This window comes from Perca flavescens, chromosome 6 (assembly GCF_004354835.1).
Source record: "Perca flavescens isolate YP-PL-M2 chromosome 6, PFLA_1.0, whole genome shotgun sequence".
Lineage (NCBI taxonomy): Eukaryota > Metazoa > Chordata > Actinopteri > Perciformes > Percidae > Perca > Perca flavescens.
In genome coordinates, this window is record NC_041336.1 from 30,220,861 (window position 1) to 30,365,039 (window position 144,179).

Consider the following 144,179-nt stretch of genomic DNA (forward strand, 5'->3'; position numbering starts at 1 on the left):
TCCCTTTTTGAATAATAAGAAGAATTAGAGGTTGCCCAAATAAGCAATTTTCTACATTTTGTGCGTAATGATGTGGGCCCCCACAAGTCAACCATCTCGTCACGCCTCTTTTATTGCGCACCCAGGACTACACTCCTCCTCTGAAATGAATGATAATCGTTTTATTTTTTGGCGGGGGGGGGGGCGGTAATTGTAGGACATGAATAAATCATTCAATACATTCAAGAGTTTTCCAGGGCAGGGGCCCTTCTCACACGCTGACCCACGCGACCTCATCCACGGAGACATGTGAGGTGGCCAGTGGAGCCAGAGACTCTCCTTCAGTCAGAACCAACTTACCTTGGGCCGGGGGGGGGCCGGGGGGGGATTGAGAGACATGAGGGGGTTGGCAGCTATCCACCCACTCAGTGACATTCAAACGCTGGCTGCTCGTCAACTACAAATTAGAGAAAAGATGTGGAGACGGTGGAGTTGTGGAAGTTAGTGCCACAGGCTCCTGGGATAGGAATCAGACTCTAGTAAACATGTGAGCAACTATAAAAATACTGACCGTTTCCGGAATACTTCTTTTTTTTTTTTTTTTTTTCCCTTTTGATTGCTCTACCCACTTCAGCCACTAGGTGTGGCACTTAATCTTTTATTTATTTCAGGAAATGATTTTCACGTGGGAGTTCTATTAGTAATTTTACATCAGGCCAAACTAGTGTGACGCCCGGAAGAAACAAAACACAGACTTTCATAAGACAAGGGAATATAAAAAAAATATATATATGATGGTAATGTGTAAAAAGATATAACATATATACTATTTTCGGTGTAAACATTATGATGAAAGAAAAAAAATCTGTTATTGTTTTTTTTTTTTTTTTTTTTTACCTTGGGTGTCCTCACAGAGATCACACATACCTCCCATCTTAATAGAGCCAAATGTCATTTAACGCTGGTTTTACACATTAAACAGCAGAGAAACCAGTGAAAAATATGTTTTTCTCTGCCCTCGGGCAGTAAAAAAACACACACACGTGCAAGTACAAGTTTCCATTTCGACAGTGGAACTGATTGAGAAAAAAAAGATACGTGTGTGTGTGTGTGTGTGTGTGTGTGTGTGTGTGGGGGGGAGGGAGGGGGTTTAACAATATGTAAAGAAAAAAAAAAAAAAAGAAGGAATAGTGGTTGTTTCCTTGCCAAAACCTATAGTGACCTTTGTCCTGACTGTTTATTTCTTTCTCCAGAGAGAGAGCAGGGACAGACGCTGTGGTCAGGAGGGCTGTTAGCCGCAGTTTGGACTCCTCTCTAAAACAACATGGGAGAGTGCACGGGTAAGGTGAATGTGATAATTTAGGCCTCCGGCACTTTTATTTTCATGATGTGTCATGGAGAAAGGGGCCGGTAAACCAATCACTTTATTCTCTCCATCCTCTCCTCTCCTCTCCCTCCCTCCCACTCGTTGCAGTGCACATAAGTGGGGGTGACGTCAGCATTTGGATGGTCTGACTCGGAGCTGCTGTACACCCTGTCCTATCACAGATCCAGACTGGACGCTCTTCGGCGTGGCTTGTTGTGTCACACTTTTACTAGGTAAAAGAAAAGAAGAGAAAAAAAGAAAAGAAACAAATGTTCCAGGCCACAGTGGTCATCTCCAATCTCGAAAATGTCAAGGAGAGGACGAGAATAAGGCAAACTGGGAAAGTTTAAGTTATACTTAGCAGCTTTTTCATTGTGGCTCCCCAAATGAAAAAGAGGCAAACTTGTCGATGTCCAGAAATATTCTAACATGACATTCACAAACAAAGCTGACACATTACAGCCCTACATGTATGAATACCATTTTATTGTCACCATGAATCTAGTTCTATCTTACCTCAAGGTTTAGAAGATGTTCTGACCCTGAATAGAAAAAAAAACTGGACTGGAAGGGGGGGATATTAAAAGATACAAGATACAAGATTTAAACCTTAGAACATGTGTTATGGTCAGAAGCGCTAGAAAAAGGTATTACTGTAAATGCACCTTCAGGTGAGATTGTTTAGTCGACTGCTGTATGCAAGATCACGAATGAACTATGAACCCACGACCAAATATTTAATAATGAATCATGACATATTAAATACCTTCCAAAAACCTTTTGAATATGCAGCTTTGAACCCCTGTAGGCTGTACAAAGTTCAGTTTTTCACTCCTTCACAGAGAACAGAGACTGTAAAGTCAGCTTGGACACACAGCTGATACGAAGTCAAAATGATCTTAAAATTCTCCAAAGGATACAAGTTTGCGAAACAAAGACATATGCGCTATTAAAGTGCTCATATTATGCTTTTTGGCTTTGTCACCTTTCCTTTATTGTGTTTTTATATACTATATATATTACACACATCTTTTTTTGTTCATGTTATAGGTTTACAAAGTGAAAAATCTCAAAGTCCACCCAAAAGGGACTTACCATCTCCAACAGAAAACACTGTTCGCAAACTGCTCCAAACAGCTCTATTGTAGTCCAGCCTTTACTTCAGAGACAAACGTGGGTCACTTTGGAACTGACTAGCTAGCAGTACTTACTGCGCATGTGCGCCTCCCAACAAAGATGGTACAGAAGTGAGATGCCTCACTCTGTAGCTAAAACAAGAGAGCTCAACACACAGGGAGAAAAGAGGAGCTGTAGCAATGTGCAGTACGACAAAAATGGTTTTTTTTGAAAATTAAACCACATAAACCTATTCTGGTACAATCTCTAAATACAATTACGAACCTTAAAATGAGCATAATGTGAACACTTTAAAGGCTTCAATCAGTGTCTCCTTTAAGCCACAGGGTCCTTTTTTTTTTTATGAGTCGTTTCATCAGAGATTTCGGTTTTGAATCGGTGTTCTTCTCAATGGTTCTAAGTAGGCGGGACTTTGTCGGAAACAGGCAATTTCGCAAAAACCTTGGCAAAGTAGGGATCAGGATTTAGCAATATTTCAATAATTGCAGGGTTCTGATCCAACCAAGCAAGAGAAGAAGAGTTTTTGACTGTTAAACTATTAATAAGATAATAAATCATCATGCATCGGGACACAGACAGCAGCCCACCTGCTTATTCACGCATTTCACTGCCTACTCCAGTTTATTTACTATAGCCACGAGTAATGTTAGAGACAAATCTAAGATCTGAAACCAGATTTCCGGGGGCTTCAGGTCATAATGCTTTCCAGATTATTATTATTATTTTTTTTAATAGTTTTATTCATGAAAACCCATTTAGTAAGCTCCACCACTCAGATTGGTTCGGTTGGTTCAGTTAAAGGACTGAACACTCTTCAGGACTATTTTAAAAGTATACAGAGAAAATACATTTCACTCCGATGATTGTTCGCTTGACGTCACCTCATGTAGCGATAAGACCGATAGCCTAATAAAGCAAGTGTATTTGGTTTCGGAATCGGCCGAATATTCAACATGGCATCATGACTTCGCTTAAACATACACGCCACTTTCCTAAAGCCAAAATGGCGTGGTATCTGTACGCATTTTGAGCTATCCACGTGTATACCTACCCTGTATACAGAGGATGTAAACATACACACCACATGGCGTCTTATCGCAAGAACGTGCCGTACTGTCGTGAGAACGTCGCACGCGTTTAAAATAAAAAAAATAAAAAAGTTGGGTTTAGGAAAAAAGAACATTGGGAAATGCTTTAGTTAAAAAAATAAAAAAAAATAAATACCGACAAAAACACGACGGTGGCCAACGTCACACGCTTACGAAAACAATAAACGGTTGGGTTTAGGAAAGAAACATTGGGGAAGGCTTAAAAAAGATTGACAAACGCCACACACAACCCTGGGTGAAAGTCCTGTGTTTTACCCATACTACTCGCCACAGCGAAAATTCACACGTAATGTAGGCCAATGGCGGCTGAACAGCGTTGATAAACACGCTAAAAAGTGATTATGCATCTTGATAACACGCAAAAACGGCATACAAATTGGCGTGTCATACATACGCCACTTTATGAGATCAGTCTGGTATATTGGGCTTTTTGACCGGGATCGGTTTCGCCTGCTGGTCGAGGTAATGGCGCCGCCGTTGATTACGGGAAGGCGTTTACGTAGGTGGAGCGTTCAATGCAGTAGGCTGTAAGAAAGTGGATATGGAACTCGTGAGCAGAAAAACTGTTGTTTGGCAGTACTTTCAGTCAAAAGAAGGCCATTCAAGTCCAGCTACATGTTCAATTTGCAATGCCGATTTGTCTCGTGGTGGCAAACAACACACAACATGGCCGCTGTTACAACATTTGCTGATGAAACATCCGAAAGAATACGAGGTGGGCATGAAGGAATCTCCAGACAGCAGCCAAAATGCAGCAACTTCAGGTACGGCAAAGGAAGGACAGAAAAGGACAAACATACACTGCTGTGGATTAATGTGTTTACTGTGTTAATGGACTGAAGATGGGAGTGGGATTCGGTATTTGGCATTCAGCAGAATCTTAACCAGTGGATTCGGTATTCGGCCGAACCCCAAAAATCGTGATTCGGTGCATCTCTAGTCTACGTAAAATCCTTGTTTAGTAGTTAAATTACATGTATGACGAGGAAAATGAAAAGCGTGTGAAGAAATGCAAGCCTGTTTGTGAGCAATTATGATAAAGGAGGGACAGAGAGGCAGAAGACTGAGTTATGAGAAGGTCGAAAGCAGAGAAGAGCGGGGGTGGGGTGGGACATTTAAAAGATTGTGTCTGTCTGGCTAACAGTTCTTTATGGCTCTCTTACGTCCTCAGATGGGCAGAATGACTGGCAGAGAGCGTGACCACTGGTAACTGTACATCACCTCTGTCTGCCCCCTCCAGCTGACGTCCCACTCAGCGAGACTGCCTGCCACGGTGAAGCGAACCACTAAAACACCATAAAACCAACAGACTAAACAGCCATTCATCATTACTGTGCACACATGAGCCGCATCACACACAGCAGCCTGAACTGTCCCACTCGGTGACTCAATGCGCACATTAAAACTTCATCAAGTATTACCGATACAAAAAGGTCTGACCACTCAAACCTCAACCGCCGTTTGTAATGTCCAGAAATAAGGCAATCATGGGTGAAAATGCTTCTTGTTGGTCACTTTTATTGAATTTGTGATGACTTGAGCAGAGTGCAAAACAGCACTGTGCTCCTTGAGATACAAGTGTGGAAAATAAAAAAGGTAACACAATGGAGTAGGATGGATTCCTCTTCAGCGTGTGGCTAAAATTCAGTTTCCTGACCTGCCCAGTTGGGTGTCTGCAAGAAAAGCGTGAAGAAAACATGAAATTAGACCATTTGTGGATCACTGAGACTGATCAAAACAAAAATTTTGCTTGTTTGATTGTGGGAAATGTGAAAAAAAAAGTAACATACATGTGCAAGCAGTTAAGTGCTGACGTTTTGCTGTGGGTTGACAGGGACCCTAAGCAGCCGTCCCAGATGGTTGGCAGTTAATTGTTCTCTATATGTAAGTGATTTGTAGCCTTGAGGACAGCAGGATGTAATGGTGCTCTGTGAGTTGTTTGCAGCCTCTTTTGTCTAATTACAAAAACTCCTTAATGAGGGGGAGGGGGGGATTTGCTGTTTAACAGGGCAGGGTTATGGCTGCACTCCCGCTGCAGATATTCAAACAATAGGGAGGAGGGTACTTGAGCAGATCAAAAGATAGCCTCTTAAGTGCTGCACAGTTAACAAGTTAAACGATGTAACGTGCGTGTTGTAACTCCGTGGCCTTGGTGCGGATAGGTGTCCGGACAATCTATCTGGTTGGAGAGACGTGCGTGTCTTTAAGGAGTGGGGAGTAGGCCTGCACCATAAATCGTTCTAAAATCGCGACCTCGATTCACCCGTTATTGATTTAATTTTTAAATTTTTTTTACCTCCTTCAATTAATTTATTGAAAGCATTTGACATGGACATGTTTTAATTATGTAAAGACATGTTCAAGGAGTTCAGATGCAGCTTGTATCAGGGCCACATTTAGTTCAATGTGTTATATGTCACTATTTTTGGTAGCCTACTGTACTTAAATGGCCAGTATGGACTTTATTTTCTTTATTCATTGAAGCCTCTATGTCTACAGGCTTGTGGTGATGCACAATGTGCTATAGGTGCCAAAAAGAAATCCATGTATGGTACTGCCAATTTTTTTTTGTTTTGTCATGGTTCAGGTGTGCAATAAACATTACACTACAAAAATGTGTGGCAGAGAATCGTGATATAAATTCTAAACTTAAAAAAAAAAAAAATGTGATTCATATTTTTCCCCCGAATCGTGCAGGCCTAGCGGGGAGTTGCGTGAAGCAACAGCTCAGAGCTCCAGGTCAGAGTATGTGTGTGATTATTACAGTCTGTGTAGTTGGAGTACTTTTAACAGTCTACATACCACTAAAACACACAAGGTCAACATCAAAAACACACTTAAATGGGATGAGTGGACTCTGAGCCAGACATCTGCAACAGGTCCTAAGTGCAGGGAACTCCAGGTTTTAAGTAATGTTCACCAAAAGCCAGTGTGAGGGTCCACCTTATTTACGTTGCTGAGCTGAGTCACAGAGCGCAGGCATCGTTTTATGGCTGTTTGGAATCTACCTTGTCATTAGGCCTTTGAAGAGCAAAGCGCTCGCTCTGTTAAACTTGCTCTTACTGGCTTTTTTTCGTGTAAAGAGAGCTTTTGTTGATGGTTGTTCATCAACATTCTTTGGCCTTGTTCTTTTGAGCTGATCATTTGAGACCCTTTGAACTGCCCTGAGTTCACGTTGACCTCCTCGCAGCCTGATCAGTTAAGGGAGGGGTGGTTGCCTTCAGCGACAAGCTGGGAGGGGAGGTTTGTGTGCATTTTGTCATTCTGCATGTACAGTATGTGCTCTACTCGCCTCATTCTTGGTGCTCTGGGCCTGCTTTTTCTCAATGTTCATGGCCAACATTTGGCTGCGGAACGAGAGGCTCTTGGTCTTCTCAATCACCTGCTGGTAAGGTGATATGGCGTTGTTCCCCATGACCACATGGCCCTAGAAATATGGACAAAAGTGGACAACAGATTCACAATCACAGCCGATGAGCCAATCACATTTGGTCTTGCAGACACACCATCCTACAAACACCAACCAGAGGCTGTATAGGTCCTATTCCCAACCACTGTAGGCCCATCTAGATAATTCTATGTCATTCTGGAGGACTGGGCTATGATTTGCTGATTACAGAGAACTGTTGTGATGTGTATGCCAAAGCATGCAGGTTCAACATGGAGCCTCACGAAGAGGACCTTACAAGGGTGAAATATTATGCTAACAATGTCCTTACAGTCTACCCTCCAATCCCAAAATCAGGATATAAATAATGCCTCAAGTCAAACAGGAGGAGCATCTAAAAGGGCTGTAGGACCGTCACTACCACCTAGAGCTGGGCGATATGGAGAAAATCAGATATCACGATATTCCTGACCAAATACCTCAATGTCGATATTGCGACGATATTGTAGGGTTAACAATTGGTGCTTTCACTAAATATTTTAACAATGAGAATGTAAATGTAAAAACATGAATAATCATCAGTAATGTGGAAATAAAGAGTAAGTGGGCAAAAGCTAATAAAAGAACTGCGAGAACAGTCTGGTAAGCTCAGATAATTACTCTACTTTACTGGAATGCAGCCTTTAAACCAGGAAAAGACAACACTCATGTCATCTTACAATATCCAAAATCTAAGACGATATCTAGTCCCATATATCAATATCGATAGAATATCAATATATTGCCCAGCCCTACTACCATTGCCAGTTTGCAAAGGGCTGTTTAAAAACCTTTGGTTTGGTTAAGTAGTTCAGCACTGAGCCCACTGATTGAGGAAGAAGACAGAAGGTCTCACCAGTTTGGAGTCTATCTTTGCATCCAGCCGGGCGTTGCGGATGAGATTGACGATCCATCTCTCAGCATCCTCGGGCGTCATGTTCAGTTTGTCTGCCAGCATGCTGTTGAGGAAACACAGTGACATCAGGCTCTAACCCGGGTATGAGGCAACAGAAAGGGTAGAGAGGTCGGTCTCCGTGCTGGACAGTCTGTCCCAAAAAATGAAGAGAATACCCAATAGCACTCCTGACATGGGACTAATGTTACCATATGCGAAGACCTCATATAGTTAATGAATGACTCACCAAAATCACTGGTGTTTTAGATTTGGGATGTACCAAATTAGCAAATCCAACCTGAAGTCTGCGCCGACCATGCATTAAAACCTTGGTTTACAGATTCCACTATATTGTTTTACTTTTTTTTAGTCATGCTAGCATCATGGCCCTATGGATGGCAATGTTGCTCGTTCTACAGAAAATATCTCAACATCTGCCAGATGGATTTGTGCAGTTACTTTGTACAGTCATACATGGTTCGCAGACAATGTGTCCTAATTACTTACTCAGCCTTTCCTCTAGTGCAATCATCCAATTTAAAACCTTAATTAGTCTTATGGTTTATGACCTGCAAAACTAAATCAGCCTCAGCTGTACTTTGTGTTTAGAGCTAATAGCCAATGTTATCATGCTAACACACTTAATTTAGTGAACATCATAAACTTTATACCTGCTAAATACCAGCATGTTAGCATTGTGATTCTGAGCGTTTTAGCATGCTGACATTAGCATTTAGATTAAAGCCAATTGCTGTGCCCAAGTTGAGGTTCACACAGCTGCTACTATATTCCACTTCAAATGACAAATGTCTAAAAAATGCAGAAACAAAGTACTGCAGTTGTTACAGATCCCCTGGTAAGATAAGTCCTTTTCAAACAGTGACTTCAATTAAACTGGGCTGCCGTCTGAAAGTGTTGATGCATGTATGAAATATGTAATGAATGGAATCAAATAACTCCGTCAACACTACACTACCTTATGATGGATGTTGAACATTAGGTGCCAAGTGACTAGTCATTATTTTCATTCAACAGTATTAATAGATGGCCAACATATTGTGTTCAGGCAAAAAGGTGTACAAGATGAAACGCATCCCAAAAAAAAACACTTCTAATGGGCCTCTACTGATGGCAGCTTGATTTACAGACTTGTGTGAATAACTCAATTATAAGTGCTGGGACTACCCCATGTTGTGAGCCTCTGCGGTTACTTATCCTTTTATTTTAGAATTTTTTGTACCTCTGTCCGGGACACACTTTCTCCCCACCTGGCTTGCTAAAGCTCGTCATGACACACTGGTCAAACGGGGACTGTCCCTCAAAATGAAAGCCAGGTTGGAGGCCGGCCTGCTCTTTGATACAGCTAGACGTGGATGTGTCACAGCAGAGGGAGGGGCGGTATGAGGGTGGCTGGGATTCTTTGATCCAAAGCTTCCCCAGTGCAGCTGGCTTCCCTTGTGGCTTTCAAAATAACTAGACCCCTCGATACCCCCATCCCCATCCCCCCCCTACGTTTCCTGCCCCCTTCCTCTTTTCTAACCCCCACCACCCTCCACGCCTACCGCATTTCATATAAGGGCCCCAATAAATATACTCACCGCTCTGTGCACTGCCCACAATTACTACAGCAACCCTAACTCTCATCTCAAAAGCAAGACACAGTGCCCTCTCACTAACCGTACTAACACACATACTTAATGAAATACTGTAGGTTCAAATTTGCCATTGTGTATAGCCTGTGTGTGTTTGTACAAAATAATAAGGGTGAAAAGGTCAATATAAAAACAATTTACCCTACTAATTATCACTTCCTGATCCATTCATCACATTTTGTGAGACTCCTTCAGTGAGTAAGCTAGAATTTGCCCAGACAACACGTGTCACGCCACGGTTCTGCAAACACACCCGCATTACTTATTTTAACTGTCGCTCTTACAGTCTGACTTATTTAAGACATTCTTTTGGTGGAAAGTAATCTTTGGGATTTGTGATAATGTCTGCCTCACCTCAAGGCTAAAAAAAAAATAAGCCTACCCTTTCGAACCCCTGAATGGTGGCAAAAACCCACATAAAAGAAGGGAAATGAAATGATGTCAGTGTCTGGATGGGGCATCAGAAGCATAAACAACAAATAAAAGCATTGCCTCAGCATAATGAGCAAAATAGGGTTTCCAAGTGACAGTGCAATACCTCTCACCACTTTCACCGCAGTGAAGTGATGGAGGAGGTGGAGGATAACGAGATAGAAAAGCACCAGTTCTGAGATGACTCATGTGTACCTCAGCAGGCCAGAGGAGGGGGAAAAGGGATCCAGAGAGAGACTGACCAACCTGTCACTCACACCAACAAATGGCTAACATAGCATAGCTCTGCTGGACAGCTGATTACACTTCAGGTCATCAAAACCTGGAGAAAATGATGCTTGACAACAAAATTGCTACTATTACTGGGAACCTAACTAGTTTGAAAAAAAGTGTCAGCTGTCTAATGACGCAAGTCAAGGTGATGGAGAACACATGTCGGTGGTCACAGGATTTTAGTCCACAGAACTAAATCTTGCTAACGTAGAGTAAATGATGGATGAATAGTTGTAGCTCATATTGATAGCTTAATCAATACAAGATTTTGACACGAGTTGGTAGATACACATATACACACGTGTAAGTGAAGGTATATAAGTGAAGGTATTGACTATTGTTTTTGTAGTTTCACGCTGTTATATACACACACATTGTCATATACACACATATACACACAAACAACAGCGTGAAAATACAAAAAACAATAGTCAATACTGTACCTTCAGTTATTAACCTAACAATCAAGTAATCTCTGGCAAATCTGAATGAAATTTGTTATTGGTTCCCATTTTACCCGTGTGATTAAGTGATTGCTGCGCAGGGGTACTGGGTGTTTTGTTTGGCAATTCAGTAAAGTGGGGGCACATGTCAGTCAAGTCCAGGTCAGATAAAATGATCGAAAAAAAACATGGTCTGGTTTCCTAACCGGGGAGTTAAGCTAACCCCTAACCCCTCCAAACGTGATCTGAGCAGAATAACACAGGAACACCGAGTGCCCCAAAAGGCCCAGGGCCTTGGCCTGTACCAGCCAAAGTCCTCTAATCTAATTTATAAAACAAAGTCTGGCAATGTTTTCCTCCCAGGAAGGACATTTGTATATCAGAGAAGGGTTACTTTATCTCATTGTCTCTCCGAGAGGTGTACAGCAGCTACCCCTACTTAAGCCTTAGGGTGAAAGTAAGAAATGAGGGGAAGAAAAGAGAGGAAAGGAGGGAGATGTGAGAGGCGGCAGGGACAGACTTAAACAACCTACACTATTGACAACCTTTGGCCCTTAAGCCAAGCAGACTGCCTCCATCACTGGTTTTATTTTACACAACCATGATCCTATTCCTTGGGGGAGAGGGGATCACTTTCATTTCGACCCCTTATTCACTCTGGCTCCTGAGCTTTCGACTTCAGGCTAGGGGACTCCTTTGGGTCTCAATACCAACCTCACACTTGAACAGAGGGGTCAGGCACTAAGGTCTAACTCCGTTAGAGAAGAGAGTAAGGTCCTTCTCAAAAGTAGCCCCCTTCTTAACGCGGCTGGCCTAAAATGAATGCATTGTTAAACACTAACATATGACAGTGTTTGGGAGACTCCAAGCCATTTGGAGCAACCTCGCTTTCGGCTTGGAGTAAAATTGATTTTTCAGGGAAACCGAAATGATCGTGTGGTCTTTTTAATGACTCAATTGTGAGGTGGAAAGATCTTCAGTGTTTCATCCAAATACACAAGACACTGCTTCCAACTACCAGTGAGCTGTTGTGTACAAATACAATCTAGTGATTGGGGATGGGGGGGTGAAACTGCCCAAATGATCATGTGTCTGAAGCATTTACTCAAAATGTCAAAGGACAAGTGTGCATTTGAGGTCAAAGCCGGGTCTCGCCACTGAAACTATCATGGAAGGACCAAGGAAATAAACGCTGTACATCAAACAAGGAAAACAAAGTTAAATTGGAAACACACACACACACACACACACACACACACACACACACACACACACACACACACACACACACACACACACACACACACACACACACACACACACACACACACACACACACCACTGAAAAGTCTAGACAAAAAGGATGTGTGTGTATGCAATTACGAGTGCAGGCTGAATCACATTTTCACTGTCTATAGTACATTTTACATAAGCCTTTATTGCATTAAATAACTCAATTACGCCAACTTCTGGTCTACTTTTGTCTCCCAAGCTGTGGGCAAAAGGCGAGCTAAATATCTGTGAAACCATCATGGCCAAAAGCTGTAAAAATGTCCTCATTAAAAAACAGCCATCAAATTCATTTGAGTACACGCTTGGGTGCAGAGGGCTTCTGGGTAGAGGACTAATGACTTGGAATTTGGGTGTCTTTCAAAAATAGACATGTCCTATCCAACGTCATAACGCCACCAAAAATAAACAGAGAAATTCCTACATTTGCCCAATATGTGTTCCTGCTTTAGAAAACTCAATAAAACAAGAGCACAAGACAAAAAAAAAAAAAAAAAAAAAAGTAGAAAAATCACCGTTCAACTTCCTCTTTCAGTGTTACCACTAACCTTTGTGGTCCTTAACAAGTAAATGGATCCAATTGCAGTAAGTCTGCCAAAAAGAACCAGGACTCCTAATCAATTCCAGACAATCTGCAACTGGAGATTTCGACAGGGCCTGATCATGTTCCACGGTTCAACCTTGACTACAGACCTCCACGGCTCTATATAACAGTCAATGTAATCATTTTCGTGTCAACAGAAGTAATTCATTCCCTCTTTCCACTGAGCATCATATGTTTGTGGACCATATTGGAAATGCAGACCTTCCTTCGAATCTCCAGCATTCACAATATGCCTGAGGGTCAGAATACTATGAATATAGCCTGCTGAAACCAGTGCCAAATTTGCACTGGAAATAAGTGAGGATACACAAAAGAACAACATACCCATTACCTAATATCAGAGATTAGATGCAGCAACAAGCACAGATCCACTGCTACAAGAATGGGGATTAATGGCTGAGAAGGGTGGATGCTCTGTATTTATCTTTGTCACTCTCTAAAACTAATGTAAAGAGGCAGCCAAATCCTATAATGTCTCTTAATTGCAGGCAATTACTATAATCTTTTTTTCTCTCTCCGCAAAATGCACACTATAATAAGCATCGAGTAAATTTCCTGGTTTTGGGGAGGAATCCAAGGTCAATTTTATTTTAACGTATCTAAACTGGATTTTGAACTACAAAACCCTTTGGCCTCCATTCCCCCATAGAAAAGGAGCTGAAAGATTTCTGCCTGTTACAGCGTCTAAACCTTGACCTCTCCCTGGGAGAAAACGGTCTACGAACTGGCCTCGGACAGGTGGTCTTAAAAGTTCAGCAAGCAGAGCAACTTGCGGAGACCTGGAAGCAGTTAAACCTCACGATACTTAATCCTCAAGATGTGTGGGGGTCAGCATTTCTGTGTTTGGACGGGGCAATAAACACTTATCTGTGAGGAAAATTCCACTAATCACAAAGCCCGTGTTCTTACTTCCTGTTTACCGAGTGCCTACGACGTCTAGTGATAGCAAACAGGACTTCCTGTTAGTCTTATGGGAGGTTTGTCTGAACCCCGCTGTGCAACGTGGTCAAAATCTGTGGAGACAACTGTAGAGTCTCCTATGACCGTCACCAAAAATCACAAGTTCGACTTGCAAAACTTAGTATCGCTTAGTTTGGATTGTACTGCATGACTGACCTGATGCTAATGCACTGGTGAATTCTGCAGAAGGTCTCAAAGATGAAGAGGCGGGCATTCTCGATGAAGTCCTCCAGGCAAGCAACCAGGAAGAAGTCATTCACAAGAACCTAAGGGACAGAACAAAATGTAACATAAGAGCAGTGGAAACAAGAGTTATTGATGTCTGTTCAGAGGTCTACATCAAAGTTGCTCTTCCGACAGTTTAAGGTATGAGCGGGGCGAAACAGTTCAATACATAAGTCAGAGCTTTTCTTAGACTCATTAGGACAATCTAGCTGGGACCTTCAGATTGGACAGCAATGGAGAGTCAGGAGTTTCAATTGGTCTGCTGCTAGGAATCCATGTCCTATTCAATTAAGGACGAAATCTATTCATTAAACCCATAATCCAATTGATTTTTGATAAATGGTCAAAGTAAACAGGGGAAGGACCATACTGGCTACATTCAAGTTCTGAAAAGGTTTGTTTTAAATAGGAAAGTTCCCTGTATTAGGTAGTAATCTAAGGCCCTGCAAGACGCTTGAAATCAACCACAGACAATCAAACGCTACCATCACCACGAGACAATATAGTAGGAGCCAAGCCAACCCCAAAGATATCCACATGGTCTGTGACTTATCACCAGTCATGTGGTCTGGTGGTTCAGTGTCAACTCCACTGTTCAGGATCGCCAAATTTCACGGCTACGCTTAACCAACAACTGTAGCACCACCAGTCCAAATAAACGTACAGATGAGAGCAAGTCTTTTCAGCCGTCCATACACTGCATCACCTGTGGCTTGTTATAGTAAGAAATACAGCCTTGCTTGGACTCTTTGACAAGTCTGCATATGGCCAATTCATCTACTGTAAATGTTCATGACCCAGCTATGGCCCCCAGAGGTACCACTGTGTGAAATGCTCCCATTTCTCAGTGCTTGCTGCATTCCAACTCTCCACTGAGCGCTATTTCACATCACAGACCTCCATCTTCAAAAGTTCTCAAAGAATTACCAGCTCTGTGTCTGCTTTGGCTTAGAACGCTGCTATCTGCCCAGAGTTTTGCTTGAATAATTCCCAACTACATGGCGCTATCAGGCAACGCACATTTCAGCTATGACAACGCTTATCTAAGGCTGATAAACTTTGAACAGTTAAGTGTCCTAATTACTGTCATCTGGGATTCAGACAACAAAGCTTCAACAAATTGTGAAAGGGGCTTGAAGAGCCCTATTATGCACAATCTGAAGGCTTGAATATAGGTAGGCATATACTTTTCATTCTTTGACATGCAAGCATCTAACATCTGACAGCGATTCCAGATTTTGGTGGAGTGGGAAAGAAAAAAAAACCTGTACAGCCTGAACAGGACAATTTAAACCAAGCTAACCCATTTGAAAGTGCTTGGCTCAAACTATTATACAGGGCACAGTGAACCGAAGACAGGAGAGCTGCAAACAATACCCATATCTTGCTATTACAGCAATCAGTTAATATATGGTGCCACTCTTCTCAATGGCTCAAAATTGATGCATTACAAATGCTCATCAAGACGAGAGCCCATCCCAATGGGGTATCCGTTTACCTCAATCACTCCACAGTCTGTGAAACATCCCTTTACATCAGAAATAAGGCACTTTTTAAAGGCTTGTGTGAGAATTTCTCCAGGGGAAAAAACTGCATTACCGACTTCAAACAAGACCATTTGGGGGAAAAATGTTTGCAGACCATAACAGGCAATGCATTAAAGGTGCTGTTAAACATTTTTGGAACCACCCACCTTGCTAGACCTGCTTGGGAACTGAATAAGGTCAATTGAGGGCTTTTGTGCCTACTGGACATGCGCCAATAAGACTGACAGGTAGGCCAGTGTTAAACGCACCTGGAATAACTTGAGAGGCAGTTGGATTTTTGAGCATGCGTTTCAACCACAGTAGAGTCTCTGTGAACAGCACCCCATGAGGCGAGGTCAAGACCAACCCAGAGAGTTCCTAAAAAGTGTAAGCACGTGTTTAACAAGGTCGGGGATTGAGCGTGTGTCATGTCTGAGCTGAAATAGGATACATCTCCAATATTGTTGATAGTAAAAGTCATCATTTGGAGATGCCCCTGGAGGCCTTTGCATGGGAAATATCATATTTGCTCTTGAAACATACATGCTTTGGATTTTTTCAGACCATGAACAGGGTATAAGTAAAACAAATCTGCCCAAATGAGTTTGGTTATAACTTCCTTATTTGCACAATAGTGATTTGGGAAGCTTAAGATTCTTTGTATTAGCTAAAAAATTTAAACGAAACAGAACCAGCAGTAAATTGCTGACATGATTTATAAACATTTACTCCTGGGAAGGAGCCATTTGATCAGGCCAGATGTTTTTCATTTTGAAAGTTTATCGTCAAAAGCAAAAGATGGAAAAAGGGGCCAAATAACCCAGAGTTTTGCTTTTTATTCCTCTGCAGGTCCAAATGATCATGCCCGTTGGGAAAACCAAATTACAGAGTGTACCTAAAAGAATAAACTAAGCGATCAAGTTACGCAAAACATGCATATAGAACACCACCAGTTAGGTCACCTGAATGGGTCCCCAGAATCTGACCAGGCCCTCATAACACGGTCTGTTGGACTTATGCCACCAATGGAACACATCATTTATCATTATGTTGTATAGGCATTCCTGTTAGTGTCCACCCGCTGTATCTAACTGAATGGAAATGTAACACTTGCATTGCAAGATCTCAAAATGCTGCACAGCAAACCGTGGTGGCAGCATTTCATAAGCCTAAGACATACACAAAAAAGGAATAAGGAATTCCTTAAAGATGAAACAAGACTTAAAATTGTTGTACTGGCATCCTGGCCCACATATTTTGAAATTCAAATTATAAAAAAAATAAAAACAAGATTCTTGATCATTATTGGTGCTTATTTCTTAGAACTTAAATCAGAACAGGTGAAAGTGCTTGAAATGTAAAAATGTTGTAACTTTGTGTGGGAATAGCTGGTGCAGAAAGACAACATAATTCATAGCATCTACAATTAAATACGCTACTGTCCAGTAGACCCAAACACCTCATATGTAATAGTTATGTGTAGAGGGGGTGTACCGTGTGCAATCATTGATAATGAGTTATGTTTTATGTTCTTCACAGAAAATGAGCCAAGGCCAATGAGTTTGAGTTAGAAGAAATAACAAAATAGCATAATTTTTCTTTTAGCAAACATTGAAAACGGGTCCCACAGACCGGGACAACACACAAGGGTTAAATGAAGTTGACCTTCTAAACAAAAGATGTATCTTCACATTGTCTAATGGTTTCATGTACAACACATTTTTTTGATTGAAAAAACAAAACATTAATACTTTTAAATAATTTTTAATACTGTATCCGAGAGATGTTCATTTCAAAGGCTGGTAATTTTTTGAAGTTGCAGTTTGTGAGCTGCGTTATATTTTAAGGTGTTGTAATATTTTTGCTCCTTCATTTACAGTAATGTACACAAGGTTATTAGGTTGACCTAGCTAGAACTAATGCGGTCTAATACACGAGTCCTGGCATAAATCCTACCTTGTGAAGGATATGACGCTCAGCTTCTGCTGAAGGTGTTCATTCAACGTAAAGGTTGTAGTTTGTGGTGATGTTGAATTGTATTTGTACATTATACTGGGACATCCAATGAAATAAACTCTTTACAATTATCAAATAATAGGTTAAATAAAACAGGTTTGTCATACTTTTTGTTCCCACTGAGCTGTAAATATCACCTCATTTGAGGTCACTTTAAATCATCAAATCACATGATGTGTTCAGCTTAGTAGTCAACATGCAACGGGGACTTTTATAGTATACGACTCATATGTCACATCAAGGGCTACAGTTACATTTAGCCATTACAAACCAAAATTGAAATAAATGCTCCAAATGGCGGTGCTATGACAGAGCTCCCACTTTAAACGAGTGTCTGCACGCCTCTGCGGAGACTTTTGCTTATAAAGCTTTTACTGTCAACTACTAGCCTGATAGGTCAATTACAGGCCATAGTAAAATCTGACTGAAGCCTGAGTCACACAGTGTCCAAGAGGACCTCTATATCTGACAGCACAAGGCACAGACTATCACTATTCTGTCTGATCTGGACCCACGCAGAAGTGCAGCAAATAGAACACTGTGTGATTGGACAGAAGGTCAGACAGAGATCATGTGATTACTAACCATGTTTACTATGATACTCTGTGTGAAAGTTCAGGAGTCTGACTTGCAAATCTGAGGTCCTCAGAAGACCTCGGGTTTTCTCATCGAGAGGCACAATAAACCAAGACCAAATGGGTCTCATGGTTTGGGAACAAAAGGTTGGAATGAACGTTGGTCACGTTAATGAAGTGGTTACTCACCGACTCACACTCCCGGAGTTTCTTCTGAGCACTGTCAAAGTCAAAGTTCACGTACAGGCACTCCACAAACTCTGTGATTGGATCTTTGTAGGTGTAAGATTCCTGAAAAAATGTGAACATAATAGGATTAATTATGTCCAAATACATCTATAGGATTTTAAATCAAAGCTGATATAGCTTACATTTTTTAATGAAGTCAATGTTTGCGGTCAAGCAAACATAATTGGACATAAACATCATGAAATGTACACGCGAGTCATGTTTTTATTTTTCAATCAAATAGAAATCCCCTAATATCATATATACATGAAGAAAGAAAAAAAAATAATCATAAATCCTAGTTTGGTTTAAGACAGTGACAATAATGACTATGTAGTCAAAATAACCACCTGCTGGGCACAATAGTTAAATTACATGTATATGTATGTGGAACGGTACATGTATTCGTATTGAACTGAAACGGTGCGGGAGTCATGGTTCGGCGCATGAATTTACACGGAGAATACACAGTATAAAAATAAATAAAACTAACTACTGTTAGATACGCGGGTTGTCCATCAGGACAAGATGGCGTCGCGAGTACAGCGCGAGGCTGTACTCGCAGTGAGGGTTGTAGGGGGGGTGTAGTGAGGGTTTGTTTATTATTGGCAGCGCTTTTCCCTCGATACAACCGTGGGAATATATTGTACAGTAGACAAGAACTTTTGGACATCCATGCACTCTGCGCGAGCAATGTTTTTTCCTAATCTTCAACTTCCACCGGAGACAGCCAGGACACCGGAGTCTAGGATATCACCTCTCGCGGGAAGGAAATAAGCTACCACTACCAAGCTTATTCCTAGCCAATGTGCGGTCACTGGCGAATAGACTGGATGAAATGATTACCTCATAGACGGATTATGGACTATAATATCATGATTTTCACTGAAACATTACATTACATTACATGTCATTTAGCTGACGCTTTTATCCAAAGCGACTTACAATTGCTATATATGTCAGAGGTCGCACGCCTCTGGAGCAACTAGGGGTTAAGTGTCTTGCTCAGGGACACATTGGTTGATGTATCGCAGTGGGAATCGAACCCGGATCTCCCACACCAAAGACACGTGTCATATCCACTGCGCCATCACCACACCTGGTTGAACAGCCGTGTTCCGGACGTTGCAATCGAACTGGAGGGGCGGACTATGTTCAGAGCTGACAGAACAACTGAAGACCCCGGTAAGACCAGAAGCGGTAGTTTGTGCATTTATGTCCCCAATGCATGGTGTACGAACGCTGTCATGACCGGGAGTCACTGTTCTGAGTTTATGTACCCCCTGATGCCAATGATAAGCTAGCAAACAGCAAACTGCACACCCAGAAGGGGTTTTTATTGCTGCAGGGGATTTCAATCATTCAAACCTCAAGTCTGTACTCCCCAAGTTCTACCAACATGTCTCCTGCCCGACCAGAGGGGACGGAATCTTGGACAAGGTGTACACAAACATCCCCGAGGGGAGAGGCTGGACGACACTAAGTGGTACAGCCTTAAACATATACAATAAAAAAGAAATTCCTATCTGCATTTTTGTTTTGCTTTTCCCTCTATTTTACCGAACCGTGATGTCTGAACCGAATGGTGACTTCTGTGTACCGTTCCACCCCTAGTTTACATGGTCAGTTACTCATCATCCAAAGCCTGTGTGGCCTGTAGTCAATGACCTGATAAGTGTGTGCGCTTGGTAAACACCAAAGGGAGAAAATAAAGAGTGTGGTACCTGCTGAATGACTTTCACCAAATCCTTCAGGACTTGCCGACGCTTGCGGACATCCTTGTTTGTAATGATGGCTGTGGTTAGGTAACGCAAGATGTGTGGGCACATAGTCTGGATAGCGTTGAGGTATCTGGAATGAGGGAGGACAAAGGTAATCACTTATCAGACTTGATGTAAGCAAAGACATGATCTTTAAATGGAAACATATTATAACATTTTGGCTGCCTAGTGGGCTCCTGGCATTTAGAACAGAAACAAAAACCTTGGCTGCTAAAACAGATAAATGTCCTAACAGGACCCTCACTTGTGGACATGGGTCCCAGCTTTAAGCCGTCTCTTTCATTAGTGTGCTATGAGCGGGAGGAGGAAAAGGAAACCCTCTCACTGATATAGATCAGTGAGCAGGGACCTGCCCAGTAGCTGAAACACAATCCATCAGGGACTGATGTTTCAACCACAGGTCAACTGGCTAAGGGCTGAACACAAGAGAAAGAACGCTGTTACAGGCTGATTCTAATCCCACACCAACTCTGGAGACAGTGTTCTGTAAAAACCACACGTAAACACACACACACGTAAACACACACACACACGTAAACACACACACACACACGTAAACACACACACACACGTACACACACACACACACACACACACACACACACACACACACACACACACACACACACACACACACACACACACACACACACACACACACACACACACACACACACACACACACACACACACACACACACACACACACACACACACACACACACACACACACACTTCCTTGTCAACATGGCAATCAATCGACATTAACTGTATCACCAAAACTTCTTATTGGTTTCTAAATATCCATCTTTGAACTTCGCCCTCCACTCACCCCCAAATTGACTAAATTAAATCTGAAAACAGGAAGGGGAGTTGGCCCCTTCAGGTGTCCTATAGCTAAGCCAGAGGAACACATGGTGTTCAGAGAAAGAGTGCCGACAACGGTTTAATTTGCTGAAACAATTAAAAAGGGACAGGGGACCTGTGGCAGGAGTGATGGTGAATCTAAAAGCAGCAGTGGGCTGCTTGGCAAAGCCATCGTCATTCTGGTTTTAAGAGGGCTCTCTCTCTCCCTCCCTCCCTCCCTTTGTAGTTGCTTGACTCCCGTGGAAGACCGCAACCCTCCACACTGTGTTCCTGATTAACTTACACCTACTCACTCTCCAGGGGGGGGCTCCAATAGCAAGCAATCTCGCATGAGTCACTGTAACATATCGGGCGAGCGTTCACCCTACTCACTCAGGAGACTTCATCTTGTTTTTCTTTTTCGTGAGTTTTGAGGTAACAAGAGTCACTGCACTGGTTTGCTGAAGATGCTACAGAGGCATGCAGGCAAGAAATCAAGTACGAGTTCAAATTTCTTCTGTTCAAGGGGGGCCGTGGGAGAACACAGAAGATGGACAGGGTAACAAGGTGACTCGGGACTGCAGTATTACTGCAGTAGTCTTTGCCCAGTTTGCACCTGTATAATAATACTTGGTTACTGGGCATCGTTTCTCCTGAAGCCAGTGCAGTCTGTCAGTAGTACACAAACAAGGCTTTGGAACAACATCTGCTGACTGCAGGGGTAAGGGAGGTCATATGTGGAGCTGAAGGCCAGCCACTGGTCACCAACTTCCACCCAAGGAAGTACTGGTTAAAAGATGGGGAAACCAGAGCCAAGCCTCAGTGGGGAAAACATGAGGTTTCTCCACTGTGAAAATGCAAAGCACACAAAACTACCTCAGTTTGTCCACACAGATGGTTGGGTGAGCTTTTCATTATAATTATTGGGCAGGCCTCCTTAATCATCCACAATAAAATTAAAAACTGAGTAAAATTCAGGGAACCAGACATTTCAGTGTGCTGTGTTGTGGTCGCCTGTCATACTGTCTGTGGAGCCCAATCATCTGTACAATTATACCAGCCTGCAATCAGAACAGGGGGAGGGAGCAAAGACATCAAAATAGGTGGTGTGCAAATTTTAACAGTGTATAAAGTTTCCTATCTGCGATACACATGGCTTCGTTCTCGACTTGGAGAGTAAACAGACCACACGAAAAACACACTTCTGAAACCACTTTAAAAATACCAGCGGGGTTCATGAAGAAGCCCACCACCCAAAAATGTGTTATTAAAGCAAATGGTTTTCTCTAAATCAAGTTTGTTGTAAAATGACTGAGCTTTTCTCCAAATCCTCTTAGAATCAAGAATTACATTTGAGCTACAACACAGTATACTTTAATATGAACCCACGGAATAAAAAAATAAATAAAATTTGAAATATCAAAACCACACACATACGGTGCATAGCGTAACTGAATAACCATCATCAAAATACACAGAGGCTCTAAGTTGCTGTACAGTCTCTCGGAAGTATAACTTGGCAGCTTTTTATTGAATTTACCAAAACAACTATGCCGAATCACTATAAGGTCATTTCCATGTCTGCAAACTCCTGTGGGATGAAAAAGCATGAGAGTAAAACCAAACTTTGCGGCGCACAGCTTTCAGTGTGTCACGCTGCTGCTGGGCCGAAGAAAGCTAAAGTAGTTAAAAAGGGGTGATAGAAGGCAAAACAGAGTTTACCTTGTCATAGTGGAATTATGACAGTTTGGTGGGTAAGAAGGACATACAGAGAACCTCAGAGTCCCATTGACACCTCTTTCTTCTGCAAATCTCACTATTTGAAACGGCCTCTGAAAACGGGCAAATCTCAACAAAGCTAAAAGTTGACGTCAGCTCTTCAACTCCTACCTTATTTGGCTCTACCTTCTATCTTTGTAAGGCCCCATAACTTACATAGGCCACTGACTGATCTGGGACCAGTTTGTCTTGTGAATCTAGGTTGCGCAGATCTCAGAAATTTTATATATTGTTTGTCTGCTATTTCATCACTAAATTCACTTCTGAGACTTTTTTATGCGAGAAATCAACTATGTAGAGGTCAAATAAGTGCCGTTTTCCGAAAATTGATGGTTAATCGCAAATGTTGTCTAACTGTGTGTCGGAGTTCAGGAGCTCCGCAGGCTAACGTGCCAGTGGCCAGTGATGCCGGGGTTGCTGCCTCGCCGCCCGGCCTGTCCTCCTTCACAGACCCCGGCCCGCTCCGAGATAGATGGAGCTCCGTTACGACCGGCAGCCCGCAGCACTCCACACCCGCGCAAAGTCACCATTTCTGGGTTACTGGACTACCAAATGCTGGTGCCCTGACAGAGCTCCAGGGCATCCAGCCCGCTGCTCTCCCTCCCCTGTCTGAAAATACTGGTTAGCTGATTGGATAAACCATCGGTCTATCACCACCTAACCCACCTCAAAACCAACGCTGATTGGCCCGGTCGTTTGGCTAACGGCTCCAAATTTTCTCTGCCTGAAGATGCCAGACTGATCTGCGAGTGGAAAACTGGAGCTCGCGAGATCAGGACGGTCTCACGAGGCTAGTTATGCGGGCCCCCGGTAGTCCAGTAACCCAGAAAGTGACTTTGCTCTGGGTATGGAGCGCAGCGGGCTGCTGCTGTCTCTTCAGACTGTGTAGAGCTCATGAAGTCTGACACATCTTACCAAATTTGCAATTAGCCATCAATTTTCGTAAAACGGATTTGAGCTTTATATAGTTGATTTCTCACATAAAAAAGTCTCAGAAGTGAATTTAGTAACAAAATAGCAGATGAACAATGTATAACATTGCAGTGTCTGAAATATGAGACCTGCTGTCTCTTCTCCACTGTATGTGCTTCGCTTAACCAATCAGCACACAGCTCATCTAAATATTCATGAGCATACCATATTTGGAAGAAAAGCTCTCGTTCCAAATAGAGCCATTCCACAGGGATGCATTAGGCCCCATAGAATAGCACCCGGCCATTTTCAGCCCAACCAGTATTACATACCCTATTAGGAGACCTTAAGGAACAGTGTAAAATACCCTATATAATCATTCTATCACCCCTTTAAAGATTAACTACACACTGTACTCACATACACTGACTGGCCACTTTATTAGGCAACCTTGCTAGTACCGGGTAGGACCCCCTTTTGCCTTCAGAACTAGGCACAGAGACCACAAACTGCAGGAAACATTCCTCAGCGATTTTGGTCCATATTGACATGATATCATCAGGCAGTTGCTGCAGATTTGTCGGCTGCACAATCCATGATGCAAATCTCCCATTCCACCACATCTGAAAGGTGCTCCATTGGATTGAGATCTGGTGACTGTGGAGGCCATTTGAGTACAGTGAAGTCATTGTCATGTTCAAGAAACCAGATTGAGAAGATTTGAGCTCTGTGACACTGCACGTTATCCTGCTGGAAGTAGCCATTAGAAATGGGTATGGCTGTGGTCAGAAAGGAATGTACTGCATATAGTAAGTAACAATACTCAGGTAGAGTGTGGCATTTAGACAATGCTCAATTGGTACCAAGGGCCACAAGTGTGCCAAGAAAATATCCCCCACACCAAAACACAACCACCGACAACTTGAACCATTGATACAAGGCAGGATGGAGTCATGCTTTCATGTTGTTTACGCCAAATTCTGACCCTACCATCTGTGTGCCGAAGCAGAAATCAAGACTCAGCAGACCAGGCAACATTTTTCAAATTTTCTGTCCAATTCTAGGGAGCTCGTGCCAGTTGTAGCCTCAGTTTCCTGGTCTTAGCTGACAGGAGTGGCACCCGATGTGGTCTTCTGCTGCTGTAGCCCATCTGCTTCAAGGTTCCACGAGTTGTGCATTCAGAGATGATCTTCTGCATATCTTGGTTGTAACGAGTGATTATTTGAGTTACTGTTGCCTTTCTATAAGCTTGAACCAGTCTGGCCTTTCTCCTCTGACAATCAACCAGGCATTTTCGCGCAGAGAACTCACTGGATATTTTCTCTTTGCCTGCTGTCGTCTTTGTTTTGTGGAATCGGATCTTATCTTCACAACTTCCTGGTATTCTTGCCAACATTTCGCAAATTTCCTGGATGTAAAAGCGGTGGTTAAAAAGACACTAAATGAAATAATAAATAACAAATGTTACTTACTGTGGCTGATACAGAAAGAGCTCAATGATATTGTCTCTGCCCTTGGGGTGGTTGAAGAAGACAAAGAGAGACCAGTGAATGAGCCATGTCCTCTGCTGGAGAGACTGCAGAGGGGAGGTGACAGACTGGACAGACAAAGAGACAGACCAAAAACCCCATTTTAATAATAAATATGTTTCAGCAGTCATATAAAAGCTTGCTTATTTAAAAAAAAAAAAAAAGTTATTCAAGTGTTCTGGCATCCTCAATGACCATCAATAAAACATGCAACCACTTCATACTCAAATCTAGGATCTTAAGTAGTCAGATGAGCGTGTGTGTGGGTAAGGAGTAAGATGCCACAGCAGAGTTCTAGTGAAAGTGAAATGTCAATATGAGAGTCCAAGTGAATCTAAATGTGGTATCAAATTCTGAGAAGTGGGGCATTTACGTTGTTATCGATCGTCTCTCTCAGGCGGGTGAGGTCCTCCATGGCAGCCTCCCAGTTCTGCATCAGGATCTCAGAGGCCAGCTTGCCCCACAGAGAGTTCAGGGCATTCCTGTCTGTAGATGGGACCTTGGGAACAGACACGGTGCACTGTTAAAACCTGAAGCACACAATACTATAACATACAAACAACAGTATTTACACATTTTACTTACGGGTTGGCGAACATACACAGTGAGACTGGGCTTGAGCTTGCCACTACTTGCTTGGCTTCAGTGTCACTGCTGCACGGTGCAGTCACTTTTCTTATTTATACTGGATAAATGGATTAAATTATGTCATCCTCAAGAAATGGAACTTGACAGTAAATGAGAAATGGCTCGTGAAAGGCTGATTAGCTTTTAATAAAAACTAAATTTGCTGCATTTTAGATACTAGAACCACTGCATTGTAGTTGACCATGCAGTTTGATGCGAGATTACTACATACGGTAAAGGCATATTTAAAGCATGCGTGTCACTATGCTGTCTGGTTGCATTGGAGCTTACTTAATAGGGTAATGCTGAAGGTCCTAAAAAAACTAAACGGCGTATCAGCATGACAGACAGACTCAAAGCCTGCATGATAGGTTAGTATCTAGTACAAACCTAGAGCATGGCTGGACCGTGTAAAGTCATTGCGCTAAATTGTGACCAAACAATTAAGGGAAACTCAGTGGTAGTGTCTATAATGTGAATTCCTGAAAATTAAATGTTCATCTGTAGTGGTCCCAGGATTATTGGTTTGTTGAGTACTGAAGTATCATATGACATGGTTAAGATACAACTGAGACAAACAATTGAGGACTGCTGTAATGTGATCAACAATGTAATCATGCTATTTTCAACAATTTATTGTTCTGGATTACTTATTTAAAGTGTTATTGTGTAATTAATGTTTCACTGCTTTTCGACCACAGAAACTTTCCCTACAGACCTTTTGAGGAATTCATTGCTGTTGGACCGCAGGGACCAGGATCTAAATTAAGTTCTGGGCACATTTTCGAGGGCCTTTTTACCCCCCAAAAAGTCCCTGATCAGAGGATAGTACTTTCAGAAAGTACAGGAACATTTCAGGTGGGGTTTGCAGGGATATCTATTTTATTTTAATGGGACCATCATTTACAAAATGAACAAGATGCTGTATTGAAGACCTGAAACTAGTGAATGAGCCCATAAACTTGTTAGGAAAATGTTAAGGTAATAAAAATCAAGTGAGAAGTAGGGCAATTTTCTAATAGACGTCTATACAATCAGACTTCTTTTTGCAACCAGTTGACTCGTCCCCTGCTGGCCATTTCAAATGACGTTTGTCACGTTTTCAGTATTGGAGCAATTTAGCATTATAGTTACGTAAAGTTGGGGTACACGCTGAAGACAAAAGCATGGTCAAGATTGATGCAGCATATGTCCAGATATCCTGGCTTTTATTCACCAGTATGAAAAAAGGAGAAATAATCACAAACCTAAAGACTAGTTTTGACATTAGCATACCATGACACAGCAGTGGTCAAATTCATCATTATTAGCATTTTAAAAAAACGACTGTATTTATATCACCAACAAAAATCGTAAAACAAATATTTGGGTCCTCCAACATTCCACACCTATATGCCCAAATTGTGCCATTAACTTCAATTAATTGAAAGATAAGCTGACCACCAACCTGAAAGAATAACAACCAATCTGATGGGTGGGGCAGACACACCTAGCACTTCATAGAGGGTTAGAACCGACCACGGAACACATTCCTTGTGAGAATGTTTCAGTATCTATTGCAACGTGACATGGTTGCTGCACAATGCTGGTTAGTGAAGCAATTATACGGTACAAGCTTTGATTTAAAAAAAAAAAAAACGACATCATCCTTGCCCAAGGGCACGTTCTGTTGCTTCACGTAGTTGATACGACACCATCACCCACTCTACGAGGACAGACAGTGAGAGGGTGGACTGAAAGAACAAGCTGCAGTATGATAAAAGGAATCTCAGTTTGTGTAGAATTCCTTAGAAAGCATGAAGAAACCACTTGGGACTGGGTACCTTGTGATGGGCATTAGTCATTGAATATTTAGTTGATCTTATTGGCAAAATAATATGAAAAAAAAAAAATTAATTAATACAACTATCCATTGATAATTAATATGACAGACTGCAGCTTTAGTGATGAGACTGAAAACCCCAAGAATTAAGAATCTCCAAGAAATGTCCTGGGCTGGTCGTCAAGCATGTAAAACATGACACTAACTAACCTGCCAAATAGTAGTGCCTAATATAAATTAAATGTGAGTACGTGTTTCCAGTGAGATTTGCTTTGTAAACATTTTTTTTTTTGCAAACTTTACGCCACTTCAGTCTCGACAAATGATAATTGCAATAATCTCCATCCATTACCTTCAGCGACTCGGGACAACTGTCGTTATCACAAGGTAATGAGGCTGAAATATGAACTGACGCTAACAAGACACATCTTTGTGAGGATAATCACTCTCCAAAACGCAGGCTACTGTTTCTGGTTTACAGAACAGACTTAGACAAAAAAAAAAAAAAAGAATCCGGTAATGAAACACAGGTTGAGAATGCCTCTGAAGCTCAGCAAGGCAATCACTCTGTAGTGGACATTGGACTACACCCTAGGGCTCATGGGAAACTCTGTGACACAGTAGTTCATGATAACACCAAACGCCAGACGCAATGACATGAGTCAAGCAGGAAGTTCAGGGTGGGTGTCTGCTGAGCGGCAAGAGAAACCTAGATCCTAACCATACGCCCCCGTACACCGTTGGACAGCCGCTGAAGTGGACTGTGAGACACGACAGATGTACAAGTAGAGGAAACACTAAAAAAAAAAAAAAAAAAAGAGCAGGTTTCCGTTAGGACCCCTCAAATTGGTAAGATTATTTGGATATAGGAGGTTGTTGTTTTTTTTTACTTGGAAAAGAACAGTTACACTCTGATAACATTTCAACAAACTGCTAGAATGAGACGGTGGAAGTAAGGGGAAAATAGTTTGGGAAATCTCCTGTAGTATTCCCCCAAAAGGAGAACACAGTAAGACGGTGTGTCCATCCATTCAGTAGAGCAGCAGAGTTTCTTTGATCACAGAGCACAACTCAAGTCCATTATGAATGATGTTTTTTTGTGTGTGTGTGTGTGTGTGTGTGTGTGTGTGTGTGTGTGTGTGTGTGTGTGTGTGTGGAGAAGTCACAAGAAAGATCAGTATTGTAACAGTGAGAGAAAAAAAATCGGCTCCACTGCCAGTAGAAAGGTCAGCGTTTCATCAGTTGAAAGTGTCTTGTTTTGTTTGTATTTTTCTTTCTTTTTTTTCCCCCTCTCTTGGAAGTCCCTGCCTGCTACGTTTGGCTGACCTCCAGGTCATTATGGCAGCTTTCCACACACACACACACACACACACACTCTGGCTTTCACTAGTGGCCACGCTAGAAAAGTTTCAATACCTGGGTATTTCCAGCAGTTACCTTAAGTTTCCATTGGTTTGTGAAATGGGCACATTTTCGCTGACTGACCAGCAACAATAAATTTACTGTGCTGGGGATCCGTCGGGATACTCAATCTTTATTCTTAACATTCAATCCCTGCATTAAGTGATGATATGAATAAGTTGCTCTTTTCGGGCTAGGCCACACTGTAACAAGACCTAAGGCATGGATTTTGCAAGGCTGGCTTCCTTCGTTTAATTGACTGGGTTTCCCACGTTAAATGACTTTATGGAGCCTCACCTCTCCCCGTACGGGGGAGGGAGAGACAGACAAGGGGCCTGTGAGGATGGGGGGTCCACAAAACACCAAAAAAAAAAACAAAGCAGCATACAGGCTCCCACTAATGAAATCCATTTCTACCTTTTCCTCGTCTAAAAAGCCTCTTGCATTGTCAAGGAGTAAGCAACAGCTATCTAGTTACAGAGACTGATCTGCCTGGAACTGAAAATGAGGGGTATAACAATTTGAGGAGTCAAAAGAAAAGAAAAGCTGTGCTGGACTTCGAACAACATACCTCAATTATAGCAATTTTGGTTTATTTAGACTGAGTTGCAAAGCCATAAACAACTGTTGTTGGAACAGTGGGACATATCCGATGCAAGCTTTTGAAGACTTAATGCCTTTTCTTGGTCGGGAGCGTAAGTGGAAAGCTTGGGTGAATTACCCGTCAGCTTGTCTCGGAAGCAACTCTTCCTTCTACAGATTGGAGCAGATCAGTGAAAACCCCATCAAATGAACTACCAAACTGCTTTGGGTTAAGAGAGTTGCTTGTAGGGCAGAGGGTTCATCATCGCTCGGAGTCCCTGCCAAGTTCTTCAGGAGGGGACACTCAAACATAGTGAATGGGGATGACTAGCCAGAGTCCCTGACATCCCAAAGACAAGAAGCTAGGCAGCGCAGTATCAAATGCCAATTAGAATAGGAACGAAAAGCTGGTTCTAATGTTTTTTGCCCTAATGAATAGACAAAATGTTGATCTTATTCTTGCCCATTCTTTCAGGGCTGGTTTTGGCACGAGTCCTTCGCTTTGCCGCAAAGCTAAATGCAGAACCAAAGACAAACAAAGGCAGGAGGACAAGTGAGTGACACTTGGAAACCACGGACTATGCAGGCTGGTTTCACTGGTCATTACGAGACGTACAGTCGAGTTGAACTTACTAACACTTGATGCAAGATAACATCAAAGGAGTCACAATAGAGCACAATTTCTACAGGAAATAAGTTTTATTTTTTTATTTTTTAATGGAGCATTAATCTAAGTTAACTGCATTGTGGTCCTTTAACCCTTCAAATCTGACATTACCAAAAAAAAAAAAACAACAGCTCAATGCATTGTGGTATTGCTCTCCTGGATGGCGCAAACCCCAATGTGAAATGCGACTCGTTTTAATTTAAAAAGGAACACGGCGACTTATTGGGACTTTAGCTTATTCACCGTAACCCCCAGAGTAAGACAAGTCCATACATACCCTTCTCATCTACGTGCGTGTTGTAACTCTGTCTGACGGCCCCAGCGCTAGCTAAGCCTAGCACAGATCCCGGAGGTAACCGGTTCCAACTACTGCTCAGAATAAGTGACAAAATAACTTGTATAGGTCACAGGGTGTACACATAACAATCGACTTGTCTAACTCTGGGGGTTCTGTGAATAAGCTAAAGTCACAATAAGTCGGCGTGTTCCTTTAAACGCGGTCAACTCCCAGATCTGTCATCAGAGGTAAATGGAACGCACTTTTAGCAACAATTGACGGCCCCCAGGCGCTGCTGCTTGCATAGCTAATGATGGAATCGCCCTGGATACAGACCTCTTAGTTGCTGTATAGATAAGCGTAGCGGTTCATTTAAGGATCACTTGTTTAACAATCTAACAAAGAAAAAAAAAATAAAAAAAAAAAAGACTAAATGATAAGGTGCCAACTTTCACACAATTAAGAATATAGTTCCCGGTTTGTTTACGGTTAGAAGATGGCTGTATCTCATGTTACATTGTTTTTTTGTACACGCTGTGACTCTACAAATCACATGTAAATAGGACCATGTTGGCGTTATTTTGTCACTTTTGTCACAATTTGGAGCAGTAGGATTACTGCAACCATACTTACATACTTACAGCACGCACTGAGATGACAAGGGTACATATCGACTTAATAAGCTAAATTCCCAATAAGTCGGCGTGTTCCTTTAATGAAGACATCATCTGTGCGCAGCCTCCCTGAAACACCTTGCCAAATGCGTGTAGCCCTCCCGATGCCAACTAAGAGATGCCTTGCATAACTTAAGCACACCATAAGCTCAGAAGTCGTGAGGAGGGACTCTTGCCACAGCACTCAAATCAATAAGCTGTCTACTGAGGCCGCCTCGTGAGAAGACTACAGACAGATTATGCAGTCCACCACTGATCACTTGGCCCAGTAAAAGATCCTACTCAAGTCTTAGAGCAGCAGTCTCCCCCCTAATACAAAAGACGTGCAGGGAATTGAATAGGCAATGACGTAAGCTTTTCACATTCAATTACTTTTAAGTGTTCTCTTCCTCTGCTATGCAAGCATTGGCCTTTTGAGGAATTAAAGCAACCTAGCAAACATAATGTGAGGTTTAATTTTAATGTGTTAGAGAAATGCCTAAAGCCAGTACATAAATGGGGATAGTGAAATACTGCAGACAGTGTGTTATGTGAGGTAAGGCGTACGGTTATCAAACAAACGTCACTATTAATGTTAACTGCTGTTGACTGTCGATGGAAAACGTTGAAAACTTACCAGGACACGGAAGAAGTAGAGGTATTCTGCAGCACCAGAGTAGTTTCCACACTCATACTGGAACTTGGCATATCTGTACAGCGTGTCCAAGTACTCCTGACGAAACTTTGAGGAGGAATACGAGAGCATCAATGTCAGAAACAGAGAAAATGTGAATCGTCAGACCAAGTCAAACAAGACATTTTTAAATCAACGGCGTGCTTGCTCTGTAATTTCATACAGCTGTGGTGCCTAAGGAAATCCCAGTTTCGGGTCACCTACTGGTGTTGCAGCGTTTAGGGTGGTATAATCGACACAAAAATATTACTTCTGAAACAGCTGGGCGACATCATATACATCTCCCCATCGCAGCTAAATTGCACATCTCATTTTGATTTCCGATCTATTTGTAGCAGTAACATATTTGCTCCTGCTGTGGTGGCACACCACTGCTAAATGAATATAGCGTAAACACTGCTGGGGCATATCAGTGGTATTTTTTTTATTGGCAAGATAATATTTAACTTTTGTGACAAATCTGCCAAGAAGTGGTGGTCATGTGAACTAAATTAGTAATGCATATAAATATAACATTTCATATAACATTTCAAGCTACTTGTCTTCCTATATTTAACTGTCCTTCCTGCTGTCCTGTATCTCGCAGCAGTGTGCCCTGACGTCAGGAAATTCGCTAAGATTCAGTAGGAGTGTAACAGACAGTGGGGGCTCCGGGGCAGGCCGAGCCTTTCCCAGAGCATGCTGAGGGGCCCTGAGCCTGGGCTGTGTGGAGGTGCACTGAGGACAGCATGCAGGTCAGCGGGATACCGGAGTAGGAGGGGACCGACGGAGGGGAGGGTAAGAAGCCAAACATCACGGTAAATATAGAACCTCCGGCATTCTTGCGGCTCCATCCACGAGTCCCGAGCTACTCCGTTTATTCTTAACAATTCACCACAGAATGTAAATGTCCACAGAATTTGTGCAAGCCATACAAACCCTGAAAATGAGTTAAGGGTTTTGGGAAGTAATTCTGGATTTCCCTGCTCGGCCTGCCCCTCCCACTTTGCCTCTAGAACAACCATGGGTTCACACAAGAGCCATGGGAAACACAGTAAAGAAGTGAGATGTCAGCAAATCAGGGCAACTTACGTTATGTTTTTCTGCCAAATAGTCAAAGAGCATTCGTCCATCCCTGCAAAAAAAAGAAAGAAAAGAAAGCAAGACAGTTCCTGCAGTGAGAGGCCATTCAACTTGAGCCGCCGTTTGGCTGACATCCTGGTGCTCCCAGTCCTATTCAGGTATATTTTTCCACTTCTGGTCTAAATCAAGAGCTGTACGTAAACAAAGACCATTTCACTTTTAAAACAGTGTGATGGACTGTTTATTGCATTTGGTTTGGCTATAACAAATCTATGCTAGCCATGTTGGAGAAATGATGTCTGGTGAGGAAAGTGAATACTGATTTCTCAGCACGCAGTCTTTGGGCTTCGTCAAAAATAAAGATACGCACTGGCTCTTCTAAATGGTTGTATCCCAACTACATCGCCTGTAACCTAAAATCTTGCCATTAGCGTGGACACCACATCGAAACTACGTGTGATTCTTGGGTATGTTCACTTCAGTAATGTGAGTGTGTATTTACTGCCCCGTGTGTGATGTGTGTTAACGGAATCTTATTTAGGCTGAGGCAGGATTCTTCACTGCTTCAGGACAGGCTTGCTGTGCTTGTAGGTAGGGGCTGAACGATTAATTGCATTTGCCATAATATCGCGATATTTTACAGCGCGATTTCCTAATCGCAAAGGCTGCGATTTGGTCATGTGACTCGCGAGAGCAAATCAGTCTGCACTCCGCAGAGAAAGCATCTACTTGGCCCGCCAACGCTACGCCGTACCTTCAGCAGATTTCTGTTATTCAAACAACTCTGAGTTGTAGTTTAAAACTTTTAGATTTTAGAAAAATCGATACAGCATAGTATCGCAATATTTTCTGCGGCAATACTGTATCGATACACAGACGCCAAGTATCGACCTTTTATTCTATATGTGTTGGTCAGTCTGTCTGCTTGACAATCTGACTTTGCAGCAATATAATTGAAGTGAGATGAACAAACAGAAAAATGTATCTCTTTAGATAAAACAGACGTTGACAAAGTTTCCTTTTGGGGACATAATTTAAAATTTGGAAAAATTTGAAGTTGGAAAAAAGGTTATGAATTGCAATATATCGCAGAATATTGCAATGTTTGAAATCACAATAATATCGTATCGTAAGGCCATAAGTATCGTGATGATATCGTATCGTAAGGCCTCTGGTGATTCCCACCCCTTATTCACATATGTTTATTACAGTAAATAATAATTAAATAATCTAAATACTACCAAGTGTGGTAAAGCCACATATTTGTTTTTATATTTCTGCAATCAAAAAAGTTTGTGTGATTTGTTTCTGACTTCCATATGAATGTTCACACCAGGCTTGGTCAGCGCTCATATATACTACTGTGATTGAAGTAGTTCAATAAAAGATGTAATTCATATAAATTCATGCATCACCGAATTTCATCATCACATACAGGCCTGGCCTCCTCTATCTAATCTTGTGTTGTTTATACTATACAATGATTTTTTGTCTTTGTTGAACAATACAGAAGACAAAAAGCTTAAATAATAAAAAAAAAGCAATATTTTTGAATAAAAACTGCAATTACATTATTTTCAAAAATCGTTCAGCCCTACTTGTAGGCCAACAAAAGACGGTCTATAAAAGCTCCTGGATGACGTCCCAGTAGCGTTGAACGTCAGCCTGCTGTGCATTATGGGAACACATATCCTGACCACTTATCTGAGGCCACTGGCCACAGCACCCATGTCAGTACAAAAATGCTCTTTTTTTAACTTTACTTTTTAAAATCTATGATGTATCCCTCTTCACAGACACAAATGGGCACAAAGCGTCTTAACACTGATACAAAGTATCGTATATTTTTGCTATGCACTTGTTATGAGATTAAAATGAGAGTCAGTCTGCTGGGCTGTCCAACAAGTGGCATCTGTTCATGAAAAATGTCTGCACGGCATTACTGCCACCTTCTGCGCTGAAAAAGTCAAGGAGGCATCGGCAGCATGGGGAGTCAAAAAACCCCAAAAAGTGGTATTCATTGCTTTAACAAGTCCAAACAAATGAGAACACAAATCATAGATCACCCTAATGGTGATCTTAATCCATGGTGTGTGTCTTACAATGACAGGATTGTTTATACATATGGTTAGGGCTGGGCGATATATCGATATTATATCGATATCGTGATATGAGACTAGATATCGTCTTAGATTTTGGATATCATAATATCGTGATATGACCATAAGTGTCTTTTCCTGGTTTTAAAGGCTGCATTACAGTAAAGTGATGTAATTTTCTGAACTTATCAAACTGTTGTAACTGTTCTATTATTTGCCTTTACCCACTTAGTCATTATATCCAAATTACTGATAATTATTTATCAAAAATCTAAGTGTGAAGATATTTTGTATAGATATATATATTATTTATTCATTTGATTTTGCAACTGTTCACTGAAATAGTCGGTTTCTATGAAACTACTTGTGACATGTCATATTTGGCTTTGACTGAACTGCTCTCACTTTGTGGAAAAGAAATATCGGGATATATATCGTCTATCGATATTCAGCCAAAATATATCGGGATATGACTTTTGGTCCATATCGCCCAGCCCTACATATGGTACTAACATGATTTATTATAATAGCTGGGCTTTGTTTCTGGTTTCAGTAGTTTTCCAAATAAAGCCTGGTAAGGCATATAGGCCTATTAGCTAACTGTTCAATAAAAGTACTTAGACCATTAGGTTCTATTGCCCTGTAAAAAATACTTTGTGGATCCCTGTGTATTAATGCCAACGGACAGGGCATTGGGGTTAAAATATCAACCCATTTCTCAATTCCAGCACTGGATGATAATTTAATGCACAAATAATGTTAAAGACACGCAACTGCATCAAGCATATTTTAGGTCACAATGGTGGAATAAAGCGGTTGCGTGTCATTTGGCTTCAGAGAGAACTCTTCATTGACCCCAGATGAGTTTCCTATTGTTTTACAAATCCAATGGTATGAAGAAAAATAATGTAGAACTTAAGACAGACACATGACTCCTCATCCAAAAAGGAAGATTTTCAACAATCTTCATCCTGACAGCCAACTAACTATAACATAGACGTGTGCTAAGTCAGTGTTGCTATCATCAAGCTTCAAATCTCAGATAACAGTGCTTACAAATCAGTGTCTTAAATAAACAAATGTCTACAGCACAACTAAAACAAAGAGATGAAAATGGAGAAGAAAAAAAATGCTTTTGATTAACTGTACACACGCTCGCCAAGAAGCTAAGGAAGAATAAAGACAGAATGTGACCAAACTATTTGAATCACTGTAGACGACAAAAGCGTCTTAATAAAGTTAACCACAACATCTAGTGTCGGCCTCTTTTTACGTCTGTCTTTGCTCCCAAAAGCCCTGAAAAGGCTTCATTCAAAAATACAGTTCCACAGACTCTACAATATCCCTCTGCAATGCTGCTGTACCGTCCAGGTTTTACCAATACCTAGAATCGGGGCAAGTAAGACTAGAAATACATTTCACAAACTCATGAAGGCTAATCACGCCTTTTATAAAAACCTATTTCAGGATAATGATTAAATAAAAAGAGTAACTATACTACTCTTGATTAGAAGAGAAACCGGCTTTACCTGGTGGACTGCATCTGCCTTGTTGTCTCTGGGTCCTCAAACATTTTCACAATGGGTTCTGTCTCTGACTGCAGCTGCTTCAGCTGGGCCACAACCTCTGTCCTCTTTTCCCGCAGAGCTGACACAGGGAGGATAAACAAAGTCATTACAGCAACTTCATAACCAGCACTGAACGCACTGTGAAACAAAGTTTACTGCTAAATACATTCTGAATGGACCGAGCGGTAATAGTGCAGCAACCCTTTATGATTTCTAATCAGCAACAGTAATATCTTCCTTGGTTATGTGTGTGTTATTGTTAAGAGAAATGGGCATTAGGAAGTGTACCCACCAAGATACGCACTCAACACTTACTATGGGGAATTTCCTTCTCAGAAAAAAGGCTTCTGTACACATCCATGGCGAAGTCCACCATGTTTGTGTCACTGAGGAGGTCCAGCTTTCCATGAAGCAGCTCCTGCTCATTGTAGATCTAAGAAACGGGGCCAATAATTCAAAACAAAAAAGGTGAGGGAGTGATTTTGTACAATATTATTATCTAACCAGGTTTTGAACCAACACAGAATTGCATGCTGACTATTGTCCGTGTGTTACTAGCTAGTTATTATAACATATTTAACTTCACTTGTGTCAGAAGCGACATTCACTGCGAGCAAACTACACATACCAGTTTCAGTCAACTGATGAAGTAGCTAGCTAGCTAACCGATGTGTTAGCTAGCTAGCTTTCTAATTCAACCAAGAGGTTAGCTAGCTGTTAGCTAGCTAATAGTTGTGAACAGTGTTAATACATATTTGCCAACCGTCAAGTGATACGTCCCAACAGTTGCCTGAATATGCACTACAATATTGTATGTTAGTATTGCAAATGAGCCACTTGTTATAGCTTCCAGTGGTTAGCATCGACCGAGAGAGGCCAGGTGTTACGGTTTCATTTTTCAATAACGTTAGGGTTATAGATATAGAACAAGGGGTTATACAAGTTACAGGGCGACAACACCGCTGACCCGCAGAGTGCCGACATGTGTGGGAGAACAAACGAACAACTTGGCTACTACCAAAGAGCTTTGCTACTACTGAGTTTAGGAAAGGCGCTGAAGCTGAAACAGCGCGTGGCTGCCTCAACCACTGTAAGTTAATGACAATCACAGCAATACTTCCGATACTGTACTTTCAAAGTAAAAATCAATTGAAATCTTAAGCCGTCTTGATATAGTGCAAATGATTTCATTTCGTGATGTTTTCGAAATATGGTTAGTGTATTTTCACAGCATACATCGATCTTATTGCTTGAGAGTTGTTCTGCTATTTCTTTTGTTCCGTTTTCCCCGATAGCTTTCCCATTTTCGGCAAAGGTGGGTTTTTTTCTCGCCTTTATTTTGAAGGCACGTATACTGTATTTCCGGCTCCACACCGGTTACATGTGGATACTTTACACTGCTACAGAAAATGTGACCAACTCCCTAGCGCACACGGCTTTTAAAACTGTTCAAAAGCCCTATATGGTTTCTTGAAATCACAAAAAAATGTAACGAAATGTTTACGTGTTAATATATTCAGTACCTCTTTGACAGACAGGAACTCCAACAGAGGAAAAACGAGATGACGGTCTAAAAAGTGGGCAATTTTGGTGGTGAGGTCGTATTCCGCCATCTTTGCTCCGGGGAAAGGGAAACGGATGTGTGTTGCAGCTGTGTAAAGAGAGACTGACCAATCAGCGACATTCTCAACATCCAAAACGACTGATGCTGATTTCACAGGGCTATTATGACGTGTAGCCTATCCCAAGTCTTGTCACGCTATACTTACGAATTTGGGTGGATGGATGGATGGATGGATGGATGGATGGATGGATAGATAGATGGATAGATAGATAGATAGATAGATAGTTTCTAAATGACTAGCACATTTTTTTATTTGAATACGGTTATCACTTCAGAAATTAAAAATTTGGTGAGACGGTCTTGTGAGGTCTATATACGATATGATGGATTATTATTATCATTCATATTATATATATGTATATATTATGTGTTTATATTAGCCTATATAGTTTTTTTTATATATAGTATTTGATTGAATGATAGTTATTATCCAGCTCCCTGTTTCACTAACATATTTTGCTTCATTGGTTTCTCAGAAGGACACATGACCTTGACCTGTAAACCTTTCAAAATGCCCGTAATTTCCTTGCGGTGTTGATACAGTGAAACATTTTATTCATAAAGAGGAATCCAAGTGAATGTTTTGTTGAATTTGAAAACATAGGCTTTCCTCCAGACACCACCAATATATGTTTTATTAAAAGCCTGTGTGTGTGACTGTGAACGGCTTCTTCATGGGACTAAAACCACCGAGGGTAAATGCAGTCATGATGAACACAACCAGATCGTTTCCAATCATTTGACTTTTCCATAAGGTTAGAATGTCTTCACTGTGCATCTAAACCATCCCCCTTTCTCCTCCTTTACTTCAGTAGCTGCCTCATGAAGGTGGCCAATATCAGCTACTAAATGGCCCATTTCTAATTTCACTAGTACCTTGTTTTCTTGACAACCGCACACCACTTGTCTTGTGTCCTCACACAATTCTTCCCTTGTTACCGCTGGGCTCTCTCTCTCTCCTTCACTCCCACTTCTCCCTGCCGCCTGATGGCAGGTAGAAATGAGTCATAAACAGACACCACTCACCATGGCCAGTTGCTGTTTTACTGGGTGCTTCTGACACAGTCAGCTCTGGCTCAGTGGCAGCTCGCTTAAAATGAAGAAGAAAAAAAAAAGAGGAGAAAACACAGCGCTTACTCTGCTGAAGTCTCGTTTGTGTCGTCTGCTTCATTTCAGGAAAGGTTTTGCAGTAAAAAAAAAAAAAAAAAAAAAAAAAAGGAGTCACCGATACAATCATTCGGTCTGTTTGGCAAGTATCATTTGGGAATTTGTCTCGATTAGATCATTTATAGATTTAATTAAAATAATGAAATGCCCCAGCCAGTTTGGCTGCCGCTACGTTGGCTTTTAAGGTCACAATGAAATACTTTCTCAGTTCCTGTTTTTTACTACAATTTTCACTTATGTGAGCAGCTAGTATGCATACAATATATGCATTTATTCATGTCCATGTCCTCTTGCTGTGTGCATTGTAATATTCTTTCACGTGTGCCTTTCTGTTCAGTATTTTCTTGAAGTATTGGAATGATTCATTATGCTAAAAATCATATTTCTATTTATAACTTTTGTGTGTTGAATAATCGTGATATTTTATGTTTAATCCTCCTGTTTTCTACCAGGAACCACACTTACATTACATATCTTCATTTTTTTTAAGTTTTATAGTTAGGGACTGTACACAAATCATTAGGGTGGGAGAGGGGTTAAAAAGGGGAGATGGGGTTGTTTCTTTCGGCTGAAAGTAGGGTAATCTAACTTTTTTGGGAGGGCAGGGGAGGGTCTTGTATTTTTTTTTTTAGTCCTAAATCAGTATTTTATTTCAGCTGCTCTTTGCAATATAGTTAATAGTTACATAAATAGTTACATCAAAGAAACACCATGCACCATGGTTCATAAAGGTGTACTTTGCCATATACAGAGCACAAAAGTTCAAGCTCGATATAAGGGTTTCATGAAAGTCCCACACACAGAAACGGTGAAACAGAAGTTGGAGCGTCTTCTGTACTGTGACATGTTTCCTAGTGAAATGGAATATTTGACCGGTAACTAAAATGCGTTGCATTTGATTGGACCACAAAAAAAGTGGGCAGGCTTGGAGATCAGCGCAGTAACTGAGGACTGTTGGCAAAAGCATCCACACAAACTTCCCTCACCTTCCCTTCTGTTGCTGTTAGATCAGGAGGAGGACGGAAGATGAATTTGGAAACTTTGCTGACTTTCAAACGGCTCTGTCTCTGCAGCGCAGGCAGTACATGCAGATGAACCGGGCCTCCCTCCGTGCCGCTAGCTCTTCTGCTCACCTGGCTGCCGTCATCTGGCAGCGACCCCGTTTATCTACATATAGCGTGTAGCGTGTCCGTGCTGCATTGGCACAGAGCCAGTCAAATCGGCAAAGTTTCCCTTGATTGATAAGATCTGAGCCACATTGTTAGCAGCTGTGACTGCGTGTGGCTGGTATTGTTTTCACCCTTCGAGTCTGTGTGTGTGTGTGTGTGTGTGTGTGTGTGTGTGTGTGTGTGTGTGTGCGCGTGCCAAAGCCTTCACAACCACTGCTGTGACAAAACAAGTTGTACCAACGCTGTAAATTAAATATATGATATATAAATGCACAAATCGTATGTTGAGTCTCGAGGAGGGGTTGAAAGAAAACATCGGTAACCCCTGTGGAGGGCCATAGTTTTTTTTTTGTTTTTTTGTTTTTTTTACAAAGGTTCAACCCTCCTCATTACACTAATATTTTTTGTACAGTCCCTTCATGTCCCATGCATGTTACTAACTTGGCTTCTTCCCAGGAGTCCTTGTGCTTTCTCGCCTCGCAGATTTCCTTGGATTGTGGTGGCACCTGGATCGTGTTTGCAGCTTCTGCCGTGGTCCTGCTCTACGCCCTGCTACGCCCTGCACTGCTACCACTATTATTACTAGTCATAGTTCTATTATTTTGAATGTTACAATGATTGCCATTGTTCATCATGTCATTATACCAACTGCTATAATTATTATTAGTTATATTTCTGTAATCTGCCTCACCCCAACCAGTTTCGGGCAGACAGCTGCCCACCAAGAGCCAGAGTCTGCCTGAGGTTCCTGCCTGTTAAAAGGAAGTTTTATCATCGCCACTGTCGCATCAAATGTTTGCTCTTGGGGGGAATTGTTGGGTCTCTGTAACTTAACGAGTGTGGTCTAGACCTACTCTATCTGTAAAGTGTCCTGAGATAACTTCTGTTGTGATTTGACACTATAAATACAATTGCATTAAATTGAATTACCAAACAGGAAAACCTATGTGTCCTTCCAGACTTACTTTAGTGCAAAATGATCATAACCTAATAATTGTTCCTCCGTGTAACATAAAGACATTCACTATGTTGTCTATTTTCAATGTAATTTGAGTTGGATTTTATGTGCAGGCAATAATACTTATTATTACACAATATTAAATTAGGAAGCAGTGGGAAGACTCTTCACCGGTCCAGGGAAAGCCAATAAGCATTTTTAGATAGGTTAAGTACCACAAGCTAAATCCAAAATGACAAGAAACGATATATTTTAAACATTGAAATGAAGGCCAAATTGCTTTGGTTTCTCTTGTTTCAACCAGCCAATCTTCGTTTAAAAAAAAAAAGGTGCTTGTGAAGTAGTATTTTGGAAAACATGTGCCGGATAATTCCCTTTTTCATATTTTATTCAATTTTCTATCCTGACACCACATTGTTATTTTGCTAATAACATGCTGAACCCACAAAAATCCAGACTTCACTCTTCACTGAACACCATTAAGGCCTGAACTATGCGCAACCCATGTTTTTTAAAAGGTCCAGTGCCAGCTTGCTCATCCATCCCCTTAGAGAAAAGCAAAGCCAAGCCCATGAATTGCAGGGATTTGGGAAAATGGTCCCGTGGTGACTGAAACAAACAATAAAGCACTTCATGGGGATGGATCCAGACAATTTCCTGCTGGACACTCAGTAATATCTTGAGTATCAGCTATATTAATCATATGATGCTTTCAGACACTGTCTCACGCTGACCAAACAAATGTAGGCTCCTTTTCTTTGACTTTATTAAACTGGTGCAGTACCCCGTTGAAAACGTGCCTGCCTGCCGTGCTTGCATCTTTCTCGTGAACCTCTCTGCAAACAACTTCACACTGTGCTTCCTTGGGTCCTGAGCAATACACCTGCCATGACATAGATGCGTCCGCTAGCAATGTTAGAGTACACACCCCATTTGCTTACAGCTAGCTATTTGGCTAAGCTATTATCAGGAACAAAAGCATTCATTCTGAAAGTTACATCGCTGATGCTTGAAATGTTTGAGTTTGCTACAGTGTAACATCTCTGGTCTCTCATTTTTTAATCTGTCCTTGAATGTACTGTAGTGAGCGATGGAGAGCGAGCTATACCCAGCATGCCGTTCGTGTAACAGTTAATGGGAGTCCCCTGTCAATACATTACACAGTGGAGCCCTGCGCGGGACAGTTTTCTTCATCCTATCCTGCCTGCTCCTGTTGGGTTTCTGACCATTACTGCCAACAGGAACATTCCGATGGCCTCCTCCATGCTGGTTTGTTGTATGTGGCGCTAAAGTCAAGTGACGACGCTATAAAGACCGTTGCTGTGCTTGCGTCACTCCCTTACCCCTCCTACCAGTCCCTATGGCCACTTGGCCTGTGCGAATGCAAATGGCAAAACCGGTTTTGGGGGAGAGTAGTTAGTAGAACTGTTTAGAAGTGGACTGTTCCAAGAACTACGTTCCTGTAACTACTTGGTCGGAAAGAGGCTTATACCATTTTGAGGTAGTTTACTTGAGTGTTTCTATTGATGGCACTTTATACTTTTACTCCACTAATTATCATATAATATATTACCTCACTTTAACAGCTCTAGACACTTTGCAGATTTAAATTATTTATACAATATATAAATGACTAATACATTATTATATTACCCAGCAGTATATAAAATAAAAAAATTAGCCCCACCTTTACCAGCTACAACATTAACTTGATAAACACATAAATGCAACACTAATTATATTAGTTAGTTATTTTTATTACATTATTACATGTCATTTAGCTGACGCTTTTTATCCAAAGCGACTTACAATTGCTATCTATGTCAGAGGCTGCATGCCTCTAGAGCAACTAGGGGTTAAATGTCTTGCTTAGGGACACATTAGTTGACGTATCGGAGTGGGAATCGAACCCAAAGCTCCCACACCAAAGGAATGTGTCATATCCTCTGCACCATCACCACTTATTTATTGTGTTTATTTATTCACTTTATTTTTAAGTAAGTAAGTAAGTAAGTAAGTAAGTAAGTAAGTTATTTAGTTAGTTAGTTAGTTAGTTAGTTAGTTAGTGAATCATGTTAGTGCATGTGGCTGTGAAAAAAACGTAGCTATTTCCCATATTGGGGAATGGTCTGTGAGCCGTGTGGAGGCAATCCCAGCCTGCTGTGTTTTTTCAGTATTTTGAGTACAGGCCCTTTAAGGCTATTGTGATGCTTTTGCTTGAGTACGATTGTGAATGCAGGACTTTTACTTGTAACAGAGTATTTTTACAATGTATTATTGCTACTTTAAATTAAGTAAAAGATCCGAATACTTCTTCCACCACTGATTCTGACCATGGATACACGCTCCGCACAACGGAGTTCATCAGTACTCGCGTTTCTGCCTGGAGATCTCTTACGGCGCTTTTCCATTACATGGTACCTGCTCCACTCGCCTCGACTCTACTGTTTTGGTTTTCCATCACGAAAAAAAGTACCTGGTACCTGCTAACAGGTACTTTTTTTTAGTACCACCTCAGTCGAGGTTCCAAGCGAGCTGAGGCGATACCAAAAAGTGACGTGAAAGCGACAGAGTTGGGGTGTCCTGAACAAACCCGTCATTTTTAAATAGTTTAGCCAGCAGTGTGTTTTTTTTAAAAGATCTTTTCATTTAACGACAAGTTAGCAAATGAGCGTTCTTCCCAAAACATCAAACTATTTCATTAAGGCCAAGACTGTGCAATTGTGCAGTTACTGCAAACTGATTGTTGTTTGTCAGATTCAACCTCTGTGTGGATACAGTTCACGGTGGTCTGCTCTCTAACATAAATATGACTTGGCGATGTTTCTGCAACTTTGTAATCTCCTCCTGCCAAGGTGCTTCTCAGTCAACCCAACCAACAGGGTGAACGTAAGTAATGATTTGTTCCCAGCAATTCCCATAGAACCCAGTCGGGCTAGCAAAGGAAGAGTTTTGGGCCGAATGCTTATAAAAACTTTTAAACAAAGCACATTCAAGTGGAGTAAATATGAACAGTCATCCACCATTTCGGTCTCTGTAAATCAAAGCATGTGTGTGCTTTAGAAGGATGAACAGCTGCAGACAGTGATGGCTTTGACCACATGATACCCAGGTTCAATACAAGAATGCTGTCAGGAACACCAACACATTGCAGCATGCAAAACAGTTATCCATCACCCTACGTGTTTGTCTTAATATACTTATGTACCAATACTACTCGGCCTTAATGGGATAAACGTTAAGGGCGCTGGAGTGAGGGGCCAAATATTCCATGAAAAACCTCAGCTCTCCAGTTCCCTGAAAGCTTTCTTGGTCAACAAATGAATCCAAGAGCGGGAGAGGAGATGACACTGCCAAAGACACCCACCACTGGCCTCGTTCTAATATCTGTCAAAACATAAATCAATGAGACCTGAAGACAAATGACTCGCCGCTGGATGTTGCAAAGCCAAGCATCCCTGCTCTGATTTGGAATTCCAGCATCTCATATGAATTTCAATGATTCTTTTGTAAACTTTTTAGATATGCATCACCTCGCTCCGAGTGCGTGTCAGGTTATAAATCAACGGCCCACACTCCGGATTCGGAGCCCAGTGCTGACTTCAGCACTGTCACACTCGATGGCGATGGGATGAAAATTATTGACCAGGCCTGTGGGCCAGAAAACAACACAAACTTCCAGCGAGCACCCAAAGGCACCAAGCATGGTAGAACATCTGCGCAACACATGTCTTCTCTGCTGCACAAGCAAGGAGTGACCTGTACTCACACACATCAGCAATGTCACAGAAGTCACAAAGGGGGAAGTCAATATCAATATCAATAATTGACCCCTTTAATCCTTCCTCGACAAGCTCCTCTCGTTATGCATTTTCTTTGAAAACATGACATTACAGAGAACATGGCGCTATCTCCAAATTTGCGGTCATGATCATTCTAACTAGAAAAGAAAAGTGAAATCTGATAACTCCAGATTATGCAGTAAAGTTACAGGCTTCCACTGCACAGGGGATGGGAATTGAATATTCCTCTTCCTGCAGATTTCAATTTCTGTAATAATTGCTATTGTGTGTATTTATGGAGTTAAGTGGAGGCCTCTGAATAAAACCACTCTTGACATAATGGAAAGAGAGTAAGACCAATGAACAATAGCCAGGACTTCTATGAACGTGAAACCTCAATTTAGACCCCTTGGGAGGTTGTAGAAGTGCTATATATTTTAAGTTGGAATTATACAAAAAATAGGGCTGGAATGAATGAACTTCACCAGTTGCCGCAATTTAGGATGGAGATGATGTGATTCTTGGATACGAGAGAGTGAAGAATTTCAATATTTGGCTCAGAGGTGTCAAAATGGTCACGTCACTGCCAAATACTCTCTTAGAGATCAAACTTTCTCTTTAATAAGACTGCATGCGGGTTATGTAAGATTAGGCTCAAATGTTTTCTTTTTTACTGTAATAAATTCCAGGAGGAGCACAGGAATGTGTTCATGTGGAAAGTTTTGGTCTCCAAAGCTTGCAGGGATGGGTTCTTCTGGTTCTAAATTACCATGACCTCTAGTGATGAATGTGGCCATCTCCTACGGCCTGTGCTGAAGTCTTTTGGAGGTAATCTCATGCATGGGGATGTTAAATCCTCGTTCAAATGTAATAAGAAAGGACGATTGGCTATTAAAACCAATCTAGCAACACATACCGTAACATACTATATGTGGTAATACTGCGATCCACAATAAGCAATCACGCTACTACACATGGTGTCGAGGGAGCAATGCATCCTAAGCTTCGTACTGTTTGAGGAACGTCAATTAGCAGCGTGGTGCTGCTCTGACATGATGGGGCTGGATATTGTTCTTGGCACCGAAGGCAAGACAGAGAAGAGCAGGAGGGTGAAGAAGCCTAATTGTGATGTGCCATAATTTCCCGCTCAGGGCCTCTCACTCAGGATATGGGTGAGGTCAAAGGTACAATAGAGGGAGTCCATCAGAGGCAAAGCGTGCTGAAGTCATCTGTACAGAGTTATTCGCGGTAAGGTGAAAGCAACTTGGTCAGACAGGGGACCTAATCAGATTTCAAAGTAAACACAGAAGGCCGAGTCCAAACATCGTTGCTAATTGCATCTGTCTTCATTTTCCGCAACTCACTGTACAACACCAACGAAAAAGAAACCTAGATGGAACAAGAACTGCTTCACAACCACAGAGAGCACCTCAAACTTACCTCAAGTTTTAGTCCGTAACTGTTCATTTTAGAGATTGCCAACTCTGATTGCTTCTGTCAGAAATCAAAATAAAATGCCTGTGAAAGTGTTTCTACTGGAATATTTCTTTTCCTTTTTTTTTTTTCATACATAGAGACTGAAAAGTAAAATATCTATATATGCTTGTCCCGTGTGCCATATGTGGGGGCTTCCAGAGCATGGAAACCTACGTAAGCACCAGTCAAGTAGTACAATTTGGGTTTTCAGATGGCTGCAATTAATCTCCCATATTGTGACATTTCTGTACAAGAGAGCTGCTCCAAGTTTAACAGGCGCCTTATGTCAAGAGGCTTTTTTCATCGCCACCACATCCAGCTGCATCTCAAAGTTATAGACAGCTTGTTCACAGAGTGCTTTTACCATCATGTCCTGAAATCCCAAGAGTCACACCCGCTGCATGGTGTTTATGGCAGGTTACTGTTAGGGCCCTGGTCTTCAGTGGCACCTTGGCAGACAGGGGAAAGCCCTCTACCCCAAAGGACAGTGTATGATTGTTTTAATGTGGTTTCTTTGGTATTTCATGTTCCAGCAAAAACCCAACCGCATATCAACTGACTGCCATGTGCAGACTTGAAAATTACAAGTGCACAGATCGCCAATGCTGAGCATAACTTAAACTCTACACACTGTGTTATTATTTGTATCCCTGACAGAGATGATGACATTTCATGGTTCCCTTGTGCACTTGCCCATTACTGATGATGCTTAGCTGTTTTTACAATGTCAGTGTTCTTGAGAAGAAGAAAAAAAACTCCCCTTGTTGCCCTTTCACACTATCAGCAAAGATAGCATAACAGTAGGCTACAGTATGTGCAGTGAGCAGCACTGGATATGACATCAGATCTGTGAAATGTTTCTGTAAGCAAGTTTGTGCTGAGGCCACATCAACAAGTGCGGTAAGGGAGAAGTGTGTAAGCAAGCATTCTCAGCGAGGGGATGAGATTCACAGAGGCTCCCGAGGGAAATCAGGATAAAATGGTAGGTGTGCTTGGAAAGCACATTTCATTTTTTTTTTTTTAGGATGAAACTGATAGATTCTAGGCTCAGCTGACTGTCCTATCCAATACTTAGTATAGGGGAATCATGTAAGAATGGAAATGGAGCATAAGAACGACATCATCTGGATTGCAAATGTCTGCTGTGTCCTGCTATCCATCATGCAGCATGTTGCTGACGGCTGAACAGTGGAATGGGTATGCAAGGTTTACAGTAAACTAGAATCACATTTGTCCTGTGCATGAGCCAGAACATGTATAATTTGGGCTTAAAAGTCTAAATCTTAAAACATCATGTGATTACGTTGATAGAAATATGTGAGCATTTTAAATTAATAATATAATGTGCGGTTTCTTTTCTTTTCTTTCTTATTTAAGTTTATGTACCTCTTTTTAACAACAAATGTTCCCTGCTGGGGATCAGTAAAGGTGTATCTTATCTTATCCTATCACAATAAAAAATAATAATTATATTACAGTGTTAGAATAATTACAACTGTATTATAACTGTTTATGAATAAAATTAAAAAGTATGTATTTTATTGTATTATTAACGTCAGGCACGCCCATAGTTGGCAAGCCCATGACGTAGCCACGGCGTTTGTTGTCAAAGGAGAAAAAGATGGCGTCGGTATCAGAAATGTACGATGTTGGTTGGGAAGGTAAGACAAAAGATAAAATAGATTCTCCCCAAGTGTCAGTGAGACATGTTTTTATATTTTTGAAGGCAGTGGGTGTTTTCTTGGTATTTGTCTTGTGCAAGAGCGTGGGGAAGAGTTGTCACTGTCCCAGACAGAAAATTCGAGCATACAAGTCAGCATGAAAAAGAGGTAGCTAATGCTAGTTAGCATGGTTAGCTAATCCAGTAACGTTAGCTAGACCTATAATCCGCACTAGCTCAATCACCGTCATTTCTAATTTATTTGTTGGCGGTGCTAAGGTAGCGTTCGATGGAAAGCAGTATCGTTAAGCGGTGCCTGTCTGCTTTCAGATAACCACCCAACGTCTGTAGCATGCTAGCTAGTCCTTGCTAGACAGTCATGGCTTCGGCTACCGTTATAGCTAACGTTACGTCGCAATAGGTTTCTGATTCTGCAGCTGCAAAACACATAACGTTATAGCGTTGTAATAATAATGCAGTTGTAATGTTAGTGCCATCTTGTCCACTTGCAAGCGCACTCCCGTTAGTAGCACGAACATAAATCCAAAGTGGTTAACGTTAGAAGTTGTACTTCTTTTTCTGTTAATTCGATAATTTTAACTAAATGCATTGCTTGTCGCTGCTGGGATGTCTGACTAGTCCAAGTAACTTCAGTCCCATCAATGACTTCATTTCAGTTGAAGTATAACTAATAAAAAATCTTACTGCACATTCCAGTGAAGCTTGATATGTCTTGCCTTTCGTGCTCTCATCCCAAATCGTGTATTGCACAGTCCCATAGCACCAGGCTTGTTAGCTAGTCTACATGTTCAAAAACCGTTGTTGTTTCAGATAAGAACTCTCCTATGGTTTAACAATTTGTCCACAGAGATGAGAGACAAGCTGCGTAAATGGAGAGAAGATAACTGCAGAAATGGTGAACAAATTGTGGATGTTGGTGAAGAGCTGATCAATGAACATGCATCAAAACTGGGAGATGACAGTAAGTGTATCCACGACTAAATAAATCTGTATATAATGTTACATCATTCCAGATTTTTAGCAAGCAAACACACAGAGCATTTGTGCATAGATGGACGAATGTTATTTTCAGATGGAGCATTAGAAATGAAATTAGGCAGCCCGCTGAGAATGCCAGTTTTCTACACTAGTCTTCAGTTCATTTTATAACATTATACAGGTGACCGTTAACTACGGAAGTAGAGAATTAGTGGCCTTTATGACAAACTCTCTTTACCAGGGGAAACACACCACTGTTTTGGTAATAACACAACAGACAGCTTGTTATCCTCTCCTTTCCCAAGAGATGTTTACAGCCTGCATGTCTTTTCAAACTTTAAAAGCATTTTTTTTTTTAAATGAGGATCTTATGCTTTGTGGTGTTGAAAACCACTGAATGTCCTCTGTTAAAACAGTCAGACTAATGTTATTGACTGTGGGTTCATCTGTACAACTGTGTGCAATATGATTGATCTATGTGGGTTCTTTTTTGCTAGCTACATTGTTTTTCTCTCCTCTTTTGTCTTATGTATTTTTTCTTTTGGACACATTTCTAAACCGGATCTTAGCTTTCCTGTGATGTGGAAAACACAGATAGACACCGTCATGGCTGAACAGCCAAGTCCAGGGGGGGGGTGTAAAATACTTAACATGGAAACAGGTTAACATTTTCTTTAACTTGCTTTGGTGACTTTGTTGATGATGAGCGGGCAACTTCACAAAAAAATAACTAAGGGGCTTATCAGTAAAAAGTGAAAATAACTTTGAAAACGGACTATATTCCAGATATATGGGGCCCTATTTTAATGTTCTAAGCGCACGGCATGAAGTGCCTGGCGCAGGTGCATTTATGGGAGTGTCATCTCCCATTCCCTTTAAAAGCCAAGCACATTTGTACCTTGGCGCATTGCTATTATGATGGTGGATCTGCTCAGCAGGAAGGAGAGATTTTCAGGAAAAGAAACTGATCTGCTCGTGCGTGAAAGGAAAGCACGCGAGCAGATCATATATGGCACGAGCATTATTCCACCGAAGCTCCACGAGGTGAAGCGGGCATTAAAATAACGGTGAAATGCTGCGTTATTGACTTTAAACCAGGTTTTTGTTGGTCATCAATGGATCACTTCCCGCTGCCTCAAGATAGCAATATGCCAAGAACGCACCTGAACACACCTCCCTGTAAGACCAGCACGCTCATGGGCGCACAGGTGGGCGCAGGTGCATTTGCTATTTAAACGACGTGGGCGCTGGATGGGAAATTGACAACTGCGTCAGTCTTAAACTAGCAAAGAGATTCGCGTCGGGCTTTGCGCTGCGCCGGGTGCAACATAGGACCCTAAAGATTTAACGATATCTCTGTAAGCAGGGATACAGTTAACCGTTAAGAAGACAATCATTTGTAATAGTCTGCAGTGTTTCCCACAGATCAGAAAGCAATTTGTGGCAGGGAGGGGGGTCCTCATCCTCAACACGTGCCTTTTTCTGTCGCGGAAAATACTTTTCAATACTCCTCTGGATTTAAGCAGCAAACATTCATTTCATTGAGTAAAAAAATGACATAACATTATTTATAATACGTTTATGTGATTCACAGCTGCTACATTTAGTGTTTTGACCTCGACAACCCAACTGCATTTTACAGCAAACTTGCGACTAGTTAACTTTATAAAGTGCAATCGCTTGTTTGCTAAGAGTCGGGTCGGGACTCCAACATTAACACGCTGACAACATTGTATTCAGAATATAAAATATTTTTATAAGACTTTTCAATGTGTGATTGTGTAAAGGTGTTCACGAGATACCAACCTTTCGTGAACTTGTGAATTTCACCAGCCGTCTTCTCTCCTTTATGGAGACAGACACTGTGTGCACGGTGGGCTTGATGGTGTTTTAAGCCTCCAACGTTGCCTTACAGGCAGCTAATGGTGCGTTCTTTTTGTCCACCGAAGTCGATTTACGAGTTGTTTTCCGGATTTACAAACCGGAAGTTGCAAAAAGAACGCCACCGAGGTCGTATATACGACTCGTCAAGTCGTCTGAACTCAGAGGACCCCGAGTTCACTTTCAAAGATGGCTACGTCGTGCATCACACGTAGTAAACATTGTGGTTTTCTACAATTTTAAGCACTTTTGTCTTTGTTGTAACCAAATGAAGAAGTCGTACACATAGCACTGTATACTGCTACCTATAGGCATGTCGCTTCAGTCTTATTAGGAGTTAAATAACGCTTAATTGGTTATTTTGTATCAAACTGAAATATATTTGTGTAATATGTCAATAACTGGGTGAATAGAATCCTAAATGTTACTAAAAATGTTACAAAAATCCATCTTTTCTCCGACTTGTAGTATTGTGTGACAAAAAGAACGCAACAACCCACGGTTATTCGTTTTCCGACATGGATGTGACGTCACACTCCAGCTACTAGTTGCGATTACAAGACAAAAAGAACGCACCATAACCCTCAACTTAACCCTAAACATAACAATTCCGCGCATTCAGGCAACTGTGTGTGTGTGTGTGTGTGTGTGTGTGTGTGTGTGTGTGTGTGTGTGTGTGTGTGTGTGTGTGTGTGTGTGTGTGTGTGTGTGTGTGTGTGTGTGTGTGTGTGATAACGAAACGCAATGTGCGGCGGCCGGTGTTGATAGCGCGGCACGCCGCCACACATTAGTCTATGTGTGGGGAAACACTGGTCTGAAAGGTGCAATAGAAAGCAAAGTATGTTGGCTAGTAATGCACTGGGTACAGTATGCTGTTGATTTCTTAAGATTTAATTTTTTAAGCAGGAGTGACTTACTTACCATAAACATATCAAAGGTCATGGTCTCCCTTCCAACAGTTCCCCATAAAACTCTTCCTTTTCCCGAGTCAATATGATTCATACAGTCTTCAGAAGAGGCGCATAAACACTCAACATACCATGGTTTTATTGAAACCAGCTCTTAAATTGGCTGCGAAATGAGATGGCAATTATCAAAACAAGAGTTGGAATCATTAAAGTCAAGAAAAACTAGAGCCATTTGTTTGTTTTGGCAGAACTTGCCAGTTTTTTGGGTGGAGTTGGATTATTCTTTTCAATTAACGGGGTGTTTATTTGGCTGAGCATGTCCAGTTTGCTTGTCAGAGCTGTCTGTCTAACATGTTGTATTAATTCCATTAATTGGCTTCTATAGCCAGGCTGTTAGTCAGTATGTTATAATGTTACAGTTGACTGAATGAAATAACATTTCAATAAACGTTTAATTTTATTTTTTTTAATAGCTAACCAACAAGTGAAACATGTTTTTAGGAATGGCTGTGCCTGTTAATGATGATGATGATGGTGGTCAACATGCCATGTTCTACGAGTATAATAAACATTACAATGGTGACATTTTCAGACTTGCTTGAGATTGGTTTTATGTAGCGATTAAATCACCCGTTGACAATATTCAACTGTAAGGTCTCTAGTACAATAGTTGGTACGACCAATTACAACCACTCTACAACATAATGTACAGATCAGTATCCTAGCATTATGTCACAGCAGTAAGACATTGTCTTCATCTATCCCATGTATGTTAAAAAGACAAGCTGCACACATGTGCAAAAGTCTATATTTTAAGACATAACTATTAGTGCCTTCTGGAAGATTCTGAGGGTTAAAAATGTAATCGCCTTCCAAAAATAATGATCTGTTATGTATAAATTCATTCATAATTCTATTTGTGGTGAAAAATGTCAAGATACTTTGAACCTTTTATGTAAACCTATCACTAATGTTTTAGCACCACTCACTGATCAAATAGATAGATTGTGTCTACATTGAAACTTTACATTTGTATTTTAAGTGAAAACAGACACATGGTGTTAACCCAACCACATTTAGCTGTTGAAACTTGTTCTGGCATGTGAAACACACTACCTTTTATTTTTTAACTAAAAACTAGCTTTGCTCTCATTTAACTGCCCAACTTGCGACTCCGTCCTTTTTTCCTCCAATACCTCCAAAGATCACCTTTTCCATGTCTCTACAACTTAACTTATTTTCCTTGATAATGTTACACCTCATTTCCTTAAATGTAACTTTATTACTGAAATTGAATTAGTAATTTATTACCAAATCACTGTGGGGAAATGAATAACATGACTGTAAAGGGCGTTTACTTGAAATAGTCCTGCATTTAGGATTGTAGTTCCATCCAAGTTTTAAATGAACGTATGGTTTTTGAACATTGCCTTTTTAATCTATACCGTACAGAAAATGGTAAATGTAGCATTACATATTAAGGGGTAAGTTCTTTGAATGAACTCATAAGTTGTTGATTCACATCAATGAAGCTTGTTTGCGTGTGTAAAAACATGATGTGCAGCTGTTGGGGACAGACTTGTAAGTTACGAAGTCAAGTGTACAGTTTAATCTGTCACTTTTTCATGTTACAACAGACGGTGGAATGGAAAGGGTGTTAACACAGTCTTCTTTGTCTGTGTCTCTTCTGCCCAGTATGGATTATTTATGAGCAGGTGATGATTGCGGCGCTGGACTGCAGTCGGGATGACTTGGCTCTGGTAAGATTTTACCACTCTTCCTCACAAGCCCTAGAGCTTCAAAAAGGCATCGTTCACTCTCTTACAGGCAGCCATTCCTACTCTGCTGCACCCCCTCTGCCAAATGCGAAAATCTGATTTTTATTTGGCCAAATGGTATTACTCTGTCTGTACTTTGGAAAAACAATTTGCTGAAAGTTGGAATTAGAGGGTGCAGCAAATGAGTGGAGAAGCATGCTTCAAGTGTTAGCTGAACTTGGCCATCATTTATGGAGTTCAACTGCTTTTTCCCCTCAGGATTTATTTGTCATCCTTAAAGCTTAATGCGATGTTTCTGACTTTATGTTTTGAAATTTTTATAGCTCTAAAAACGTTCAAACCTACATGGGTAAAAAAAAAAAAATTAAATAAAAAAGACGAGATCATGGTTATTGAATGGTTAATCTCCAATCAGTATGGATGCAACAACTCCCCCGGCAAAAACAATGACTCATTAAGTACAGAAAGGACAGAACTCAGTCATTGGAATTAGTTGTCTGTTGGCTGTCCTTACAGCCCCGCTGCCAGAAAAAGCATAAGCAGCCTTCAGCTGATGGATAGTGCAAACAATTCAGGTCATACTGCAGCCTTTTTAAATCTCAGTCAGGATAATGCTGAATGTGATGATAACCATTGCTCTCTTACTCCATTAGCTCTTTAACTACTGTATGATCAAACAAATCCAAGCTCTGTGTAGGGGAGGAAGTGGCCGAGAGCATCCTCACTCTCCTTTTATAGTATCAACCGTGGCTGCCTAAATGATTAACAGCAGATTATCCCGTGTAACACTGCAAAATTGGCCTGTTTTTTAAATTGGTGTATTTTTAGCTGAAACATGGGCAAAATTTAACATTTTTCAAGACAGGTGGTTCGTATCCCTAGAGGTATGTGTGTGTGTGTGAGAGCAAGCGTGTTACATAAACTTTAGTTACAGCCAACTTTAATTGGTCTCTCTCCCCTCTGCCCACATCCTTGCAGACCTGTCTACAGGAACTGAGGAAGCAGTTTCCAGATAGCCACAGAGTGAAGCGATTATCGGGCATGAGGCTGGAAGCCTTGGAAAGGTAAGCATCGGGTACCAAAAGCTCCAGTGGCAGAGGAGGCATAAAAAAAGCTCAGCCTCACTGTTATGTATGGTACTTTGGGAGGCTTGGGGGCGAGAAACTGTAAGCAGATCCTAAGTGGTACAATGGCCTGGGTGTGTATAAGTAACACTGTGTGTGTGGGTGTGTGTGTGGGTGTGTGGTAGGTTGTGTTTATGTTGGATCACCAAGCATTCCTTTTGGAGAAGAGGGAATGGAGAGAGGATAGGTTCAGCACTGGGTAGTCCTGTGGCCCTTTTAGCCTGAGTTAGGGATTCCCGGGAAGGAAGTGGTCGGATCCAACTGTTATTCTGGGGGTCCCTCAATGTTCTCTGGTTTCTATTCCTCCTTATTTTGTATCATTGCTCTCTGTATTTCTCTCTCTCTCTCTCTCTCTCTCTCTCTCTCTCTCTCTCTCTCTCTCTCTCTCTCTCTCTCTCTCTCTCCCTCTCCCTCTATTTTCATACTTTCTTTCCGGTCCTGTTTTGATCTTGTTGCGAGTATGTCTTGGTCCCATAAATAATGACATGTCACCACAATCTCAACTTTGTTCCCCCCGCCTTCCTCCAATGATCTGTTTTTATTTGGGAATCTGCAGGTTATTAAAAAAAAAAAAAAAAAAAAAAAAAAAAAAGTAAACAGAATGGAGAACATGAGCACGACAGATAAACGGGGTACTTTAGTCTGTACTGAGCTGAAATAAGGGTAATTCAATTTGTTTGCTACCTCGCTCACATTCCCCACCCGGATCACCATTGCTGGTTTATCGGTTGTGTCAGAGTTTATGTGATAATTGAGAGTGATTGCTTCGGCACTGTTAGATTAAATAAACGGCACACTGCGATCTAATTGGCAGCAGGCAGAGCTACACTTGAATGACACAGCTTCAAACCACCCCCCCCCCCACACACACACACACACACACACACACACACAGTTCCTAAATAAATAGAGCAAATCAAAGTGGCTCGTGAGTGGTCGCCTAGTTCCATCTGAAATCTCCTAAAGTGTGGCTGATTAATAAAGTGAATGTGAGGGAAGCAGCAGCGCTGGAAGTGGGGCTTCTCAGTGCTAATGGGAACCAGAGTTGCTTCTGTCTATTGCAGGCTGTGGGCGGGACAGTTTTTGATCACTGAACCCTGCCTTTGGCTGCTTAAACATCAGCATTGTAGATTACCCCTAAATAGGAAAAAAAAAGTTCTAAAATCATCCTTCAGCGCCTGATTTGACATGACAAGTAAAGTGCACATACCTCCTATTCCCAGATTCCTTTACCGTATGATTTGATATTTACAGCTCATAAATTTCCCATTTAAACAGAATCATGTGGGCTCAGTCTAACAGTTTGAGGCGGGCTGCGTTGGATATTGTTGCTTATCAGGTTCATATGTGTGTGTTGTGGTATTATGTATGCGCCAAGAGACGGAAAACTGAACCAGCAACTTAGCTGCAGATCTGGACAGATGTAAAAGCAGCAATTTCATTTTGTTTAAAGGTGAATCAAACTGGATTCAATCAAATGAAAATACAATCTTCATAACAGCGCTTTGTTTGTATTGATTTCATGACTCATTGTGAAGTGATATAAGCCTCTCACAATGTCTGCAGTGTGACCAGCAACCTAAACTTAAATGAGTGTTTATTTCTCCCTTTAAATCACCACTGATTTCTGCACAGCCTCACTGTAATCATCGGAACTTGCCATGCTGTATATAGAAACCTGATTACCTTGAACTGTGTTTGATTTCCCCCACCACCTAGTTTTACCCGACTGGGATCGGTTAAAAAACAAATTTGTATCTCTCTCTCTCTCTCTCTCTCTCTCTCTCTCTCTCTCTCTCTCTCTCTGAAGGTACGACGAGGCTAACAAGCACTATGATGCCATCCTCCAAGATGACCCCACCAATACGGTAAGTCTGAGAAGTGGGGAAAGAAAGGGGGGGGGGAAAAATCCCTCAGCTTAGCATTCTACCTTGTTTCACTTTGTGGTCGCAGCTTTTTGGAGGGCTTTAAATCTGCCGAGGCACTTTGGTGTTAGCGGTGTGAGTTTGCTAAGTCAAACTCCCCTTGGCCTTTCTGACCTCAACCACAGTGCTCATCAGCCCTTCACCTACACAACTGAAAAGTGTTTGACGGGGGGGGGCTGGGCTGGCCCGGGTGGGTGGTGATTCATGGTCTTAGTCAGTGGAAGACCTGTTTGGTGGAAGTAAAGTGTAAATAAAGGTCTGGCCTTTGAAGATGGTGATTTACTGGACCTTTCAGACCCCCACCTTGAGTGAACAAGGCTGAGCTCCTGTCCCACCTTCTCTTTTGCTGTATACTCGCTTCAGGTGCAAAGTCTGCTGTGCCCTTTGCTGTTAATACAGACAAGCCCAAACATATCCTTCTCTGAAGCTCTCTCCTTGCGATCTTATTTTCTTAATATACTATTCATCCCTGTGGAATGATGGGCAGAAGCATGTCTAGCCAGTGTTCTGCCAATCCCACACCACCAACCCAAAATATAATGTACCTGCTTTTAATTGTTTCCATAAGGACATGTGGCCATGCAAGAAAATAAATCTTTTAAAAGGGTTTTAAAAAAAAACAACCACGACCTCATTTATTTTGGCTATACCCCTCACCTTTCACCCCAGAGATGTTCGACAAGTTTCCTCTACCATGCTGACATATGGATTGCTTTAGATGTAATGGACATTTTTTCTCCACTGGCAGAGTACTACAGACACAGCATAGACATTTGTGCTTTGGATGCCATGCGAAGACTCTTCACATCGTCAGTTATCTGCTTTAAACAAATAGAAGGCTTACTGAAAAACTAATAATCCTTACCTCGCTCTGATGCACCCCACCCCGCTTGCTCTCACTGTGGCATAGAGGAATAGCCTCATCTTTATCGAGCCACAGCTGCTGCCTCCCACCTTCGCTTTGTCAATACCCTCTTTGTTTACCTTTTGTTTTAGTTGCTGTTGGAAGTTTGCAAGTGAGATTGTCAATTCAGCCTTTAAAACAAGGGACAGGACTGTTTTTATTTCAATTTAAAATGTGGTCGGGTCACACCATATACTTCTTTTTAAGGCAAGGGTTAGGCACAATGTCGCAACAAAATTTTGCGAGAGTTGTGAAATACGTTTGTGCTCAAAATATATCTTGTCTCAGAGGGCTTAAGTCAAATTAGAATTTGTTTTTATTTTTAATTCTGTTTGGTAGCATCCTGCAAGTATAGGCGCTATCAAAAATGAGGATGCTGCCTAAAACAAATGCCACAGAACAAGTAACTGAAGGAATGCCATCTGACTTAATAATAATATCTCGTTCTCATGGATTACGCATCTCAGGCGACACAAATAACGAGCAAAAACCTCTGTATGATAGTTCCTTATTTATGCTGAAGTCATCTTGATCCATGCCATGTCTAACAAGGTAATAACACTGCGATGGTTGCAGTGAATACTTTGAAACTTTTTTTTTTTTTTTTTTTTTTCAGTCATGCTGTCCAATAGAAGATTGAAGTAAAAGCCACAAATCACGTAATTTACTAACGCGGGCATTTTTGCGTTGCTCTATCAAATTTATGTTTTAGTAATTGGCGTAATCTGCAACAAATTGCTTCACATTTAACCACTGTTTTGACAATGGGAGTTGTAGTTTCAGTGAATCCCAGGGCACCTCCCCGACATGGCACAGATCTTCCAGGGATTCCAGGGACCTCCTCGGAAAGGGAATGGTCAGCTTCCTGGTCTCGGCATGCTGGATACTGCCACCCTAGCGAGCGTAGGCTGTCAGTCAAACCCAGGGGCCGATAATGGAACAAAACAGACGAATTGGTCTTCTGTCCCTGGGATGTTAACCTTAACCGCTTTTCCCACAATCATTGTCCTGAATGACTTGGGTGGAGCGACGATATGGTGGCATCGTTTAGGTCACCTGTCTTGGAGTGAGGGCTATCTCCTCCCTACATGTTCTCCAATATGCTCTTTAAGAATCGGGCAGGGGACGGGCCTGAGAAATGGCGGAAAATTGGCGACCGCAAGGAAGACTTGCGAGGCATCCCAGCATGCGAAGCAGAGATTGGAAACTGAGCTGTTGTAATTACAGGCTGTGGAATAGATGTGGTACCCATTAACCAAAATTGTTGAATCAACAAAAATTGCTCAAGGTTTTTTTGCCATGGCGGCGTCCACAAAACGTTTCAAACTCTTAGCCCTTCCATTGCTTGCTATGTTCCAATACCTACAGCAATGATCTGGCAAAATTCTTGTCTGCATGCGTAATGCATTTATTCAACCTTTTTTAAATTTTTGGATTATGCAGTAGTACCTACAACATTTGCATACGAGGACGCACCAATTTCTTATTTTTCTAACATTGAGTTGACTCAATGATTTCATTAATATTGCATTCCAGTGCTCTCATTTCACCCTAATTGTTATATAAAAGAAACATATATAAAAATCTAGCATTTCTTAAATAAGCCACTGAGGTCACATAGACGACTCCTGAGGTTGACCCATAATCACATGCAATTACAAATTCATTGTAGGACAAGATTATATTTGTTTGGGTCAAGTCATCTAAAAGCCCCGATTCAGAATGATTTGACCAAATGAATGTGAAGTCTATTCACAAAAATAATGGAAGTTTGACTTATAAAAAGTGGCGTCATGTTTCATTGTGTGTAACTGATCGTTATCGTGTGTATATAAATACACGCCTCCATCGCTGGTATGTAAAGATGAAGAAAAACCAAAAAAAACATTTAACAGCATCATTAGAGCAACATTAATATTTGTATGGACTTGTCTTTCGCTCTTTCAGTTCCCTTTCTTCCTCCGTGCAATTCCACAGATGTACAGTGCTACGTGTAGGTGTGCCACCCTTGCTGTGATGTTTCTTATTATAAAGGAAGGTTGCGGTAGGTCGTAGCAAAGAGCCAGGGGTGATTTTAAATAATCCAGTCCTCACTCCTAAGGTCTCCTCAGAGCGCTAATTAAAAAAGAATCGCAGCAACAGAGGGATCAGACCCACTGCCAGGTTTTTCTGGATCATTAGTTAGAGAAAGCAGGAGAGAGAGAGGAGTGGTTTGGAATTGCTTCTCGTTTTAATAAAGTGCTGTGTGACTCTCCGGGCTACCAACTTCCATATGTTCCTTTGAGCCCCAAGTGGTTCTTTATCTGGGAAAGAAAAGGAAAAAGAGCTGGGAGAGAAGAGAGGTGGGTGTGGCGATGGCGGGGAGCGTACAAGTGCAAAAATCCACATTCAACATAGCTGTAGTGTTTAATTTATTTCTGCTTCCCTTTTTCGGTATTGGATAAGGAAAGATCCCACATGCTTTTAATTTAGTCTGAAGTGAGTATAAATTCCTGAATCTCAAATAGCATCGCGTTCTGGTGAAATGCACTGGATGTAAAATGGTGTGATCTTTGTTTCATAAGAAGAAATAATGGGTTGACCTTTCACTGTTCCTTGTTGCTTGATAACTTCATAACATATTTTAATAATTCTCTCTCAATTTCCCTTTAGACCACCCTGATACTAAAAATGCACACCTCTACAGATGTGAACGGTGTGTTTTGGAATAAGATATAGGAATAATACACTGGGGTGTAGGCAGCTTTATCTAAATGTTCTGTTGCCTGTGTGCTTTTTTTTTCCTCTGAGAGGCTGAAATATTGCTTGTCAGTTGACGCTGCAGTGTCTCTGTAGGTCCCTGTCCCAGCTTGATGGATAAGTGGATTTCTTGTGATGGCAGTGTCAAAAGAGGCCCACACAGCCCCCTAGACATGACTCATACACCGCCCTCAATGGCTTTGGCTAGGAGCGCAGGAGAGGAAGCCCTACTCAATGAAGTGTCCATAAATAAAATAGGCTGTGGCAGGGCAGTGCGCAACTTATGGAGCGACAGCCTCCTGTTAAGGTTTTCACTTACTACCAAAAGAAGAAGGAGGAGGGGTTTGGGGGTAAAAACATTTGGAAAAGTTGTAGCAGCAGGAGTAATACTTTCTAATTCAGATTGATGAGAATCTAATCCACCTTAAGGTCACTTCAACATCAAAATGAAGCGGAAAGCAATTTTCAGCTGATGTAAGTTGGGCTGGTGCAGCGCTAGATGCGTGCCGTGTCGGCAGGAAGACAGGCGTTGGGGTTTGGGGGAGTGTGCCATTTTCCCCACTTGGTTAGAGGATGACTCACCACTTTATCTCAGCCACTGAGCTCATTCCAACTCCCAAACATTGACTCATAATGTGTGTGTCCATCTGTTGGACATGGCCACTAACCATTTCCAATTATGCCTTTTAGTAGGCTTATATTTGTTTAAATTCCCCAGCAATAATATAAATACATTTGACAAACTTAACTTTAGTGTGAAAAGTGTCTGACCTTTTATTTTAACTAGTGCAGTGCCCATCGAAAATGTGCCTGTTTGGAACGGGCCGATTGCATGGCCTGTGGTATTGCTGCTCGTAGAATTCACGAAAACCAAATTGTACCCCCAAAATTACTTACAGAAGGACCCGAACCACTTCATATGCAACTCCCCTGTATACCCTACTACTAACTTACTGATTGATCTGAATGTAATCACAATGAAAATGTGGAGTAATGTGGCCCGGGTTGACTCAGTGGGTAGAGCAGGCGCACATATAATTAAAAGTTTCTGCCTCGACGCAGTGGTCCAGGGTTCGAATCCGACCTGTGACGATTTCCTGCATGTCTTCTCCCCCCTCTCTTTCTTCCCTTTCTCACCTAGCTGTCGTGTCGAATAAAAGCCCAAAAAAGAATCTTTAAAAAAAGAAAATGTGGAGTAATCAGACATCAGCCTCATGGACTCATGGCAGTGCGCTACCCACCGGACCGTGTGTGTGAGAGCGAGTTAGTTAGTTGACCATTAACGTTGAAGTAGGAGATTTGATTCGCGGGGGTTATTTTGGCGACGGTAATGTTGTTAGTTAGCAGTAGACTTAATTAACCCAGGTTGAGTCTGATGAAAAGGGCTGTGTCTGCCCGGTTCAGCTCTGAGATTTTCTCGCATTGCACAGCGCTGTGAAGGAATAATCTGAAGTGCCTTTTTTTCGCCAACCTTATTCCGCACAACAGTCGTGATGAGGTGTATTTAACATTTTAGCTCCACTGCTTTCTTCGACCTTCTCTGTTAATGGTCCTGTGCTCTGCTCAGTCAGTGTGCAGTGTGAGAGGGGGAGTGGCCAGCGGCTAGGGTAAAAGCCAATGTGTGCTTCTTTCACCGATATACTGTATATTTAATGATTCGATCTTTTGCATTTCTACTCCAAACATCGTCAAACTTGGCACTGCACTTACTCGTGCCCGTAGCAAGACACCTGTCAAGTGAAATCCATCGGACTAACGGTTTGAGAGATATGCGCATAACAAACGCACACAGAGACAGACCGACAGACGTTCCTGCATTTTATAGATGGATGGCTGATGTGTATTGCACCAAAGTGCTGATTCATCTTCTTGAAATGATTCAGTTGCACAGCAAAACTTGGAATACGATTGTGGTGCACTGAAAACACGCTAATGTACACACTTAAACTCACAACTCTTACACTCACTCATCTTCTCATCCCCCCTTCAGACAAACAGACAGACAAGAGCTCCTAATCCTGTTTACTCTGTGCTCTACAGGCAGCAAGGAAGCGCAAGATCTCCATACTGAAGGCCCAGGGGAAGGGCGCTGAAGCCATCCGGGAGCTCAATGAGTATCTGGAGCAGTGAGTGTTTCTACAAGAGGGGGGAGAGGGTCAGGCACCCCCTCCTCCCCTGGCTTTTATTTTAATTAAAAACCGAGTTTGCTTTCAATTGAGCTGGCACAACTTGTGCATGAAATGCCAGCAAAGGGTTTCTCCTACCTTGACAGTTGAATCACTGTCATTATTGTATTGGTAATATTATACTTACATTTTTACTTTACTATGTAACAAATGCGATTCCCTGAAAGGAATGGTATGACTTGACACACTATGAGGAAGATACTGTATTGTCATTTTTTGTTTACAGGTTTGTTGGGGACCAAGAAGCGTGGCATGAATTGTCAGAGCTCTACATCAACGAACACGAGTAAATACATTATGATAATTGAAATGACTGTATGATAGGTCCAAACATCCTTCATAGCAAAATGTTTACATTCTGAAGAGAATGTTTGTTTGTGGTGTATCTGCTGTGTTAAAATGTTATTTTAGTGTGAACTCTTCTTTTTAATAATAGATTTTCATATTTTTTATATATTATTTTATATTATCATATAAAAAAGTGGTTGTTTCCAGTAAGGCAGTTATATGTTTGAGACATACAGTGGTGCTCATAAGTTGAACCCATGCTAAAGTTGACTAAAAAGAGGAATAAAAAAATCATCTTTTGGAAATTGATCTTAATGCCTAAAACAAATTAGGAACAATCCAACCTTTAAGGACACAGTTTTCTTTGTGAATGAATATTTTATCGTAAATAAATAAAATTTCTTCCTTAAAATACAGGGGGCATAAGTAAGTACACCCCTATGTTAAATTCCCATAGAGGCTGGCAGATTTTTATTTTTAAAGGCCAGTTATTTCATGGATTCAGGATACTATGCATCCTGATAAAGTTCCCTTGGCTTTTGGAATTAAAATAGCCCCGCATCATCGCATAGCCTTCACCATACCTAGAAATTGGCATGGGGTACTTGCCATAAAATCATCTCCCAATGCAAATCAAACCAGCTATTAGGCTAACTAAAATAAAACCATGCCAATCTCTAGGTATGGTGAAGGGTCTGTGATGATTTTCCTCATTTTTTTTAATTAAGTCATTAAGATCAATTTCCAAAAGATGATTTTTTTTTTCTCATTTCTCTTTGTAGTCAACTTGAGCATGGGTTCATAAACTTATGAGCACCACTGTATCTGTCAGTTTAACGGGGCTTCACATCAGACTGATGGCTTGATCTCCAGAGGGCCGTTGGATGGCCACAATGGAAGGCGGTGAGATGCCTAACTCAGCCAGGGGTCTGAATGGAGCCCTGTCCATGTTTGTCACATAAGAGTAGTTTAATAGGATTTCAGTCTTAAGCCTCCTCTCCTACATATGAGAGCAAAAAGACTCCCTGGCCTCCTGCTGATATCTCAGTTGCCAAGGAGAATTGCCAGACAGACAAGAGCATTGTAAGAAACGAAAAAAGATTTTGTTTGTGTCACCTTTTATCCCTCCTTAATTGTGTGTGTGTGTGTGTGTGTGTGTGTGTGTGTGTGTGTGTGTGTGTGTGTGTGTGTGTGTGTGTGTGTGTGTGTGTGTGTGTGTGTGTGTGTGTGTGTGTGTGTGTGTGTGTCTCTATGGCTGCTTGGTTGCTCTGGTACGAGGGCAGTGGCAGCAGGAATGTTTAGCGCAGTGAGAAGGCTACTTATTGGATATTTCATGCCTTTGTCTGGGAGGCTTTATTTCTGTAGTAGCCAGAGGAAATCCAGGGGTGAGCGGATTATCTCCCAGCTTTTCCCAACACTTCTAATATCACACCATTCACTCCTACAGACCCTTATCTACAGGCGTGTCAATTTCTTTTCTTTGTTTTCTTTTTTTTGAGTTACAAACTCCCTGTTTCCCCTCCTCCTCCTCTTCCGGATAGTCCGGCATTATCGCCACTCTTTTCCAGAAGGATAGAGCACGGGGCAGAGAGAGAGAGAGCGCACTTGTTTTTCCCAGGAGAAGGTTGTGGCACCCCCCCTCCTTCCTAAGGGAAAACAGAGGGTGATGGAGAAGCGAGAAAGAGAAATAAACTCTTCTCCTCACTGCGCAAAACCCTGGGAACTAAAAATAAACAAAGCAACGTGTCTCTACATTGCGATTTTTAGGGTTGCAGCAGGCATCAGTGCTAACGCATTGAAAACGTAATTAATAGCCGCTGAGTTGACACTGTTAAAACAATCCTTATGCCAGCGATGTTTAGACAGGGGATTATTTATTTATTCATTTACTTTGAGTATTGCACATAGCCACTGTCGAAATATGCTGTTGGCTCTCATTCTGACACAGCCAAAATTGGACTGGTCATCCAAAATTACAGGATAAATAGTAATACATTTTTCAAACATACTTTGCACAGTCTGGATCCATTTTTGTCTTAAATGCAGTCAGAATGTGGTATTGCAATGGGGGAAAGCCACTGCTGATGGTTTTACTAACCTCCAAAAGAAACGTATACGATTCTTACAGTCTCGCACATGATGGTGGCTACAACCTTACTCGAACACTGTGGTAAAGAGTGAGCTGAGGAACTGCCATAGAGAGTAGCTCGGTGATGGTGGGGTTAAATGGCTTAGAGGAAGAGTAGAAGAGGTAAGGGTCTGGCTCTGGTACAAGATTCTGGTTGATGGCTGATGGAGCGGGCTCTGTTGCAGGCCACGGCCACTGCATGAGCACATCTGAAAGTCTTTATGGAGAGGAAGTGGTAATTGTAAACAGCCCCCAACCTTCCAAGCCCTCTGATCTCCCCCCTCTGCTAAACCCCTTCCCCCTGTTTATTTCTTTCTTTCTCTGTCCCCACCTTCCTTTCCCTCCTATGCTGTTAATCTTTCAGCTAGTTACCATGGGGGACTTCAAATAGACTGATAGGTTCTTCGTGTTGTGGCAGGCAACATTTGGACAACGAAAAAACTCAGCATCCTACAGTTTCCCTCGTTTCCCACAAGCAGTGAAAAGTTACTCCCCATTTATCCCAGTGTAGAAGTGTGCAGATGCAAGCAGTGGTATTTTGGGGTTTCTGTTAACTAATAAGGATCGTTTATGAACAAGTTAAATCTTACAAAGCAACATGACAAAAAAATGACAGACGGGTAGTGTAGCCCCATTTTCTGTTGCTAGGTCTGCTTCTGACTTGATCTGTGTGCGTTGGCTTCTGTTTTGTTAGGTGTTACAGACGTTTTATGGCTTTGTGTTCAGTGATATACTGTATCTTAGCTCAACTTGGCCTGTGAATGGGAAACTGTGTATTAGAAGTGGAGTGGCAGCGGATTAGTGTGAGGTCAACAGCTCAGCAGTCTGCCGCTGAGAAGTGATCTCATCTGAATATAGGCACAGTGTGCCAGCTCATACTGTAGTGCTGACCTCAGGAAGGTAGTTAACTACACATTAAAGGCTGAAATAACACACAGAGTGACAAGATTGATCCTCAGTGTCCCCCAAAGGGGGAGGAAGAATCACCACACTAGATAGGCGTTTACCTTTGCCAGCTGTCTGGACTGAGCACCCTTTACTGTAAGCCTGTAAATAAACACCATGTCATGTGGTGGATCTTAACAGATCTCCACAACATAGACTTTAACTCCATCCCATGTAAACTGACCAGTACCCCACATAGTTTTCAATTCAAATTTATACCTGTAAATTTATTGGGCATAGATGTTGTGCTTCACAGTTGAGCAAGCTAAAGGATGACACATCCACAGCTGTATCAATCGGCTTACTGTTTTCCTTGTCATTTCCACAGCTATGGAAAAGCCGCGTTTTGTCTGGAGGAGCTGATGATGACCAATCCTCACAATCACTTGTACTGTGAGCAGTACGCTGAGGTAGGTACCCGCCTGGATGTCCGTCATCAAGCATGGGGGCAAACTGTGGAATAAATGTTAGCTCTCTGTGAATGGTGCCTCTCTGTAAAACCGAGAGACACCGACACGCACTTAACGTCACTGGGAATATAGGCTCATGAAAGGAGATGTGTTTACACAGGGTTGTCATGTGCTGCTTATTCAGATGTCATGCTGTCATTGCTTGAGCTGCCCTTTAGCACAGCTTATTGGCCGTGTTTAATGCCTCTTCACACAGGTGAAGTACACTCAGGGGGGGCTGGAAAACCTGGAGCTGTCCAGAAAGTATTTTGCCCAGGCGCTGAGGCTGAACAACCGAAACATGAGGGCATTGTTTGGTCTGTACATGGTGAGTACTGCTTTGCATGAAGAGAAAGTGGGAGAGAGGGAGAGAAAGAAAAAACAAAAACAGTAGAGCCTTTTTTGTAACCCTGTGGTTAGTCAAGGTTGAGGCTGGCCTGTGTGTGTGTGTGTGTGTGTGTGTGTGTGTGTGTGTGTGTGTGTGTGTGTTTTGGGAGAGCGAAGAAGGGGCTCTCAGACAGGTCAGCTCAATGCTGACTCAGACGGTGAAGTCCAGCATCGGAAAAGTCTGCCCCTCTGGAGCTCTTTATTTTAGTAATAATACCCCTTTGGTGAGACGTTTTTTATGTTTATGACTTAAATAAATAAAGTAGTCCCAGAGTAAAAATTAAAAAAAAAATAAAGAGAAAAGAGCGAGAGCAGTACAACTGCTGCAAACATTTTGCCACTGGCAAGTTATCCAACCAGGTGCCAGTTTGATTGTAGTCTCTAGCCCTTTCATCTACATATTTGTTTAAACAGGATGTTGTCTGCCAGTGCCAATGCATCATATGTAATTGAGACTTGACATAAAAACACAAACGTAGCGGTGCAGGGAATAAAACGTGGAGAGGGGAAGCAGGTCTACTACATAGAGCCCCAGTGTTTTCCTCAGCGCTTGCACTGGGATTCTTCAGGTAGTCCAAACACCTCGCAGCAGCCCTCACCCTCTGAAAGCTCTCAGAGGTGTAGGCAAGAGTACAGAAGGCGCAGGGCAGGGTCAAAACCAAGACGTTAGGCTTCTGGTAACTCTCAACGTCGGCTGGAGACAGAGCAGGCCCTGTACGGTTTCCTGACAAGTCATCCACTGACACTCAGGTCTTTAATGGGTTTTTAAGAGTGTGCTTTGCATATTGTCAGCAAGTCTCGGTGGTCCAGGTCTTGACAGGTGCAAGAAGTTCAGTGAAAGGACAGGAAACTTTCACCATCTCACACCATCTGAGTCAGTTCGACAGGAAACCGGGTAGCACTGACCACAGTTGGGTTGTGGGTTAGTTACTCACAGCACTTGCGTGGGGATTCCCTTCCATAACAGTGTTATTTGGGGATAGCCTAACTGGGCTGACATAATCTAAATGAAGGTTGCTCTTTAGTAAAAAATTAAAAAAAAGAAAAGAAAATGCTTACTTAAAAAAATAAAATCAGAAGCCAAACCATTTCATTGAAAAAAACAGGGCCAGGTTGGTGTGTAGTTAAAGCTTCAGCACACTAGTAGGGAGGGCTTTGAAGTGCATGCAGGGTAATCCTCTGGGGTTTGCTGTGTGGAGATGATGGCAGGAACATGGGAAAGACATGGGATTTGTGGTTCAGAGGGGAGATGTCGGGGCAGGCAGAGACCGTGATTCACACAGCGCTCCTCTCACTGGGCTCGGTTTAAAAAAAAAAAATAAAAAAGGTATAAGACATACAAGGTCCTTTTCATCGCAGTGAATCGATGGTGTTGGAGAAATTAGGCCCCGTAAGTGACAATTTACGTATGAAGCATTACAACACTCACTTTTTCCTCCCCAGAAATGATTTCTCTTGTGTCATCAGGCCAAGGTCTGTTTTTTTTTTCTTCTTCTTCTTCATTCTGCCACAATGACTAGTGGAGTGGTAGATGGTAAGAGTGGTTGCACATTCATCTCAATTACGCCTTTTTATTGCTGTTTCACCAATTTTAGATATAAGAACACTCCTCCCCCTACCCCCGGTCTCTCCTTTGCTTCATCTTCCCATTTTCTTTTTTTCCTCTAGTCTGCAAGTCACATCGCTGCCAGTCCAAAAGTTAGTGCCAAGGTGAAGAAGGACAATATGAAGTACGCCGCCTGGGCTGCAACTCAAATAAATAGAGCCTATAAGGTGAGTCACAGAACGATCGTCATTAGGCTTGATAATCTACCTTCACTTTATTCTTGCCACTATCTTTATTATTCTTGTCCAGGCTCCATATCTTGTGCGTATCTCTAGTGTCTCTCTCGCTCTCTTTATTTTTTCCCACATCCCCCTTCACTCCGCCAGACACTGAAAACCACCAATCATATTTTCTTATGACTCTGTTTTATCTTCCATGGGGTATTTGCACACAATATCCAGACATCCAGAATTCCCCTCATTTGCATAGTATGTGAAAAGCATTCACCACCACCAAATGACCCCTGAACGCACAGCCGTCCTGAAGGATGCCTTCGGCTTGCATGACCAGTGTAATAACAACCCCAGTGTCTTTCAGTGTGTCTGGGTACATTTACTGTTAATGTGTTGATTTAAGGCCACAGCGTCTGCTAAGGCTTTATTCCACACCCTGGTCTCGCAGATGAGCTTCTCGCCGAGCCACAGGCGGATTCTCCCGAGGACCACAATCACACTAAACTGTAGCAGAGAGTCGTCTAGTTCAGTGGTTCTTAAAGTGAGGTTCATTGACCCCCAAGGACCTTTTGAACTGAATCTCGGAGGTCCCCAGCAAATCCAAGAGCCTAATTATAGATTTGAATGTCATTTTCTTTTTCTTTTTTTGTTGCAGTGTTTCTCAACAATATGTACTTTTAATAATAAATCAATTTAACAGAATTGGGAGTCCCTGAAATTAAATCTAAAAACGAGGGGCCAATGAACCCATTTGAGGGTTGGTGACAAGAAAAACTTCAGGGCCCTTGATGTAAATGTTGTGACTCTGACCTACTACTATACAGGGAGTAAGAAAGTGCAAAGCAAGGAGGGGAAAAAGTGAGGAGTTGCTCAGATGGTATCACTAAAATGGTTTATGTCGTTGTCATAGCAACCCAAGTATAAAAACATATTTTAAACAAGACTTTTGCCATGTGGGCCATATGTGTAGAGAGAGAGAGAGAGAGAGATTTTTTCTCACCATACTCGGCTGTCCTCGCCTTATAGACACATTTCACATGTTGAGCCCTCAGACAAGTATTAGGGCTCTATTGGAAAAAGTGTGAGTAACGTCACGGTGAATGGCTGCTCTCTTTTGGAGCTCCTGCAGAAGTGTGATGGATGAGCTCTAGGCTTTTACTTGTTCATTTTAGGTTTGAGTTAAAGTTGAATGTCACAGCTGAATAGCTGCAGCTTGTTTGGTTTAACACTTCATATGTATGCAGATATAGATCTCCTTGATAAATGGCAAAAACGTTGGTGGTTTGGTCAGCAAGATTAGTCAAAGGCCTCGATTGATGTCAAGTCCACACACTCCTCGTCACTTTGATCATTATGCTCGCTGACCTCCCCGCACTGTCTTAGAACGCCTTTGATCCCTGCAGGGGACAAAATGAATATTTCTAACTGCTAACTTTTAATAATGAAACAGAGGCCCAAAAGAGGCAGAGGGACAAAGTGTTTGACAATATTATTATTTGGAGGGAAGTCGGCAGCGTCGAAATATCTGAAAAACATGAGTGTAACATAAGAAGGGTCCGAGGCATCAGACATACTGATACTGTCTGTAAATGAACCTTCTTTTCTGTTGACATATTGCACTAAACTTTATATTTATGAATCCTTTATTGGCATTTACCTGGCTGTACATATCAAATAAGCTTGGAAAAATATTATAACATTAGTTTGGGACCTCATCTGAAACTACTTACAGGGATTAGACAGTAGCATAAAGTATTATAGTACTCGTTTTCCTTGCTTAAATATTTTCTTTATTGCCAAGGAGGTGTGGCAGAGGCCCACATCTGTCTAGTTAGCTATTTTCTCCCCAGCACTGCCTTACATAAGCCTACAGTATATGCAGTTGAGTAGATTCTTTGGGCATAGAATTCAGCTGTCAATGAACACTTAGCAGTGGTTTTATAGAAAAATGTTATAACAAAAGATTTAGACCCAAAAGAAACCGAACACCTTTAAAGGGATTAGCAAGACAGCAGTTATATTTAAATGAGGAAGCTGATACGGCCCCTACTGTGATACTGTAGTGGCCCAGAGGTTGAGGTTGTTATGATGACAGACTGAAATACTTCAGTGATACTTAGAAGCCAGTGAACAAACGTTAAGTGCTAAACAGTTTTGAGTTTGTGCGTTTTTGTCCTCCTGGTGACGATAATGAGACACGCGAGGTCTACAACCTCTTGTATTTATTTAAGTTGCCCGGTAATAGTGAGGTTGTAATGGGATTTCAACTTGGCCGTAAGTGTGTATGTACAGTATATGTGTACGCAGGCCTGCCACCACGCACATGTGCACTTGTAGATGTGTTGTTGTTTTTTTTGGTCTCTGTGTGAGACAAGTGAAATGACAAGGTGTAAGGTCGCCTCCGCACCTCCAGTTAAATTACTTGTGAGATCTTTAAAAGGGAGCGGCGGCGTGGGGCCTCCGTCACACAGCTGCAGGCTGCTGTGGGCTTGCGCTTGCTGATTGATGGCCCCTTTAAAGCGTTGCTCGTGTCAGTCGTCCACTTTTATGACGCCCCCGATACCTGGTGATTGTCATACCTCAGCGTGAGAAAAAGGTGGGCAGGTGAGTGCAAGTGGGAGCAGACGTCAGCAAGAGGTCACGACTGACTGGGGCCCATTTCAAAATTTAAAAAGCAGTGTAATTAACTTTTGGTGGGGTCAGCTGACGTGTAAAAGACCCGGGCATGTGACGTGTGGGTCGTAGGTGCAGGGGGCTTCAAAGCAGCACTGCATGGCCTGCCCTCCTGCCCTAACTCTCTAAACACATTCTCTGATTAGGTCCTCTGTCACGGACCACAGGCTCCCACTGCGTCATGACTCTATTATCAGATGCTCTAAATAGATGTGGGGCTGTCTGCTCTGCTCCTACTGTTGTAGAACAGGGCAGGAGTTAATGTGGTGGTCTCACCTCAGGCTGCGGAGATAATTGACTACCGGGCCCGGGGTAATGGCGCATTAGGCAGCAAAGGCAATGAAATGCACTGATCATTATAGCTACCCCACCACACACACACACACACACACACACACAAACACACACACACACACACACACACACACACACACACACACACACACACACACACACACACACACCCTAAACCTAGAAGAATGAGTCACACTTGGAAACGACGTAGCTAATTGCACACCTTAGCCAACTGCCCTGTCTAAGATGGAGTTTGGCAAAAGAGGAAGGAAAAAACTTTAGCCATGGAAATACAGTATAGGCTAGGTTTAGGCTACAGTTAGTTCCTGTTTGTAGAAGCCTGAGCATGGCCAAAAGGTTGAATGAATAAATGCCTCACAGCATTGCTTTATGTTAAACATGGGGTCGAGTTCTGTCCGTTTTTTGCACAAAATTGCACATTTGCACGTTATTCCACAAAAAGATCAAATGTAGAGGAGGAACTGTGCGCTTTGGGAAGAAAGCCGAGATGGTCTTGGTAAGGGGGCAAGCCTTCAGTTTCTTCAGCCAACTGTGTGCGTCTCAAGAATTGGAATGATTATGTTTACAATGAGTGTGTCTGACCAAGTGTACACACACTCTCAAGGGGCTCTTCTCTCACCTTGGAGGACATGCATGTTGGACTGGGTTAACGGTGCTTTTTCAGGACTTAATTGATGCTGTCGCCTTCTGCTTGTCCTTTGCTGTTCAGCTGTGTTGTTGCTGACCTATCTGAACTGCTTCTATACAGCAGCAGGTATCTTTATATGATGATTGAAATGCTGAGATATTTTTTTTTTTTTTATTATTTAGTGTCCACAAATTTATAAAATTTCCAGACTGATCTCATGAAGTGGCGTATGTATGACACGCCAATTCGTATGCCATTTTGGCGTGTTATCAAGATGCATAATCGGCTGCTCTACAGTGGCCATAATCGCCATTTGGCCTCCATTGACTTGCCGATTGCGTGTCAGTTTACGCCGTAGCGAGTAGTATGAAATGCCGAAAATCCGCGTAGGAAGGTTGGTGGGGGTGGTGGATGGGTCAAACAACACGGGACTTTCACCCAGGAGACCGGGGATCGTGTCCCGCGTATCACATTTCGTAAACACAACCGTTGCTTTCTTCTTTTCCTAAACCCATCCCCATTCTTCTTTTCCTAAACCCAACCGTGCCGTTGTTGTCCCGCGTCCAGTTATTGTTTTCCTAAATCCAACCGTCCCGTTCTTCTTTTCCTAAACCCAACCCGAGCTCCAAATGCAACATCCCGTTCTGGCGTAGAGATACGCGCGGACAGCTCCAAATGCAACGTCCCGTTCTTCTGCGTAGACCTACACGCGGATGGCTCATAATGCGTACAGATAACACGCGCCACTTGGCTTTAGAAAGTGCCGTGTATGTTTACCCAAAGTCATGATATCACGTTGTAAATTTCAAATGTTTCCAATTTGGTGAATACCTTTATGTCCCCATCAGGGTGAATTGTAATGACTTCGGTAAAGCCCCTGACTTTTCATCTAGCGCCATCATCACTTCAAAATATTTTCAGTTGACTTACATTTTTTTGGTTTCTGACCAAATACCAAATCCAGCTTCAAATAAATATCTCAATACCTTTTCAGTGTAATAAGAAATAATAAAACAGTCTCACAAAGATACTAACAAACAAAAAGGATATATAGTATACTTTTAAACTTTAGTTGTCTTCTTCATCCTGCTTTTCTTGTTCATCCTGCCTTTCTTCTTCATCCTCCTTGTCTTCCCATCCATATTTTGCTGTAGAGCTGATCTTTCCCAGCAGTTTTTTTGGTTGCTCAACAAATAAGCATAAAAGTCTTTGCAAGAAGTGTCTTTGAAATTGTATTGCACTAATAGAATACCCTTCAGTGACTCAACAGACAGCTGGTTCCTCTCCTTGGTCCACTGGCTCTGCATCAGTGAGAAAACCCTCTCGACATTTGCATTGTGAGAGGGAAGTGCAAAGACAAACTGTGCAATCTTCAGTAGCTCTGAGTAACATGCAATGCTTTTTGCCTTCTCAAAATATTTGGTCCACTTCTGATGCACCTGCAGGCCACTGAACTCATCACTGTTGCACCTTTCTGTGAATTTCTTCAGATTGGTGACCTGGTCAAAACACTTGACATCATCAACTGCCACCCCCTTCTCTCCAAGGTACTTGATGCAGGCCTCCACATCATTCCAGTTTGGTGGCTCACTCAGATCCATCCACATGAATGTTGAGAACTCTTCCATGGGAGTCATCCACTTCTCCAGATACTCCAGACATGTACTGTACAGGCCTTGCACATCAGCACAGAACTGGTCACAGCCCTTACCAAGTCCATCTTTGCGCTTTTGTGCCAGTAGTCCCTTAACTTTAAGGGACATGAAGTTGTTGCTCTTGCGTTGAAGCAGAATGGTGTGGACATTGTTCAATATTTTCTTCACCTCCATAATGGACATGTTCTCCTGTTCCATTTCTTGAATGTGGGTGTGGAACACAGACATGATTGAGTGCATTTGCCAGAGGTAGATCTCAGCGAAGTCGTTTTCAAAAAAACTTCTTGAGTACTATGGTTGGCTTTTGCTGAGACAGAAAATATGCCTTTAATGCTGGAAACATCTGTATCATCCTCTCAATGCTTGGGAACAATGACAGCCACCTTGTCTTGCTGTGAGAGAGCATCCTTCTGTAATCAATCTCAACAAAATCACAGTACTCCTTCAGGCTCTCAGTGCGCACAATGTAAATGTGGAAGTACTGGTAGATTTTGAAGATGATATTCTCAATGTCAGCATCTATTGTGTCTGCCCCATGATGAGCACAATTATTCAATATGTGTGCTGGGCAACCCACACCGATCAGAGTCTTGTTCTGCAGCAACCTCTTCAAATTTGCAAACACATTTTTTCCTGCTTCATCACGTCTCATTCCTCCAAAATTTGTGTTGCAATTGTCGCCAGGGAATGCAATACATTTTTCAGACAAATTGTTTTTTGCCAGTGTTTCAGTGAGATATTTTGCGATGGTTTCTGCTGTCTCATTAGGTGTGTCTTTAACCTCAATCAATTTTGTTTGCACACCACCCTTCTTCCAGTCAAAATACTGGATTATGATTGGGAATATTTTCACAGCTCCGTGGTTACTCCCGTCTGTAGATACACCACAGTACTGGATTCTCTGAGTGCTTCATGAGCGACTTCAACAGAGTGGGGCGCTATAACACCATTGACAATGGCTTCGGTCTTAGTGCGAGCACTACTAAACCTTTTAGCGACATCTGAGTCTGGAAATGACTTTTTTAGCAAGGCACTGGTGCAATCCATGGACCTGTAGCTGTTGTGGTGTTTCACAGTATGAAATGCCATCGCACCTTCCGCTGCATTTACAGCATCCTCAGTTTTCCCAGGTCTAACAAAGAACTCAGTCAATTTTGCAGAAGAACTCTCACCTCGCACAGCTTTTTTATGTTTTTCGGTGTCCATGTGAGCTTTGAGATCTCCAGCACCTTTATTAGACACTGAAACATATGTGCCAGCTTTGCACACGGTGCCTCCCAATTGTCCCGACCGGGACGGTACGTGGAAAATTTTTTTTGCAGTTCAACCGTGAAGCTGCACTTACGCTTCGGCATTTTGTGTGCAATGTTGCTCGCTATCTGCTCTGCTCCCTGTGTATGTGCTCATCGCAGAGCTGCCCACAAGGCAGCCTCTCGGGAATTACGTCACGCAACAAAGTACCGTAGTATTGTGTGCAACGCGCCAGTCAATTTAAGTACACGCTTAATGGTCCTATGAAAAACAGTGAAATCCGGACATTTTCATGAATTTATAAAACCGCCCCGGACAGTATGTAAAAAGTGGACATATCTGGGCAAAAGAGGACGTTTGGTCACCCTATATTAAGTGCTAAGCAGCCAATGTCTGCATGCTAATACGATAAACCAAGGCTCCGAAAATGGTAAACATTGTACTTACTGAACATGGTCATGTTAGCATTTAGGTCAAAGCACCGCTGGGCCTAAAGTGCAGCCTCACCCAGGCAATAGCATGGCTGTAGACTTTTATCATTAACAATAACTAATCAGTATTTCCAGAAAAAAGAGTTTTTTGATTATGCGGCACGTTTTCTTAAAAAATGCGATGGAATATGCGGGATATTTATGCAATTTTATGCGATGAAATTGCGGGAACTTGCAAAAATTGCGGGAGAAAAAAGTGATTCTCCCAACACCCTGCTTTTTGATGATGTTCACGTCGCGTAATTATGTCACTTCATAACGTTGCCATGGCAACAGGAGAAAATGGCTGCTCTTTTGTGAAGTAAACGCAAAATTTTTCCTCTCTGTTGTGACAATGCGGGGGTTTTGAAATCATGCAAGTCCCGCATATTTTTCGTGGAAATCGGTAATTTATGCAGCAAAAGTGTGGTGTATTTGAAAAAATGCGGCCCCGCATAAATATGCAGACTTTGGCTGATTATGCATTGAATTATGCGATCGCATAATTGCGTTTTTCTGGAGGGACTGACTAATGGCGTAGCTTTGCAATACGTCTCATTGTAGTGTTTTAACATATAGTAACTACGATGGAAGGTGAGAATAAATTGGCAAAAAAAAACTGCAGATTGTATCTTATTTTTTAACTGGCAATCAGTTAATACATGTACTGTAAAATATAAAATAGATTATTAAATATAATAGAACTTTTAGAAAGATCTCATAAAGACATCTATATATAAATGTGGGTGAAGAGAGGCTAATTAGACGGACCCTTTATTCTATCCCTGGTCCCCTGCCCAAGGTTAGGGAAGTCTTCTTTCTCTTTTGGTATTTTTTGAGGGGACGCCTTGTCTGTTGCCAAGTTTAATTGGGTAGAAGTGTGCGCCTGCTTTTGCATGCATGAGTAATCCTGGATGTGCTTTGTGGATTATAATTTGCGGCACTTCCTGTGGAACCCCCGTGGACCCAGTGCAGAAATTAGAATGGAGTGTGATGTACTCCTGTACTAGAGGCCATGGAAGTGGACTAGTCGTGTGGGCATCCTGTTTTACACACACACACACAAACACACACACACACACACACACACACACACATAACTAAATTGGCACTTATGCAACGGTTGAAAAAAACCCTGCAGATTGGAGGTATTCTATTATTCTCCATGACCTGTTTACCGGTGCTATCTGATGACCATCGCCACCTCTCTGATTATTTTTGCTTCTGGCTTTGTAAACCCTGTGAAGCGTGGTATAGGGTGGATGAGGTTATCACATCCTCTGTGATGTTGCGTTTAAAAGGAACACGGCGACTTATTGGGAATTTAGCTTATTCACCGTAACTAGAGATGGCCCGATACCACTTTTTTGCTTCCCGATACCGATTCCGATACCTGAACTTGCATATCGGCCGATACCGAGTACCAATCAGATACCAGAGTGTCATATATTTTATTATGTTTTAACAGCTGTATACTACTATCCCTGTATGGATGTGATATGATTTCTATCTTTGTTGTTGGTCTGGCTCAGGTTAAATTCTTTGTGAAACATGAACAAACACAAACAATGAATGCCCCAGAACTTTCTTTTATTCTCCAGTTTCAGTTATAACGGAAAAAGAACATAAATAAATTACTTTAATGTAGATTTTCTTTAGGGCTTTATTACGTGGTATCGGATCGGTGCATAAACTCCAGTACTTCCGATACCAGCATTTTAGGCAGTATCGGAGCCGATACTGGTATCGGTACATCTCTCACCGTAACCCCCAGAGTTAGACAAGTCGATACATACCCTTCTCATCTCCGTGCGTGATGTAACACTGCCTGACGGTTCCAGCGGCATGAGGCCAGCACAGATCCTGCAGGGAACTGGTTCCAACTAGCCTACTGCTCCCAATTGTGACAAAAGTGACAAAATAACACCAACATGTTCCTATTTACATGTTGTGATTTGTAGAGTCACAGCGTGTACAAAAAACAACGTAACATGATACACAACCCTCTTCTAACATTAAACAAACCGGGAACTATATTCTCAGACAGGCTTGCTGCGAGCATATCACTCCGCCCATGTACTATATTCTTCCGCCTGAGAATATAGTTCCCAGTTTGTTTACAGTTAGAAGACGGCTGTGTCGTATTATGTTGTTTTTTTGTACACGCTGTGACTCTATAAATCACAACATGTAAATAGGAACATGTTGGTGTTATTTTGTCACTTATTGGGAGCAGTAGGATTACTGGAACCATTCACCTGCATGTTCTGTGCTGGCCTGATGCCGCTGGAGCCGTCAGACAGCATTACAGCACTCACGGAGATGAGAAGGGTATGTATCGACTTGTCTAACTCTGGGGGTTACAGTGAATAAGCTAAATTCCCAATAAGTCGCCGTGTTCCTTTTAAGTGAGTTTGGCTCTCCATTGCTTTAGCTGGCGGTAGGGCTGTGCAATTAATCGAAATTTAATCGTGATTATGATTTCGGCTCCCAGTGATCACAAAAACAGAATAATTGATAAAAACAATTATTTAGCTCATTACGTTTTGCAAGTAAAATCTTATTTTCTCTTGTGTCCTGAATGATAAAATAAAGTTTAAATAGTAAAAGTAATAAGGCAAATTTCACAGCTGTATGTGTTTTTTTTCTGTTGATTTATTTAACTTTTTCCACTGTTTTTTTAAGTTCAATAATTGCAACATCTTTCCATAACTCAACGAGTAATCGTGTTATCGTGATTTCAATATTGACCAAAATAATCGTGATTTATATTTTTTTCCATAATCAAGCAGCCCTAGCTGGCAGAGAACCCTAATGAGTCGATTTTCGTCTTCTCTCTCCCTCCCTCCCTCCTTCCCTCCCTCCAGATGGCCGGTCGTGGGACCAAGGAGAACAAATGCTCCATGAAGACGGTGGAGGAGATGCTGGAGTCCATGCAGATCACCATGTCCTAGTACCCTCGTCTTCTCCTTCCTCCTGTTCATCACTTGGATGGCATGGCTGCTCAAATAGCCTTACAATGTGACCAGAACTGGATCTTTTAACTGATTTTTTTTTTTTTTTTTTTAATCTTCATCCCTTCAAGTTTAGTTATGTAATTGATTGAACTCGACATGGACGATTGAAGACATTTGTTTCCCTCATGTGCAAAGATGTCCCCACCCATCTGGAACCTACAACCGCAAATTCCAAGTACTGCAACTCATTTATACACGTTCTACTTGGTATTAACCCAGCTGTGATTTCCCAATGACTGGATTATTTTATCTATCCCCATCCCATGCTAACTTTTAGTTTAATCTCTAACTGATGTCATTAATTGGAACATCCACATCAAGGCTTTAACTCCGTGACCAGGAGAGGTAAGAAGCTATACAGTAAAAGTTATTTATAAAGACAACGTGGAGAATCCCACCTGTCGGCACTGAGGTCCTTTACTGTTTCCGTACTATCTGTAAATGAAACCTCTTTATCTAATAAAACCTTTTTCTTTTGTCTAATCTATGAAAATGTCTTAATAAAAGAACTGATTGCTGATACGTTTTCTTAATGGGTGTTTGTAGCAGCAGACTTAGTCGATTCCTCTTTTTGGATTTCCATATATTAAAATAGTCATGTTGTACCCAGCAGTGACACTTATTGACACATGTGAACCTGCTATAATTATCATGGAGAAGGATGAGAGACATTTGGCATTATGAACTCCGCAACAACGGGCCTTTTTGAAAGGGCCTCTTCTTTCCCAGCAATTTCCAGCTGTGAAATCCTGCCTTTTGGTTACCTTGGACAGCAGCTGAACCTACTTGAGCACGCTGAAGAACACCTCTCGTCATTTCAGTTTAGAGAGCCTCAGAGAACGCTGCCAGTAATTAACACGCCACAAGTTGGAAAGAAAAAACTAAATTGTATTCATCAATCTGGGATTTCATGCCCGGGGGGATGGAAGACATTTTAGTGCTGCGAGAGGCAGCGCTGGTTTCCTCTGCTGTTAAAGCAGTACGGCCAGTTCACTTGGTGCAATTGTTGAATCTGAATTGACCCAAATGATCATCTAAAGTTCTCACTCACCCATGCAGGGTCAGCTGTTACTTCCATTTCTTTTGTTTATTAAGTCATGGCAGTTGTCTCAGAATTTCACTCTTTGGCCGATGGAAAATTTGGAGTGTTGAGTTTATGGTCTTTTTTTTTTTTTTTTTTTGGACGGCTTTTAAATTGAGAGAGGTCACCAGCTTAAAGCCCGGCGTGTGGAAAGCAGTTTTCTCGACTTTTTAAATAACTCTCTGGCCTTGGTCAGTGGATGAATGTGTCTGTATTTGATTTGCCTCGCCAATCTGGCGGAACCAATGACAGCCAGGGGACATTTGAGCATAAACGGACTTGAGTTATTTATTTTTTTTTTTTTTACAGGAATAGGGCTGAGGCTTAATGAAGCTCTTTTTGAAGAGTTACAAGGTGAAAGCTGTTTGATTCAAACCAGAGTGATTACATTTTTGTTGTAGCAGCCATGTAAATATTGCTCTACTTGCTAAGGTCGTATATGAACTTCGTCAAAGGTGGATAAAGGTTGTCAATCAGCTTGATGGGTCATCGTTGGGAGACGTATCAGTGCCAACCATACTGAGGCAATAGTGCCATCTGTAGTCGGGATGAAGAACTCATGACTGGGTAAAACCTTTGACTGCATGCTGCAGTGAGTGACTGTACACACCTGGAAGTATAGCTATTATTGTCATGCAATTAAACATCTAAACTTAACCTGTGTGCAGTGCTATTTCTAGCCTGTCTGCAACTCTTGATTTGCTGAGCAAGAAAATAAAAATAAGCATATCCTTGTAGAGTCGAGAAAAATAGCATGTTGTCTTGTAGAGTCTGAATAAGCCTAAGCATCGCTTCTTGCCTTGTTGTTTACAACCCCTCAAGCCCCCCTTGAACCCTTTTCAACTTTTTTCCCCCAGTAGTTCAGAGCCTATGAACATCTCGTCGGTCCATACCTGGACAGCAGAGCCGGAGCAAAAAGACAGGAGGAAGGCGAGTAGAGAGCCCTCTAACCCCCACTAAGCTGCCGGCTCAGCTGAGTGTGTGCTGGGAGGATCGCTATTAGTGCTGCTTGTAATCCTGGATTCCCTGGGAGATTAGCCCCTGGAGAGGGTTTGCTTGTCCTCCGCTGCTCTACGGTGGCCAGGTTAGCTGAACAGGATGAGCTCTGGGATGATTGGCTTACACCGGGACGGAGCCGTGCCTGATCAGCCTATTCATCAAAAGCAATGAGGGGCGATGACTGCGATGTGATTTACAACTCTCCCAAGTCGGTCTTTGCACTGAGAGGCAAATTAAAGTGCAGCTTCACAGAGGCATCGCTGCAGTCTCATTTGAAGCAGAGAAAGGTGCTAGCTGGTGGAAAGGGCCAGAGGAATTAGGCCGCAGAGGTGGGAGGAACCGGGTTCTTGGGCGATCAAAGTGGAGGTTGAAGAAGAAGAGACCATTTCTGTGAGGAGGGGGGGGGGGGGTCAGAGAAACTCTGGACCGGACCAGGGGAAGTTTCCCAAGGTGAGGGGAGTGAGTGGAAAGGGAGAGCAGGGCTCCAGCTAGTTCATCCATCTCTGTCTGTTTTAGGGGGAGATGCTGGCTGGGAGCACTAAAGATGGATGAGGCATATGCAGCGCTAAATCCTGCCCTGTGCAGTCAGTCGGCACATGGAGATGCAGAGTTGGACCAGTGAGGACGGATCGACCAAATAACACCTGACATGCAGAGGAGAGATGTGAGGAGATAACCGCTCCTGTTGCCACACAACTGGCCGCCCAGAACTCCCTTTAATCTGCATCCCTTGATACGCTTCCAAGCTTTAGCTCCATTTTAGGTAGCGTTGAACATTAACGCACATAGGCTACATCATAATAAATGCACATTTGTTAGTTATGGTGCATTTGCGTAGATTTGCTTGGGCTTGTCACGTCAAATTAAATGTTCTTTTCAACAATGAAATTCATTCCGTGGATAATCATGTTTGACAAGCACGCATTCATTCATCAAAGTAGGGTTGTGTTTCTGGGCAGACGGTGCTGAGAGCTGACTACATCTCGTCAATATAATCAATAAATCAACCAATTTTATTTAATTTTTTGTCACATGAAACCATACAATGTACAATTCCAGGGAAAGGTTATCCCGTCGCCTCCTTAAACCTGTGAATGATTTATCATAAGGCAGAATGTGGCTGTCAGATCGGCACACACAAAATCATTCATCCATCTGACAGCACAGAGAGACTAAACTGCTCCAGTACACAGGCTAGGCCTACTGATAAGGAGGTGGCATGTTTATGTGGAAAGAGGGAGATTTGTATTGCCTAACAAAATGCAATTATTGCGCATGAAGTAGTAAGGTCATCTTGAAAAGTGATATTTTGTTCTGCTCATTGCACAATATCTCCTTGTTGATTCTGTATTATCCCCCCCCCCTACACAATTGCACCAGCATGAATGCAAACTTAATTTTCTCTCCAAGGACATCGAAGCTGGGAAATAATTTCCTCTCAAGGCAAGAGCACATCCCTGAGAAAAGTGTGTGTTTGAGGGAGAGAATGTGTGGTTATGAAAGTGTGATTATGACTGTGCAGACAATGTGCAGGCATGCCTTTGTGTCTGCTTGAGAATTGTGTGCGCATGTGAGTGAGAGCGTGTGTGAGACTATGTGGTAATTTCGAAAGTATAAAGAGCCTTTGCCTGTGGAATTAAAACTATTCGCTTCAGGCAATGCTTGTACTCCTAAACCTCTTGACCAGGAGGCTCCAGACTGCTGCGATCTTCTACCAGATGGATATTCTGTGGCCTCAACGTGCCGTTCTGCTTGTTGCGCTGGCTTCTCAGATCCAGGCTCTCTGGCAGTGTAGCCTCGGCTGCGCACGTGTCGAGGCTGCATCCTGTCTGCAGACTCTGTCGCAGCGTAGGGCATAGTGTCAAATCAGAGAGGGGCAAGTTGCTGGCTCCGATAGACAGTTGTTCTTTTCAGTCCAGCTTCCCAAGCCACAAATCCCCACTCAGGGCGTCTTTTCAGCCAGAATGCACAGGCTTACCCCACACAAGGCCTAGGGCCTAAATTACAAAAAGGGAGGGAAAACCAGAATTGGCTACTGATTGAGCTTCCTGGGTGAATGTTAATGGCAACCACAGAGGGATGTAACAGAGCCTGGGAAGGGGTTGGGGGGTGGGGTGGGGGGGGGTTGTACAGACAAAGCTTTACATGGGTTTATGAATGCATACACGCTGTAACATGTTATTTTATTGCATAGGCATTGTGGGACCCACTCATCTGTGTACACTGACAGGACACCATCCAGGAATGGTAAACACTATTTTATTACAGTAAGGTGTGTTCCGATGCATGGTGCCAAACCTCATTCCAACTGGGAACAATGGGACACATACTGCTCCACACTGTAGCTTTGATGCCGTATGGACACTTCCTTTTCTCCATTTTAATTACCCACATGCCCACCATACTGTCAATGGTAAAAATAGAACCCAGTACGCTCACTCTTGCACTGTACTTGAGTACAGTTTTGAGGTGCGTGTACTGCACTTGAGTATTTTCATTTTATGGCAATTATACATCCACTTCACTACATTTCCGAAGCTAATATTTTACTCCACTAGATTTATGTGAAAGCTGTAGTAGCTACTCACCTTTCACCTTTTGTAGGCTGTAGGAAACATTTTTGTATTGTTGTCTCTTCATTTATTTGTACTTTTTATCTTGCGCTCCTGACTGCAAATCAAGTTTCCCATTTGGGTTAATAAAGGGACTGGTTAGCATGGCTTAGCTTAGCCTAAATACTGAAAACAAGGAGAAACAGCTAGCCTGGTTATTTCCAATAAAACTGCAACGTGTTATTTTTACACTTTGGTTTTTTATACATATTGGACAACAAAGATGGATCCTGTAATTTGTTAATTGACATCCTGACAGGTAGCCTGACAAGCCAGACCCACATCCAGATGTTGGGTCTGGGAACTCACCATTGACGGAGCTCAATTCCGAGGGGCGGGATAAACAGTTGTCTTTCAAATTCCCTCTGCACGCAATAGGATAGCGTTACAACCAAGCAGAGCAATGAAGAAGGTAGCGGAGCTAGATTATTATATATAGATTAAATTTTAAACTTTTGCCGTATCTGGTCGGCAAAACTCCGAACACATCTTCCTTTTTTAAGAATGATTTCAGTGCCGTTCTTTGTTCTTTTCTCAAAGAAAAGCTTAACTCCAAGTCTTCCAGAAGACCGCTGTTCCCAGCAGCCATAAGCCCCGCCTACCGACTCTATACACGATGTGATTGGCCTGACCAGATTTTGGTTTTTCCAGCTTGCAAGTAAACGGAGAGTGCCTAGACCTCCCTGGCTGCAAATTACATTTGCTGCCGCCAGGGTGCGTCTAGATTTCTAGGCTACCTGACAGGTGGATTTAGTTAGCTTTGGACAGGACCAGGCTAGTTGTTTCCCTGCTTTCAGTCTTTGTGCTAAGCTAAGCTAACCGGCTGCTAGCTGTAGCTTTATGTTTAGCGTATAGTGGTATCAATCTTCTCAGCTAACTCAGCAAGAAAGCAAATAAGCGTATTTCCTTAAATGTTGAAATGTTTCTTTAAACAAACTCCTGCTCGAAAAGAAACTCCTGCATCTACTGTCTATCTGGAAACGGTGCCAGCTATTAAATTAGCTTTTGCAAGTTCGACAGTGTTAGACAGTGACTTATAGTCGTCCCCCTCAGACGCACCTGTCAAATGTTAGAGATGTGCAAAGTTGTTTTTTTTTCTGTTTTAAAACAAAATCCATCACGTCCAGCTACAGCATTAAATGCTGCTTAAACATTAATAACTCAGTAGCCTAATACACATTAGCATTATTAGCCGATATAACACTGACATGAGTCATTCTGCTGCGTTAAGAGTACTTTTGATACTCGGATACTTAGATACTTTTACATAACATTTTAAATGCAAGGCTTTTAATTGTTATATTGCTACTTTTACTTAATCTGGAGCCGGTTGCACCACCAGAGCTTACACCTGGTCTTAAACTAAGTAGGTCTCAACTCAGTGTTCTAATTCTACTAATGGTGCGTTCTTTTTGTCCACTGAAGTCGATTTACGAGTCGTTTTCCGGAGTTACGAACCGGAAATAGCAAAAAGAACGGCACCGAGGTATTATACATACGACTCGTCAAGTCGTCTGAACTCAGAGGACCCCGAGTTCACTTTCAAAGATGGCTACGTCGTGCATCACACGTAGTAAACATTGTGGATTTCTACCATTTTATGCACTTTTGTCTTTATTGTAACCAAATGTCTACTAGTCGCGATTACAAGACAAAAAGAACGCACCATAATGGTTACGCCAGTTGCACCATTTTGGCTTAAGCCCTCTTCTCACTAAGACCGGGGGCGTAATTCTTACGCCTAGTCAGTAGCAGGCGTAAAGTCGAAATCTAAGCACGTTTCTACACACCTTCCCAATTCACACTCTCGCTGCCTGTATGGACGACCTGCAGAGACAGCACTCTCTTTGAGGACAGTTCCGTCACTTTCCGTACCGACTAAACCAGTAAAAGCCAGGGAGTCCTCTCCAAATATATCCACAATGATGTCACTATAAACTGACGTTTTAGAGGGAGGACCCCCCGCCGGTTGGATGGTTTGGTTGAGGACTGGTTTTTCTTCGCTCTGCTCAGGAGGTCTTTCCACTTTTTTCATACATCGCTCTCTGTACGAAGGCTGCCTGATGAGTCCGAGCAATCGTTGATCGCCTCCGTTATCTGTCTCCATGTTGTTGTCTTGTCTTGTTATAATGTTGGACTGCTTTGGCAGTCAACAAATGTCTGTGCTGACTCTAACAATTTTCTTATCTCAAAGTCAGTGAAGTTGCCTTTTCTTCCATTGAAACGGCTGCAACTTTACAAAACAGAGCTCTACTACCTGTTACAGTATGAAGCACTACGCCGAGGACTTCAGCTTAATTCCAAAGCATTTTTGCTTTAACTCCAACAGCATGTTTGCCTTTATAGTAATCTCCAGCAATATTGTTATTAATTGCATCCATATGTGCTCATAAGAGCCGCGGCCATGCATGGTTTAATTTATCTGTTGGCTGGTTCCTCCATTCTCATGGTAGCCATTTGTCTCCCACCACTGTCTCTAAGGGTGGTTAGGTCACTGTCAATTTCCCCAACTATGATAACTGGCAAACATGGATTGGTTTAAAACACACAAGGATCCCTAGTGAGACGCCTGACTCAGCCTGGTGTTGTTTGGTGTAAATGATGGCATCAGTGAGAGATTTAAGATTTAAGCCTACATCTGCAGGACATTCTGACATGTAATATGGTTAATCGCTTTGACTGTATTCATTTCCCCACTGTTCACTTGCCATCTCATTTTGCAGCATAGTAAGGTTACTGTATTACATCCTTTCTCACATATATCCTGTCAAGACCCATCACTCTCTTTCCCCGTGACTTGATCTGTAATAGACACGAAACAGACAGTACACTTTCTGTTGTAGACGATAAGGGGGAATTTTCAAGTAGCCTTTCGCCCATGGATGGGAATGAACTCTACCGTGTTATTGCCACGTATGATTTTATGTGCGGTCACGTACACACATATGCACCAATGGATACTCGTGTCACACACACATTCTCGTCAGTGTAAACTTGGCAGGCTAGCAATGCTACCATCTGCTTGTGGGGAGAGGGATATGGCAGGCGGACGACCACAAACAGCCAAGGTAATAGTGATGGGTTCCACTCAGTCTATCTCCCAGACAGCAGTAGACTCCTCATTCCACAGCACTTGGACTTTGTACAACATGGGCCACGGCACAACGACAAAGTGCTTCTCCAGTTTGCTGGCAGCTACTGTAACATTTCTCAGACATTTACGTAGTTTTGTGTAAACCAAACAGAATCTCTTATTCAAACAGTTCTTACCCATGCAAATCTTGGAGCCAGTTTCCGCCAATACTTCCAGGTAGGGATTTTTTTTTTTTTTTTTAAATGCTAAATGGGGGAGAGTTGTGCTTGTGGAGGATTCTTTGCGGATGGAGACACATAAAGAAAGGAACGGAAACTCGCAGAGAGAAAGCTTGAACTGGGAGTTATAGCCAACAGACTAATAGAAAAACAGAAAAACAAAATAAAAGAACTCAGTTTATGATTTGGGTCCTCAACCAAATGAATAGTTAGAATCCATGCCAGAGTATAAAAAGCATAGGCTACAAAGCCATTACCTACTATGGCAGCATTTTAATGGACGTTTTGTTCATCTGGACTGTGGATAGCAAAAGCTCTTAATTATGCATTTCTCTATTTCAGGAACACTAAAACATCCAGATATCCATAGAGCCACTAATAGTACTTGTTAAATCTGGTTGTGAGCGATCACTTTAAAGTTACAGGCGTTCGTCCAACATGGTGTTTCTTCAATATTACATATGGTAGGTGTAAATTCTCATATATAAATCATTACATTTCCTGTATTAAATGACACAGTTGATGAGCTTAATTGCGGTTGCCCCCGTGACCTTCCTCCAGTATTAGTGTTGGCTAGAGTTTGCAGGTTTTTCTTTGGTCTCCCAGAGAGCCAAACCATAGAGTCTCATTTCACCACATATTCCTCTGAGGACAAACTGGGATCTTTCACATAAAAACACATTATGTAGGTGCTGCATGGAGGGCCTCCGCAGTCAGTCTTGTTGCTGCTAATTGTAAGACATTCGACATTGCAGATTGTATTGCAAAAAGCATTACAATCAATATTGGCAGTGATCCACTTTGTCCGTTCTTAATTATTCATCAGTTATGCCATCAGAGGCAGCACAGAGAGACAATAATGATATACATGGAGGCAGACAACAAACATACTTCACATGGTTGGTTACGATCAAGAATGCTTCCACAGGTCACTTGGACATTTTAAAGAACTATATTTGATATATTCATAGTAACAATGTATCACAAAACAATTTGAGGATTTGGAAGAGGTCACTCAAAGTGATGAATCTACAGCAAGTCTTTTTCAGTGAAAGAAATAGGTGGTTAACGAATGAAAAAAGAGAACTTGAGAGAGAAGTTTATGGGCACCCCGGTACAATTAGCAGCGTATGCTATTCCTACCCTGGTGCAATTAGAAATGGATGCTATTCGTACCGCCGGTGCACACAGCAATGTGTTCTATTAATACCCCGTCTGGTACAAATATCAATGTATGCTATTTGCACCCCTGTGCAATTACCTTGGCGTATATATACACACAGTTATCCATACTACTCATGTATTACACCTTTTCGTAATATTATCGTTGCAGTGTCCAATATTTCGCACACTTCAGAAAGACGCTGATACATACACACTTGCGTGGGCCGCAATATTTTACAGGGTGGTAGGGGAAGAGTCATGAATATTCATCAGGGAACTCATCACTGATTGGCTGGCCCTGACATTCTTACCCTAACCATAACCAATCCCACTCCTCTAGCCTAAACCTAACCAACCCAACCAGAGCAGGCAACGAGTACTAGCCATTCAAGGATGAGTCCCCTAATGAATATTCAAGAGTCTTCCCCTACCACCCTGCAAAAACTAAATTTGCGTTCGCAGGCCCTGACTTGCGCAATGGCATGCAAATTATCTAATCCAAAATGAAAAAAAAACTAGATCTCCTCACTGGTGAATTGAACCCCAGATTTCCAGACTATAGCTCTGTGTTCTCACCTAACAATTGTTATGGGATGTTGTACAACTGTTTACCACTTGGTGTCTTCAAGCCTTGGTTGCTAGGTAACCATACTGCATACAAAAAATAGGTACTAACTAACAAACTAACTGTTGTATGCTTTCAATGAAGACAGAAAGCGCAACTGTAGTGTCCATTTTCCGCTAGGAATTCAATTGTTATAAACTTTAGAGACAAAACTCTCCTAATATGCCAGTTTCTGCTGTCATGGAAGATGAACGTCGGCCATGATTTTGGTGCATGCGAGCAACGTGTTTTTGTGGTTACGTCGCAGGGTGTGAATAGCTCAGCTGTGTGGCTGCGGCTATTCGTACCGGGGGTGCAAACAGACACTCTGGAAGTTTAAACCCTGCTTAGTTTCTCACCTCTGCTCACCGACCAGTCGGTGCTTGAATGAATGAGGTGTGAGTGTGGGATTGTCAGCTTCGGAAAAAAATTACAGAAATTGCCCCGTCCCCAAATTTGGGGAAGGGGATTCGGAAGCTGTTTGACCATCTGACAAGCACACTGCATACTTCCCAACACTCCCAATTTACGCGGGAATCCCCCTATCCTTAACTCTCTCTACTGCCCTGCTCCCAATTGGTAATTTGTCCCGCTGTCATAGTGATATGACTAAAATGGGCGTTTCACAGTTTCTGTAATGTGTCTAGACTGTAGGATATGTTGTGGCACTACCTGGCAACCCAACCCAAACAACCCCGCCTGACGTGCCATGCATTCATGCTCCCGTTCGAAATCAGTCAACTGAACTGAAAAAAGGCAAATGCAATGCAAAGTATGTCAGGCAGACATTAGCTTAGAACGTGGTGGGGAAAATTAGCAAACATGCTAATTATAGCAAAAATAAACAGGCTGTAGAGGCACAGAGGGGAACTGCTAACATGGACTCGCTCCAGGTGAGAGGTGTGTCAGGGGCAGAGGTGACACACACAGTACATTTGACACTTTTGTACATTTTGGATTGCTATGGATTGAAGGCTCATTAAAAGTAATTTCATTTACGTCATTGTATTTAATTATATGAATTTGTGGTGTAGGATTGGGATGTTGCGAGTAGACCATTCCAACCGATACCCCAGAAAATCTCCCTCTTTTTGACAGCCCGATGTTGGCAGCTATAATGCTGTCAGTTTAAGATTTCATTTAGTGATTTTGTGTTACAGAATTGTTTTCCATACCGTATTAATCATCTCTAATCTGATCTAAATCACCCAACTCTACATACGGTAGATGGACTAATTTTACATTGTTGCTTCTTTCCTGTGATGGCCCTGTCCAAGTATCAGCCATAGCTACAGTGGATACCTTCTCAAATTACATTAAAATACAATTAGGGCCTAGCCTACATAAAAAAATCTCCTGTTACCTTCCTGCCTGGATACACTAACACAGGCTTTTGCGGTGTTCAGCCGAAATCTGTGACCGGTCAGAATGCGTGCTCTGTAGCACAGTCTACCTTCCGTAAATCATTTTGTGTGGGAAAAATCTGACCCCGAGCAACAGCACTAATAAAAAACATCTAAAAATAGCGTTCTTTTCACTGTTAGACTCGTTTTTCTGTTACAGGTCATTTACGATCATCAGATGAAAATTAATAGAGCTTCAGAAACACTAAAAAGCTACACGTAGTCACTTTAAAGTAATGGATCTTAGGATTTCTTCCACAACTGAATAACAGTAAAAAGATACAAGGCCTTCTTTTCACGTAATATTATCACACGGCTTTAGGTAGAATTACTTAAATGCCACCATTCTGGATATTGTAGCTATGTATCAGCACATCCAAAGGAGCGTCAACAACACCACAGCGAACAGAACGAGGAGCTCACGTTCTTCTTTAAGCTATCAAATTCTGCAAGGTCTAATAAAGTTTCTCTCTCTTGGGCGAGCGAGACATTTTAGTCCAGCTCAATAATCTCAATTGCCACTGACTGCTCACATTAAGGCCACTGTATCGTACAGCAATGCAACGCTTGTAAAGATCTGGATAAGTAATGAATATCACATGCTGAACGATGCATACTCGTCAGAAGGGTAATGTTACCTTTGTGGTGACTGTTTGTCAATAATTGCGCCGTTTATACCTCTGGAAAGTTTCTGCAAGATTTTTCTCCCTCCTTGGAAAATAATCATTGATGCAAAGTTGTTTTGTTGTGGAGGCTATGATTCAGGCCAAGATCGAGACCGGTCCGGTTTCCTTGCAAGCCCAAATTGGGCTATTTTTCCTCCTAGAGGTCTCAGTGAGTGGGATTAAAAAACCAAAACCACTAAGTTTCTTGACTGAGAGCATTACTGTTTTGCCCTTGTGCGTCAACACTCTTATGGTTCTTATTTTCTTTTGATACATTGTTGGAGTGTTATCAAGCCCTTAAAGGAGTAGAGTCTGCAAGTCTACCTGAATGCTTGTTGGGCATATTCGAACCAGGAAAGATGAAATGCCTTTCCCTCCTTTGAATTACAATTAGAACAGATGGTAACATAGACTTGGACTGTGGCACATCTACATTTGAAAAGCTGAGTTTGACTTGTGATGTTGCCAGAGCATTCTTAAGGAAGGGGGGGGGGGGTGATAGGTTGAGCTTCATTGGTGCAGGCGGAAGGAGTAAGAGCAGGATTGGCTTAAGCTTATTTTAGTTTTATATTCTAAGGCAGATATCCATGCTGGTCCCTCTGGGGTAGGGCTAGTCCCTGGAGTCTAATGAACCAGGCTACATTCTACAGACCACCATTATTAAAAACTGGAAGGTCAAGTGTTGGCACTTTAGGTATATTTCATTTGAATAAAATAATTTTCCTTTGTGATACACACCATCTCATTACTTATCCTCACTGCTACTGTTGCTGTCATTGCCCACCACCAACCAACCACCAGCAGCCCAAATAAGAGCTACAGGGGTAAAACATTACCAAGACTTCCTCTAGGGTTGGGTCGACCGTTCCTCGTCTGTTAACAGTAAAATAAGGAAAGCAAATGGTCCATCGTCAAGGAGCGGAGAAGCAGTGATTTCTTCATGGCCGTCCAATCCAGCCTGTCCACTTCAATCCGGAACACATGCGCTGATCCAGCTCGCTGGCATCTCGGCCCACTAACCTCTCTTCTTGCTGGCTCTGGGTTCTGGGAATCAGGGATGCAGTCACTCATCACCAGCCAATCAAGAGGGAAGCCAGAGCCTTATATGGATGCCAAAGGTGACAGGGTTAGAATCGCAACAAACCAGTGGCTGTGAATCCTCAGCTGCAGGTATTGCGATTTTTAGTAGTAGCAAAAAGTACACAGCAGAGGTAGCAGTTGCAGTGTTGTCTGAGTCATATATACAGGCTACTACAACTGATAATGATCTTCTTTTGCGTTATTGTATTATAATTGACATTCATTTTGGTCATTTCTTGTAAATCGGAATGCAGGCTAATCAGTAATAATACATTAATTTGGTAAGTCAAGTATTAAGATTGAACAAAATTAAAATGTAAATAGACATTGCTAATAAATTAACTTTAAGAAGACATTTTTATTTATTTATATCTCACAGCACATGTTGATCACAGGTCAAGTTCAGAGTGTTCAATCAGGCTATATTTACTTTTGGAATGTCAAATGTTAAAATGAATTGCTTTTGCAAATTAAGTGATTCTTGTGGCTGGTATATTCACTAAGTTGAAACATGTAGCACCGCCTTTAAATTAAATGATCAAGAATTTCTTCAACAGCTAAAAGGCAAGCAATTCATCATTTTCAACAATATACATGTTGAATGCCTATCCTCACTTTTTGGGGGGCTGTAAATAGGAATGCATACGGGTAAAATTTCAAACAGACAATGTACTGTATATTTGTGAAGTAGCTCAGACTCTTGTTGATCTTGGCTTTAATTCATCCAAATGTGTTGGTTATTTTATTCAACTGCACATTTAACATGGGTTGAAATAAGAACATATTTATTCAATATTTGCAAAGATGATATACCATTGGGGATTTATGTTAGGCATGTTTGGTCTGCATGAGAAGGTCTGAGATTCTCTTCCTGACCACACAAAGAAATCAATTCAACGGCTGTCATGGCCCTTCAATAAATCGTATGGCTCAATACAGGAAGTGTCGAAGTGTTGTCTGAGGATCCAACATGATTTTACTCCCTCTCTGTTGACGTGCTCTCTGACACGTTGAGTCAGCACCAGTCCAACCTGAGGATATTGTATTCATACCTTCTCAGAAAAGCATTTAATATTTCTGAGAATCAGCACATGGAGTCACGATGTTCGACCATAGAGCACAGTGTTCTGTTGTCTCTTTGCCTTTTCAATGCATGACCATGTGCCCTGATTGACTGACAAAACCATAGTCCTCTATTACCCTCATAAACCCTTGGATCCAGACACTTTCATTATGCTTGCTCTCTTCACTAAGGCTTGGCAGTCTTGTCACACATCTCACTGTGTTCATGGTGGTCCTATGGACAGAATATCCTTTCATTAATAACTGGATAAGCATAGAGACAGTTGTGGTGTGAGTTTAGCTCCAGTTTTTAAGAATAACCGAAACCTGAACCTAAAGCTGCGTGCTATTGATACTTGGTGTCAATTGGCATGAAAGACCAGGCAATAGCAGATGGACAGTTCAGTTGACCAAACTGTGCTTTGCTATTCAACAGGCAGATGTAGACTAAAATAAAGTTGAAAGGCAATGAGCAAAAGTCAAACAAGCAGGATACAAAAATGCTAGTTACCACTGAGGCTTCAAAAATGAACTGGCGAGGAGTGGAGAGTCAGACTAGGTTATATAGGCTGCATCCCAGGTTCTTAAATTGCATTCCCAGCTCCTCCACTTACCTCCCTTCCTGTCCCTCCGAGGATGCATAGGAAAAATGCAAGGAAATCAAGCGAGGATAGTTTTTTTGTGATTGTTGCTGGCAAAAATCCTTGATTATGCGGCACGTTTTCTTAGATGGAACATGCGGGATATTTATGCAATTTTATGTGATGAAATTGCGGGAACTTGCAAAAACTGTGGTTTGGTGAAAAAGAGAAGAAAAAAAATTATTCCCCCAACACCTGTTCAATGGCTGTTCTTGTGTGAAGTAAACGCAACATTTTTCAACTTTCTGCTAAGATATATGTGACTTTTTTTGCAACGAAAATGCGGGGATTATGAAATCATGCAAGCCCCGCATATTCTGCGCAGAAATCGTCAATTTATGCAACGAAAGTGCGGCGTATTTGAAAAATTGCGGCCACCGCCTAAATATGCGGACTTTGGCTGATTATGCATTGAATTATGCGATCGCATAATCGCGTTTTTCTGGAGGGACTGGGTAATGTGTTTTAGAGGGATGCAATGTCCTTTCCTCTGAAGCGTCACATTAATTTATTGGCTGTATGGGCGGAGTTAGAGCTCTGAGACGGCATTCGCGAAAGACGGACATAACAACTTCCGGTTCAGCTGAGGAGCCAGTAGCTATCAAATAAGGGAAGTGAGATCCAGCCTTAGCCTACTGCAGCAAGAAGAGGTGGCAGTCAGTGCTAAAGACTTGCAGGTGTTTAATTAAGCAGGCAGGTGAGTGGAACCAGATTGGCCACGCCCAGCCTCTCTCACCGGCACAGACAGGGAAGACAAGACACAGAACCAAGGGGGTAAGCCTCTCTCCGCAACGCGTAGCTCCTATTGCGCCATTTTGATGCTAACAAGCACTCAACTGCCGTTAGCATCCCATTGACTGCCATTCATTTTGGCGTCACTTTGACAGCGAATAACTTTACATCTGAAGCGTTTAAAGACTTCATTTGTCCGTTGTTTATTTCTAAAGAAACACGACAATGTATAAAAGGCTCCATTACCTTGTATCTCACGTTATGGCTCTGTAGCAAACGTTTTTGTAAAAATAGGCTAACGATTGTGTCATAACTACGCGACTTACTGACGCACAGTAAAGGAATTACCGTATAGTACAGGAGAAGCTCACAGACTTTTGACTTACATTAGCTGTTTAAGTTTAATTTCTAATGTTAACTAGCATTTTAGATAGCAATAATTAGCCTGTTTTATCTCCTTACATATACCTACGCTCTCCGTCTCTGCAAGATTGGGAATGATTGAGATGTCTTTTGGCTCAGCTACCAGAAGACTTACAACTTTCAGACAGGTTGCTCACGTCACATCTACGTCTGGAGGCTGCGCAGTAACGCTCAACCCTCACCGGAAAAGTGCTTCTAATATCCTTCTCTGGTCTCTGTCCAGAGCGACGGGATCTGTCGGTCCATGTCTTTAACTGTCTATGTACAGAACAAGAGAGGCGGAGAAAATAGAGGGACAAACAAAGGGAAGAGCCAAAGCTGCAGATCTTAACAGATAAGTCAAAAACTTTGACCTGCTGGTGGATCTAGAGGATAATGTCTGGTGGTCACCAAAGTGGTTAGGATTCATCCTCTGGGGACTATGCATGTCTTTACAAAATATCATGGCAATCCATCCAATTGCTGTTGAGATATTTCAATCTGGAACAAAGTGACGGACCAACTGACAGGCCGACTTTGTCATCCATTGAACCATGCTGCTAGCATGGCTAAAAATAGAAAAGTTTAGAAAATGCAAACAACAAGAGCCAATGGTGGATTCTTGAGGGACATCTTGGACATTGTCTTTCGTGTTGTAGTGGTCCCCTGAGAGTTCCCCAGAAATGAGGACCTCCTATATGGCCTTTTTAAGGACACCTTGCAACCTCAAAGGCCTCTATAACAATTAGGTAGCTGGTGAATAAATAGACTGTGGTAGAGAGAGATGCTGGAGCAATTTGACCTGTTTCACTTGTGTGTGAAATCTCTAAGAATGTGCTCTGGGTCTCCATGTCAAATTTGACTCCTGGATATTGCTTGGCTCAACTGCGTAAGGCTCTGAGTTACTAAACAGAGCCATTAGTGTTGGGTAGACGAGTGGTCTGGCTTCAGGGCCCAGCCGAGCGGCAGGGGTCCTGTGGTAGGAAGTCGTGGTCTGTATAAGGCAGGCAAGGGGCTTGGGAAGCGTGAAGCCCAATACATATGGCCTGCTGGCTGGACCGGAGAACGAAAGAGATAGAGTGTCTGGGAAAATATGTGGATATTTTGGATTTATCACATTTAGATACCACAGAAGACATTGAATCTCACTGTCCATCTTCCTCCAGCAGAGTCCTGCAAGCATTACCAGGGAATCACTTTTGAATAGTATGCACATTTTTCATCCACTCCTTTGTTCTTCTCTGACTGCTTTCCATGGAGGAGAGAAATAGGAATTGAGAATTTACACTGAGAGCATTAAATGTATTATATGTCATCCAACAGGATATGTGAGTATTAGTGTGTCATTGGTTTAACAGATTCATAAACTGTTTGGGCTACGTACAGTCATGGCACAGAGCATCATCATTTCCTGTTGATTTGAATGTTCGATCACACTGTAATACTGAAAATCGCTTGGCTACTATTGAATGTCAGTGGAAAGATTTACTTTGTCATCGTTTTCAGTTGGATTTTGTAAATTTATGACCAACTTTTGCTGAGCTTTGGGAAAAAGAGGCAACATTACATTTTGGTATATATTTCTTTTGTTTACAATCCAAGCCATTTCCAGTTGTTAATAATCCCAGATAATCTCAGTTAATAATCATACTCAGCACAGCATAGTGCTCCCATGTGGGAAGGTAAACTCAGAGTCTACAGGTCGATATTGGCCTGGAGCCGGGTCTTATGAAATGATATATAAAGCAGTAGCAGCAGCAAAAGAGTAAGCAAAGCACTGACGGCTTAAGTACATGATCACAATGGAGCACTGGATGTACAGTTTGATTTGAGGCTCGCTACATAACTGAAAATGAACTGTGACACTGTGATGAATAACAAGAATGCTTCTGTCCCAGTTTCAAATTGAGTGTACAATGTAGGCTACATGCGTTCTCAGGACTTCAATTTGCCAAGTTTGAACTCCCAAGAAGTAGACTTATATTGAGAAAGGCCTTTTGAAATCTCTTTATGCTAGCAGGTCTTCCCCCTCTTATGTCCTTTCTATGTATGAGCTGTGGGTCTGGACAGGGTCTGTACTTGCTTTGGAGAGGCTCAGCGTTTATCACTTCAAACGCGCACCACATCTTCTTGCATCCAGGAGGGTTTTTATCTGTAGTTGCATGTACTTCCAACTCTAATTAAAATCACACAAACCTAAGGGCAACATAAAAAGCCAACTGCTAATTTGTTTACTTTCAACAGCTCTGTTCCCTTCATGTGATCTTTGGGTTCGTGAAGCTTCTGGCACCTGCCGGGGGTTTTCTTTGAGGTAAGAGTCAGCCAGACTATCCTCATCACCCCTGTGGCTCACTTCAGCCACGCCGGACTGAACAGGGGAAAGAACTCAAGCTGTGGTTCTTTATGATTTCTGGTCCACTGAAACAGTGATATCTTTGGAATAGCGGCTGTGGTGAGCAGCGAGATGGTGCCATGTATCAAATCCTGATTGATTTTATCATTACATCAGTCTTCCCGATTGTTCATTGTCATCTCATGATGAAAGTCCAATCATTCACTCAGTGTTGCACGCATGAACCCTTTTACAATAATTCAAAGTCGCTGAGTGAAAAAGGCAGCGCTGAAGTGTATCTCTACCTTGAACAAATCAAATCAGTGGCATTAGTACAGGAAGCAGTGTATAAAATAAAACTCCCTGAGCCTTTGGGAGATGACTGATTCTCCTGGTTTCTTTTTCCCTTTACCCGTGGCCCACCCTTGCTTTGCCCTCTTGTTGCCCCCAAGCAAGAGTAGGAACATCTGAAGACGATCAGAGAGGGTATATGCAAACCCTATCCTGCAACTGATGCAGCTACAGTACAATGTAAAGAATTATCATATATGTGGAGTCTTGGCAGGATGGCTCATTCTAGGTTATATATTAGTCACAGTAGGGCTTCCGTTCTGGAGTTTGCCACTCTTCTCATCTTTCCAACCACCATAGGGCTAAAATCCACATGTGCGTTAACTCGTGTTACTTTCAGCTAAAGCAGCAGCAGGTGTTATCTGCTACTTATAAATGAAAATTCCTTTCCCTCACAACCATAGACAGATAAATGGTTTAGGGCAAAAAGAATGAGCTGAACAGAACAGCATTTAGCAAATAAACGAGTTTGAGCTGGTCCTCGCAGAAATAGAGAAGATCATTTTATACAGATGTAATAACCCTGAGGATGCCTTTTTGCTGTTTATTACGTCTATTTTGGTGCGTTAATATCAAGCCAAATCCTCATTGTACACATAATGATAACCTTAAGTGAAGAACATCCTCTTTGGTATTCTTTATTTTCAACGTGACCTCAGAAAATCCACTTTGAGCTGGCTTCTGATCAACTTCAAACTACCATTAGTTCATTGTTAGTATACAAGACATTAGTATAATTTCTGTCCTCTCAAGGGGAGGCACTTGCTTAAATCACATCAAATCAGATGATGCACTACTTACTGGATGTAATACACAGATGTGTTTTGGTCTGCTGGCTTCCCTGTTGGATGAGACTGCAGCTCATCGGATGAGTCACCCTTCAATAACATCAATAAAATCTTCATTTTCATACTGGCATCAATGTTGTAATCTAGTCGCTTTAAGCAACATTTTTTCTTGTCCCTGCTGTGAGATGCCATGACCACAGCACCGAGGACATAAACTCGGCACATTACAACAGTAGCAAACACTTCACACAAAACAGTTTTATGTGCATTTAAAGTCCAACTGAAATAAAGAACTAGGATGATACTGCAGCTGTTGTGCATGTTTTTTTGGACATATGTCTGGAAAACAAATGTCTAAGCTTCAAACATCTGGGTGGGTGATTCCCATTGCAGCTGCAGTGTTACCAACTTGACGACTTTCTTGCTAAATTTAGCCACTTTTCAGACCCTCTTAGAGACTTTATTTCTAAAAAGGGACTAGCAACAAATTTAGTGACTTTAGAGCATCAGAGGAAAAGCGAGATATATTATTAGGGCCCGAGGGCCGACAGCGGCGAAGGCCCTATTAAAACTGAAGGAATTATTATTTTTCCCGGCAAATTAATTGCCTTTTTGAGGGGCTTAACATATTCAAAAACTCACCTAAATTGGCGGTCGCATCAAGTCTGGTGAAAATTTACGTATTTTAAGGGTTTCGGGAATAGGCGCACAAAAATGGCTCACTAGCGCCCCACAATGTTAAAAAAATTTAGCCCCAGCAGTTCGTTTAACGTAGACTCACAAAACTTTGTAAACATGACGCATGTCAGGACGTAAAAAAAAAAAAAAAAAAAAAAAAACTTAATTGGAGACATACCCTACACCCAACAGGAAGTCCGCCATTTTGAATTGAATGTTCAAAATTTGTGCGATTTTGGCCATTTCCACGTGTCGTACTTTAACGAACTCCTCCTAGAGATTTCATCTGATCAACTTCAAATTCGGTCTATGCCATTTTAAGAGGTTAAAGATGAAAAGCTGTTAAAAGACACATTTTGTCATAGGGCGTGGCCGTTGTGGGGCAGCCATTTTGTGCGTTTCACCATCGAAACAGGAAGTGGGTGTAACTTGACTGTACATTGCCCAATTGGCTCAAAACCTTTGAGAACATTTACCAGACAAAATTGACTCAAAGTCATAGCACCACTTAGTGGCAACAGGAAGTAGGCCTAAAAGTCAAGGTGCTATACTTTAACGAACTCCTCCTAGAGATTTCATCCGATGGTCTTCAAATTTGGTCTGTACCGTCTCAACACCTTAAAGATGAAAAGTTATTAAAAGAAAAACTTTTCCTCAAACGGTGTGGCCGTTTTGAGTGTTTAGCGATGAACGAGAAAGTGGCTGTAACTACAGTGTACATTGTCATATCTGCTTATCTGCCCCCTTTCATAACATTTGGGGGGGTCCTGAAGACATGCTCCATTTATGGCAGCTATGTGCACTATTTTTTCAAGCCATTTGATAATGCCTAAAATCTGTACATCACTTTGGAAAACAATGTAAGTTGTCAAGAAAAAGAATCATCCAGAGCTTACATTATAGGTTTATCTTTTTTGCATATTTCCATAGCAATGCAACTTTTGCTCCATTCATTTGCCGGTACAGTCAGAGAGACTGAGGGAAAATGACACAAAGTTGAAGGTATTTTAAAACCTTATAAGATTCGGAAAAACTCACAGCAACAGGTAGTCCTGTAACCTGTGCATGGAATCAGTATAACATACAGAGAGTGTAAATAAAGATTTATATACTGATTTCTCAGCAAATATGAACTTTAATCTTGGTTCGACTTTAGAGCTGAAACGATGAGCTGACTAATCAATTAGACTAACGAACTAGAAAATCTCAAAATTCATTGGCACCGATTTTGATAATAGATTAATCATTAGAGCCATTTTTCAAGCAAAACCTTCATGCAATCTCGGATGTCAGTTTCTCCAGTGTGAAGATTTTTTTTTCTCTGTGTCGCATTATTGTAAACGGAATATCTTTGGGTTTTCAACTGTTGCTCGAACAAAACAAGACTCTGGGAAATAAGAATTTTCTGACATTTGAAAGACAGAACTGTCAGCACGGATGACTGGAGAGGAGGCTTTTAAAGTGCACATTTTGTGTATTTATTAACAAAACTACACCAAAACATACTCAAACCGAAATACAAAAAAAAAATAACTTTAGGGCAAAATACCATTAAACAAACGAAAACAGCAACCTCTCTGTAAGCTGCCCATCCCTTCTCTCTCGCACCCCTTCTCCTCAAACCCTTTTAACCCAGCCTCACCCATTTGGCACCTACCACCTGTACCGGTGGTTAGAGGGTGAGCCAAACTGAAGAAAGACACTTGAATGTAGAAAACACCATACCATGTAGATAAAAGTGATTGCTGACATTCCTAGTTATATATATATATATACACAACCACAAGCACCAACATAATATCCAAATGTTAATTGCTGCAAAAAACTGTTTTACCTATTGCTCTAAACTTTAGGATTGCCCAGCCCCTCCCTACAGAAAGGACCTAATGAGGCAAACCTGCATGCATTCTCCTCAATTAAGCTAGTGAGCAGCTGATCTACCCCCACATCACAGGAAGAACCATAGCAAAACACTATGAACCCATAAAACCTACTGAACAGGCCTATGTCAAATAATAAAGTAACAAATAAACTAAAACAATAATCTACAACATTACACTGAAGTTAAGGATTAAGCAGACACAAAACAGTATTAATTGTGGGAACAGGGCCTAGTGAAAAGGAAGAAACAAAGCCTTTTCACCAGAACAATAAAGCGATTAATTGTGAAAATTGACTGAAATATGTACAAATAAGTAAATAACCAAGATCACTGTGTACAACTCAAAAAGGGATGAGGGGAATTCCCGGCTATGATTTGTGTTAAGTTTTATTGACAGAGAAACAATACTGTTCTTACATCTACCCACACTGCACTGTAGCATACTTTATCCCTTCCTATCCTAAGTGATTATCATTTACCACTCATCAATCTTTAGTAGCTTTTTATATTTTGGCTGTATAACACCAGATGCACTTTAGTTTAATCCTCCAGCATGTTCTGGTGACTCCCCTGAAACTCTGCAGTTCTATACATTTTCTAATTTCTGTAGCTTTTACTTTAATGTACCGCCTTCAACACTTTAGGTTTTATAGAAGAGCCATTCTAACATCCAGAGGTTTATGAACCCCCCAGTAAAATGTTTTTTTTTGTTCAGTCTTCCAAATGGTCAGACCACAAACCATCTAATCGTGGCATTAACAGTCAGTATTGACCTGTTTTTCTGCTGCGGCCTGCTCCCATGGCATCCAGTCAAGAGACTGAAGACAGGCATCCAGCCGAAAACCTTTGCTTGGATGGAAGGAGCAAACTGAGCCAAGCACTTCTTATTCTACCATTCTCCAGAAATGTTTGGATATCTTCCATCTTCTATTGGTTCAGGCCCTTTGGACCTTTGCTTTGATCACAACATCAAACCTATACGTTTCTGGGATGTTTTCGTGTGAACCATGCATCACACAAAGTCCAATATGTTAGAGCATTCCATGTGGTCTGTGCCATGTGTGTTTGTCTATGATAAAATCTTTGTCTGATACGCTGCGTTGAAGGCATGTTTACTCTGACTGAGGTGAATATGGATATCGACAGGCAGTCTTGGCTAACCTGCTGAGTTTTATGATTTTTAACATTGCACAGAAGATTGAGGATAAAGTATAAAGTTCTCAGAATATTATATTTCAATAAGTAATAACTTCTGCAATGGCTATCATTATTTCATTTATCAGATTGGACAATAGAAATAATACATATTTAACTTGTCAATTTAAAGTCCCGCGTGAGATTCATAGTTATTGACTTTTACTTTTGCCCATTATTATTGTCTTACTACTGCACTTTGGTGCTTACTTTGAAACCACGCAGAATCATATTTTTGCACAGTTCTGGCTTGTCCTTATAATTGAAAATGACAGGAATGGAGACAAATTTGCACTGTCTCCATTCACATCAATTTCAATCATAAGGAATAGCCTCTATTTTAGATACGATTCCATGTGTTTATTTACAAAGACACTCTTGGTGATATTCCTCATCTTTGGATGATTATAAACTCTTTTGGTATACCTCTGAGTGGACACATGTTACATAATATATTCAGCTTTTCTTTCTTTTTATATATTGGGAATTTCCCAGTCTATTTTTGTCCTTTTTAAAATGGCATCAACAGCATATGCACTGTTATCATTACCAATGAGCGATAAATCCTACAACAATCCAATGAGTGTGGTGTTCTCAAATTTGGCGGAAACAGCACAACATCATAAACTATATAAGTGAAAAACATTTTCCCACCATAAAAGGATTACATGAAGGAGACATGACTAGAAACAGGCAGTGGTTTGACAGAAATAGCACAGTGGAAATCAAGGCCATTGAGGTTAGAGCGGTGTACTTTTTCCCTTTAACTGCCGTGACCCAGGTTCAATTCTCAACTCATAACAAGAGGGCTTCTAATGTAAGTAATTGGAATGAACTGTTTTTCATTATTTAACATTTCAACCCTAACCCATTTTTAGCTGCTTAACCTTTACCAAATCTTCCTTAAAGGACAATTCCAGCGCAAAATGAACCTAGGGGTTAATAGCATATGTGTACCGAGTCGACTGTTCTCTGGGATATGTTTTCATGCTACTCGAATGTGTCTGTAGCTTGAAACAAGCTACCGCAAACCGGTGATTAACTTGTAACGCACGATGGCGCCCGCATGTAAACATGAACGGTACTGTCTTTATAATCTATCTTTTTAATAAACTGTCTTTACACTTACAAAGTTCTCAATGCTTCGGTTTACATGTAGGGACCCTCATTATGCTACCGTGGAAGTGTGGTGCTATTTTGATCCTTGTTGGTGGTGTAGAAATAGCGATCTACCCTCTGCCCTGACTACTAGCGTTACAAGCTAATCACAGGTTTGCGGTAGCTTGTTTCAAGCTACAGACACATTCGATTAGCATGAAAACATATCCCAGAGAACAGTCGACTCGGTACACATATGTTATTAACCCCTAGGTTCCGTTTGCGCCGGAATTGTCCTTTAATGTAATTTTTAGTCTATGCCTGATGTAATTCTGACCTTAAATCTGCTATAATCACTATTTTCATATAACAATGAATCAAATAACTATGTTAAATGTGAAAGTAGTCCCCTAGTAACATACAAGCAGAGAATTACCACTTAGCTGTACAGAGCTTTTTATCATCTTGTAATTTATTGTTTGGGTTTTACAGCCCACAACTTTAATACTTTTGTCCAGTTCGCTCTTATCAGCATTGCTTCGAGCAGCAGGCAGCTCTTTTCACTGAAAAAGCTCTGATAAATCCCTAGAAACTACCTGCCCAGCACCAAACAGCAGACAAAGTTAGCGACTATCTGGTGAACATAGTGGAGTATAAGCAGCTAAAGGGCAAATAGGTCTTTCCCTCAGGAGTTGGTGAAGACCAAAACAGAGCTATAAGCAAATGGAATATTAGATGTAACAACTGGCCAAAGTTCTTTCACCTTTCATTCAAACACACCCTGGCATGATTGATATGTTTGTGTGGTTTGTTTAACCAAATGTGAATGTTGCTAATTGAACAGCGGATACTGAAAAAGCAACTGACAAAAGGTCCGTCTCGGACCTTTTCCATCAGACTCATATGGTTGCTTTGTGATGAGAATGCATGTGGAGTAACCTCCAACAAGTCCTCCAAACCATACAACGATTTAGGCCGTTTATTCCTGCCCTCGAATACAACCCATAGGAGTGTCATAAATCAGCGCCCCTAGCAGTGGCAGGAAATACGTCCCACGGGAGCGTTTTCTATCCTCATATCTAAACGTAATGGTCACAGTTTGAAACACGTCATTAACGCTGTGAAACGGTCGCAGTTTGTTTAGGTTTAGGCAACAAAAATACTTTATTAGGTTTAGAAAAAGAGTGAGGTTTGGGTTAATCAGTACTTTTGTTATATTCCTTAACTTCTGGTTATGTGACACAGAACGTGACATACTGTAGTTCCGTTTGATTCGTAAAGTAAAAAGAAATCATCATTAGAAGGTCGAAGGTGACTCCGCCTAACAATAAAACATAAATATGGGTCGGAATTGCTGATTGTACAAATGTCTTCATACAAAGTCGTTTTTCAAAAGACAGTCTCACAACCTGAAACCCTTTAGATAGTTGGGTATGGGCATTATTTGAGTAACATCTAATTCCATATTATTTCTTCAGACCACTAATTAGGATGCATACTGTAAACCCTTCCAACACAGTTAAGTGCAACATGATATGCTGTCAGTTACCTGAATCACCTTTTCTCTTACGAGATGACAAAACTGGTCAGTGAATGAGTTACCTGTCAGTGCAGATGTTCCTCACCCAGAAAACGACTGTATAGGTTGATTATGCAAGTAGCTCTTTATGACCCACAATTACATTTCTTTTTAAGCGGCCACCTCTCATGGCTGTAGTAATTATCACAAGAGCAAACGAGGAAGTGAGGTGACAAAGTAGAAGAGTGCCAAAATCCACATAAGGCTTTCACTCAGGAGACTGGGGTTCGTGTCCCATGTGAAACCAAAAGAAAACTTTTATTTTGAAATGAACCGAGTTTTACGGACCTTAGCCTGTGACGTAATGACGTCACGTTACGTCCTCATTTTAGTAGTTTAACGTGACTCATTTTAAGTTAATCCCTGATGTTTTACTGACCTAAACTAAAAAAGTGTTAAAGTATTTTCCTAAACTTTGGTTTGGTTTCACAACGTTACCTACATGTTTAAAAATGTACCCGTTACGTTAAATAGAACGGTCACATGATTACGATGACGTAATTAATTCATTCATTTGTTTTGGGAATCTTTAGAAAATCAACCTATTCAGTCGTTTAGGTATGAGGATGTGTTGGTCAGTGTGTAAATTAAATTAATTTTTCTAAATTGTTTTTTGGTCATTGAACCAGAGTTCAGTCTTGGTTCAATCGCTGTAGAGCAACAGGACAGGATGATGATGATGATGATGATGTAGGCCCCCCTTTTTAGGCTCATATCATTAATACCCTTTTCTTTTTTTACATTGGCTTGACCACACTGCACGTTCGTCTTTTTGGCCTTTGAAAACTGTCGGAAGACGACAAGAACATTTAAGGCACTGTACCCATGGGCTTTTTCGATTAATAATGTCAGTTATTAAACAGAATAGCATGTTGAAATGGTGAGAAATCATGATGAAAGACAAGTGGCAGGGTGCCTGGTCAGAATGGATCCTGCTGTAGTTGGAAAGCTACAAGATTTATTCACACATATGTGACTATAAACTGCCCAACAACCATGTCTGCTATCCAAACGTCCCCCTGAGAGAACGGATCACCTACTTCCTCAGTCACTTGCATTGAAATAAGTTGCATTTCACTCAAACAAAGTAATAAGAATCACATGATGAAGAGCAATACAAGACTTGCACCATGGATACTGCAGAGGCACCTCTTACCTTCCATGTTTCCCAACTTAAGACACACTTTGGCACTTCATGAGTGAGGTTAGACCTTGGAAACGGTGCTGCCATGGTCACACACACTGTCACAAGTACATTTCCATGTGTTCTCTTCTCAAGGCAATGAATCAATCAAGCTTACATGCTATAAAAGCAAAAAGGGGGTGTGATTATTATTGCACTAAATACTATGTTGTCAGAGTGCCGTTTTTTTTGTTGCTCCGCTGCTTCTTTTACTGCTGGTCACAGATGAGTGTTTTATGGCCCTACAGCCCCTAGCGCATGGTCTTGATGCAGTAATGGGGCCCTCACATTCCCGTAAGACGGCTTTTTAAACAGACTGACATTGTAATTATGCCTGGCAAAGGGCTATGACGCAGCATAAAGCGGTGCAGCTATCTTCGTGCAGCCTGTGTAAAAACTCTCGGAAGTCTGGGGCCACATGACTGCAAGAAAGACCTCTGCACCAGAGCTCACACGACCCTCACTGACGGCTCGGCCAGTGAAAACCATTGTGGATATGTTTTTTTTCCCAAGATTTTAGGTTCTGAAATAACAAAGAAGAACAATGGAGGCGCCAGGCCGCAACCCACGCTAATCTGGACACACCTAGTGCAGTGTTCAACTGACGCTCGGCACCCTAGTCCGAATTGCTGCAACTATGTGCTGTTAGTATTCTAAAAGAGCAAGGAGGACAAATGAAAAGAGTGTTAGCGAGTTATGGGGTGGCTTATTGGCCCCTGGTTGGAGACCCTGGCCTGAGCAGAGGTCCGAGCTGTGAGGTCATCCAGACAGAGGGTAGGATTTTACAACGCTAGCGGGCGTCGCTCTGTGTGTGGTGCGCAGCAAGGACGGAGGCCAACTTATTTGCTGTCATACTTGTACCCACATATTGGATTTCTGTGAAATAATATTTGGGTTTCCCGGTGACTCCTCCTGCCCAGCGTTTGGTCCAGACTGGCTGCTTGGCCCCAGAACCCAGGAGAAGAATGTGAACATATCAAAGATAGCGCCGCAAAACCAATGGGAATGTGTAACAATACCCAGAGGCCAAACTTGTGTTTCCCACTATTTTATCTACTGAGTTTCTCCTGCAGCCTGACAGTTTGATTTATCGGTAATTTATTCTGAAATGACAGTTGGGAAATTATTTATTGCATTTCCTAAGTGAAATAAACCATGTCAGGATGATGTGAAAATTATAAATGACTTTAATAAGAAGTTACTTGGGAATAGTATATGTCTGACCACAGTACTACTAGCATTGTGTAAATGTTCTGTAAGGCTCTTGTCCTCCTAGCTTTAAGAATTGTTTATGGGGAGAATAAAGTGTAAGCAAGGCACTTAAGTTGATCTATGAGAAGACTTCCTCTAAGGCAGAGGCAATAATGGAAGAGGTGCTCTATCAGTCTTTTACAGACACGATCAGGCAGCGGTGGGCATTCACATCTCGTCTTACAGCTTCTTAACACTGGGTTAAGGAAGGGCGAGGGACATCATGTCGGAAGTGAGTGTGCCTCTTAACTGTTCTGACTCCCAAGAGAGCACCCCAGGGTCATTCTTCACTACGATATAGTCACTTCAGCAGCTGAGAGAAGTACGATTGCCTCTACAACTGAGATCATTCATCATTTCCGATGCACAAATCTTCCTGTAGGAAATGTCAAGTTGTTGATGCCACTGCAGTAATCTTCCTCTCCTTTCTATTTTTAAAGATAACACACAGGAACTGTTCATTCAAAGTGAGCAACACAGTCAATGCAGTACATTCTCAAACAGCAGGCCAGGATTTTATTTGCCTTGAGGGAACCGGGTCTTTTTTTGAGACATTGTTATTATTATTATTAGAGCTAGGCCTTTTTTTCCCCCCAGAATTCCCCCTGTCATTTATTTTATGAAATATTAATAAAGTGGCCTCTCTGATTTATAATCCGCTTGCATTTGTCATGTTAACTTGCTGTTTTAACGCCAACTCAACAGTTCTGCTATTTGTTTCACATTAAAAGCTTTCCAGCAGCTTAGCTTCCATTATGCAAAAATACTTTTATTTTCCTTGCAGGAGTTGTTGATTAGCTCAGCATGAACAAAATATGGTAAATTAAATTGTCCTGCCCCAAGATCTTACAGGGGGTTCTGTGACTGGTGGTCCATCTATACTTTTGCAGGGGGCCTTGCTATTTCATCTAAATGAAGATATATTCAGCAATGATTTCAAAACGTACTAATCACATTTTAGCTTTAAAGGTGCGTGAGTTTTAGACATGACGTGATTACATATAAAATGAATGAAAATGCTTATGGGCACAAATTCGCCAGAGGTGGTAAAAACTGTGGCGAAAATGGCTCTGCGTGAGTTGACAGTGTCTCAACTTGAGTCAAAAATTCACGCTTATCTTGGAGCTTTATAAATCTTCTTCATAAATGTACAGACACATGAGGAAAATGACTGGAGGGAAATAACCGAAAAAAATGGTTTCTGGTGAGTTCAGTCAGAGGCTGACCTACCACACTAACACACAGGCAGAGGTGGACTCAGGCTGTCTGAGGGAAACAGGCAAAACAATAAAAGGGCACAATCTGCATGTGGTGGGGCACCAGCAGCACACAGAAAGTTATCTAGGGCAGCCTATATGGCACTGCATTGCGTATTCTCAATTTTTAGGGCACTCTAGAGGGCACTTTGTCATATTTTTTCTGTTTAAGGGCAGCCTAGAGAGCACTTCATTACGCTGTCTCCACTGGAAGAGCAACCTAGAGGGCATTTTATCATGTTTTCTTTCCATTTAAAGGCACCATAGAGAGCACTTTATCACATTTTCTTTATTGGAAGGGCATCCAGGAGGGCACTTTTGCTGCATTTTTTAACATGAGGGAATCCCTAAGTCCACCAGTGCACACAGGCACACTCCCACATACCGGTAGCCTACGATGCTAGCTAGCTTACAGCTTAATGACGATGTCATTACATTGGCTGTTTGGGCCAAATAAACACAGACTGCACAAACGGTCCAGCGGTCAAATTCACTCAAAAAAAATGCCTGAACACACCTTACAAGGTCCTAAGGGAGGCTAACATCAACAGCAGCTGCTACAACCAGGAAAGTGGATATTTTTCACCGGGTGAAAATGGCGTCACACCAAAGAAGAGAAGGAGAGCTTTTAAATGGCTTGGCTGAGAGTGACAGAGGGATTAAAAACGTATCAAATGTGGCTTTAGACTGTTTAGTCTGGCTTCTTGCTAATTATAATACCTGCATTTTTTTTCAAATTCAAATTACAGCTATTGGTCCTAAGTACACTGCCAATATTGGTTCCTGCTAAATATATTATCTGTATCGTAACAGTAGGCCTTCTTCACAGAAGACATTATGACATATCACAATAGAAAATCACAGCTGTAAATAATTAAATTGATAATGGCTGAATTCCATTTAGCTGCTATGGTTTCAGAGTCCTGGTATTGTGCATGCTGGCCGTAAATGTATTAATAATGATGACTGGATACCAGACTATAGGGGGTGCCCAGTCACCTGAATGAAAATTGCTCGCCCAGCTCATAAGCCGATAAAGTTTTCCTGCTTCCTTGTTTGTCTCTGCGTTGTGCACATCATTATTTTTCCCTGGCCCCACCTGCTCGGCCCATAGACATTACATTGGGAGGACGTCATACACCCAGAAATTCATAATGCAAAGAGTAATTATTGATCTTGTTTGCAGTCAGAGGTGTCCTGTCAACAGTTTTACAGACGTCCCTTTTATAATTGGTCAGTGGCGTTTCTGTTGCGTGTCAGCTGCGTGGGTTGTTCTATGTCTTTACACACCAGAAACGTGTCTGACGCGGCGCTGCTGCTGCTAGCCTTGTCTGTACACATGTATGTTTCCCATTGATAAAATTAAATACAATGTTAAACATAAATATATACTGATTTGATTACAGCAAAGACAACGTCGGCAGTATTAACAGCAAAATAGGCTACAGAATATTTCATTCTGTACTGACAGATGCAAAACTAGAAAATCGTTTGTTTTTTTTAAATTACATTTATATCAAAACCTAGACACTTTCAAACATCAAGATGTCATTTATTAATATGTATTTGTGTCAAAACGACATATAAACATCTTTTCCTATTCTATTTTGCTTGGAAATGCTTCCAACACGCTTGCGTGTTGCGTGAGAAATAGGCGTCGGTTCTATTTCTAGAATGCACACGTTTTCGGCGCGGCTCGAGCCGCTCCCGAGACGTGTGCGTCACGCAGGCAGTGTGTAAGCTCTAACCTGTTAACATGGGAGCCCAAATATGAATGGACACGCCACGCAGCTGACACGCTCACGCGACGCAGCCAGTGTGTATGGTTATGGTTTTGTTAGTCTCGCCTTGCAAGACCATCCATGGGCTGCGGAGCGGAGGAGGTTCTGGCTAGTCCACACAGCATTCCGGGATGGCAGAAAAACGTACTCTGGTTTATTGGCAGTTCTTTAACCCATTTGTCCCGGATGCTGCGCACCGAAACATTACATCTACCGCCGGTTACTGCGTTGCGCAACTCTGAACCTCCTGCTGGCTGCTGCGTGGCGCAGCATTTGGTATTCGTCATAACCCATCTGTTTTTGAGAATCTTTTGAAAAATGTGTTTGTATGTTAGTGCTAAGGGAGCATGTTTTAATAAAACCTGTGATTCTTACCTTGACAATGTATTTTATTTCATGCTACAGAGGCTTAGATATTAAGATTTTGGGAGACGTTGACAATTCTTAATATTTTTTCAGAAAACCTTCAGGAGATAAGGATATTTATCCCAGAATAACATAGTTTTTTATAGGCGTTTTTAGCAGGCGTTTTAATCGTCATGGGCGGTGCTAAGCTCCGCACGGAGCCGCTGCAAAATAGTCGTGCGAGAGAAAACTCGAGTTCAAAATTCCAACACAAAGAAAGCAGAAGGAAATGGACATCAGCGAAAATACATGCATCCGGCGGAATTTCCTGCAGCAACGGAGCAATCATGGAAGTGGAACGTCAAGCATATAGACTATAGTTTTGTGACCACCTAAGCTTTTCCTACAATGACAAGTGACCATGTCTGTTGTGAAAAAGGCCTGTGATCACAATTTGCCACTAGTAGACTGTCAACAAGCTTGTCACCATGTCTTTTTATCAAAAACTACCAGCTAGCAAGTTTAAACTGTCAAGAAGATGATGCAACAACTCAAACAATCCCAGTTCTCAATAACTTGTTATTTTAAATACCACAGGGAAATCTAACTCCAGTTCGTGGAGAGTAGTTGCATCCATTGCTGGAGCCAATGGTAAACTCCAGAATAACTTTGTACATATTTTCTCTTAATGCTGCCTAATTATTGCTTGCCTGTTCATTGCAAGAAAATTCCTCAAACATGGTCCTGATTTCACTCATTTGACAAAGCACCGCAGCACAGTATAGACCTCACCCCCCACCCGGTAATAGTAAAATGGGAATTACCACATTTCTGACTGTCGGACTGTTAAAAGAGTCATGGTTAGCAGTCATAACAGAACAATAGCAAACCTCCACAGTCTTACTTCTGCCTCAAGGGCAACAGAGGCACTGGCACGAAAGCAGCCACTCAAGTTGAATTTTAAAAAAATACGGAACACGGTCAAAGTCACAGTGCCACAAGCCACTCAAGCACATTGCAATGGGAAGTGGGAGATGTTGAACCAGATGTTTTTCATATTGGTTTTGTGGCGTGGAGTTGATGAGTGCTCTGTTACATTAGCGCAGCATGCTGCGCTGCTGTAGTAATCACATTCAATTTCATCTCTCCCTAATTACAAACAATAAGCTCTCACTCTATCTGCGTAGATTTACAGGGATCGCTCTTAGGACACGCACTGCCGTAAGAGTCGTCAGCCGCCCTGTTGCTATTTCAGAGCTCCTATTCGTATGTTTCAGTGTCCTCTCAAGGTCTATTAAAAAGCCCTATTCAATAACATCATTTAGAAAATGTATATTTGAGGATCAAGCAAAAGCAGCATGTGTTTCATTTCTTGAACATGAGCGTTTCCCACGAGAAATAGAAATGGAAACCACTGAAACCCTTAAAATAAATAGCTTTTTATGATTAACTTTATTGAACCAAACCGGAGGTGGGAAAAATTAGGACTTTCCGACCTGGACATGGTCAAAAGCCCTTAATTGCCAGGATATTTTATATTTGTCGTCCTGTGCCCCCGGTACACCTGGCTTTAAAAATAAGACAGGATTTGTGCTGGGTTTGTTAATGATGTTTGGAAGCATGCTATGGTCATGAAAGTAATAAATAATGAGCAGATCCTATCCAAAGTATGCACTCTCATGTGGATGGATCTGACTTTGTCCAGCTCTGTCAGATACGTTTGTGTTTGTCCTCTGTCTCCTTACTCTACCCTCTTTTCTCTTACACATAATACATGCACACACACACACACACACACACACACACACACACACACACACACAAACACACACACACACACACATTATGCTGTACCAGCCCGGGAACAAATGAAAGTGGACATGCAGTTAATGATATTAAAAAGGAGTCCAACATTGGCTGTCTCCATTACCCTATGCCTCTGTCTCCCTCTGTCCTGTCCCCCACTTTCAATGATAAAGTGGGTTGTTTCCCCCATTACACCATTGCTTTCACTGCAGAAAGGTCAGAGAACAGTTTTATCCATGTTCCATTATTCGTCTCAATCGGTGCCAAAAGGTCACATATGATATGCAACACGTTGGCTTAAAAAAATCTTTTGTGCTGCAACTGTAACGAAAAAAGTGGTTCAGTTATTAATTCAACCTTCAGATAGTTGTTTTTGTAAGACAAATCCTCTGCTGCACAGGAAGTGATGCATTTATGTACTTTGTTGAGTTGAGATAGATAGAGCAAAGAATTGTATTTATTCAGACATGACAGGACATTTACCCACCATGCAGTTGTTTTTAAATGGTGTTCAACCTTTTGGGGAATGCACTCATTCGCCTTCTTGAACCAGCCAGCAGCCAGATTGCTTAGCTTAGCTTAGCTTTGCACAAAGACCGGAAACAGGGGAAAACAGCTAGCCTGGCTTATAAATGCCCACTTATATCTTCTTAATTGAATCCATACAAAAAGCATATAAACAATATGTTGAGGTTTTGTGAACTGTTTCTTGGTCCAGAGCAGCCATTACCTTCTGTACCCAGCAAAAACCCCAGGAAGTCACTACACCCAACCAATAAATAGTCGTACCCATAACCTCTTGCTGCAATCTGTACTGTACAGTCAGAAGAGTAACATAAATGTAGATATCTAACTCTGGGCAAGAAAGCAAATAAGCATATTTTCCCAAATGACAATTCATTTTGAGAAATGCAATATTCTTTTTGTAAAGTAGATGATCAATGAGTGCTCTCAACGTCTTTTTTCAACATGTAATTGAGACTTGTGTGGTGGAAGAAAAGTTCTTAAATCCAAACTAGTGAGATTGTGACTTAAAAGTAACTCTATTGAATTGCCATCACATTTACATATCCAGGTGCACGTGTGAAAGGTGCCACTGACAGATTATCACTGGGAGGTGAAGTGAAGAAGCAACAAAAATTGAGGTGAAATAGGGCAGAACAATTCCACCGACCACTTTTGCACAACACGCACAGAGACACAAAGAAACAAAGTAGAGGCCCAGTGGAAAATGTGCTGTCATTTGGTATTATTTTCTGAATCCTGTCTGGCCAGTTTTGTTTTTTTTAAATACGAGGCCAATGGAAACAAGTGCTACTCCGGACTCCCAGAGATCCCAGTATTGCTGTGCTTTTCGAAATAAAACAGGCCGAAACTGCAACCAACCAACCAACCTATCATCATCATATAATGTTACACATTCTCTTTATCAGGCACATTTGCAGTAAGTATGAGTGACTCATCATTTTCACAGAGAGCATCCCCATTACACGTCAGAGCTCTCCTCTACTCACCATCACTCTTTCACCCCGGAAGAGGGTTTATATTCCAGTTCAATGCAATACGCCAACAGCCCTCAAGCCACACAAATGCTTCTTATTTTCACTGCAACCTTTCTATGTCTCCTTTATGAGGGTTTAGCAGGACAGCTCTTTGCGTTTAGGAAAGAAAAGACCCGACAGCTGCCAAAAACGATCGGTGGTTGAGAAACAATGGCACGCCCTGTGTGATTCTCACTGCTCCTCGAACCCCAGACGTCCCCTTTGCTGTAATCCTCTGTTCCTTTTATTTGTCAGATCATGGTTTCCTCCTCCAATTGGTTGTGTCAGCTTTGGCCCAGGAACACTGAGACGACCTGACCAACATGGTCGTGGCTCTTGCCAAAAAGGACAGAGAAGAAAGGAAGAGGGAATGAGAGAAATGCCTTAATTGCTGCAAGAATCTAGACAGTTTGGGAAAATTTGTTTGAGAAATGTGCGGGTAATAAGACAGAGGCGAGGCGAAAAGCGGCAGTGCGATCCAGCGGACTCAAATTTGCTGCACTTCCACTTGCGACTTGTGTGGCAGACACTCTCGGCTGGGACGGGGCCACGCTGGGACAAGGGCCGAGAATCGAGAGCAATATAAACGTGTAGGAGCGTGTGTTTGTTGCAGCCACGGGGGTGGTGGCGGTTATGTAGATGCAGGGGAAAGCCATGGGTAATTGACGTTGACAGATGTGGGAGGGGTCTGCACGTCCAAGACGCAATGAGAAAGAATTGAGGAAAGATGACATAGACATGAAGTCAACACGCCACCGCCTGCTAACAACACTCGGAAGCATGATTTATTTTTTCTTTTATATATACAAATAAGTGTAATCTCACTCGACGAAGGGCTTGATGTAGTACACAAGGAGTTTTGAATTGTTGGAATATTGTTGATTCTGTTTCAGCAAGATATCCGGGAATAGAAGACGTTTATCACACAGGAGCCATTTCAATCAGGAGAGACTTCGTTGCAGATATGCAAAGATTTATTGTACATATGCATAATATGAAATGTACAGTCTTTGGAGATTAGACTCCATCGTTATGAAATGATATTTTTAATGGGGTAGAAAGCCAAAAGATAATCCCGATGGAGTCTAGACACTGATGGTGGTGTGAGGAACCCGAAGACCGAACCGAGTAGCCGACAGCAGCGGCCTGCCGGAGGAGGACCCAGGAGCCATGCATGATGAAGACAAGGGGAGGAGGAGGAGGAGGAGGAGGAGGGTTGTGCTCTTAGCCTGAAATGACAACTGAGCAGCAGAGAGAAGACAGGTTTAAAACAGGGATGTCATGCTGTGATTGGCTTGTGAAATTCATGGCTAGTTCCGTTTGGTTTAAAATAAAGTGAACACCTCTAACAGCTGAGAGAGAAAAGTGATGAAGTTTAGAAATCTTCCCGAAAGAATTTATGCTGTGCTCCATTAAGTCCTGTTGCTCTGGGCTTACGATGACAACTGTGAAAGTGATTAGCCCTGCAGGGTTTTGTCTGCATTTCCAAAACGTCTGCAGCAGTTTAATTCAGTGTTTAATTCTGAGAGCAAATATTTGAGTGAAGCACAAAATTGTGTCATCAAATACCAACCCGCTCATTCACTTCGGAGAGGTTGGGAGCATAGAAACCTTAACGTCCATTCCACCGAGTTCACTGGAAGGGACGTGTGGGGAGAACAAGATTAATGGCTTTAACTTTGTCTTGGCAAATCAAATCCCAATAAAGCTGAAAGAAAAATTAAAATCTGGCCAGTTCGAGCACTAAACTGTGACTTGATTGATGCGGGAGTGTAACGTAGTTCCAAAAGCCTGCAGGTGATTCTTTTACAGCCCTGATAGCCAACTCACACTGGAGGTTTTATTAGCGGCTGATTGTTGATACAGAGATGCTCATTTCCTAAATGAAGTGGTGCTCACCTGGACATGCCTGTCAGAGGGAAAGATTTACACTTTCCTGGTTTAACATTTCAGTGTATAAACCGCTGCACATTTAATTAGAAGTCATGCATGTGGGAAACAAATTCCAACAAGCTGGACTGAGGGTCATATTTATATTTTTTTTGGCTGAATATCATAATACATTTAACAGAGACAATATTGTTACTTGAGATTGATTCATTCATTCATGCCAACTGCTTTTTAGGAAAATGAAACAATTACTTATTCCAGATTTGTGCTCCCAAATTGATTAGCTGCAAACATTTTCAAACAGCTTTTTTGTTGCTGTTGTTTTTTTTACTAAGGTCAAGCAGTACAGTGTATTGTTGGGGATGACACAGCAGGGTGAATCTACAGGATAACGGCATGGGACTGGAAGTACCAGTTGGTCTGACCAATCATGACTTTGATCCCTGGAGTCACATTTTGCACAAAGAGAAGCCTTTGTTTGGATGATTCGGGCCTCTCTGGGAGAAGAAACCATCTCATGTCATTGTGTATATTCTCCAACGTTTAGGGCAATTCTCCAGCAGAAGAGTTATGACCATTTCATAAACAGGTCCTCTATCTTTATTGCTGACTGAAACTCTCTTAGTTTATTATTTTTTTCTGCTCTCCCTTTCATTCCTGCTGTCCTCCTTGCATCAAGGCCATCTTATATCTAACATTTGCATTTAGGAGGGTCATACAGTAGGTCAAGTCTTCAACTCCTTCACTGCATGATGCCCTGCTGGTTCAGGTTCAGCATAAGGGCAACCTATGATGTCCGCAGTCTTAGATGTACTGATTGCTGAGGCCGAGGGCAGGCCAGCGGGAGGCCTGATGGATGGAAACCATTACGGGTGTTGGGCCCTTTTAGACCTGGGTCAAAGAGGGCCTACAGAGACCCAGACAAGATACATATGGATGACCTGACAGGAAAACATGATTGTAACCCATTTCACCCTACTGAGACCTTGGACCAATTTGTAAACTGAGGGCTTTTTCTGTGTAATACAAGTCATTTGAAACAATAAGATACAAGACACCTGAGAAAGCCTGGATATGTAATGAAATCCTGTCAGCTTTCATTACATTTTTACCAGCCCCATGTCTACGCAGATGCCCATTTTTTTGCTTTATATCTGTAACAGCACTTCAGGATAATACCTTTTAACAGCAGTGTGGGGGCATGGGGCAGGGCCAGGGGGATATGTGGAGCTGGAGATGAAGTGGATGCCGGTGTGGTGGCCTGTGGTCGGGTGCCAGTCAGACCATCATCGGGAGAAGGCCATCCCCACGAGAGAAGATATCACCATAGCCTGGTTGGCTGACAGCTTCAGGGCCCTTATTGAAAAATCAATGTCCATTTGTGCGTCCAGCTCACCTGGCCGTCTGCCAGCTCGGCTGAAGTCACCTAATGAAGCCTGATCCCGTTACCTGATTCCTGATTCACTGAGTCAATGTGACTTTGCAGCTGAAGTCATCCACCCGTCGGGGACCTCTGGGGCAAGTTCAACGTGAGCCATGCAGCATGTTGTTGTTTCTGTTGTTGTTTCAGTTTGCATTCTGCTGCTGTTTTCAGTGTCTAGTCGCACCCTGACATGCAGCACTGCTGGGCTCTGTGATCCAGGAAAGTCTTTGATTAAATTAATGGTTCTCAGAGCTTATTGTACTTAGATGACATATATACACATATACATATATATATATATATATATATATATATATATATATATAAAAATTAAATTTATAACTGTTTCTATTTTAGTCACTGTTCATTTCATGTAGGCCTACAAACATGAAAACTATTCAAGGTTCACAGAATCAAAAGAATACCCACTGCAAGTTTCAGCCATACACTCTGATGCAGCATTCAGGTCATGTTGGAGTTACCGTAATTACCAGTTTTCATCTTGTAAAAAGCGTTCATGTCAACATCTAAGTCTTAATTACAACAAGAGAACTTATTTTTTTTCTCAAAAAGCTCCAATACGTCCGACTTAATAATACATGAGAAGAAACATGGATGCCTTCCGTCAGCCAAAGTCCTCCATCATTCAAGAACACTAATTTAGTTTAAATCAGTTGGATATTGTTACATGAACTGCTTCCTCTAATTCGCTCATTCCTGCTTTTTTATTGGCCGGGAGCCCTGCCTAATCAGAGCTCACCCATTGGCTACCATTACACTAAGTAAGCATCCTGGCCAGTGTACAATATAACCCACGGGCAAGCATGACTTGTGAGAAGGCAGGTCATTCACCAATATTTTACCAAAATTACCAGTGTTTGAGGCATATTGAGCATGAATACCTACTTTTGTACAGTAGTTTGAGTAGTCTAGAGCAGTGGTTCTCAACCGGTGGGGCGCGAGTAGGCTACAGGATGGGAGAAAAAAAATAAAAAATAATTCAGAAAAACAATTTCCCCCATGTTGAAATGCAAGTGGTTGGACTATAACACAAAAACAAATCATCCTCCTGGTGACTTTTTTGTCTAAAACTAATCTAGCGACTTTTACTGGTGTTATTGGAGACTTTTGTGGTGTTTGGAGACTCAAAAGCACGCATCACTCTGCAGTTACTGTGCTAGGGTGACCAGATTTCCTGGAGCTAAAACCGGGACACTTTGCACGTGACCGTAGTGCTCGTGCTCGTGCACGCACACGCTTTTTAACGTGAACATGTGCCAGCCCAGGTCAGACATATCCACAGACAGTAACTTCATTATTTTGATCGTAGGCTCCTCATCTAATAATAGTGTTTTTTCCTGTAAAATTAACAAAAATGCAGCAACAGCCTTTTTCAGTTTAGTGTGAGATTTATGTTGAGATTTTTTCTAAAAAAAAGATTCTTTGAAGTGTTATTTATTCCAATAACACCAAAATAATTACAATTATTTATTGAAAATTTTGAGCATAACCACTTCATTTCCTGCATTCTGGTGAATTTTTATGCATACATTTCTACCTTTTTCTGAATCAATATACTGCAACCTGCAAATATCTGTAGCCTATAGGCATCATTTAGGCTACTCCTGTTTGGCATCTTTTGGTGAGAAAGTAACCTCCTTAAATGTGCATATGACAATTATTCACCTCAATGATACATTAATTCATTTTAATTTATAATAGAACCCTGGACTGTAATATTACAGATGTGTTTGAGCAAGATTTCTGCTCATGTCTAAAACTTTGTGCACCTTCAAAATACAGTATATGTGTTCTTTGTGATTTGTGATTGAGAAAAATAAAGTTAGGTTAGTAGAGAAGAATAAAGAATAAAGTCACTGTATTTCAGAAACTAATCAATACCTGTACCATATAGTCTGCTGTGCATTACGTGATTGCTCTGCTGATACAGCAGATCTCAGACCTCCTGACTGACACAGAGTCCCGTTTGGGTCTCTGGTCTCTGAATGAGACAAATAGTTTAGCTAGAGAAGTAACTGAACGCTGCTCTACATCGGAGGTGGAAAACGGAAACTACAGAAATAAACGGGGCACAAACGCAACACATCTACCGCAGCATGCCCACAGCTGAGCGCGTCCATAAACCTGAAGCTGCGCTGCATTTTACAGAGAGAGTGGACACAAGCAGGTCTGCTTCAGAGCTCCGTGTGTCTGAGTCTGAACCGTAGACTGGAAACATCACGTCACAGGAACTTCAAACTAAATCATTAGCATTGCGCTCCTAAACTTTGTGTTGATGGCATCAATGTAGGCTATACTGATTTGGCTAGGATTCCTCCCAAAACGTCACCCGGCTTTCCTCACGGAGAGACGGTTGCTAGGTGATAGGCAACAAATACAGCATGGTCGGACCCCGCACGTAGCTGCCCGTTCTATTCGCCTCGGAAAAATAAACTGGACAAAGTTACATTCGGGGCTACACTCAAAACATTCGGGGCTGAAGACACGGCAAAATCGGCTGACGCCGCTCCTGGTGTAAACCGGGACATTTTAGCGTCCCGACAGGCTTTTGACAGGCTTTTGTCGGGACTCGGGACAAACATTTGAAAATCGGGACTGTCCCGATCAAATCGGGACGTCTGGTATGGAGGAAATATTTATTCATAATTCAAATTGAAAGTCCAAAGAGAAATTGAAAGTCCAAAGGGAAAACAAAGCCAGATCAAATTAAAAATATTATTTTTTAAATTTTCCATTTGGCTTTGGGTTTTGAATTTAATATTTGGCTTTTGAATTTCAATTTATCATTGGCTTTTAATTTTCATTTAATATTTGGCTTTTGAATTTCAATTTAACATTGGATTTTAATTTTCATTTAATATTTGGCTTTTGAATTTCAATTTAACATTGGATTTTAATTTTCATTTAGCTTTTGAATTTCAATTTAACATTGGATTTTAATTTTCATTTAATATTTGGTGTTTTCATTTCCAGTTGTTTGCACCCCTTTGGTTTCAGACCCTCCCACCAGCCTTTGGGCCACGCCTCCTCATTTACATTGACATGTGTCAAGTCCAAATGAAAAGGCAATGTTAAATGGAAATTCAAAAGCCAAATATTAAATGAAAATTAAAATCCAATGTTAAATTGAAATTCAAAAGCCAAATGAAAATTAAAATCCAATGTTAAATTGAAATTCAAAAGCCAAATATTAAATGAAAATTAAAATCCAATGTTAAATTGAAATTCAAAAGCCAAATATTAAATGAAAATTAAAATCCAATGTTAAATTGAAATTCAAAAGCCAAATATTAAATGAAAATTAAAATCCAATGTTAAATTGAAATTCAAAAGCCAAATATTAAATTTAAAAGCCAAAGCCAAATGGAAAATTTTAAAAAAATAATATTTTTAATTTGATCTCGCTTTGTTTTCCCTTTGGACTTTCAATTTCTCTTTGGACTTTCAATTTGAATTATGAATAACTATGTCCTCCATAGTCTGGTCACCCTATACTGTGCTCAACGAGCAGCGGGTGCTGCCGTGAGCCCCTCCCCCGTCCAAAAGCACTCACAGGCGGTCAGTCCCTCAGTAGCCTCGCGCACCAGTCCCAGCCTGCAGTCAGAGCAGAGAGAAGACACACACCACTCCTCATATAAACTCTGATTTTGCTCCTTGCAGACAGAGTGGACGCCTTCACACAAACTTGACCTATGGCATGGCCGCATCAGTCGAGGGAACTGCGACATGTTCCCCAGCCTCGCAGACTTTATTTTATTTATTTCAATCAGCGTCTGAGCACCTGTCAGCAATGAGAGAACAGCCACTGACCAAGCGGGAGTGAGAACGGGTCAAATTAATTTCCTTGTTTCTGTTATGAAGATGATCGTGTGTGTGACTCGAACATCTCACATTTACCAACAAAACGTACAGCGAAAGACCGCGCAAAACATTTCAGACTCTACTGCCGACGTGTGTACATTTTAACATCAATGTACGCTGGAACGTTTTCTCATTATATAGTCACTGAAGCGGTGCTCTTTCAGTACTGTCTGCTCTCTGCAGCGGGCGGGGCTGCTGCTCCATTTCCCCCGCGACTGACGCGCGCGCGCTCTCACACACACACACACACACAAACACAATCACACACGGTGGATGCAGGAAAAAACGCAGATGTGACGACACAATGACCTAAGTTGAGGACAGCTATGCTCGTTATTGTAAGTGCAATGATAAGTTAAAGTCCAATAAGTCCTTTATCAAACCGTATGAATGCGTGTGTGTGTGTGGCCAGGATAGGACATTAACTAACAATGTAAAGATCAACAAGCCACTGTGAGTGACCGATATGTTCATATTTGATTCATTCAATAATGATTCATTCAGCCTTTTTTCTATTATACCAACATTTGCTAACCTGACTCCGCCAGATGGATTGCTTCGCATTTGCTCGGCATATCCATCTGGGAACTTTCCGTTGGAGAACTTTTGGGAAGGGGCGGAAATACTGGTTAGCTGATTGGATGAACCATCTGTCTATCACCTATGTTGGTGATAGACGGGCCAAATCAACCAATCAGATCCACGAAGCGTAGGAAAATACAACCACAAGCCCGCCCCTGCTGCTGCAGGCAGTTAGCTCAGCATGCAAACATGTCGGTAAAGGATATTTGCCGTTTGTGTAACGAGAATTTAGGAATAAAAGGCACCATTTCAGGTTCCCGGACCATATTCCAAAAGAAGGATCCAAGAGAAAAAAAGCATTAGCGAGCAGCTACCGCTGTCTTAAAATACTGGTTAGCTGATTGGATAAACCATCTGTCCAACACCACCTAACCCACCTCAAAACCAACGCTGATTGGCCCGGTCGTTTGGCTAACGGCTCCAAATTTTCTCTCCCTCAAGATGCCAGACTGATCTGCGAGTGGAAAACTGGAGCTCGCCAGATCAGGACGGTCTCACGAGGCTAAACATTCGCAGCATCCTGAGCCTTTTTGGTAAGGTTCATAGGAAATCTCCGCCCAGAGTAATTAATTAATAGTACTAATTATTATTCTCCCCAAAACAAGTTTTCTTTTTATTTTTAAAGAACTATAAAACAACTTTCACTGTCTTCTGCAACTTCATTGCAACACACCACAACTTTTATCGCAATTTTTAACAAAAGCTCTCAGGCATTTTGGGCCGCAACAATCTAAAAAAAAGGCCGTGAAATCCTGGAGGGACTGCCCTTGTGTGTTTTTGTCATGTGTTATGATGCGCATTCACCTGTGTTTTTTTGTTGTTATTGTGGTGCGTGTAGGCTACTCCTGATTTTGTCATCTCATCTCTTATATGCTGTGTCTCTATGATCCTATCCTGTCCTATTCATGGTAGCCTACTCGGGGACATTGCGCCATCATCACGTGCTGTAGTAGGGGGGCCCGCCTTGATAATCCTGAATAGGGGCCCGGTGTTGGCTAGTTACGCCACTGACCTCCTGCCCTCTTTCGTCATCCTGGGCAGCATTGATGCAGGAATACTCTCAACTCTGTGATGTCACCTTGAAGATTCTCCTCACTTTCGCGTCGGCATATTTGCGTGAGGCAGGATTCTCAGAAATGACTGCACTCAAAACGAAATACCGCAATCGTGCACAAATCGAGGATGATTTGAGGCTATGTTTATCAGACATTTCGCCAAGAAATTGGAGGGTGGGGGGGGCCCCAACTGCAATGAACCAGCTTTGGGGGGGGGCCCAGCTTGCAAAAGGTTGAGAACCCCTGGTCTAGAGCAACAGAAGTACATTTCCAGAATATAGCATCCGGCCCGTGATGTCAGGCTTTATCCCTCACCTTCTGCTCTCTATAAGTTGCGGTTCTCAAAAACCCCTTCGCTTTGCTTTCTTCGAAAACAACAAACTTCAAGCTAGCAAGCTAAATGCTGAAAATAAAAGGTTTTGATGAATATTTGATTGTACAGTAAGGCAGGCCAGCTTGGTTCTCTCGGGGAATGATTGTAAAGATTTACAAAGAATATGTTTATGGCATTTCCTCTCTAACTAGGACGTTTCGGGTCAGATTGGTAGGATTGCTGTGGACAAAGTAATGTTACAGATGGGAATACACTGGTAAGAGCAAATTACGTTAGCCATTGATCCAGCTAAATAGCTCATGTTACTTCATTCTTTGTAGAGTTTTGCAGAGCCACCGTCATGTAAAGAAATTCAAACAACCCAGCATTTTTTTCTACTATCCTGGAATGTATCTGTGGTGTAGCCAGACCTTACTTCACTGTACTGTGGAGAATCTTTAATTTTGAAAAGATGGAGAGAGGAATTACATTATTGCAATCACTTTGTTGTTTTAGCATAGGAAAATGTGGGTAACCCCTTTGTCTAATAGCATACCGTAAATGACACATACCAGCATGGATTGCTAAAACCAAAATGCAGCCTGTATCCTAGACTATACACTGTGCAGTAGATTTTAACTGTGGTCATCTTTTCAAGCTTTGTGGATAAACCACCGTAATATCACAGCTGAGGCTGAGGCTTTTCTTCCAGTCACTCCACTCACAGTTTACCATTAGATGGATAGAGGGACTACAGTATGGTATTGTGTATTGTGATTCATTTTTAGCCCATGCGAAGACTTTGGTCTAATTGTGTCCGGGAAACCTTTCCCGTGTGTAAACGCTCGGCCACTCTGATCATTATGTTAAATGTCAGCTGGCTTTAAAGTAGTGGCTGAGGCAGCTGAGCAGCAAAGCCACCCTTCTTCGGTGGATTACTGCTCTCTGTGAAGTTTCATCCGTCCACAGATGAATGGAGGAAGAGGAGGAGTGGAGGAGGAAGGCACTGGCGAGGGCATTGCTCATGATAAGAGACACCACTGTCCAGGAGGGAGAGTGCTCTGCCTTTAAAGCGGCCGACGCTCTAAAAAGTTGAGCTGGCATTCATTACCAGAATGATGTAGTCTGTCTGAACACCTTGTCTGTCCCCAGTCTGACCCTGAATTCACACCGGCCCTTGCTTCCTCTCATTGAATGGGAACCAGAGGAGGAGCAATGTAGAGTGGGCCTGTACAGTAGAAATCCTTCAACATACATACAGTTTTTCTCTAAAATTCCTCTAGATATTGGGAATGCCGCCCCCCCCCCCCCCCCCTCCCTTGGTACTTCCAGCTCCCCCCAAACCAACAGCTCTGACTCTCCTGTACCCCCTTCCTGTTCGCTGTGGAGCCTCGCAGAGGAGTCAGTGTGTAATGCAATTTGGTTGATTAAAAGAAAACATTAAAGCACTACCTTATTGAATTTGACTGCACGTACGGATCCGGATCTCACCGGCCACTCTGTTTTATTGGCCGGGAAAAAGGGGATCACGTCATTCCCCATCACCCCCCCCACCTCCACACTACCCTCCCCGCCCCAGCGGCCCCGCCTTCCTCCATGCCTTCCAGCCCTAGACAAACCTTGGCAGGAGGACGTCCTGGCAGGACAGAGATTTGTTTAGACCCCCATCGTCCGCCCTTTCTCATTGCGCCTCTCTAACCTTGGCCGCCACAACAGAGAGAGGGGGGGACAGAGTGACAGAGCGAGAGACATTACACAGGAATGAAAAGGGAAAGAGAGAGAGAGACCCCTGGCATAAGTAAAGAGGAGTCATTTTGTTTGTGTCAATAAACAGGCGGATAAGTCATTTCTGCCCAAGATGACTCATCCGTTGTTTCTAACGGGTTCCAAGTCTCGTAGTCTATAATTTAGAATCAGACATGCCTTTTTGGGGGGCTGAGAGATGGCAGGTTTGGGCGGGGGGGGAGGGTTAGCCTTTAGTGAATATCAAACACCTGCCAATCTCCTCAGCGGAGGCCAAGTACGCTCTCAGCTCGCCATATTCAGTCCATTTATTAGAGTTATGGTGATGGGGCCGGTCTGCCCGGTCGTGTACGGGAGCAACAAAACAACTTCTGAATGGAAGTCCTGTGTCTAGATGACATCATCTGTGGCTGCTTCAATTACACTGCAAGAAATGAATCACAGCGCACAAGGGGTGACGTAATGTATCGGCACTATGTTGAGCCACTGAATTTTGACTTTTTAATTCATATTGGCCTCGGTGCATTGTTGACTCCAACGACTTCATTAGATCATCTACAGTCTGTCTTTAGCTGCACAGTGATACAAGAAAGAAACTTTGTTGTCCGCAGAAGGAGTGACAGCAGGCTTACTGTGCAGAATTTCACACAGAATCAGGGTGATCAAAATATTACTCAGTAACGTCGTCTCTGTGTTCAAACCAAAGTGCTTGATGATGGTCAAACAGTCAAAGTGTCTGTCACTTACGCTCTGTGACGGTGAAATTTTAGGGAGTCAGCTTGTTTGCTGTCTTATAAGGAGTTGGATGGGAGGGTTAGTATCAGTGTTGTCTGTGTGCTCAGTGACTGGTCCTGAACATGCTAAGGCATTGGTGTTCTTCAACCAACATGCTTGTCAGATGGTCGTCCTATGTCCAAATTGGAAGGGTTGTGTTCGCCAATTCTCGTTAATTTTCCCAAACTATAAATCCAACGAGCACACCCACTTCACGCAGTGATTGGTCAGCAGAATTTAAACCAGTCTCAAGCGGTTCTTTTTTTCATTTTATTATAAAACTACTTCCATCTTGATTTTTGTGTACAAACGACTGCAACACCTTGAGTGCCTTTAAGGAGAAACTGTCTAAGCGTGCCCACTTTCTTGCCCCTTTCTACAATGACCCTGGTCCTGCCTTTGAGGGTGGCTATTTGGAGCAACATTTTCATTCTTTTAGATCTGGTTGGATGACCTATGTCAGATGTCGTATGGGCTGGAGGCAGGTACTTACCTAAACCTTTTTTGTCCCCCTGAAGGACATCATGCTACAGTGAGCTCCCTCCTTGTATGGCAGATCTTTGTAGTTTTTGTAACAGAATTTTGTTTTAACGGGGTGATGTTGTTCGCGTCATGCTCAAACTCTTAACCTGCAGGGCCAGTGTCTTTCATCAGGCCCCTTCACCTGAGACCAGAGACTTTGGACGTAGCGCCTGCCCCTATCGACAGCTTCCCTTTACCGCACCAAAAACCCCAAATGATAAGCCTGTCTCCTCATGTGCACATACGTATATGCAGTCTGATGTCACGTATACTTATTCACATGGAGCAATTTTTGCATGTTAAAACTTTTTATGAGCAGGTCGGGTCAAATTAGGCTAGCGGTTCAAGGCAATGTCACAAAAGCAGATATTCGATTTATTTTCAAAACCTCCCCCTAAGCCAGTTAAGTGCCTGAGAGAGAGAGAGAGAGAGAGAGAGAGAGAGAGAGAGAGAGAGCTGACAAGTTGAGACATGCAAGTTGAAACAAACTTAAGCAAAAGTAGAGAGGGTTCTGTTAATATATCATAATCCATCCAGTTGATAATCAATCAATGTAGTCTACATTTGTTCTTCATAGACTAAGTACACTTTTAATAAACCTTGAATGGAAGTGAAAGTATTTCTTTCAACTTACAGGCTGCTTTCCAACATGGCCACCATTGGCATACTGTAGTGTGCAGCACGTGTTATTTAGTGTCTCTGGTGCTTCCACACGCATACAAACTTGTAAAAAAAATATCCATGCTGTTTTGAGTGAGATACGGGTTTCTGAATGTGTCCTGCCTTCAGTCTCCAAGTGAGCTGTTCAAAATTGCCACGGCTTTTTACATCACTAGCCGAAACGAGGTGGCTAACCCATGCTAGCGCTAGCATGCTAGCTCGTTCAGAATGGCAAAACACTGCTACAACACACACTAGTTCACCATAATCTACAAAAGAACTACTCTGTTCTGCAGTTATTCCACGCAAAGTTGGAAGTGGGCCCTCATTTAGAAGAAGCCTCCCAGCTAATCCAGCCTTGTACTGACTGAAGTTGTAGAAACAAACAGTTAGCTGGAATGAACCAGAACAAGTTCACAGTAACGCTCATCAGGCAGTAACACAGTACGTTCAGTTCACGTTCGCCCAAATTCATGAACTATCGTTCAATGAACGCGTTCAGGCACAACACTGCCAATAACTGACAAGAAGGAGCTATTTGAGCCATCACTGCACCAGCGTTAGCACGTAGGCTACTTCCACAATGCGTATTCATGACTCAACAAACTCCTTCTTGTCTATTGGCCGGAACACTCTTTTGTTATGTTTGCAGGTTTGTTTTTGTTGCCGTTTGTGGAGCCTGGGCTGTCTACAGAGACCGCGTTTTTTTACAGTGTGTTCACGGGACAGGCAGCTAGCGGATAGTGAGGAGATGTTTGCTGTATGTGACGAAAAATGTTGTAGCCTAAAAAACACGTCACATCACTTAGAGCACCTTTAAATACAGAAGATAATGCGTGGGGCTTTGAAGTTATTGGAATGCACCGGTGGAGCCAGACAGAGTAACGGAAAGTAAGGTGACTAATTGCTTCTCCTGTTGAGTAATTAGAAATGTAAGGCCATTACGTTTGTCAGTAAGTAGTGCATATTTAATTTCATGTTTTAAGTAACTTTCCCAGAACTATTGATTACAAAGTGAATAAAGCCATTATTCTAATCAGTAAAACCACATTAACAACTTACAGTATCTCACTGTTCATACACACAGAAAGAAAGTATTGCATTGCTTCTCATTTCTTTCCTCTTTACATGCATCTAAATACATTAAAATGACTTTTAATGTTGAGGCATTCAGCATGAAAGTGCCAGTGAGCTATTTTCTTTTCTGTGAAAGAAGACTAACAGCTGTTCCTGAGCAAACCCCCACATGTTTTGCATTGTGAAGGAAAAGGAGGAGATACAGTATCAATTAGCAGAGGAGGAAAGCTTCATCAAAGCAAAATTCCAAAATCACCAGCTGTACAGAGACACCCCGACAATTACGTCCCTGTCCGACAGATTTATTGGCTACCCGGATATCTTTAAGGTCAATAAAATACCTGCATTGCGTGATTTGAACTCCTTGCTCTCACTTTTCCCACCTGATTTCCCTCTGTGTCATTGCAACATGGAGCACGAGGTAGGCGAATATAGGAAAGGGAAACATGAGAAGAAGGGAGAGGAGAGAAGAGTTCCAGAAAGAGGGGGAGGATGAAATGGGGGTGGTGGTGGAGAAAGAGGAGGAAAGCAAATTTGAAGGTTGGGACGATGAGAATGCACTACCTCGCATCGGTGGGCCGTGCCACTGGGAAACTTGAGATGTGAGCAGATACGATTGTTTGCTCGAGTTTCCCGCAAAGAGCCCCCTTCACGGCACAGCGTCGAGGGAGAAGGGGAGGGAGGTTAGCAGGGTGGTGAGGTATTATTGCGTTAAGACATCAGATACAGGGCATCATCATCTGTATATCAGTTGCATAACACTTTGGGTGCCAAGGCACGTAGGTAGAAAAGATGAGAGACAGGGATGGTAGAGGGAGGAAAGAGGTGGATAAAACTGAGGAAGTGCGAAGACAGAAACAGGGGTCAGAGTGATTGGAAAGTAAGAGAAAGAAGACAGAGGTTAGAAGAAGAGAAAGTCAAGAAGAAAGTAGAAGATCTTTGGTTGTAGTTTCTTATAACCTCTCATCAGGCTCCTGGTGTTTTGAGGAGGCCCAGATGAATTATTCAGTTTCTCCTCCGGGACCACCACTCGCTCGTCTCGAACGTTAGAGCACCACTTGTCGGTAAATGCTCACTGGGACAAACAAGAGGTCCTTAAAAAAAGACCTGTGCACTTAACTCACACTACAACCCCCCCCCCTTTTCCGTACCAAGATCAATACACAGCCAGAGCCAGATGTTGCACAATGCCACACTGGGGAAGGAAGGTTTAGAGGAAACCTCCAGAGGAAGTTGTGTTCCTGCATTTATAAATGTAGGCTCATGGGCATGCCATGAGTAGACTTCCATGTCCTTTTTTGTTTTACCATGTACATTCTTACAGAACCACAGGGATTTACAGAGATCAGCACTGTAATATAGGGATTTCACACAGCCTGTTCTCAGGGCAGCAGACCCTCGATGCTGACAGGGCAATAAGTGTGATGCTTTGGGTTCAGGCTGCCGGTTGCATTGTGAGGTCTAATGCTGCCATCTTCAGGTTGTCTTCAGCTATTAAATTACACAAAATAAAGTAGATGAAAGCATCATCAAAATCAAACTCCACAACAAGCACAATGATGAGTGTTGATAGCTGATCAGAATACAGCATGGAAAATCTGCTTAGAATTATAGGAAATATTGGCTAGGATAGAATAACACAATGGAAACATCAACTCCTCATGTGACAAGGGCAGCCAAGTGAAAGTACTCTGTTCCAATAGAAATCACAATTGTCAGATTGACAGCAATCTAGCCCAATGGATTGGATGGTGGGGGTACCCCTTCTAGCCCCGCCCCTGGTTGGACAAGGTTGTTACCATAGATATAGTTTTATATACATTGTTGCACAGACTCTGCTGCTCACTGTACAAAAAGTTGTGAAGTGAAACTGTTTGTCGTTCTATACCCAAACTGTGGGATTTTATTCCTCTGAGGACAGAAAAATCAATTGAGGCTTTTAAGTTAGTGTTGAAAACATTTTTCTTTAGTCTTGCTTTTACCATATAATGATAATTTCTGTTACTACTATGATTTAACTATTTGGGTTATTTTATTCTATTTCTCTTATTTAACTTTGTATTATTTTATTATCCCTCATCCTTTTAAATGCATTTCAATATTTCAACTGTTGTTTAAATGTGTTTAAAAAAATGTTTAAATTCACTGTTTATTATTGTTTTTAACAATGTTGGAAAGTAACTTTTTACTCAAAAACTATGTGCAGTTTTGAGGTACTTCTACTGTACTTGGATATTTACTTATGTGCATCAGTATTGAGAATCTAGTAATTTAGTAATATAACACTGAAAGATGTCATTCTGCAAAATATACTGTTAGTACAAAAATCTTTTTTGTTACTGTAACTAACGTTTTGAATGCAGGAGTTTTACTGCATGACACAATAATAGAAAAATATTAGAAAAATAAAAAAAATTTACTTAATGGCCTTAGTGGTGTATTTTTACATTATGGCATTACTTCAATTAAAAGATGTGAATATAATTAAATATCTGATATTCTAGTTTTTGTAATTTAGGTTTATTTCTTTATCTGGAACCTATCCCTTTGCAATAACCTAGTTTACACACAGATAAATGCATACCACTAAACTCTGTGTCTCAACCTGTATCCATGCATGCAGTGTGTGTGTGTGCGAGTGTATGGGTGTGTGTTCCCGTGTGTGTTCACAGTGTCAGCATCCCCCCTCTCCACATCCTGTTGGGTGTCTCCACCAGCCAGTATCATCTCTCAGCAGTCCAGTTTTCACTGGTAACACAACACTCGAGGCAAATGAAATGCAGCGCAGACAATCAGCTCTGCAGTGCCTGCTTTTGGTCTCGGCCTCAGACCCAACACCACCGCTGACTGCGTCAGGAGCCTATCCTCCAATCTGCTGCCTGGCTCTGCGGATTGTCTCGAGCTGATTTCTCTTCTCTAAGCTGAGGGCACATTGGTTGAGTTGAACCCAAGTGGGTGTAGCCAACAAGCTACAGTTTCTGTCTAAGCACAGAAACTTAGACAGAAACTGTCAAACTTGCATGGCAAAGAACTCTGATCAAAATACATATTAATTACAAAGGCGGTGGCATTTATCTCCTTCCTTATGACTATGGCATTCATGATCTTGTAAAGGTCAGCTCCAGGTGGGCCAATATGGCTAATTCGAAATTTAAAGGTCAGTTTTTTGTTGTAGCTGTTTTTAGCCATGCTAGTGGCATGGCTCTAGGAATGGGATAGATAGTATTGGTCCACCACTTTGATCCAGACTAAATTCTATGATGGATTGCCCTGAAGTTTTGTACAGATGTTCATAGTCCCCAGAGGGTGAAGCCTAACAACATTGGACTCCCTCTGACGTTTACACTAGTGTCTATCTATGGTCCCCAGAGGCCTGTACTAATCCTCGATCCCCGGATCTTTCCTGTAGTGCTACCAGCCCTTTCCAGTAAAATATCTCAACATCAACTAGATGGACTGGCATAACATTTTGTACATTCATGGTTCCCAGATGGTGTATCCTAATGACTTTAATGATCCCATAACTTTTTTCTCTAGCACCACCATCAGGTCAAAATTTCAATATGTCCATTACTTTGGTTTATGACCAAATTCTTGCAAATCTAATGTCTTTCTGTTGTGCATTTTCTTAGGCCGATTTGTTGAATCAAAAAATCTTCAGGGAGACCGAATGGTGCAATAATAAGATCTTTATTCAATTGAAAGAGCCTGAGTATTTTCTGCAGAAAATGATTGCCCTTCCTTCAACATTCGGTCCTTTTACCCATTGCCACAAAACACTTTCCACAATTTTCGGCATCAGTTGTAGCAAATGTAACCATTACGCATAGGCAACACTAAACTAAGATGGTAAATGTGGTAAACATTACACCCACTAAACTAGGGGTGTCCAAACTAAGCTTGCAGGCCATCAGCAAGCCATGAGCCCAACACTATCTTAAATTGCAGTTTCTTTTGTGAATGATAGATGTCACCATTACCATGTGTAGGTAATTTGTGCACTCTTTCTATACAGACACTAGACATGGCAGCAGTACAGAGAAATTAAAAGGGGAATGGAAAATGCAGGAGATTCCAGAGACAGTGGAAAAATGACTACAGTGTAGAGTTACACCCGATGATGCTACGGCCATGACAGGTGAGTGGAATGGAATGAAATCCCTGGTGTACAGTAAAGTTAGGGAGTCTATAGAGGAGTGGCCGAGGAATTGCAATGTATTATGCATCAGAAAGCTCTAGTGAAAACTAATAATCTCATTAGATCAAGAGTGTTTTGAGAGAGTGCAAGTCAGGAGATAATTCTGAAGTGGTTCTAAAGTGACTCTAAAAGTCACAGCCTTGTTGAACTGAGCAACCGTGGCCATCTAAACTCTAGAAAAGCTTGCAGGTAGAAGATGGGTGTAAAATGTGTGAAGAAAGGCAAAACACACAGACACACATTATGTTCTTTGTATTTAGGTATAAATGTGTCTGAGACTGCTCAGCATGCCTTTTTAGGGAGGGCACAATCACACTAGTCAAGAAGACATCATCCTTTGCAATGCAAGCCAAGCAGTGATAACTGGCGTCTTCGTGGAGATCATCAACGAGAAAAAGTAGATGAATGCGACAAACAACGAAATTAAGAAATTGAACTTGAGATTGTGAATGCAGTTAGCCCTGCTCTCTTCCCCCGTCTTTGTTTATGGGCTCAACCCGGCCTGCGAGCACTTTCGTAAATGTAATCAAGTTAATCACAGTCGTGGGCTGTGACTAATCACGATTAATTGCAAATTTAAATCCTAGGATTTACTTGTGAATGTGCGGTGTTGAAATAAATGAATGCATGACAAAGTGGTTTAAAGAAGCAAATTCTTTAGTTATATTATCTCAACCATTAACATTTATTAAACATGTGTTCAATAACAATCTTAATTTGTCGAGGCATCCATATGAACTGCAGACATATTTAACAGTAACCACCAACTGTTACAAAGTAATGCCTGCTACAAAGTCACAAAAAGCTTACCTGTAATTTTTTGCATAGTAACATCAATTCAAATGAATGCAAACAATAAGTAGGCCTATTTTAGAAATAGACCTCTTCTTCTGCAGATTGTTGCCTGCCAAAGAGAACAGTCTTTACATGGCACTGTTGAGGCAGGTGTAGCCAAGTACCTTTTTGCAATATGGGCCAGCTTACCATATACACCTGCTTGTTGACGACCATGTCCAGTGGTCTCCAGTAAGTGCAATAAAAGTACCTTCTGCCAACTGCCTCACTTTCGTAGCTTTTTCAGCGTCGTACAGTTCATGTATTCTCGTAACAATAGTTCCCCTCGAAGGTATAGCTTGTATGTATCTGAATGATGTCTTGAAGACCCCGGTCCTGAACTACGTTGATAGTCCTGCAGTCTGTAGCGACCCATTTAGCGATTGCACTAGTTAGCTTTGCTGTTGTCGTTTTGCTGACAAACTCGCCCCGGCCGCACTCCGCCAGTGTCGTTTGATGAGCACGGCTTGTTGACTCTGTCTCAGCTCTAGCATCTTTGCTAACATCAGCAAAAATGTGTTTTCGCCCGAAGATGGTACTTCAAACGTGTCGTGCTTCGGTGGAAGGACAGTTCATAACTGCAATAAGTGCACAGAACTTTGGTTTTATCAAAACTTTCATCTGGAAGCTTTTTATAACGAAATATTCCGTTCGGCAGAGCGGGCGCCGTCTCCTCTGTCATCATTTACTCGTGTTTGCCGAGGCACACGTATCACACGAAGCGTAACCATCCGAGCTGCGATAACGGGAAGAGCTTGGGGTCAAACTTCATAAAATGCTTACTTTACATTAAAACAAATAATAACATGTAAATTTTTTTAGATAAATCGCATGCATTGACGCCTAAGAGCAGCCACTGCCAGGAAAACGTAGAAACATTTTAAACGAATACAAAAATGCATACACATCAGATTTATTATTTACCAACAGACATTTTTTTTTCAAATCATTGTTTCTCTATGTTTCTTTTAATATTGTGATACAATATTGTATATTGAGCTTTTTATATTGATGTTATTGTACTGTGAGTTTTTGGTATTGTTACATCCCTATGTCTTTCCATTGCGTACTGTTGGTCACATGTTGTAAGAGGAGATAAATGAGCTGATTTCTTGGCTCACTGATGAAGGCCACACTCTAGCCCACTTACAGTATTTACTGTAGCAAACCATCAAGCAATCATTATTTACTGTAATTAGAGGTAAATGCATAGGCATAATGGGGGAAACAAGCTACACAGGAGGCCATGCATGACGAATAACTGGATTAGCAATTTGATACAAATTAAATCAATGGAGCCCAGCAAGACTACGTGATTTATAACAGAAGGGACTGAACAGCGAGGTGATCAAGAGGTGAAACAAGCTTGTGATTTGTTTGTGCAATATGCCTACATTACCCCAATCTGCCAAGCTGAAGAGGCATTCAACTCACAACAAATATGATGGTAATGTTATTGTGAAAGCAGCCACTGTGTAACCACATCACTGCCAGGGTTATGGCCTCTGCCATCGCAAACAGTCCATTTTAAAAATCACTGTAGTGGATGATCAGAGTGGCTGAGAGAGACACAGAGAGAAAGAGACATGCAACCTGTATTGCCTTACTGCAGCGGTTGAGTGGTTTTACTGTAAGATTGATCCAACCGATCACCTCATTTCCTCTCTCATCTACCATAGGAGCCAAAGCGCTGATAGTTTATCCGTCTGAGACAGTGATTTTAAGGTGCCAAGTACAACACAGGAAATTATTCTGCAGACGTTCCCGTGTCTGGTTATGGCAGGCCTGATTGCCGGCATCAGTGAAGTTAACCAGTTAGCGGGTGATGAAGCGATTCTGAGGACTGTTTTCGGTGTCAACCATGCAGAACTCGGCTGACCGTCCCGTAAATCCATTTGACATGTAAGAATAGGGTTTTGTTCAATCTTACAACGCAGAATAGGACACTGCTGAACCAACCAGGGTTTCAAAATAGTATGGCACAAGGAAATGAAGAGGACCAGATGAGGAGGGGGGCATCTACAGTACAGTAATAATAAACTCAGTTGAAGAAAACACACACACACACACACACACACACAGGCAGAATACACTTGCTTTCATGTCTTTTAATGTCATGTAGAAATTAAACCCTGGGAAAGGGCTTGGATAAACAAGGATGTTCTTGCAGGCAAGATGTTAAGTGCATTCAGAGAAGGCTTGTGAACTAAATTTGCAATACAATGAGCTTTCCAAAAATCCAATATGCACATTAACTAAAAATATCCTGTCTGAGCAGGGCAGTGGAGGGAGCAACCAAGAATGAAGTAATATCCCTGTGGAGTTTGGCTTTAGTCTTCCCCTCCAAAGCAATCAATCGAAGTGGAAATCTTTTTTTCTTTTTGGCCTCACTCTCCAGTGATAGATGGAGGGCAAGCTCACCACAGATATGAATATGTCTGATTGTATGACCAAAGAGAGACAGTTCTTTCTACTGTGAGCCTAAAGCCTGAGTGCACACATGCACGCTGCACACTATTAAAGAAATGGTTCGACATTTTGGGAGAGATGCTTATTCGCTCTCTTGCTAAGAGTTAGATGAGCATACGCTAAATATGAAGCTACAGCCACTTGATTAAAAAAACTCAATGTTACTTAACATAGAAACACAGGACTCTCCTGAATAATGTAACAATCCTGTAGATTTATATTATGACCGGCAGGTAAAATTATATCAACTTCTTTATTTTGAGAAATCCTGTTTTGTCCATCATTTTGGGCAGCTCTTAACAGTACAATACCCATGTTGCTGAATACATCCTAAATTGACCCAGAATTTTAAAGTGAATTGATCAAAGCTGAAGAATGTATTATCACATCTTTTTGAACACAGTAATCTTTAGCTTTCTACCGGTGTTAATGGCACGTTATGGAATTTTAAGCTCAGTGATTGGATGTTTCTTGTCGAAATGAACCTTGGAATTTGTAGTTCGTGTTAGATATTTTTGAACGCAGCTCTTAGTCTTTGATGCTGATGAATAACCAGGAGGGTTTTGTGCTTAACCGAGCCATATAAGTGCTCAAACAATGAGTCACGTAACATTTTCTATAGGAAGAAAATGTATGGGACTTTTACTTCTGGGACCAGGGGCACCCAAAATAGCTTCTCCCACTCGGCAACTCTATCAGTGAGATTTAGAGGTGCTGGTAGGCCAGTTTTGTTACCTTCTTACAGGGCCAGGCTAGCTGTTTCCCCTGTTTTCCAGTGTTTATGCTAAGCAAAGCTAAGCTTTGGGCTGTAGCTTCATATTAAACAGACAGACATGAGACTGGTAAGGATCTTTTCATCTAACATTCGTCAAGAAAGTAATAAATAAGCACATTTCCCGAAACTTTTACCTTTTACTCCTGCTTCATATACTCTTATATTATCTCAAAATTCCTATTGCTCTGCCTGTCTCCATTTTCCAGATACTTTTTATTCTTCCCAGGGTGGGAAATCCTATTTCGAACACATTCCCACATAAACTATTTTATATGACATTTTTGGGGTCAGCACTCAGCAGCACTTTATTCTAAGGTGACACGCAACACCTACACAAAGTCATGTGAATACTCACATACCGGCGCACACACACAGAGTATTGCCAATGACAAGATGGAGGAGTTTAATAACACCTTTGGAAAATTAGCTGATGGCAGCAGCTTAGCTGCTCCTCTGCCTTACCTGAAGGGATCGACTTACAGATGAAGCATACAAATATCAATAAGGGTGATTTAGCTGTGCACTGCTCAAGGATAAAGAGCTTATGCATGAGACCTCTGGAAATACACTTGAGCTTGGCATGTAAAATGCTGTCGCTTCAAGCAAATCCCTTATTAAATCCCCCAAACACGTTTAGTTGGCTGTATGAGGGGAAGCCTGGTGTTGGCTGTGAGGCACGGTGCCAACCATGGAGGGAGACAGAAAGAGAAGAGGGGGATTGTATATGTTTGAAAACCTACAGTGTGGTGCATTACATGCTGCAGATGAATCAGTTTGAAGTCTGCAACGTTAGTGGCTTCCCTCAGGAATTTATGATCCTCTGTGTGTCACAAGAGTGACATTCTCACAGACGATGCCACCTCAAACATATACAGAATAGGATTCTGACACTGAATGGAAAGCACCGATGCACTGCATCTGTAATGCAGCCGTTATGCTGGAGTTTGAATGAATTGCTCAATATTATCATACCGATTGTCTTGGCATTAGTAGCATTGTTGTTGGCTGCACTTTACGTGTTGAACAAGTTTAATTTTACATGAATAAATTGGTGAGAGGGAAAGTAAAAGGAAGCGGTTAGAAATGAGTGTCCAAGCACTTGGGCGTAGCACCTTGCTTCCACGGCCAAAAACACCAGGAAAGCTCGCTTAATAAACGAAATATTACTTTAACATCTGTAATATTGGTTGTTGATTTACAGCCTCTGTGAAGAGAACGAAACAACATTGCCTAATATGGATCATTCATTTTATTACCTTTCCTGGAAATCTCTTCATTTGGCATTTTATTGCCATTTGCACACACACTTGTCTGCTCTGTGGGCACAGTCACAGACACAGAAGATGAAAAGCTGGCACAAAAAAACAGACTTGCATTACTTCATTGCTGCAACCAATGATCTTTGAATGCTAATGCTGGCTGAATACCTCTTAAGACTCCAGCGATCCAGTCTTTTCTAACTGGCACTTAGAATGCATGTGCTGTGACAGTATACATACAACTGAATGACAACACCACAACGGTGTGGCCTCGAGCTGTTTACCATAGCGTAATCAGCCTACGCATCTCATTAAGAGAGGCTGACTCATGCTGTTTGGAATAAGCCTTTGAAATAGGGTCACATAGCCAGAGAACTGAAAAGACAAGAAACCAAGGTAACAGTGACACTAAGAATCATTAGCACTTGTCTTGTGGAATACAATGTTTGGCTGTATTTATGAATATATGCAAATATGAAGTAATTCTAGTGGTTCATGCATGTTTTATGATCCTTACAGGGTAGCCTACACACACACACACAAAAAATGTTTTTCAAGAGAATTGTGTTACTTTTACTTTGAATTACTTTATTCTTTTCCTCTTCAAAAAGCATTAACAACTGCCCAGGAGAAGAATTAGAAGAATGTTGCTTTCACATGGACTCAGCAAAGACAGAAACATCTCCCTCCACCAAGAAAGAAAAGTTGGTTTCTGACTTGTCTGGACACTGGGCATTCACATCTTTACCAAGTCTGCACGTGATAAACCTCTTTTGCTAAGCTTTGTGTGTAATCATCAGCAATATTTTAGTCAGCAAATCACCACGATTAACATCAAATATAACCTTTTGAAAAGAATGACACCTCACTTTGGAAACATAATTAGCTCTTTGAAGTAGTGAAGACTTTTGGAAGAGGTTTTGGAAGTAGGGCAACTCTTTCATGTGTGATTAGGCATTCTTAAGTCCATCGTCACGTAGAGAGGAAGAGAGAATGAGAGCACACAGGTAAGGAAAGGCTCACCAACCTTGAAATGTCACAGGCACTTGGCTGTGGTCATCCAGGACCCTTTCAACACTATGGCTTTATTTTCCGTTGAAAAAGCCCAGTAAAACTGTAAATTACCATTGAATAAAATGAAAATGTTCCTCTTAAATGTGAAATAAGTAGGGTTGGGTATCGTTTGATTTTTTTCCAATACCGGTGCTAAAACGATACTTTTAAAACGGTGCCGGTGCCTAAACGGTGCCTGAACCAGTGCCTGAACCGGTGCCTGAACCAAAATATATGTAATATATTTATAATGTATATAATATAAAATATAAAAAAGGAGCACAAAACGACAGTTGGCGACATTAAAGAACAGCTTGTTTATTGCTAAGGCCATACGGTCAAAATTAAATGATTGATTAATAATGTAATAACAATAACTTATAACAATGACTTATTTCACCAGTAAATTGCTGGTAAATGACATAAACAAGCACCAGATGGGAAAAGGGTATTTTAAAATAACTTAAAATGCACCACAAGACTGGCGAGTTTCAAGTAAATGCACCATCTGTGTTGTTTTTTCCGACAACGGCAGTTGCAGTCACAGTTGCAGTGTTGGAATCCTCTATAGGGAAATACAGTCACACTTTACATTGCTTAACGTAAGCTGTCAGCATTTTAACCATTGTGTTTAATCCAGCTACTAGCTAATGGTAACGTAGCGTCCATGCTACAATGGACGCTACGTGGAAGCAGCAATGCTTTTGAAAAAATAAAAAAAGTCAGGCACCGAAACGTTCGTTTTTATTCTGTCTCGTTACTACCGTTTACATCGGAAACGGTGCCCTATTGGTACCGTGTTTCGGTACCCAACCCTAGAAATAAGCATGTGACCCGTTTCAACTCCACCCTTCAAATAATCGGAATCGAGAATCGATAAGAACCGGAATTGAAAGGAAGAATCGGAATTGGAATCAGAATTGTTCAAATCAAAATGATGCGCCAACCCTATTCGTAGGTGGAGAGTGGTGAAACACTGCAGCAAGTGTCCTGTGGAAGAGTGAAGGTGAAGGAAGAAGGAGGAGAAGAAGAGCAGAGAGGATGGAGCCAGTGCAGAGGAGGGCGAACAGTGTGTGTTAGCGCTGTCCAATGCAGTCAAATTGCTCACTACAATCAAACCGATGTGGAGCTTTGGCTCGGGTGCACGAAGCCGGGCTTACTGGCTTACCTCAGCAATGCACCAGAGTGACTGTCACTGGACATTACCATGTGGACCACTGAGCTGATTCTCCCACATCACAGTGGACAGGGACAGCTTCACATTGCCCCCCCCACTCCCACTCTCCAGCCCTGCGGACACACATTTCCCTTACTCCCTGAAATGTGTCTGTGCACAATTTTGCTGTTGGAGACGTTCACATTAAATATGAATAGGCTTAATAATAAATGGAAGCTCTCAGAGATTGCATCCTGGATACAAAAAAAAAATATGATCCAGTCCAGTGTATGACACAAAAAGCTCTTATTCTCTTGGGTCACTTTTATGGTTCGGTAGCATTTGAAATCATTTGGGAACTATTTGATACCACATAATGTTTATCATGCAATTCCTCAATTTGCATTTGAGTGGTTTTCTTGTCCTTTCTGTTTGCCACGTGGATATAGGCCTACAATACAGCATTCAAGCTATTTTTACAGCATAAGACAAATGTGTTTCAGACTCACACTTTGAATTTATGAATACAGTTTTAGGCTACAATATGTTAGTAAGGGTGTGAATGGCATTAATTCCTTTTATACACAAAAGGTTTGTACACAGAGCAGCATTTTAAGCCAAAGTTTCCTCTACGTCCTCCTCCAGGGACAGATGCGCTGAAGAGTGGCTGGGACTGGATCTAGTTTTCAGGCTGATAGAGCCATACAGTTTGGCTGAACGCTTAGAATAAGCGATGACCTTCCTCCTGTACATTTCTCCCTTCCACATGGAGATCATCAGCAGCGTGGAGAGCACCACGCCGCCCAGCGTGAGCAGGCACAGTCCGGCTATGACGCACCGATCCAGGTGGGCGCCTATCCGGGCGCTCTCCATCTCCAGCCTCTCCATCTCCCTCGCCGACACGCTGTCACGGTCCACCACCACATCCCGAGGCACGGCGTAGGAGATGATCACCAAGGAGATCCCGGTCACCAAGAACGTGACAGCACTGATAAAGCCGTAGTCTATAGAAGTCCCGGGGCCCTCCCCGAAAGAGAGATCGTCCTCGGACATAAAGGAAAACTCTGGTAAAGTCTCGGAGCAAGGCTCGCCTTTGCGCACGGGTCTGTGAGCACTTTTACAACTAGTCTCCGGGCTGGCTAGTCGCAGGTTGACATTCTCATCAATATACGTGAAAGATGTCTCTAATTCCTCGTCGCAACAAACCCGGACTTTCTCCTCGCCGAGGTGACCGAGTTTAACCTCTGCGCCTCCCTTGCGCGGCGCCGTCCTTGGCGCTGAATGACACCGGCCATGGCAGCTGCGGGCCGGGTTACAGCCGCCCTCCCCTGGGTGCGCTCCTCCTGTTGATCCGCCCGACTTGCGGACTTGCAGCGTGCTGGATACCCGGTCAAGGACTTTGGGAGAATCGGGCAGTTTGCCTCTCTCGTCAGCGGGAGAAGCCATTCGTGTTTCACCACCCGCTGGTTCACTATGAGCCTTCCTCCCACGATGTTTTCACTCCACAGCATCCCTAATGGAGGACACATACCAGATCTAAGTTAAATGGCTCATCTTTATTAGATTGTCCTAATTGTAAAGCATGAAACCTTACGGGCTATCCACAACACTTGTAATGCGTAATTTGGAACGATGCGCAAAATGCATACATTTATATAGTTAGGATATACTAAAAACAACAACGCTTTGAAGTTGATTAGATCGTTTAAGAAAATCTAGTTGAAAGGCGCTTATTGTTGCAGCGATTAGCCAAATGCCTCTGTATCCAATTAGGAAAACAATCCACGTATTAACCGAGATCACGCTATATTCTAATTCTGTTTTAAAACGGGTCACAGCCTATAGGCTATAGAATGCAAAGCAAAACGGTGCAAAAACTAAATCACACATACAATATATGAGGCTACATAATTATTATTGGTCTACTTCCGAGAAAAGCATCACGACACGATTCCACTCTACAGCTAGTTTTAATACAACATTATCCAATAGTTCCGGTAATATGCTGTGCCAGAATACTCTTGCACACTTTATTTGAATTCAGCAGAAGACGTGAGGTGCTCCTCTGCATAAGGGTTGGACCAGTCACGCACAAGCCGGTTTTTTTTTAAATCTTTTTTTTCCTAATCCCCAACCAAAACCTCCTCAGACTGCACGAATATAAAGAAATCAACTCACCGCGCTACTTCAGCATCGCTTCCGCCTTCCTCTCTTCATAGACACTTTAAAGCGGGCCAGGGCAGATAACCGGGACAGATAAAAGAGCCTTATCAGTGAATATGCTTTGAATAGATTCTGCTCGATGCTGTGGCGGCAGGCTGCACCGAGGGGAGCTCTCCGTAAGTCCCTCCCACACATAGAGCCTCAGCTGCCCGCGCTGTGGCGCTGAAAGGAGCCTCGCTATCTGTGAGCCGATTGAGATCACTACCATCCAGTCAACACACACAAACACACACACACACACACACACACACACACACACGGGGTGAGGATTTGCAGGGCTGAGGGTGAACCTTTGGATCTGACGCTCATATTTTAGCAATGCCCCTCCCGAAGGAAACATTTTGGGCTAATTTGATGCCACATGTCAGTGGCAGTGCACTGTAAAGCTCACATAGAGGCAAGGAACAGGTTAGTAGGCCATAGGAGATAAAAATACCACAAAGACATAAAATAAGTCTCTTTAGGAGGATTTACAGGAGCTCAAGCGCAATAAGGTTTCATAAGGTTGCTATACTGAGACATTTGAAGTTCCTAGGGATCACACAGGGATGCTATTCTGATTTACAGTTACACATTTTATATCTAACAGCCCAAGTTACAGTATAGACCCTAAGGCTATTTTAGTAATGCCAGAGTGAATCAAAATGATAATGTTTGTGTAACCACACAGATGATGAAGATCATGGACATGCATGCAATGATCTGCACTGTATGTTGTCAGTTAATGCCGTCGTCATATCAGAAAAAAATCTGTCATCATATCGGAAAAATCTATCCAGCGGTGCTGTGCAAACAAAATTTAACTGTGTGTATTATGCCCCATCTGTTCTCCTGTGCTCTCTCAGAAGATTACTGCTCACTATGTCAAAGCCATTCTAATCCATGTTTAATCTGGAGATCTAATAGGTCATCTCATCTGTGACCCCATGCAAATCTTTGCGAGGTTCATCTCATTTATGCCACATCGTCAGAGTCCATGTCTGAAGATAACTGAGCAAAATGACTATGTTTTCTTGGAAATGACACTTTGTTAACTAGTTGTTAAGTGCAGGCCACCATCAACCACTGAAGCGCTTAATCCCACTTCCATCTGAATATTCATTGGCTGGCTGTTCCACTTTACTTAACGCAAGCAGGCAGCAAGCTATAAATATAGTCGCTACTTTTCCTGGAGTCCTGGCTGGGTGAACGGCTTTGGCTCATTTCCCAAAAAGGCTCCATTTTACAGATGAGTAAAGAGAAAGGGAGAGTGAGGGTGAGGGAAAGAAAAGAAGAGAGGGAGTCAGAGTCGGGCAAAGATTTACTCCAGCATCTTTTGTTCCAGAAATTTGTTTGCAGAGGTGGGGGTCGGAATTGGATTATAATGCCTTATGGTGTGTTGGTGGTCGGCCTCCTGCAGTCAGATAGAAAGAGAGGAAGCTGAAATGTGACTGTGCGCTCGTCTGAGGTGTAACAACAGCCAACTACCAGATGCTATCTCTCTGCAACAGTACACCACTTTTCCTGCTGGCAAGGACACCAGGCTCGGAAGAAGAGGAGCGGCTGGGGAGTCGGTGCTTCTAAAAGCTATAAATCCTCATAGTGTGTCTCCTGCCACAGGCATGGACCCATACACAGAATAGAGATTATGAAGTATGGATGTAGCATTGGGTTTTCTTCAGCCAGTAGCAGATATCAGAAGGTGACGGAGGGAGGAAATACAGCAGCAAGAAGGAGAAGAGGAGTGGGGCAGTGCATGTGTGGGAGTGTGAATTATGAAGTGAATTAATGAATATGGGAGTGAGTGGGTTCACTTCACCTCCAGCTGCTCCAGGAGCTGCTGAAACTTGTCCCACATTAGCAGACTGTGGAGCGGAATAGGTGAATATAAATGAATAGAAGTGTGTGATTTAGAAACAGGAAAAAGCCCAGAGGCCATTTGCACCAGCTGATCTTAGCTTCAAATTCACATTACATTTTTTTTAGCTGATGCTTTTATCCAGTTATCCAAAGCGACACACAATAAGTGCATTCATCCATGTGCATCAACAAAAAATGCAGCAGTCATACAAGTAGCTCCAATTGCCACATTTAGAAACAATAAGAGATAGATTTTGGTTTTTTATTTTATAGAATATGTGTACAGTTTTTGCTGTCCTGATGTCAACGGGGAGCTCGTTCCACTATTGTGGAGCCAGGACAGCTAACAGCTGTGACTTTGTAAAGCATAGTGGAAGGGCCGGGGTGAAAAGTGTAACCATGTCATGGATGTAGGTTGGGCCTGAGCCGTGCCCAGTTTGAAAAGCTAAGTGTGCGAGTAGACTTTGGTAGGTAGAAGACCAGCTGGGCTGCTGCATTCTGGATGAGCTCTTATGGCACATGCAGGCACACCAGCCAGGAGTCAAGGCGCGAGATGACAAGAGCCTGGACCAGAACCTGGATGGACTCTTGATGTTGTGCTTGAATGAATCTGCAGGAGTGGGTTATCGCAGAGATGTTAGCAGAGAAGTACAGCTGGTTATCAAGTGTCACACATACTCAGGTTCCTCGCAGTCCGAGTCAGGCACACCACAGAGTTCTCATTGGCGATCAGAAGCAGAGTACAATTATTTGCCAAGATTATTTGCCTTGGTGTTTGGTGTATACAATAAACATCTTAAAATGATGGCAACAGACAATAACATAATAGAATAGAAATGTTACAATATAAATATATATTACTACTCCCATGCAATATATACAGTACAGGCCAAAAGTTTGGACACACCTTCTCATTCAATGCGTTTCCT

General features: G+C 41.9%; 3 protein-coding genes and 1 long non-coding RNA gene across 4 annotated transcripts; 1 reads left to right on the plus strand and 3 right to left on the minus strand.

The window, feature by feature from the left end:
• Positions 1–5,083: 5,083 nt before the first annotated feature.
• LOC114556683 (eukaryotic translation initiation factor 3 subunit E) lies at positions 5,084–48,999 on the minus strand. Its single transcript, XM_028579701.1, has 14 exons — positions 48,978–48,999; positions 37,960–38,087; positions 36,752–36,869; positions 36,398–36,515; positions 32,779–32,821; positions 31,651–31,755; positions 25,358–25,483; positions 24,928–25,052; positions 19,862–19,988; positions 18,099–18,200; positions 13,724–13,833; positions 7,875–7,977; positions 6,884–7,018; positions 5,084–5,264 (listed from the first exon to the last, which is right to left on the minus strand). Exons 1-14 carry the CDS (start codon positions 48,982–48,984, stop codon positions 5,229–5,231), a joined length of 1,383 nt encoding a protein of 460 aa, XP_028435502.1. The 5' UTR covers positions 48,985–48,999; the 3' UTR covers positions 5,084–5,228.
• Positions 48,188–79,223, plus strand: emc2 (ER membrane protein complex subunit 2). The gene is made up of 11 exons (XM_028579702.1): positions 48,188–48,273; positions 49,141–49,254; positions 53,756–53,820; positions 54,817–54,902; positions 56,773–56,830; positions 62,571–62,656; positions 62,943–63,002; positions 66,406–66,487; positions 66,744–66,854; positions 68,582–68,686; positions 78,552–79,223. Exons 1-11 carry the CDS (start codon positions 48,234–48,236, stop codon positions 78,636–78,638), a joined length of 894 nt encoding a protein of 297 aa, XP_028435503.1. The 5' UTR covers positions 48,188–48,233; the 3' UTR covers positions 78,639–79,223.
• A 37,652-nt stretch (positions 79,224–116,875) lies between these two features.
• LOC114557961 (uncharacterized) lies at positions 116,876–120,666 on the minus strand. The gene is made up of 3 exons (XR_003692873.1): positions 120,411–120,666; positions 117,743–117,803; positions 116,876–117,044 (listed from the first exon to the last, which is right to left on the minus strand). It is a non-coding gene; the product is annotated as an uncharacterized LOC114557961 (long non-coding RNA).
• An 18,767-nt stretch (positions 120,667–139,433) lies between these two features.
• On the minus strand, positions 139,434–141,442 carry tmem74 (transmembrane protein 74). Its single transcript, XM_028581588.1, has 2 exons — positions 141,367–141,442; positions 139,434–140,701 (listed from the first exon to the last, which is right to left on the minus strand). The coding sequence occupies exon 2, from the start codon at positions 140,632–140,634 to the stop codon at positions 139,801–139,803; it is 834 nt and encodes a 277-aa protein (XP_028437389.1). The 5' UTR covers positions 140,635–140,701; positions 141,367–141,442; the 3' UTR covers positions 139,434–139,800.
• Positions 141,443–144,179: the final 2,737 nt, after the last annotated feature.

Coding starts and splice junctions, on each gene's coding strand:
- tmem74 (XM_028581588.1), bottom strand. CDS start 140,634: ATGGCTTCTCCCGCTGACGAGAGAGGCAAACTGCCCGATTCTCCCAAA.
- emc2 (XM_028579702.1), top strand. CDS start 48,234: ATGGCGTCGGTATCAGAAATGTACGATGTTGGTTGGGAAG. Junction 54,903..56,772: donor AGGCTGGAAGCCTTGGAAAG/GTAAGCATCGGG, acceptor CTCTCTCTGAAG/GTACGACGAGGCTAACAAGC. Junction 62,657..62,942: donor CTCAATGAGTATCTGGAGCA/GTGAGTGTTTCT, acceptor TTTTGTTTACAG/GTTTGTTGGGGACCAAGAAG.
- LOC114556683 (XM_028579701.1), bottom strand. Junction 32,822..36,397: donor AGGCAGATGCAGTCCACCAG/GTAAAGCCGGTT, acceptor TTTTTTTTGCAG/GGATGGACGAATGCTCTTTG. Junction 19,989..24,927: donor CTCTTTCTGTATCAGCCACA/GTAAGTAACATT, acceptor CCCTCATTCCAG/ATACCTCAACGCTATCCAGA.